Source organism: Lacerta agilis, chromosome 6, assembly GCF_009819535.1.
Source record: "Lacerta agilis isolate rLacAgi1 chromosome 6, rLacAgi1.pri, whole genome shotgun sequence".
Lineage (NCBI taxonomy): Eukaryota > Metazoa > Chordata > Lepidosauria > Squamata > Lacertidae > Lacerta > Lacerta agilis.
This window is the reverse complement of record NC_046317.1, coordinates 33,784,487-33,905,591: the sequence shown is the minus strand read 5'-3', so window position 1 is coordinate 33,905,591 and position 121,105 is coordinate 33,784,487. Positions and strand designations below refer to the sequence as shown.

The window sequence follows — 121,105 nt, the reverse complement described above, 5'->3', positions numbered from 1 at the left end:
ATCCTGTTGCTTCGCTTGTGCCACACCAGGATCCAGCATGTGGGAGATTGCAGTCAAATACAACTAACAATCATAGGGCTAGTTAGTGCATGAAGTACCACAGAGTTGTATTGCTAGACAGACTCAGCTAGGACTCGCCCCTTCTCCTCTGGAGAGGGAGAAAGTGAAGACTTCCTCCCTTCCTCTCTCTCTCTCTCTCTCTCTCTCTCTCTCTCTCTCTCTCTCCCTGCAACATGTGACGAGATGGAGGTGTGTAAACTTGCTTCAGAGCTTACAGCATGTGTTTGGAACTATATTCTGTACTTTCTACCCAATAGCATTTTGCCTATATTATCTTGGTTGCTGCATGGAACAATGATTGACTGAGACCTGGAATCTGTAAGTAAAGTATTTTAAACTTATTTAACAGTGTGTGGTCTGCTCGTTGCAATAGGGGCAGAAAGAGGTCAACTGCTATGCACTGCTGAATGGGATAAAAATGGTTTAACAACCTATATCTCCAAGACTACATTGCTGCTTATTTTTGTGAGTTTAATATTCTGCTTCTGGAGCTCACTGTGTGCTCGCCCCATGTTTTGAATCTAGGCACCCATCCATTTCCTTTTTGTTGTTCACCTACACATGTGGGTCCATATATTAATTCCTTATACAGCAGTAGTCAACTTACAAGGTTGCAATGGGTGCACCACAACCATAGTGCTGGATACTATTCCAGTACCAAGGGCTGCTTGTAATGATGACCTGATCCTTTCCCTACTTCTCTGCCAACCCCACTCAGCAGCTGTATAATCAAAGCTTGATGGGAATTGTAGTCCAGCAGCACCTGGAAGCAAGAGGTTCCACACTCCCAACTTAAGGAACTAAGGGTTTAAATTAGAGTATTCAGAGCTTAAATTAGTATGCAGATGATGGGTGGCCTCTCCTCTTTCAAAGGTGTATAGCACCTTGAAGATGTGCACAGATGGCAACTGATGCAAGACTTGATGCCTCATGCTTTATTAATTAATTAATTAATTAATTTAAAATCTGCCCTTCAGCAAAATGATCAGCCATGTAGATGAAAAAAACCACAGTTAAAATAGATTAAGTCTTCAGTTTTAAGCACACTAACTAGGAAGTAAGCCCCATTGAGTTCAGGGGGATTTACCTTTGAGTAAAGATGCATAAGATTGCACTTGAAATTAGAGCTGCAGTGCATATGTTCAAACATTGAATGTTCTACCATGGTTCTAATAAAATCATCCAGTTTTAGGAGATGTTCAGTTGTATTTTGAAATAAGGTGCATGGAAAAAGCCACAAAGAATGACATCGGTTCCCCCTAAATTAAAACAAATCCTTTAAAATAAACAGTACAGTATTTGGTCAGCCTTCTGCATCTTTCATATAACTACAGTCATACCTCGGGTTAAAATAGCTGCGGGCTGCGTTTTTTCACGTTATGAACTCGGCAAACCTGGAAGTGTTTAATTCCGGGTTTTGCCCCACGCAGAAACGTTCTGCGCGGTTTGTGCATGCGCAGAAGTGCAATATCGCACTTTTGCCCATGTGCGATATTACCGCTCTGGTTGCGGACTTTTCTGGGTGCGAACGGCACCCCGGAATGGATCGTGTCCGCAACATGAGGTACCACTGTATTGTAGCAAAAAAAGGTATAGTTATGTACTGTCAAAAGCAAAAATAAATAAACAAAACAAAATCTAGATTTGTATTTTGCATCAGTTGAAATATTAGCTCAGGCTGACATATGCATTTACATGCAGCAGCAAGCCTAACCATTAGATGTCAGTAGTGTGCACAGTACAAGACTGATTTCATATTTAGCAGCCAAATCACCAGCTCAGGTAGTCACCGTGATAAACACTTCATTTCCGGTCCCAAGAGGCAGTAATTAACTCTTTAATGATGTAAAATGTTCAAGGGCATGGGGTTTTTGAGCTCTTAAACTTTCAGCAGTAGGTTACTGTAATGTTAAGGGAATCCGGTCTTTCTTTTATATGTTCCAGTTCACCAGAGTCTGGAGTAGTTCCAGTCCAGGTAAGGTTACCCCTTTCCACATGACAAACTACTTTAGAAAGTCCTCTCCATTTCAAAAGGGCTGTGTTGCATTTTGAATGGGAAGTTGGTTCAAGAGGCATGGCCTAAAAAGCCCTCCAGCTACATGGAGCACATTGTACAATTATTTGGATTCTAGCCAATGTCTGCATCCATACAAGGAGAGAGAGAAAGGAATTTACTACACTGTAAATTCACTCTTCTGTCTAGAGTGTAGCTTTTATATCTGAAATAGCACAACCTCTTGGTCCTCTAAATCAGGAGAGGTTATGAAAGCTCTGGATCAGTGTTTGAATGCAGTGGTGGCCAATAAACTGAATCTTGGGAAGATGGGGGGCTCTTTGCATCATTCCCATGTTTGGGAAATTAGCAAGTTGCCAACTATGGCTATTCCTGGATAGGGATAGCCTGATCACTGTAGTCCATGCATTGGTAACCTCAAGGCTGGATTGCTGTAATGTGCTCTACATGGGGCTGCCCTTGGTCTCCTTTGGAAACTCCTGCTGGTGGGGGCATTTGTTCAAGAACATGTGATGCCAAGGTTAAAACAGCTGCATTGGCTGACCATCTACAGATGTGCCAGGTTCAAGGTTCTTGCATTAATTTACAAACTCCAGAATAACTTAGGTCCAGGGTACCTTAGGGATTGCCTGAACCCTTATATTCCAACTACTGTACATCACTTAGGTAATCTACTGGAGTGTCACTGGCCATTCTATGAGTTGCTGAGGGTCATTTGACAACCACTTTAGTATCATTGGTCCAGTCCTTATGGAATACTCTGTGAACAGAGATTCGGCAGGTGGCTTCAGTGCCAATATTTAAATGTCTGCTGAAACATTTTCTATTCCACCAGGCCTGAGCAGGCAATTAAGAATACATCTTTCCTCAATGGTTAATTGATGTCTGTTTTTAACCTTTTTATGTTTTTAATTGCATGCTTTATGTATCATTGTTGTAATCTGTTTTGATTTTTTTAATGATATAGTGGCATATAAATACCGGTACTTTTATAAATGAATAAATAAAAGGCAAAGTCAATCTGCTAACTTTATAAAGGGTAAGGGCTCTCTACTTTCCCAGACTGAAACTGAAAGTGGTGGAAAATTCTTGCCCTGCTTGCTCAGCCTTAATTAACATGAGTATATAACTGAAGGGCAACTGTCAGTTGGTTCAAATTTCAATGTGGGAACTACTGTCCCTTTAACATTTGATAGAGCTTGTGTGCATTTAATGGTTGCATTGCCAACATAAATTAAGCAGGGAGAGCTTTCCATAACCAGAAGATCCATTGATAGGAAAAGCTATTACCTGCTGTATTTTTGCTTGTCATAATCAGATTTTTAAAAAAATAATAATGCAGGATCACTGCCAGGAAAACACTATAATGCATGAGCAAGAAAACACCAGTTTTAATATTTGCTAAATGATAGAACATTAGCAGTGGCAAAGTTTCTATCGGTGGTGGCAAGAACCAATGATCTCTATTCCTGAGTCTGTACATAATGCTTATATAACCTGAAGGCGGGCTGTCGAAACTGTGTACTGTTTTATAATGAATTGTTGGGTCTCTGGACCGTAATAAAGATATTATATTTGCATTAAAATAGTATATCTGAATGCTGTGCATCTTACTCTCACTTGTGCTTGAACTGGGTAGTTGTCTTCTCTAAACTAGATGGAAATGATAACCTAATCCATTGAGCATATCTATTCAAAGGTTGTGGACAGTGTGTAATAAGCTACTTCAATTCCTTGTGTAGTCCTGACACTAACATACCTTCCTCTCAACAGCCAAGTAGCTCTGACTAGATTTTGGAGTGTGCCCATTTGGTTAAAACAATATTACTAGATTAAGCATTTTAAAGAGAGCAACCACATTTTATGTTTGTTACATATTCAGAGTTCTGGTTTTTTTTTTTAGCTAACCATCTGTGTTTCTGTCAGTCAATGGCTGAGAAAAATTGGATGGGGTCCCAGTCCTTCCGGGTCATAGTCTTTTGCACTGGCATAGTTTCCTAGACCACATGGGAAACCTGATGCCCTTCAGATGTTGCTGGATTTCAGCTCCCATCAGCCATATCCAAAATGGCCAAGGATGATGGGCATTGTAGTCCAATATCTGAAGGACATCAGGTTGGGGAAAGCTGCACTAGAATGTGTCTTACAATGTATAGAACAGTAGTTTAAAATGTCATAACGAATGAATGAAGACATGTTTTCAATGCCTCTTTTGAGGGTATTTTGCATTTTTGTAATCAAATTTAGATGGGACAGGGCAATTCATAAAGGTTTCAGATATATTATTTGAAGGAAGTGTTGTTTTTAAGCATGCCAAGCAATGCCTAAATATGAAAAGAAAATCTAAATACAGTTTCCAATGAGTCCTTAAGAATATTTGCTGAGTTATTTAATAAAGCAAAATATGAGTGTGCCTAAGAAGACCTGCTGCAGGCAAGAACAGAGCTCATATGCCTTTAATTTGTGGAACAAGGGAATCCCACCAGGTGCAGCTGGTTATTAAATAGAGTGGTAAGGCAGAGAAAAGCTGCACCTTCAGCCACACAACTGTTCAAAGATTCAGGGAGCCGTGTCCTTGTGTCTAGTGGTATGTCTGAATTTTAAAGGAGTTCCTTCAAACAGTGTAAAGAAACCATCATTACAGATAATGCCTGCCCTTCGTAAAAACAGCTATGTCCCATCTCAATTGGTGTGCTTTAGTTGAATGATCTTTTGATAATGTGAAATATATTTCAGAAGGTTTTGCGTTAGCACTATCTATATTAGTCATCCTGCTACATTTCCCCCCACATATCAGTTAATTAAATCTGCATGCCTGAGAATTGCAGATAGAGATACTGTGTTTAGTGGAAAGAAACTAGTTCTCATGACTTCAGTTGCATTAGCTGATCCCTGTCCTTGTTTATTCAGGAGTAAATGGATTACAGTGGAATGGACTTACTCCCAAATCAGTACCAAGGATAGCAGCCTAATTTTCAGGTAAGCTTTAGGTTTGCTTATAAGTAAATTTGGTGACAGTAGCATTGGAAGTATTTATGCAACTTCGGCGAAATATGTAGGGAATGATTTGTGTGTAAGTTCATTCAATATATAGAGATGTGAAATTCCCTTACATTGAAGCTAGGCTTACAAATATCCCTGGTTTGGGCTTCAAAACAGCCCAAGCAGCTGGCCTCTAACTTACTATTATCCTTGTAATTAGACTTAATTTTATTATTTATTTATTTATTTATTTGCTGATACAGTGCAAAAGTTGGGAAGTGCAGAAAATATTGGTGAGCTTCGGTTTCTTACATTGAAAAATCGAGGCGCTATGTACTGTACTAAGGAGGTGATGCTGCCTCTCTTATCAGACTGTAGCAGACTGTTCTGTCAAAAATGATCTGCCTCTTGACAGCTGCCCATTTAAAAAAGCTCTGGATAAGGGGAAATATTAACTGTCAGGTGAGTCCTAAGGATTCCTGGAGAGTGCTGCTAGACAATAATTCCTGCATGTGACTGGGAGAGAAGATGCTTCCCCACCTGTGTGTTTAACTATATTAAGATGGCTTTGCAGACTGGATAAGCTTTGCAAGTCGGGATAGTGGAAAATGATGTAACAGAGGGACAGAGATTTTATCCTCTGGGTTTTTTTTTTTTTTAAGTGTAGCTCTGTAGCTTTGAGTGGGGTTTTATTTCCTGTTTTGCCTTTGTTCTATCTCCATGGAATTATAGAAGTGTCTTTTCCCTGAGATAAATAAAATAATGTTTGTAGAAGTGCTTCCTTCCATGGAGGAGGAAAAGGCTGAATGAACACTGCATGTCACTTTAGCATGTCCAAAGATGGGAAGTCTTTCTGAAGAGCTGAAATGGCTGTGGAAAGTAATAATTTTGGTAAATCTGCCAGTGGTTGATTTATGAAAAGCAAAGCAAAAGGGCTTGAATTTGGGGTTTTGTTTTGCCCGCCATATAGTTAGATAAAAGACCACTGGGGTACCTGAAATGATGTAATGAAGCACTTACCTCCAAAATTTATTTAAAGTAAATCAATGTTTTAAGTATAAACTTGTTTTACATGGATTGAGCAGGAGTTGCTAGTTAAAGTATGTAAAATAAAACAGTTATTGCTAAAGCCTGCTTCTTACTGAAATGGTAAACCTATGTTTGGCTGCCCACACAACTCTGAGTGTATGTGAGGAGTGTGTCACATCCAAAACTAAGTTCTTAAATAATGAAAGCTAGGTATTTGGGAGAAGAGTTATAACTTTACTACTCTCCCTGACATGCTAGTTTTCTGTGTGAAGGAATTTTGTACTATATGGCTTTTGTATAGAGAGGAAGTTTCAGTTCCATGAAGCCCCCACCTGCAATTTATAGTGGCACAGTTCAGGCATATGTTTTCTACCTCTCCCAGAACTAGGCCCATAAGAGACCATCTTAACAAATGCCATGGCTTTTGTTGTTTATGGGTTTTTATTAGTTTATGGGGTTATGTTTCTGTAAAAGTGGAAATACTGTATTGAGCTGTGTGTTTAAAAAGGAGACCCGGGAGGTAAAATGCTGCCTTTGAATCCCTGTGTATGACCTGAACTGCTCTGTGTACTGAAAGGCGAAGGTTAATTGTCTCTACTTACACGGCAGGGAGGGGGGTATTAAGTGAGGCAGGTTGTGCTGTAGCTGATTAAATTTCTCCTTGAGTGTACACTGTACACCACTCTTACAAAACCTATAAATTTTGTATTGACAGACTGACTGTGAATTTATCTGTAGATCTCTAGTTTCTGGGCAACAAATGAAGAGGCAGCCAAAAGTTTCCTAGTTATTTATAGATGCACCAAACTCAACACGAGTCACCAGCTAGGTACAAATTGGATTGAGATCCTGTACTTCTAGTTACTAGTATGTAGAGTTTTCTGGCAGGGTTCTTAGGAATAGGAATGAAAATATACACCTCCTGAAATTCCCCCTTCTACAACACTATTAAAGGTACCAGAATCATGTCCTTCCATTATTTGCTGTTACCTTTTGCTCAAATGAGTTTTGTATAGGAGTCTCAGGTAAATGACTGTGGGTTTAAAGTTTCATAGTGTAGCCAATGACTTCAGAATGTGTTCTTAAATAAATGCTCTCTTTTCCTTACCAGATTATAAAGAGTGGCATGTACAATGCCTAAGAGAATAAAGCTTTCTATTGCACAGGAGTAAACTTTGCATAAGGGACACGGGTGGCACTGTGGTCTAAACCACAGAGCCTAGGGCTTGCCGATCAGAAGGTAGGTGGTTCGAATCCCCGCGACGGGGTGAGCTCCCATTGCTCGGTCCCTGCTCCTGCCAACCTAGCAGTTCGAAAGCACGTCAAAGTGCAAGTAGATAAATAGATAGCATTCCGGCGGGAAGGTAAACGGCGTTTCCGTGCGCTGCTCTGGTTTGCCAGAAGCGGCTTAGTCATGCTGGCCATATGACCCAGAAGCTGTCTGCGGACAAATGCCGGCTCCCTCGGCCAGTAAAGCGAGATGAGCACTGCAACCCCAGAGTTGTCCGTGACTGGACTTAACAGTCAGGGGTCCCTTTACCTTTAAACTTTGCGTATTTAGATCGGACTGGCTAGACTCAGCAATGAGATTATCACTGAAGGAGGAAGAAGGGAGGGTGACAGCACAAGTGGTAATAAGATTATGTAATTACACAGGCCACTAATAACTGCCAAAAGAGTAGCCTGGTTTTTTTCAGTTTGGAGCATCTATTCTTTGTAACCTTTCACAATATTTTCAGTAGAAAAAGAATCTCTTGCATTCAGGCTGCATTCTTATACTCTTACGTGTGAGTAAGACTCATTGAACTCAATGGGACTTACTTCTGAGCATCTACTGAACAGGAAGCAATAAAACAGGGGTTGCCAATCTTTTTCGGATCAATTGACACCTTGAATTTTCAGAGTGCTGTAGGTGCCAGCAACAACATGGTTGTTAAGGGGGCAGGACATAGCACAAAATCAGACAGTACAGTTATGGTGAAGATAAGTTCCATTGAATTCAAGAGGACCGACTCCTAGGTTAATACATATAGGACTGCAGCCTAAGGATCACATAGAGGCCAAGGCAGATGGATCAGACCTAAAGCACACAATTCACTCAGAAGTGTCCCTGCACAAGGCCCACTGAAATGAATAAGAGCTGTGCTAAGCCATATTTCCTACTCATTCTGCTTAGGCTTCTAAAAATAATTTCCTGGTGGATTGTGCCACTGGATTTTCCATGTAGGGAGCCAAAAATATCTTGCACAACCCTAATTTGGTAGCAGATTTTGGCTGAAATTTAAATCCACAGTGTCTTACTGTGCTTGAGTCAAAATATTGTAGAAAACTTAGATGAGCTGCAGGGGAGTTTTGTTTTTGTTTTTAACCAAAATATAGAGAGCCTTGTGATCGTATATCCCTACCCCACACATGCACTCCACTTTATAAAATCAGGACTGGTTTTAGCCTTCAATCAGTTCTGCAGGTGTTAATGCTCAGAGTGTGAGTTGGTACATTTATTTCACTTCACAATTGATTTTATAGCAGGTTGCCTCTTCAAAAAAAAATATGGCATGTAACTTAAATTAGAATCTAATATCCATGTGGTCTGTGTGGAAGTCAATTAGTCTGCACTAATTGCTATACAGGGATGAACCACAGGCATTGTCAACTGGTATCTGTCAGATTTGATTTTCATAGGCTTTTAAAAGAAAGCCCAGCATCCAACTTCTATGTGCATATATGAGAGCAATTAAAAAGTACACACAGTGAAATATGAACTCTGTATTAGACCCAGAATGCTTGAAAAGGTCAAACCCATCAAATACAACACAAGTTAAATGGGCTTGCTCAGATAACTAGATTGAAATTTTATTACCTTTCTTATGTTCGATTGAAACACGTTTAAATGGACTATACATATTTTATTGCAAAGAAAAATGATGTGTTTCATTCTTTGACTAATCAACTGCTGTTGAGCTGTCAAGTCTGAATATTCATATATGCTGATAGTTTTATAAAGTACAATAGTAAAGTTATTAGTAATATTTCTATCACCTTTAGAGACTTGTTATTGCCCCTTCTCAGCAGCTGCTGCTGAGACTATTCTGGCAGTTCGCGGCCATTTATTTAGCTGACACGAGCTAGGGACTGAAAGTCTCACCCATCATCACCACCACCTTTGTCTAGGATCAACTGAAAGTATGGAGTTCAAGGATGGGAGGAAACTGATTAGTACATAACTCCTCTCTTATCTCAGCAGAACATGTGGAGCAGTGTTGTCCACTTGGTAAATACTCCAATACTGATCCCTTTATTGTGGCAAATTCCATTTGTAAACTACTTTGCAAACAAGGATGCAGCCTCAAAGTCAACCAAGACAAGATATTCAGCTCTCCCTATTTATTTTTTAAAAGTGAAATACAGTCATGGGGGAGTAGTAGATTTGGTTGGAGCAGCTGTGTGTAAGAGGGCCTAATCCTTTCCTCCTGGACCATTTTCCCAAGCTGCTTTCCTGTCCATGGTGTGGGAGTTATGGGGAAGCAAGGGCTAAGGCTGAGAAAGTGATTTGCCCAAGGCCAGCCAATGAGATCTGCACTGTGCTCGCCAGAGTTCTCAGTGACACTCTGCATTTACTAATACACCTTTCTATTATTTGCTCTTTTGAGATGGCAGGAGACAGTTGTTTACAGTGAAAGAAAGGTTGACATTCGCTATGGATCAATTAAGTGGCCATAAAGCCATGCAGGCCAATAAGTGAAACAAAAATGTGTGGCTATCATGTATTATTTTGATTTATGCTTTGTTATTTACTGTCATGGTATTCCATCTAGGGATGAAGCTGGCGGATTTAAGCTTTATTTAGCAAATCCCTTGCCATCAGGACCTAAAGCTCCTTGCACTCGGCAAGCACTGTCCAGAAGGCACCTTGTCTAGCAACGATTTGGGGCATGCTACTTGGAGCTAATAGCTAGGAACCAAGGAATACAGCTGCTCCAGCAGGACCTTGTCTCATGTAATAAAGCATGACTTCTCTTTTGGCTATGACTAATTCATCTTATTTTTTATGTTTCTGCATGGAAACTGAGGCTGTTCTTAATTTCTGAATGTAGGTTGCAAAAACAAAACCTTCCTTAAAGGTTCAGATTAAAATCCAAGGGGTTTCACTAAGCTGCCTCTTCACATGTCAGGACTGTTTAAATTGCTGTGAAAATCCTGATTTGTTCATGACAGTTGATAGCCGTAAGAATTGCCATTGCTCAGTGGTTGAGCACATCCAAGATTCTTGTCCTGCTTTTTTCTAGATAGAGTAGTAATCAGTGTGATTCACCAAAGTCCAAAAGGGGAACAACAGATAAAAATGAGAGTTGAAATATTCTAAAGTAAATGAAGCAGTATGTAAAAGCAGCAGTTCTCAGTAAAAGCCATTTATGGAGCACAATACCCTGGAAATCCATGCGAGAATAGTTTCCACTGCCCTTTTGAAAGTGAGCAGTGTTGGTAGGGTCACCAGTTACATATTGCCAAAAAAGAGGACATGCATCACTGAAAGGTAACACAGATCTGCATGAAAATTCCATGTGCTAATACATATTTACGTATACTGTATAATATATGCTATAGACAGATAGATACACATTTAGAAATGATTACTATAAATAGAAATACAATACTTTAAACAGAAATAGAATTCCTTTTTTGTTTATTTATGTAGTGAGTAGATTCATAACATGCCCAGCATTGCAGTGTATCTTAACATGGGGTACAACACATGCCTGTGATCAGGTGAACTGTTTGCCTGCTATCTATGTGCTGTTTCAATCCACAGAATAAGTGCCAAATACTTTTCAGCCATCCCACCAAGGCACCAAAAATGCACACACACTTACTAATTTTTATGAAACAGTTTAATCAATGGAGTAGCTATGGGGTGTGGAAACTTTTCTTTAAAAGTTGCTGTCTGAATACAGTAATGGTGCAAAACTGAAATGAGCCACTGTGAGACCTTGGATCTTCTCTGACTACCTTGGATTGTGTCTGACTAATGGTCAAACTAGACTAGACACTATTCACACAGGTAACAATTGTGTGAATGGTGTCGAGAGATAGGTATGAGGTAGAATGCAGATAAGGATTGTGGAATGAGATGGGTCTAAGGGAGTGTTCACAATTGCTCCTGGTGTGTTCCTCATCCAGATCTACACTGTCCACACCAGCTCTTTGCCTTTTAAGAGCACTTCATGCAATTGCTAATTGTCTGAGCAATGTCTTGCCACATTTGTCCTTAGAGCATCTCAGAAAACTCTCTAGCTACCTAGAGCTTCTCTTAGGGATTTTTTTTAAAAATGTTTTCAATAGATTTTCATTGCCTGTTACCAGCAAGTCATTGGATGGTCTTAAGGAAGCCCCAGTCAATTCCAAGTCTTTATGTCCATTCTGGTAGTAACAATATTGTATGTGTAGGACTGTCTATCTCCCTTTGTGTCTCCAAAGCAAGAATAAATTAGCTGGTGCCAAGACCCTAGCCTACTGTGAGTTTAGACAAGGGTGTTCTTTCAGCTTTAAATCTCTCAGAAGTGTAATCTAACCCTGGGCTCCAATTTTAAAAATGAAGTACAAGAGAGTTTCTAGCCCACCCTTCATAATATGATTCCAGGGTTGGTTCAAGTAGAATAAAAGCAATGCAGCCCAATGTTATAGAAGCAGGCACAAATACAGCATATTTTTGAGAAACGGTCAGGGAGTCGTGATTTCAGCTCCTCGTTTGCAGTGGGAATGGTGGAATTTCCAACTTCCTCCCCTGAAAAAGCCGGGACAAACAGACAAGTTTCACCTGATGCCAAAAGAAGAACAGTACTAGCACTAGCTGTGCCCCTAGGACAGCCTACACCAAGCTAGTACCGTACCCTCCAGAAGTTGTGGGTGACAACTGCCACCAGTCCCAGCCAACTTGGTGAAAGCTGCCTTCGAGGGAGGGCATCCTGCAGGCTGTTCATCCCACAAATGAGCAAGTCATCCAGATAAAGCAGGAGTCAAAGGCTGCAAAAGTTGGCATGAGTGTAAGAAGGGATACTGTGCGGCTCTGCTGGAGAGAGGTAGCTATCAATTCTGCTCAGAAGGCATTCCATTATGATGCTTTCTTTTCCCTTCATCAGAGATGGGAAGTCCTGAAGTGGGATACCGCTGATGAGAACCTTTTTTAAAAAATTCTAATACCATTCTGTGAGGTGGCTTATTTTGCTTAAAATGGCAGATAATTATCTCAGGATTTGCTGAGGCTGTAGCAGTAAGCTGAGGACCCACTGAGATTCTTGACTGTTTATTTCATTTTGAGAATCTGCTGTTGACGGCCCCTCCCAAACTCTGGGTAGTGTGTCTTAAATAAACTACTGATCTCTCTTTTTGAAGCTAAAGTTGGTATAATAAAACACCACAGTTTTCATGAGCATTGCTATAACTTTCAGAAATGATAGCTTCTAACTAATGTGTTCAGCTCCCTTTGTTCTTACTATGCTAAAGAGAATTTATTGCACTATTACCCAGCAAGGGAGACAAGTTGGTGGGTTTTATATATTGCAAGGAATATAAATTTTTCTAGATGACGCAGTGGAATTTTATTTATTTACAGATTATTAGGTTATACTTGATCCATTGAAAACAATATAGTAACGTAATCCTATTGATTTCAGTATGTCTACTCTGAGTATGACTTAATTGGTTATCACCTACTGTGTGTATTTCAGAAGTGCATTGTATTGTTTAAAAATATTAATGTTGATGTGTAACCTACTCACCCCAATACTTGTTGCTTTTTCCTTATCTCCCTCTGTATCTGTGTTGGTGTGTGTGTGTGTCTGCATATTCTTCCATTGCTTACTAATTTTCAGGAACCTTCCAATATCTTTCCTATTATTTAATAGAAAAGGCCTCAGCCCTCCATGCAAAATTTTGTGAGGCTTACCTGTAGTTGCCATTATATGATGAAATTAACCATAGTTGTCTTTTATAAGTGGAAATGGATTTTGGACATATATTAAAGCATCTAGAATTTTGAAGAATTCTTGTTCAGCCCATTTTTGTCTCCCAGAATATAGTTAGGTGTGTAAGGAAAGAAGAAATACAATTGATCAGCACATTGCACTAGAATTTTCTTTGTATTGTTTAATAAATAATGCATTATAGGGTAATGGAATGTAGATTGCAGGACATTACAGTGTGGTAGTATTGTGCCTGGGTTGCTCATTCCTTCATATTTAATTGTTTTATAAATATTGTTCCTCAAATATCCCTACATAATTTAGTAGATATATTATGTCCTAAGAAAGGTAGAACAAAGTTTCATTGCACCTGCTGAAGAAATAATGTAAATTTGTAAAGCAATTATTACAAAGTCAACTTAAATTAAAACATAAGGAGACAAATGGTTGTGGCTCCTCTTAAAAATTTCCCCATCCACCCACAACTGCTATTACTTTTATTAAAAAAATCTCCTGACATTGGGCTGTATCCAGTTTTCTCAGAGTAGACCCATTACATTCTCCTGAGTAATGTTGCAGTCAACAAATAGTGGCTAGCAACACATTCAGGGTAACATCTAGCTTGACCATAAATTACAATTACTCAAGTGTGCCCTATCCATTCTGAAGGAAATCAGCCCTGACTGCTCACTGGAAGGACAGATCCTGAGGCTGAGGCTCCAATAATTTGGCCACCTCATGAGAAGAGAAGACTCCCTGGAAAAGACCCTGATGTTGGGAAAGATTGAGGGCACAAGGAGAAGGGGACGACAGGGGACGAGATGGTTGGACAGAGTTCTCAAAACTACCAACATGAGCGACCAAACTGTGGGAGGCAGTGGAAGACAGGAGTGCCTGGCGTGCTCTGGTCCATTGGGACATGAAGAGTTGGACACAACTAAACGACTAAACAACAACAACAACAACAGCCCCCCATAGGGTGCAGTATAAGCAAAGTACATTGTTCACATGGAAAATTTCCAGTGTTTTCCTTTTATAAGTCAAGGAGCAGCAGTGAAGTTTGGCAGTTCATAGGACAGTACCATTCACAGTTTCTCAGAGTTACATTGCTTTTGCTGTCTGTCTAGACTTCATCATGTGTGTCTCTTACCCCACACTAAAGTGCTTTCTAGTTCAATAATTCATTTGAATGAAGAGCCTTAAGTTAACCCCCCCCCCATTTCTATAACATGCTATCTGGAGAGCCTTTGGTAAATCAAAGGGCTGAAGTAAAATGGGTGTGTAATTATACAGTAGTTATGCACTACAAATGTTAACACATACGATGCCATGCTGCAGCTGCATGTGGTATTCTGTGACCGATTCTGTAACAATGTCCATCAAGATGTCCAATTTTGTTTGTGTGCAATAGTTCTCTGCACTTGTATGCACACTTTGCATAGGAGCCAACTCCTAGGGGCTGTGGGGGCTTTGGCCCCCACAATAGAATGTTTGATGGGTCAGGCCCCCACAAAGTTGATGGACATTCCCATTCAAATGGTGTGTGCACTACGTCATGTGACATTATGTGGGGCGGGGTTTACCTAGGCCCCCCACAATATTTTATTCAAATTGGCACCACTGACACCTTGTATTCCTTCCAGGCCTGTACAGGGGGGTGGGAACCAGGTATACTTGCCCCTACTTTGGAGAGCTAAGGTGGTCAGGGCCCCTGCCAGGGATCAGCTGCTTTTTTATCTGAGTTTATTTCTGTATTCTAACAAAACTCCTGCCCTGGGCTTCAGACAAGCTGTGCACCAGCATGATTCCTTCTCAACTCAACTGAGAAGCATATGTAGTTATTGAGGCCCAGTACTGCCCAGTGTAAACAAATTGCATTGGAATGGCCCAATCTTTCAGCTGTTTTGTGGGGTATGAGAAACTGGCTGTGCAGGGGTGGGCTGTCACCACAACATTATCTGCTTTTTAGTCCCAGTCAGTTCTCAACTTGGAAAGAAATAGTACCTCTTTATGCGCTTTGAAGTTAGAGTTTTTGTCTTGTTTTCAGGAGAAAGCATGAATTAACCTTTGTCTTTTTAAAGTGTCTTTGGTATTCTGTAACAAACCACAATATTAAGAAACATCCATGTTCATGCCAATGGTTGGTTCACACAACCTCTAAACTGGAATCTGTATATATAGGGTGATATTAAATGCTAGTTCTACTCAAAATAGACACACTGATGAGTTTTGGAGGGTGGCAACATGAGAAGAGGCCTCTTCTGCGGTGACTCCCTGCTCTTCCCCAGGGAGACTTGTCTGGCACCTTTGTTGCATATCTTTAAGCACCAGACAAAAACATTTCTCTTCTCCCAGGCCTTTGTTTAATTGTTTAAACCCAGTCTATGGCCTTTTAAACTATTGAGAGGGGTATTGCTTTTGTTATTATGGTATTTTTCTGTTTTTATATTATAAACCATCCTGTGATCTTCGGATGAAGGGCAGTATATAAATTAATTAAATAAATCAATAAATGATAAAATTACTTAGTTTCATTAATTTCAATGGGTCTATTCTGATTGGGTTATAGTTGAATACAACTACAGGAGGTGCTCTGTACATGTACAATGTAAAATTGGATCCATGGTGCACATGAGCATCACACACCATCACTCTTTCCAATGTTAAAGCTCTAACTGCAGGCGAAAACATATACCGGTATGTACAATGTGTTTGCGTAGCACATTGCATTCTATGTTCATAGGCATGCATTCAGGCTCATGGTGCCGTTGCACATATGACGTTTCCAAATTGCAGATTATCTGAACTGGTCCCAAATTAATTTCTAGTTAGGATTAAAACAGCAACTATGAAGGAGATTGTTGTCTGGGCAGCCCAGGACCTCCATACACACTGCCCAGGCATGTGTCGTGGGCAGGTCACTTTGCTGCTGCTAATGCAGTGGCTTGACTTCATTCCCAGAGGTGCACTCCATTGTCTCTTGAGACAGACGGATGCCAACAAGTCTCAAAACAGTAGAATGCATGTACTGATGGGAAGAGCAAAGAAACAATAAAAGCAGTTGGCAGTCCTGCAGGCTCCATTATTATGACTCAACCTTCATACCAAGATCATGTGAATTTCCAGTTGGTCAGTCAAGACTGTGCAGACTCCTTCCTCTCTAATCCCCCAAAGCCATTATTTCACTGACCAGGATTGTGCACTAGTGCTGCTGCATCTAAGTTGTATTTCTGCAAAGAAGACAAATTTTGAGCTGAGGTGTCTAAAAGACTGGGAGTGGTGGGTCCATTGGGCAATATTCCATTATAGCCTCCATGTCATATGGTTTCAAGGGCATATTCCTATATCAAGGTTCAAACCAAGGCTACTGTTCTAGAAAGTTTGCCAAGAACATTGAATTATTAGATTTAGAGGACTTTGTCCTTACTTGAAAATATTAATGCAAAATTCATACTAAGAAATCAAATCATGCCCCTTGTAAGTCAGCTGTTAACCATGTGTACCTGTTTGAACTCTTATAGCTACCTCTTATACCATAAAATATCATGTATTTTAATCTCTGTTGGAAGCCGCCCAGAGTGCCTGGGGAAACACAGCCAGATGGGCGGGGTACAAATAAATTATTATTATTATTATTATTATTATTATTATTATTATTATTATTATTACTATTATTAATGAGGAGGAGGGGACCTTTGACCCTCCAGGTGTTGATGGACTGCAATTCCTATCAGCCCCAGCCAACATCACCAATTGTCAGAGATGATGGGAGTTGTAGTTCGGCAGCATCTATAGAGCCAAAGGTTGCTCACAGATGGATAAATCTGTTACTTAAAAATTCTCCAGCATGTATAGCACAGGTCACTGGAAAATCCTGCAGCAGGGATTTGAGAGAGCAGATCCTTTGAGAAAACACAGCATGTTTAAATGGAAAAAATGTTAACTTCACCAAGTTCCTTTAATCCTGGTATTATGTGAAAGAGTAAATAATTATTTTTCCGGAACATTAAAGAATACCTTAAGACTGTTGCAGAGATAGATAACTCTTATCTAAGTCTCGTTTAGCAGTCACTGAGACAAATTTTATTTGCTTCCACTGTGAGTATTGGCTGTGGCAAAAATGCTCTCTTCCTTTACCCATATTTACTTCAGTAGTAAATATGTTTAGCAGTACCAATGGCTACAGAAGAATTACTAGGATATGATTAAATATGCCTGCTATGGAAGGAGAAAGACAGACGAATTAAAGGGGGTAGTCAGCTAGCAACACTGTAAGTTTTCTCACCCCATCGTTTAGCCTTGTATATACAGTTTGTTACTGCATTACAAGGTAACAATGAGAGATGCCAGTACTAACTCTGCTGGTTTGTGTATGTTTTACTGTTGTGTTTCCTAAAAAGCTGCAGCCTGGTCCCACAGCTCTTTATTTCTTCTCTCCTGACGTTCTTGCGCATTTCCAAGCCTGCTGGTTTTGAAAGTCCCTCGTGTCTGTATCCCTTTTGTTTCCTCTGGTTTTCTAATGGCAGTTCCCTGCCCCTTGGTGTGGATGCTCTCCAAGCGAAATTAATTCCAGTGCACTCTTGGAAGGTGGTCTGGGTGAAATTCCTTCTGCATCCTCCTCATGAGGATAATTGTTTATGATGTGACGTCAGGCCAATTGATTTTTCTCTTGAATGGTTGGTGGGGGGCAGGGAAGGAGGGACGAGCGGGGAGGGGAGTGGGTGGGTGGGGGAATCAGCCGACACAAATGTGAAGCCAGGCTTACAGTTTCTCTGTGTTATGAGATCTATAGAAACTGACATCCTGGATACATGGGCATTATCAGAAGGCAGCTGCGCAGTTCCATTTATACAGTACCATGCCAGCAGAATTTATTTTTAATTTGTTTGTTTTTTTAATAAAAAAGAATATAATTAAATCAATTTTGCCCCAACCCTGTTTACATGCAGATTTCACAGCAAACCTCTCTGCTAATCTGACAGTGCTTGATAATTAATCTTGTTCACCCAGATGCTGCCACAAGATTATAGAGGGGGGAAGTACATCACAAGGCACAGAAGCTGAGGGTTTGTGTGTGTGTGTGTGTGTGTGTGTGTGTGTGTGTGTGTGTGTTGTGAAACCGAGGGGGGAAAGGGGGGGGAAATAGGTTCCTGTGTTCTCCAGGGGTATTGTGTCAGGAGATGCAAGCAAGCTACCATGTGACGAGATAGAAAGCTAGAGGGATTGGCTGAGATACTAGCAGGCGTGTGAGCTCAGCCAGCTCCCTCCACCCCTCCCTTTCTCTCTCTCTCTCTCTCTCTCTCTCTCTCTCTCTCAGCATCCTTCTGTGAGCCTGTAGGTGATACAGCTACAGCAGCATCCATGGCCTATCTTTTGCCTTAGCACACTCTCATTCTGTTTTTTCCTCCGCATTTTATTTTCTTCTGGCTGCTGCACCAACCATGTATCTAAGACACTGGTTTTAAGGGCTTACATTAAGCATCTGATAACTGGAATCGTAATTTCCTGTATTTTTTCAGGCTCTGTGGAAACTGAGGAATGCAATTCTGCCACCATGATGGAAGGTAGGTTCTGCTCTGATTATGCCTTAACATTTTTAGTGCTGTGTGTTACAGCAGTGCTTGGAGGGCAAAACTGTTGATGCCTTAGATAGGTATCATCTATAGATCATTCTGGGTGCAGGATTAAAAATATTAAAAGCCGAACTTCCGTGGTACAAATAACTGACTTGCCAGATACCATCTCTAGTGATCAAATTCTCGGTTCTGTTGATGCAGTTGAGGTTGTGGACATTTTTTTATTCATGCAGATCTCAGGGTGGAAGAAAATCCAGCAGTTAGTGACACATTGAAATATTCTGTACAAATAAAGAGAACTGGAGAAACATTTGCATAGCAAATATGGAAGATGGGAGTATTTTATTTTATTTTATTGCATTAAGAATACTCTAGAAAAATCACTTGACACTTTTTGTGCATGGGGGGGGGGGGAAGAGAGAAAAGGTTTGCATAAAACATTTCCAGGTTAGATTCACTTAATCTTTTATTGGAGAAGGAATCTGTTTTGTTCTGTAGTTATTACTTTTTTAGATATACACCTGAAATAATTAGAAGGATGCAGATATATTCAAACACAAGAAAAGAAGGATACTTCTGGTTTTTCCAATCAGTATAGTATTTGTGTTTGGAGGCCATAACATAGCAATCCTCCAGTGCTTTAATTTGCAGCAGTTGTGGCCATAGAATGTTAGGCTCTTCTAGCTTAGAGCTTTGCTATAGTGAAATCTATGTGACTTTATGTAAAACAACATGGCCCACTAAGTATCATAGGGCTCATGCTCGTATAGTGAAACATGTACATATAAGCATGTATGGTTGAAATATGGAACATAATTCAGTTTGACAGGTCTTTTGCAAGAGGGCTTTATCTTTCTGAGGTGGAAATATTGCAAACCTCTAGAATACTATTTTTTGTTTCACCAATTCTGAGCTCTTGAGGGAAAGGAATCCACCCTGGGATGTTGAACTAAGATAAAATTCTTAATTGTTCTATGGTTTCTGAGGTGATGACAAAATTAGTAATGAGGTTAAAGGCATTCATAGCTGGTATACTGAGACTGCATTTTTGTGGCTTTCATACCACAATGTGCTGCAGAGATACTAGCTTTTGTAAAAATGAACCATACTGTTTTGCCTCCAATACAAATATAATAGTCTGAAGCAGTAGGCAGCTCAAAGGGGAAAACTGCATTTATCCTGCATATTCAGTAAAGATTAATGATTTCAAAGCTAAACGTTTATTTGCCTGCCATTTCCCCTACCATCACTGTTAGGTGTCTAACTATGGATGTCATCCCATATCACAGCCTTTTCTTGACTATGACAAATTTCACAAAGCCTTTTCTGTAACAAGATATGCAGTCTATATAGCTGAAGAACCAGTATAAATTTAAATGAATTGCAGTTTGTGGCCTATGTGTTTCTTCATATATATATATCCTAAATTGCAATATGAATTAATAGTCAAATAGAAACCAAACTCAGTTTTTAGTCTGTTGAGATTTTTAATAATTTAAGCATGCTGTTTGAAGATCATATCACAGTAAGACACAGCTTTGATTCCCTGCCCCCCTTTCCTGCTATATATTGCACTGTCACGTGTTGAGTTCAGTGCATATTATTAAGCTTTATGAAAGTTCTGTTTAATTTAAATATGAATTAAACAAACACATGTACAGTGAGTTTATTGCCTGTAGTATCATAAATTTGTAGGTACCCATGAGACACATTGCAGGCATTTCTTGGAGATGACAAAATAATACCATTTTAGGTTTTTTGCAATGAGAGGAAGCTACACACACACACACACACAGAGAGAGAGAGAGAGAGAGAGAGAGAGAGGGCATACTTGTTGGAGTGGCCTAAGTCAACTAGTTACTAGCCTTTTTAATTAGCATAATGCTTTCAGGAGCCATAAACAACTGAGAACTGAAAAGTAAAATCATTCTTATTAGCATAATTATGAAATTCCTGAATTTTCAAAGGCTGTTAAGTTGATATTTGGACTGGAGAATAGTGAACTCCAGTCAAAGCAAATCAAACAATTTAAACCTTTCCCAAAGTTTCTTTTTCAGGTAAGCATCCAAATTGTGTGAACAGACATGAGGGTCCCTTTTTAATGTTTGTTATATTTGAAAGATGAAAAAATACCATTTGTTATTTAATCTGTTCCACAAATTGTGTTAAAAATGTGCAAGACAATGTGTGCTGTTTCAAAGTAACACACACACACACACACAAATGTACACGTGGAACCAATGGTATTGAGACCAAGAAATTAACCTGCTCATTCTTTAACCTCTTTCACAGAGGAATATATTGGTTCATAAAGGGTGGGGGGTCAAAGAAGAGAAAGATGCTGATGGGACCAACTTAATTATGACTTACAGCACAATCCTATGCATGTTGACTGAAAAAGTTGGTTCCGTTTAGTTCAAGGTGCATAGGATTGCTGTGGAACTCCCTTCCCTGGGAGTGTATATACATCAGTGTATGGTCTCCAGCCTCCTAGAAAGCTTCAAGCCTTCTTTACTCCCATACTTCTCTCTTCTGCTTAGGTAATATTTCTCTGAAGGCCTGTTTATCATAGGATTTTGGTGATTTAAAAAAAAAAAAACTAATGTTTTGTGGTGGTTGTGTTCTGGGGCTTGTATCCTAACTAGGTTTCTCTGAATGGAAGGGCTCCTTCCATGTTGGATTAGGATCTGGGAGACCAGGTAAAATTGGAAGGAAGAAAGGTAAAATGGAAGGGAAGGCTGGATCTATGGAGCATGGCCAACAGCTTTTGAGCTGAGATGTCATATATTTGTTTGAAATAAATAACAAATAAGTTGCAAGGCATGAGGCCTTCTCTTTCCACCCATGTGACAAAATTTAAGGACAAAATAATTGTCTTACTGTGTTTTATATGCATATTGTATTTCAAACAACTTTGACCAGATCTGAAAATTATCATGTAAAAACAGATTGTTGATCCATCTTGTGCCCAAACATGAGCTGGATTTCTATTCTGCTGTTATAACGTCAGCAGATCTGTTTTATAATCACACCAGCAAACAGTAATTCTTATTCCCAAGAGCAGTAGTATATGGTGCCTCTTTTGAGCTGGCTTGGGTAAACATGTACTGTTGGAAAATCATTTGGGCTAATGCACACACCCAATACAGTGGTACCTCGGGTTACATACGCTTCAGGTTAAGAACTCCGCTAACCCAGAAATAACGCTTCAGGTTAAGAACTTTGCTTCAGGATAAGAACAGAAATCGTGCTCTGGTGGTGCAGTGGCAGCGGGAGGTCCCATTAGCTAAAGTGGTGCTTCAGGTTAAGAACATTTTCAGGTTAAGAATGGACCTCCGGAATGAATTAAGTACTTAACCAGAGGTACCACTGTACTGGATTTGTTTGGGCTTTGGGGAATATGCAGTATGAATGAAGAAAGAGGAAATGTATGACTATGCTAAAGGCCTAAGAAAGCTCAGCAAAAGATGGAAATTCCAGTATCATGAAAACTGATATTTGTAGACATTTTAAAACACAAGTTGAAGCTGCATGCATATACCATATACACAGATGCTCTTTGCTTTATTGTGTATAGGTTGTGCAGTCTGGGCCTACATGCATTGATCACTAAGCACATGCATTCCCATGTAAACAGTGTCCAGTGTGTGGACTGTAGGTGCATGCGTGGGGTGTTGGAATAGCCAGCCCAATCCTAAATGTCTGCCGTGTATTTAATATTCTTTATTTAAATATTTTCACTGCCCTTCAGCAGAGCTTCTAGGGCAAACCGATACAATTCGAATAAAGCATAAACAACAAACTTTAAAAAACCATTAATACTGTTAAAAGACTGGGAAAATGAAAACATTGTTGCCTGGCACCTGGTGATAAGAGAGGCATAGTCTAAAACGTTTGTGAATGAACAGCTTCTGTGGTCAAATAACTGGAAACTTTAATTTTATGGAAGCTGAAAGTAAATGGACACCCACACTCATTAAGGATCCCCTCCCAAATAATTAGAGGTTCAAATAGATTTTTTGTCTCAGTCTGTACTTGTTTTGTAGAATAAATCTACTTTCGAGTTAACTCCTTTTTACTTATTTTGACAATTAAAATTTTTCAAGATGGCAAAAATCTTATGTTTCCGTCAAGCCTAAAATGACTACTGTATCTTTTAGGCAACTGTAATGCATCAGTAACAATTGTTTGCCCTTCAGGCAAGATAGCATTGTGCAAATGTAAAGCTTGGAGCATTGCAGCTTGACAGCATACCTTCCAAATAGGCGGCATACTTTCTTGTGCTATATTCTGTGCTACAGACAAATGGCAGAACTATTCTACCACCTTTTCTAATTCCTCTACTTTGAATTGAGTGCCAAATCTTGTTAAAAATGGAGATATTGGTAGACTTCCCCCTTTTGTAGTGGTTTTCTTGGCTTCTTGACGATGAAAGTTGATAGATATTGTTTGCACTTAGCATTTACTGTACTTTTAAACATGTTCAGTACAGTGGTTTACAGTCATTCTCCAATTTCTCTTCACAACAATCCTGTGGGCTAGGCCACGTGTATTCCCTGCGGCTGATCAGGAACTGAAACTGTAGAGATGCAATTTGCATAAGGCCAGTCACTAAGTCCATGGCTGAGTGGGATTCAAACTGAGGTCTCCCATGGCACCCACATGTAGAACATAAGAAGAGCCCTGATAAATGAGACCAAAGGCCCATCTAGTTCTGCATCCTCTTCTCACTGGACAACCACATGCCTTTGGGAAGATGGCCTGGAGGGCTTGAATGCAACAACATGCTTCCCACTTGTGTTTTCCAGCTACAGTGGAACCCCAGGTTACATACCGCCCGTGTTGTGGACATTTGAGATGCGAACGCCCTCAACACGGAAGTGTTTCTAGAGTGCGTACGATCTGTGCGCGACCCCCGGATGCGCAGGAGCATTCTGCGCGCTTCGCGCATGCACAGAAGCGCTCAAATCGCGTTTCCGGGTTTTTTTTGTTTTTTTCCATGTGTTCATGATACTGTATGCATGCCCGTGTTACGTACCGCGACCCGGAACGGATCGCTTCCTTAACCCGGGGTATCACTGTACTGGTATTCAGTAGCATACTATCAGTCTTCCCCGCCATGAATTAGTCTAAAACCTTTTTGAAGTCATTCATATTCCTACATCTTGTGGTGGTGAATTCCATACTTTAACTAAGCACTGTGGGAAGGAGTGCTTCCTTTTTCTGTCCTAAATCTCCAACATTCATTTTCCTTGAATGACCCTCAGGCTGTGGTATTTTCAGAGAGGGAGGGGGGAAATATTTATCCATTTTCTCCACACCATGCATAATCCTGTACATCTCAATCATGTCCCCTGCTTATTTGTCTTTTTCCACCCCCCTAAAAGGCCTCAATTGCTGTTCTTCCAGTCACACAATCATTTTGGTTGCCCTTTTCTGCACTTTCCCCAGGTCTATAGTATCATTTTTGAGATGAGGCGATCAGAACTATAGGCAGTATTCAAAGTGCAATTGCACCATAGATTTGTATAACATGGTTATGTGATTGAGAGATTTATTTTCAGTCCCTTCTCTAGAGATCCATATAATGGAGTTTGCCTTTTTCACAGCTACCATGCACCAGTTCAATAGTATTATTGATCACATCTCCTTCCTGGTCAGCTGCCACCTGTTCAGACCCCTTAAGTGCATATTTGAAGTTAGGCTGTCTTACCCCAATGTGCATCACTGTACCATACTGTTCTTCATCATTTTGATGCAGTGGCCTAAAATTTGCTCACACGTTTTTATATTCTGTTCATGGGCTACTAAAATGAATCCATGAGTATTAGAGCTTGAAGATATTCGTTGCAAAGCATCTTTATACAATCTATTATAGAGCCAGCCAACACTATCTCACCTTTCAGGGTAGGATGTTGAGATATGCAAGAACTAGAAATACTGTTCTAGGGCCACCTGCAGTATCATTGACTCCTGTGTGCTCAACAATTGGTGCCTTGCAGTGTTCCTCTTTTGTTTTGACTCATCCAGGTGAGTCAATCTCTCATCTATGCTTCCAAAATCTACACAAGCAAACACAGCATAATGAGTGATCAGTCAGCACCTAGCTACCCTAACTTTGTGTTTTGAATATGCAGGACTTATTTTTTAAAAAATCCCACAGGAAGTGAAAGGGTGAGGAACAAATTCCATTTCATTTCAATAGTCAAAGACTTTTGGACTTAGTTTGAATTATATTGCTTTTCAATAGTATTGCAAGACTATCCATCTCTGTGATGGCTTATTCTTAGTTGTTTTTATTGTTTGCTCAGAGCTAGTCTGAAAACCTATGTGTCTTGTCCAGTTGTATATGGCATATAGCCAAACTTATGTTCAGTCAAATACATGTGTGTGTGTGGGGGGGAATAGACTTCCAGATGTCAGTCAGTTTGAGCTAATGTGCTCCTTTTAGAACCGAGTCATGTTCCATTTTTAGAAGTTTTATGAATCCCTGTTTACTATTGTGTACTTGGAGCTAAAATTTTGATATTATCACACACACACCTTCCAAGCATGTGTGTACTAAATTATTTTCTATTTAATATACCTTGCCCCGTAACCTCTTGTTTCTTGTTTGGGTGTTCAGTACTAATATACTGTATTCTGGTGCTCCCCTGTTTAAAACTTCCCCACAAAGTGTGAATCCTTGGAATGGCAGGGCAATGGGAGTGGGTTTGCACTCTCCCCATACTGTGTTCGTTTTGTATGGGGATAATACCTGTATACAGCTATAGTGTTTGTTGTATTCCTTCTGGAAATAATGAGCGCAGTCGGACTAAAGTTGAGCACCTATAAGTCCCATTTATTTTGGTGAGAGAATCAAGCTTATGCATGACCATCTTCAGTTAATACTAGTTTGGTTTAACTGCTCTCTTCACTTTGGCTAAGTTGGGTCAATAGTTCTAGTATTTTACTACAATTATCTTAGTACTGTACTTAAGAGTGCACAATATATAGGAGACTAATGGTTTCCTGGTGAGCAGTACACTAGAGGAGGGAAACCTGTGACCTAGGTACTGTTAGACTGCAGCTCAAATCAGTCCCAGCCAGCTTGGCCAACTGTCATAGATGATGGGAACTGTAGTCCAGAAATATCTGGAAGGCGAAATGTTCTTCACACCTGCAGAAAACCAGTTATCCACAGTCAAATACAGAATCTGATGCTTCTTGCATTTACTCAGTACACACTTCTTGCAGTGGTTCCTGGAAGAGTTGAGTGTTCCTTTACCAGCTTATCCTGTATTTATTCTAACATTCTTCACCCATGATATTTTTTTAGTATTATTTATTAAATTTATGTACCACCCATTTCACTGGCTAACTCTTCTGTGTTATAAAACCAGGCACAGCGAACTGAACTTTTAAAATAACCTTCTGGTTATTTAACATAGTTAATAAGGGTTTTTTCTTTCTTTCATACAGAGTTGTACATATTAACCTGAACATCTCTAAGCAAAGCTCAAGTATGGGGTGGGGGCAGGGGACAACCTATCTATGTCTTGATGTCCAGGAAGACAGGGATGCAAACCCATTTTTGTGAGAGGGAAAATGAGGCTAAATTATAGATCACTCATGAATATGTTTATGCAAATCTATATAAGGTGTCCAGATCTTAAGAAATTTGCTGGAGACAGTTAAAACTGCAACTAGGCCAAAGTGTTTTTGCTTCCGTGAAGGAGTGGGTAGAATTAATCCATTGCAGCCGGCGTACTTACCTATATGTCATGACACTGCAGCATTCCAGTGGGCATTGTAGGTAACAAAAAAAGTTGGCTGACCCCACTCACATGTTTAATTATGCTTCACAGTGTACAGAAAAAGAGCCAGATTACAAAGTGAAATTTTAAGAACCATTATCGCGCTGAGCCTCATCTGGATTGGGACCATGGTACGTGGGTAGAGGGGTGAGGGTTCTTCCTGCTGTCAGAGTCCCAACAAAAATCACACTCCTGCTTTGCAATTTGTCTTGGGAGAAAAATATTCCGTTTGCACTAAGTGTGGCAGAAATAGTTGCTTCATACTGCACAGGGATACAAGGAGCCTTTGGCCATCCATATGTTGTTGGACAGCAGTTTCCTTCACTCCTGACTGTTGACCATGTTGTCTGGGATTAATGAGAGTAGAGTCCAGTGATGTCAGGGAGGGTTCACTTTTCCAGTCCCCATACACAAATGATACCAAGAACAGGGAGCAGTGGCTAACGTGCATTTGTCAAACACATACAGTTAGTATACTTACATGCTATGCTGCCATGTCTGGATAGAAATTTCCCACCAAAATAGGCCAGGCTTTTCTTGCCTATTTTTTCTTGCCTGTTTGAACCAGCCCATAATTTCTGCCTTTTCTGGAGGCTTTGCTCTGTGATCTGTCCCCAAGGGTGGTATGAATGGTGGGGATGTACAACAGGACCTTTTCACTGGCAATGTCCTAATTGTGGAACTCCCTCCCAATGTAGTCTTTTTTTGTTTGTTTTATTTTTAGGGCAGGTGGTAAAGACAGGTTTTGCTTTTTTAAATCTTGCATGCTTTGGATATATTTAAAACTTGCTAGTATGTTTTTAATTTTAACAGTCTCAAATGCATCCTGTTCTTAAGGGTTATGGAATTTTACTGCTGTAAAACACATCGGGGGCCCTTGTTAAGCCCAGAAGGTGGTGCAAACTGTTTTAGAAATAAAATAAAGCACTCTCTCTGTGTATTTTTTGATTGGTGGGTAGAAGTAGGCAGTGGGGGGTCAGTGCTGTATCTGGACCATTTCATCATATTTCTTAATAATATAGTTTTGTTTAATTGAATTGTATAATATAATGTGGTTGTTAGTATCCACGAAATCAGATAAGCATTGTGGTCCCATGTTAGTTTAGTTATCAGAAAACCAATTTTAAAACTGTATCATGTTGGGGTTTTTTTGAAAGAAGATTGTTACCTGAGGTGTCACAGCCAAGTGAGCCATTTGTCTGTCCCCGTTTTTTTGGTCATAGCAATGTCTTACTCAGGGGTAGCCAATGTGGTGCACTCCAGATGTTTGGACTACCAGTCCCAACATCCCTAAGCACTGTCCATGCTGACGGGTTGGTGCGACCTAGTACTGGAGGGGACTGGGTTGGCTCACCCTGTCTTACTGGGTATGTTAGGCGCATCTGGGGATACTGTAAAGCACCATGTAGTGCTATAGAAATGAATTAATTAAGGTGGGTCTGTAGAGATTTCTGTTCTTTTACCTGAAACGCTGTTGAGTAAGCTGGTTTGTGGTTTCTCTCCCTGTGTTCTGGTGTTGTGCTGCATCGAGCAGGAAATATGTGCCCTTATTCATTCATTTATTTTGGTCATTTACTGCAGATTCTTGGGGCAATTCGCGTTTTATCTCTTGAATGATCATTTTGTCATGTTTTATCATTAAGAAGTCTCCTTCTGCCTGTATTGGCCTCTGGGGTCATGAGGAGTGCACAAGGTAAGGTGAATGCTGGAAGTGTTTTCCAGCTACGGTTGCTTGTATTGGCAGCCAGTAAAATGGAGTCTGCTCTGCTTCTCCAGTGGACCATGGTGGACAAAGAGACATGGGTGTACCCAGGGGGGCAACTGACCCCCCAGAAGCAATAAATAAATAAATAAATAAAATGGTTATCGGCAGCCTAAAAGGGGAAAAAGCTCTCCTCCTAAAAAAGCTCAACTACTGGTCTTTCTCCCCCTCCCAAAATCTCAATAACAATTGAGCTCTTGCGCCGACACTGTGTGTGTGTGTGTGTGTGTGTGTGTGTGTGTGTTGCGCTGGCTGATCGTTGCAAGAGAGCTTTGGAAACTGAGTTCCCTTGCATGGTGAGTAGTTCCTTTGCTAGGGCTGAGGGTCCTGGGAAACTGAGTTTTTCAGCCATTGGGGCTTTCTGTTGGGGGGGGGGAGTTGTTGCTTTTTGTTTACATGTGGTCAGTAATCAAATAATTCAGGATTTAGTGTGCTCTTGCTAAAGTTTCTACTGCTTAGAAAATTAATTAAAAGGAATAAATATTTTTTTAAATAATCATTGTGCATTTTATGTTATCAAAGAGGGTAATTGAGCCATTGGTGCTTCAGCTTGTCCCAGGTTCCTTTTGTGGGGCAGGTTCCAGCCTCCATTGGGGGTGGCATTGTTTTGCAGCAAGGTTTGATTTCTAGGTAGTTTGCCTGTGCAGTTGCAGGGGAATACAGATTTTGTTTTAAGTTCAGTTCTGAGGTTTGCTACTGCATTTGCTTTCAGCTTTTTGGGTTACTTTGGAGGTGGTGTGGTGCGGGTACAGTTGTTTGGGCGCCATATGTGAAATCGAAGGCCTAGCACGCATCAACTGTCTCCTCAGATCTGTGTAAACTAGTTAGCTGAGTTGGTTTTCCTTGTCTGGGTGTTTTGTACCTCAAAGGTTGTCACACTTTACAAAGCAGGCAGTCTTCTGTCTTGCTGAGTTAGTTTTTAAATAAATTATTTCAGAAGGTCTGGTCCCTAAAAAAAGCTCAACAACTAAAAACGAACCGAACCCCTAAAAAACAGGGCATTCCTCATCCCCCAAAAAGGTCAACAACTTTGAGCTGAACCCCCAAAAACGGGGGTAGATCACTGCCAGATTTTAATTCTGAAAGTAGATCACAGTCTCTTGGGAGTTGGCCACCCCTGGTATAAGACATGTAACTAGAATAAAAATTTTTTAAAAAATTCAAGCAAATTATTGTAATAACTACCGTAATAAAGCACTGCTATAATTATATATAATTTTCCTAAAATTTTGGTTTCATTCGCCCTTCCGTGCTGAAATGTCACAACCTGAACGACCATGGCTTGCCCCCCCCCCCGTAGTTTTGATCCTGGGTACGCCCCTGCAAAGAGAGACTTGATTCTGCACATTCTCTTACTAAGCAAGTATCTAACTGGGCCTCAGAAGATAGGCAAAACTAGAGCATAGGTAAATATTTTCCTACTTTCTAAGGCCAAACTAGAATTACTTGCTCAGAGGATGTTTGGAATCAAGCTTCTCTTTGTCTGTAATTCTTGTTGGCTCAAGGTTTAGGTGAGCCCTTGGGCAAGAACTCCCATAGTCCTTTCAACACCATGAGTCTCTTTTCTCACTGCAGCAGTTCCAGGGAGCTCTTATCATCAGGTCCCTTGTGGAGGGGTGACTCCCTTGATACAATGCCTATGCCATACCCACCAACATTTCTCTGATGAAAATAGGGATGTCTCATTCCATAATGATAATTTTACCATTTATACCCCACACATCTTACTGGGTTGCCCCAGCCATTCTGGGCAGCTTCCAGCATATATAAAAATATAATAAATCATTAAACATTTAAAAAAACCTCCCTATACAGGATTGTCTTCAGATGTCTTGGGGGTTTGACAACTCCATGCCCCCAACATTTCTCCAATGAAAATAGGGACATCCTAAGGAAAAGCTAGACATTCCAGGATAAAATCAGAAACTGGGACAGATTCTCTAAGTCAGGGATATCGCTGGAAATTAGGGACACTGCTGTGCTGACCCTTGATTGTTGACCCTGCCTGGTTCCCTGGAAGACCAGAGCAGGCTCTTACTGGCTTCCAAAGCAAGCCAAATGAGGAAGCTTTACTTGTGTGTTTGTTGATTGGTGTCAAACCCAACCGGTCATAATGGACTTCTCAAGCATCACTTCCTACAACATGGTTGCTATGGTGTTGCTTAGAGAGGCGTTTAGTGTCATGGATCATGAAGGGAGGACCTTCTTATCATGCTTCCAGGAAAGTGTGGTGGAAGATGGGTGGTAAGGACTTAAAATCATTCCCTTACTCTCTGAAACTCTAGCTTAAGAGGTCAATGGCCCGTGCTATATGTTCCCTGTATACAAAGGCTGTGGTGCAGGAGTTGGATGATGATACACCACACCCTGTGCTTCAGGGTAATGAGGAAAGGAAAGAAGATATTGGTTCACCTTCTAATAGGAATGAGCGTAAGTTGTGCATTTGAGGGGGTTGATGGTCAGAGTGTTGCTGCCTACGGCAAAGGACGAAATGGCAGTTCCCCTTCCCATTCCACTCAAGAGAAGCAATGGAACCTCAGTTCTTCACTTATGATGGGATGGTGTGCTCCACAACAACTGAGGTAGTATGCTAGTTTAGGGGGTTCAAGGACATGCTGTACAGCATATACAGCTCTGTCTTCCAACAGAAGAGAATGGCCAGGGGGGCTCAGAAGGAACAGCCAAGGGGCTGCTTTCACCACCATCTGCCACCTGAGGTAGTTACCTCACTTTGCCTAATGGTAGGGCCAGCCCTGGTTGTGTTTGATATTTAATTTATTTTTCTGCTCTGTGAACTTGGTGTCCATATTCCAAAGATTAACCTAGTGTCCGTGGCTATGGAAACACACTGATATTCCTGTAGCAGAAGCAGGAAAAACCCATCTTACTGACAGCAGTGTGGAGAAAGATAAAATATGGTAAGCAACTGTTGCCAATGGTTTTCATACTCGCCCGACCATCCCCTTCATGGTTTACATGTGGCACAAGTAGCCTGAGAACTCAGCTGGGCTTACTCCCAGGCATGAATTTATAGGACTGAAGTTTTAGAGATACTTCTGGCTTTTCTGGTGGTCTTTTAAAACTACAAACTAACATTATAGATGAAGCTCTCTTTCCAAGATTTCCTCAGTCCTTTTTCTTTTACAGTTCACACTACTGCAAGCTATGGTCAGTAACTGTCAGTTCCTATTATCCTCAGGAAGATGGCTCCTTACACTTGAGATAAAGCCTTTAGTCTGTGGTGATTTATCTGGAAAACAATATGTAAGAATAATAAAAAAGAGCAACGATAATTATGATTAGGTCCTTAGTGACTGAAAAATTCATTATTTGCAAACTAACACTATTTACTAACAGATAATATTATTTTTAGAAACAAAGAAAATATCCATTTAGAAACAACAAGAAGCATAAAAGCTACTTCAGATTACTTTTTCTGCTATTCATTATCAGTTGCTGGTGTTTTTCATATTCTTTTTTTTTAACCCTATAAAGGCAAAATATAAAGATTCAGTTTCACAATATTATGTGAATGATATAAGGATATTGACTTTTAAGCAAACTCCAGTCCTAACCCTGGATCTGCTAGCTGGCCTGGGGAGTGGTTTGGGATGAATTGGAGGCACCTCTCTCCATGCATGGAAGAGCTTCACTGGTGAACGAGCACATCTGCTGCTTAGGCCCCCCAGTGCACCCATAGATAGCTCTGTGAGCATAGATCTATTGCTGGTGGTTTTTTGACCAGCCATCAGTAGGCCCTAACACTGGGCCTGATTCTGGGGATGGGGCATGATAGTGGTGGCTTTGGATACACTGGATCTAAGCCCCTTCCTTCCTCAGAGAAGCCCCAGAATAGCCTCCCTCTTTGTATGCTTGTGTAATTAATTCTACCCCCTAAGGGGAGGAATACATTTAGTCCTCTCCTGTCCTGGCCAGCAGAAGTTGGCAGAGCTTTGGAAGAGGCAGTTAATCCACCAGTTCCACCCCATCCCACATAAAATTGTGTTTTGAATCTGTTCTGCCTCCCTAGTTGTTTGTCAGATATAGTTATGGCAAATGCCACACTCATTTCTGAGCATCACATGCCACAAAGCCCTGGTCCAGTGCCACTGCATGATGCCCAGAACCACAGAGTTGGTCTACTCTTAAGTAAAACATATCTGATTACCACGTATAAAGAAGTTCCACTTTCACATTTTAAAATGGTTTTTAACTCACAATTCTGGGTGTGGTATTCACTGAGGGGAAGAGTTGCATTAATTATTTTTATCTTGCTATCTGTGAGTTTCTGGTGCAAGAGGACACCAGGGTTGCAATGACTGTGCAGAAATTCATGGTCAACCAACATGGATGCCTTCTAGTGCTGGGAAGGATGCCCCTAGGCCCTGATGGGCGCTAAGCAATATCTGCATTCCTGTATCCAGGCCTTTTTGTGTAAAAATAGTTTGACATTTGTCTAATGGCCCCCACTGTGATGAAGATTGTGGATTGCAACACCTATGCGTGCCTGGGTGCAGCTTGCTGGTTCAAGGCTGGCCCATGGCATCCAGAAACAGCCTAAAGTTTCCCTAGTTCAGGTTGGGGTACTAACGGGGTGGGGGCAGTACTACATGGCAGGGTTTGTTTTTAGCCTGGTTATTCAACTTCCTACTGCAACTGAGGAGGTCGTCACCCTGGATTTGGGTATGTCAGCCCTTGGTGGATTTATTGGGGTGTTGAGCATTCACCCTCCCTATGTTATCCTTTCTTTTCATTGCTTATTGCCTGGAAGGAGCATTTCTAACTGTGGTAATAATATCGGGAGGAAGATCATTTCTATCTTAATAAAAGCGCCCCCAAGCACTCTGGCATGCAGTAGATTTTCCATTTTTTTGCTAAATCTGGAAGAAAAGAGCACTTTAAGGACAGTATCTTTCTTGTTCAGAAAGGTGCTTAATAACGCTTGCATAGAACAAGTTCATATTAACCTCCTTGCCGACAAGACCTTTCCCTAATGGATGAAATGAAGCATTGTGTGATGGCAGCTGCCAGTCTTGTTATCTCTCCCCTACCATCGCCCCCCCCCCCCCGCATAGTGGATTGCAATTCAACATAGCACAGCACTGTCTGTTCCCAGCTAGTCAGTGCAGTGTTAGCCCTGTTTCCTGTGATCAGGGAAGACGTAGCCATGGTGCTGCCTCTGGAAAAACAAATGACTAGGCTCATTTGATACTTGTGATGTAGTAAAGCTTTTAAAAGGAAAGCAAGAAAGGGAGCCAAAATGTTGATTAATCAGAGTCTGCAGTGCTGAATGTAAGTGAATCGCCATAGGTACTTCTTAAACCCAGGCAGTGACGTGGGAGATCCTCTTGGCTGTGACTATTGGATGGCTTCAGAGTGCTGGTTACAGCCCTTTCCCAAACATCTTGGACCCTGCAGACATTACAGAATGTCTTCACTATACCACCGCTTCTCTCTGATTGTGGATTGAAGTCTCTTTCATATGCCATCTTTCCCTAAAGTGAGAACAGTTTGGGCACAGAGAAGAGCTTCATCAGTAGAATCCCTGAACAGTCTCCTTTGCCTGGAGAGACTTACCAGCCCATTTCCCTCTTTTCCTTTCTCCTATGAAAATACAGTATTTACATTCTCAAAGGATTTTCCTAGTGTCTGAATTGTTGGACATTTAACCTTTATGGTTGCTGTTTCTTTTCCTTTTTGTTAGGATTGTTTACACACACACACACACACACACACACACACACACACACAGTTATTTTACCTTTTTTAATTGTGGTAGGAAGCACCATTTTGTAACTTTCTTCATGTAGTACTTATTGGAACAGGAAAACACCTAACAAATAAATGCATACAAATTATGGAGAGCCCACTTAGGATTTCATGGGGTGGCAGTTGCATCCTTGTGGGGGACCAGCCCTCTCTGGTGAGCAGCCATGCAGCAAAGCTGACTTTATTGCTCCTTTTTCTATCTACACATTTCCATGTACTGTAGTTGCCATGCATGGTCAGACTAGTTTTCATCACAAGGCTACTCATGCTGAACTAGGCTACCCAATCAACTGGAAGGGAGGAGGCACATGCCTACCTGGCCTCTGGTCCAGTTGGCAGAATTTGATTCCAGAAATGGTTGTTTAAATGCAAGAAAGAAAAGAGAAATCAGCTTTAAATAATGTCCTGAAGTGAGGCATTATTATTTTCATTCAGTGTGCATGATGAACATGAGAAGAGTCCTTAGATCAGACCAAAGGCCTACATAGTCCAGCATCTTAGAGCTGAGCAAATGCCTCCTCCCATAGATAGAGGTGCCACACACCAAGTTGGCAACCTCTCAGCACCAGGACAGAATTGCTAGATCTTGGAGAGAATGTCAAATCCATAAGAAAGGGGTCGGTTCCAGAGCTCTATTGTTAAAACATTAGTGATCAGAGAATACAAATAGGCTGTATATGTGGATTTTAAAAAAGATAATCATGAGAAGCAGCCTCTGTAGTGGCAAGCAAAATAAGAACCCATCACCAATCTTCGGCTTTGTTGTTGTTCAGTCGTTCAGTCGTGTCCGACTCTTCGTGACCCCATGGGCCAGAGCACGCCAGGCACGCCTATCCTTCACTGCCTCTCGCAGTTTGGCCAAACTCATGTTAGTAGCTTCAGGTAATCTTCGGCTACCTGCCAATAATTATTATCATTATTATATATTAAATTTGTATACTGCCCTTCATCTGAAGATCACAGGGCAGTTCACAACATAAAGAAGTGCCAAAGTTGCTTGTAAAGGCTGTTTCTCAAAAGAAGCGTGACCTACAAAATCATAGCTCAGCTGCTGCTTGTGTCTATTCCCATTCACACTGTGTGAAACCCAGTTTTTCACACAGATTTGCCTTCTTTAATTTTTCAAAGGGGACCTTTTTCTGCCCTTGCTTTTGCTGCTGTTGCCTGATGTTCTGAGGAAGAAAGGGGGGAAGCAATGCCAGTTGGGTGTCCTTCTCTGCTTTTCATTCACCCCCATCCCATATTTTCTGGGCTGGCCCAAGAGTTCGGGGAAGCAGCTTCTTTGCCATGACCACTTGTTCCATGTTGCTGCAGCCTCTCAGGAATGCCATTTGGCTACCAGTAGATCAGGTCAACTTTGTAGCATGCCAACTGTTTGCCTTGCTTGATGCTACTTGGTTTTGAACTTACCTTCATTCAAGCAAACCTAGCCCATTTATAAGGCATGTTGTTGCAACCCTTTCGACCCCTTAATTTTGTAATTTGTTACACAAAGTGGAATAGGCAGTATCTAACACCAAGAAGACAAACTATGATAGCCAATGGTAGGTGCTGGAGGTATAGATTACAGAATGCAGACTTCTGCCACTGACAGTTATCTACATAAAAGATAGCTAAGTTGACAGAATGTGGTGTTCTTAAGGAGGTTCTGCTAGAAATAAAGCACGTGTCCCTATGCTCTAGTTTGGGCAACTTTTTTTGTTCACCTTGGCGCTTGGTGGCTCATGATGACAGCAGTTTTTAACTCTGATCTCAGGAGAAGCTCCATTCCATATTCTATTGCTCACACAAGTAAAATCTGAAAGTGCAAGGAGTCTAACTTTTTCCATCACTACCCCAATACTGTACCTTTTTTAGGAGCTCCACCTGACTACTTCCTTGATGTCATTCCACTAACAAATAATAACTTCCTTGTTACTCCTAGTGACTGAACAGAATTCATGCTGCCACTCAGGTTACTATTTGGGAGTATTAAGAGCTGTTTTTAAAACTTATCCTGTGAAAGGCTCCGTGCAGAGAGTGTGATTTATAGATAGAGTTATTTGATTGTGCCAAATGCCCACCCAAAAATATGCTGTGCTTGCATTCATAAAAAGGGTGCAGGCCCGTATGCTGCAAAGTTTATTTTCTTCTAGCAGCAAAGTTACATTAGAGAGGGTAGCAGGAGTGTTTGCTTGGCTCTGTTCTATAGCCGTGCCCAAGATAACTCTGTTGCTTCCCAGGTGCCATAGATGGCTGCTGCCTATGCCTGTTTTGTTGCACCTGTGATACAGCTGCCCACCAGAAATCTAGCTAGACAAGATTCTGTAAGCATTAAGGATCAGGAAGATCGGGAACACATGTGAATAGGTGCTGAATGAAGGAGGAACAGTTAATCAATTCATTAATTTCATAAAATGTATATATATACCAGTTGAGGAAAATATTCTTTGTCTTTAATAAATTATTGAAAACTGCTTTTTAAATAAAATCTCTTGCAATTTCCTTTTGATGTTAATATTTACACACACAGTGTGGTACTTTCATCCTTAGGTAGATTATATCTTTGATTTTTTTAACTCTTTGCCCTTCTTTCTCCCTTTCCCAGTTGCAGGCAGAGTCCTGGTGTTTTTATTTCTGTAGTGTGCCAAGCATATACTAGGCATTTTATAAATGAAAATAATTGTGATAAGCAATTTTGATATCTCAAAGCACCATCTGAATGCTAAATACTGCCGTTGTTTTCTGGGTACCTGCTGTCTCCCTTTTCTACATTTCTGTGTTTCAACTCAAAAGCAGGGATGATCAAGAGAATGAACTCAAAATGTGAACTCCCCTGTTTTAGAACAAGGCAGTCCCAATTTAAGTAAGGCAAATCCCATTTCAGTCTTGTCTAACTTAAGGTCAAACTCTTACGTGAAGCTGTGCCCATGAAATGACATATCCATCGCCAAAGAGAGGTTGACCATAAATCCAAGTGGATGAGGACTTTCCTGAGCTATAAGTTCAGGCCTGCATAAATGTAGAGAGAGAATGTGAATTATTTTGTGCTCTGCTACCAGTTTTGACTCCATTCTACTTTTTCTATGCATCCTGATCCTAAGCAAATTTCTTAAATCGCATATATTCTTTGACTGGTATAGTTTGCAAATTCAGAAGTTTTCCTTCCCATGGGCCCTAGCCATATGCTCATGCCTGGAAGCTGATGGGATAAGAGGAAATTGCTTTTCAACAACAATGACAGTGGCAGCATATTACCTTGCCCATAGATCTCCTCAAATTTCTTTCATAAGGATTTGGCAGCAGTAAATACCAATAAAAGGGAGCAGGGGAATTAGGGTTGGGTCAAAGTTGATTCTTCACACCACCATAAGATTTTCCTATATCTCATACAGAGTTTTCTTATTCCTCTTAAATGAAAGTTTTGATTTGCAGTTTTTACAGAACTATGGGATTATCACAGGAAGATCTGCAGAAGGAGGCTCTAATAAATAAAATTAGACAGACAAAATAAGGGATGGGATATATTACTGTGGGATGGGGAGGAACGGAATATAATTTTCTCAAGTAGAAGCTAGACTGTATTTCATGTTCTATATTTCTAATTCAGACATGAGTGAGCAGGCAGTTTTAGGGTAGAAATATGCCCCGCTGTTTCCTCCATGAATAATAACTTTGTTCTTGCTTCCTGATTAGATGTTCCAGATAAATAATAATGGCAGCTATTATACCTATGAATATCTGACAGTATTATATTTCTCAAAATGTCAAATAAGGAGGCAAGAACAAAGTTATACTTCAGTGGAAAATTCACAGTGTGAACCTGTTCAGACCTAGCAGGACTGTGTGATTCTTTTTAAACAACAAAAGAAGTGGAATTCTTAAAATGCATCTTTTTCTGCATTCCAACAGAGAATGAAATATGAGGGCAATATTCTGCTTATGTCATGTTATGTGGGGCATTTTCATTCAACCACATGGTATAGAAAAAAATATTTAATGAATGTACATAAATTGAAAATGTTATTTTGAGCTCAAATTTTTATTAGAAGCAAACATCCATGATTCAGCTGAATGACAGAAAATAATAAAAGATAAGAGAGTTTTTAAAGAACAAGAACATACTTATGAGTAATATAAATAGCAGTTCTATGAATGAAATCTAAATGGTGCATTTGTGCTTATGAAAGGGCTTTTGACCTGGCAGATGTTTTTGCTAACAGAAGAATGGAGGAATTTTATGCAAGTTTTGCCTTCAACCCCCAGCATCCTGGGCTTCAGTACCCAGCAGACAGACTGGAGTGAAGCCCACAGGCTCAGTCTGGTCTGCCCACAGGGTAACCTGCCCACGATTGGCCAATTTGTGGGCAGGCTACAATTTGTGGGCAGGCTGGGAGGAAAAGGAGGGATCCCAGTGAGAGCTGGGAGGGACTGCTATCCTGTGTAGGTGGTGGGGGCTGATTATTATTATTGTTATTATTATTATTATTTATCTGGGTGGGAGGCTAGGACTACAGATCAATGTCAACTTACTTGAAGTAATTTTTAGTGAATTATGAGACTAAATTCCAAATGAGTATGCATAGGATTTGGCTGTGTGGCTTAGATCTTATGTTCACTATAGCCTTACTAGGTAGTGTACAAACAAGTGGCTTTTTCATAAGCTTCCATTACCTGACCAGTAGCCAAACGGGTTTGGTATACATAGGCAGGTGTATTACATTTCTCTGTTGCACACAAAATCCAAATGGAGTGAATGTGACTCACCCCCACATAGAAGCCACTGATGTTAAACTAGCAGAGCACTGAGAATCATATGACATCAAAAGTGGGACAGTTGCATTTTGTAGTGAGAGAGCCACCTCCAGTGCTTGCGGAGTTCTAGAGTTTCAAATATCCTAATGAATTCCAACTCATCAGTTTCTTGCTGAAGACTAAGCTAGTAGCACCTATCTATAGCGAAAGGCAGAGATTAACATCTGACTTATATGCTGATTTTTCTTCATTGCCAATGTTAACAAAAAGTGATTTTAGTCTTAATTTTTATTTGGGAAGGTATGGAAAAGTGATTGGGCATCAGATACAACATTTCTACAAGGTGATTTGTTTGAAAATTGCTTGTTCCTGGTTGATATGTGGAGTAACTTTTAAAATGCAGAGTGGCACAAAGTTTGGGAGGGGGTGTCTGGAAGCAGTAAGATGTTTCAACAGTGGGAGCTTTCCCATTGTCCATTATTGCAGAATAGCAGAAATGGGGAATGTGTTGCACTTCAGATTTTGTTGGAAACCAACTCTCTCCAGCCCCAACCAGCATGGCCAGTGTTCAGGTACAGTAGGAGCTGTTGTGGTCCAGCAACACCTGGAGTTCACAGCTTCTGTGTCTCTGCAGTATAGTTTTGTCTGAACATTTACCAACTTTACAGTCTAGGATCAATTGCATCTGTCTAGGATCAATATGCCACTTTTTAGCCTCTTACTTACGGGTGTTAATGCCTGTTGTTTTGCTTATTTAGTTACTTATCTTGTTATCTTACCTTTCTTCCAAAATGGAGCACAAAGTGCAGCAACAATTATAAAAGGTCATAAAATAAAATATCAAAAACTGACAAGGCAAGAAACTGCTGAGGGTGGGGTGGGCAGGCTTGTAATGTTGAAAAGCGGGTCTACGTACCATACTATGGGATTGCATGTAGTCATAGGCCACTGTAGGCCAGCATATGGGGTAGGCAAGAGAATAAATATTGTCACCTTCACTAGCTGAAGGGAGATGCAATTACATTTGAAGCAGGAAAAACACAACTTGTATACTGTGGCAGTGCATATAAACCGGAATGGAGAAAGATTGCAAAGTCCTAATAAAGCACTTTAAAATGTCAGCTTTCACCATCCTGGTGCCCTCCCGATGTTTTGGACTACCATGCTGGGGCTGATGGGAGTTGTGATACAAAACATCTGGAGGGTATCAGCTTGGTAAAGGCTGGGAAATGTGATCTTGGTCTAAGGTACATTTTGCTAAGGAGGTATCACAATACACGATAAACAGTTCCAGAGTTTGGATAAATGACAGCATTAATTACCTTGATAGATGCTGAGCCGGAGGGATTTGAGAGGGGAGAATACCGCAGCAGGAAATCCTAGGCTGCCTACTTAACAGCATCCACATTATGAGCAAACAGTAGACTCGGTCGGTTCAAGTAAAGACTTTTAAGTCTCACTTATTTCAGTGAGATACATTTAAATGTGACCAACCTTACCATATAAATGTGACTTGCAGCATAATCTTATACATGTGCACTCTGATGCGATTCCTATGGAATTCGGTGTCTCTTCGCTCATTACTACAGTTTTCCCTGATGTTGGGAAAGATGGAGGGCACAAGGAGAAGGGGACGACAGAGGATGAGATGGTTGGACAGTGTTCTCGAAGCAAGTAGCATGAGTTTGGCCAAACTGCGGGAGGCAGTGAAAGATAGGCGTGCCTGGCGTGCTCTGGTCAATGGGGTTACGAAGAGTCGGACACGACTGAACGACTGAACAATAACAACAGTTTTCCCCTAAAAGCTTCACTTATGCTGTATCTTGCATGCTGTAAGGCTTACAATAACTGAATAATAGACTGGTACTAGTTATTACAGTACTAGTTATTATTATACTTGTATTTCAGATGGAGGAGGTGGGTAGAGCCTGGAATATGCCCATGTTCCTTCAATGAGTTCATTGCTAACCAGAGATTTGAACTGGAGTCTTTGCAGTTCACACCAAATGTCCTTTAAGGCCTGATTATAGTGAAACTTTTTTGCTTGGTGCCTAAAGATAAGTAATGAAGCCGCCAGGCAAGCCTCCCTGGGGTGAACATTCTACAAATGGAGAGCCACTGCGGAAAAGGCCTGTTCTTGTGTTGCCACCCTCCAGGCTTCTCATGGATGGGACATACAAAGAAGAGCCTCAGATGATGAGCACAGGCTCCAGGTTGGTTTAGAAACAGAGTGATGGGCCTTGAGATATTGTCCTTGAGATCCTCAAAGAGCTAACACACAATTCATTGACATGGAAGATAATACATGGTTTTATAACACACACACACCACAAAAACACACACACTGCAGGTGAAAATGCAGAGCAAATTGTGATACGTATTTTCCAGTAAAATCTGGATGATGGCATTTTATAACAGAACAGGCATTCTGGATTCTTAGAACTGGATTACTTTCAAAGGGTCTCCCTATTAATACAATGCTATTAGCAGTACAACAATAGTACAGATGCTTTTTTCATGCTCTTTGCTTGAATAGCATGAGGTTGGCGTACTTGCAGATAATAGCTAAATTGTATAGAAACCAATAGTAGTCATGGATTTATGGCTAGAAAATGGGTGATAAGAGTTGATATTTATAAAATTGATGTCTTATGAGTGGTATATATTTGGACTGTGGTAACCTCACAGGAACTGTCTGATGTGTCTTTGTGATGTTCTGTATGATCAGTTACATTGCATCTATATTGTGTGTAGCTATAATTCAGAGATCTCTATATCTATGAGTCTTGATATCCAACCTGGTTAGCCTTCCACTGACCTCTGTTTCCAGATAACTCTGTTCTGATCTATATTTCTGAGCCATGGGTCTGTTAAAGCAGTGCGATAGCAAGACCATTGTCTCACTCCAGCACTTCTAAGCATTTTTCCTTTCGTCCCCACTGTGTGACATCTGCAATTCTACTTGTAAATGAGTTCTATAAAATATTAATGAACATATCAGATTGTCATGCCAGACATTCAACTTCTATTTGCAGTATTCTGCAAAGCAGCTTTGTAAAAAAAAAAATGAAGTCAAAAATGAAACAGGGCACAAATTCTCTCTCCCTCTCTCTTTATAAACACGATAGAACTACAATTGTCTATGGTGCACATTCATTTTTTTGTCCTGCTGTCATTTCTTATGAATTTTATTTCGGAAGTGTTATAGTACTCCTGGACTACATATAGTAATGGGTTGGGTTTGTAAACCAATGACCCGGATTATGGAACTTCCTCCCAAATGACATTTGGTTATCTTCTGCGTTGTCCTCATTTAGATGCAAGGTGAAAATCCCTGTTCCTGGGTTAGAGGGAGCGGCCTCTGGGTGCACATTGCAGTTCCCTTCTCCTCCTCCAACAATTAAATATATTTAAGAGGTCAGTAAAGTATGGTCTTACTTAACTGTATACTTAATCTAAATCGAGGCACTTCCATGCCATTTGAGAAAGGAGAAAATTAAAATTCAGCAAATGTCAGAAGATGCCAGTGTTACTATTTCTAATTCATACATTACATCTTATTGAAGTGTCTAAACAAGGTTTGTTTCAAACAACACACTTCTCTAGATTAAAAATTAGCCTTCTTGACATGTTACACATTTCTTATGTTGCCTTAAGGACAGAAAGAAATGTGCAAGGGCAAACTTTGGTCTTCCATATTTCAGCAACACCCTGTGTGAGACGAAAATCCCCCCTCCCTGCCTCTTGCCTTCCATTCTGCTTAATTCACAGTTGCAGTACCCTGCAGCGCCCCCTAGGTTTGACGCCCAGTGCGATGGAACTGATCACACTGTCCTAAATCTGTCTCTGAAATATGTGTCTCTATAATAGCAGCTCCTAGTAGCAAGCTTCTTTTTAATTATTTTTCTTGTTGTGTAAGGAGCAAATAGGTTGAATGGGAAATAGTCTATAAGAAAATCTAGCCAATAATTAATAATTAATAGAAGTATGGTAATTCTTTTCATTACGGCTAACAATATAGTCTTTCCCCATATTCAAAATGTTAATCCTGTATTCTCTGCAGATTATTTATGCAAAATAGTGTTTGATTATTGCAAAAGCCAGATCCCTTTGCTTTTGACAATGCAAAGTAATGTTTTTCTTTCTGTCAAAGTTTGTTGCTAAAAATAATTAGATTACTACTTACCCCCTTTCCTACCCTGTGGTTTAAAAAAAAAAATCAAAATTTTAAAAATGCACAACATTTTGACTTATTTCTTTGGGCTAATGTAACAGAAGTTTCAATCACTTACTGTATTTTAAGAAATTAGGTACAAGTAACTAATTTAGGTGATCAAATGCTAGAGGAAGCTTCTAGTATCAAATCAAATCCTCTCCTGCTAAAAACATCAATGCAACAAATTTCCCAGTTAATTAATTAATGTTGCAGGAATTGCATGTCTCTCAACTAAAAGTGAATTAAAGCTAGTCAGTTTGAAAGAGCTGTAAGTGAATAGAGGTAGAAACACATTACTTTTGCTCTAGTCAAAAAGGTTTTGCAGGTTTTTGAAACGAAACACCTGAAAGTTAGATGAGCAGAGTTCCCTCTTTTAAAATGCTCAAGCTCCTGAGAAAAACAAATTATTGGTCTTGGAGCCTAACTACTCTGATCTTATATTATGTGGTTAATTTCTGTTTCCTGTTTATAGTTCACTATGGGTATTCCATGGAAATAACTATAATCAATGTGTTTACAGAATCGTATGACTCTTTTGGTGTTTAGTTTCCAAAGGAATAGCCAGATTATAAATGAAATGTATGAAATATAAATAGTTACAATTCAATTAGAGCCAGTATGTATGCAAAATAAGTAGTGTGATCCTTTATCATGGCAGTGATAGGTGATAAAATAATGGACTTGGAAATGCTGAGTTAATTAACATCTGCAGTTGGAAAGGAAACCACTGGCTGTATTCAGGCCCAAAGGAATAGAGTTGAACTTCTTTATGAATGGAAACTTAGCTGACAGGCTGTTGGTAGCAGACAAAAGCTTTTATTTAATATTAATGAAAGTTAATGGCATATAATCACTATTATCTTAGTGGGTTTTTTATTATCCTTAGTATGTGAGTATGGGACTTAGTTTGTATAGAACTAATGTTGTAATTATTTCTGAACATAATTATTTTTGCAATTATTTTAATATCCAAGGAAACAACTGTTTTCCATGCAGTTGCTATTATGTACTTCACCGGCTTGGCTTCCCTTAGTGTCTGAATTCCCAAAGGTGATTATTCTCTTGAGTTAAATGTCAGTTCATATTCTTGAACAACCTTTTAAGTGTCTTTTGTATTTGGATGCAGTTGCAAGAATACAAAGTCCAGAGACTCTGTAGCATATTAGTGGCGCTGCAAATGTTTTCAGACACAATGTACCTCTCTCAGAAAATTGTACTGTCATTAGCAGTTGGGTAAAAGTGCAGTTCGACCTCTTCAAGACTGAACCTTTAATGTGAATTGCAGCATTGTCTGTTTCTAGGCTAAAAGATTTGTGTTCTTTCTGCCGTGTTCCACAGTTCTTATCTGTATCTCCAGAGCATGCTAGTGCAATAGGAGACTACCACATGCTAGTGTGGAGACATCAGCTTTGCCAAGATCATTCAGGGACATCCAAAGCAAGTGCTTTGTTGACTGCAGTATCGTGGTCTCTCTTTAATTTCTGAAAACTATAACTTGGGCAATTGATTAAATTGCATAGGAAAATTATGAAATTGTCCCAGACTGAAAAACTGTTTTCTCAGTCAGTGTCCAGTCATAATTTCTTGGAAGCTGGTCCAAACCTATACAATCTTGTATGTTATGAAAGGAAACATCGAGTTTTATTTGAGAAATAACATAAAGAGACCATAGTACTTGAATTTGGCAGTTTATCTAGTCGTTCATTGAGTTCTTCACACAGTGCCGTAATTGAGCCAGATTGTGCAAAGACCATGTCTCTTCTGGAAAAAGTATCTCTTAGCTTCTTTCAGTTCCATTTATTGAAGCTCCTTGTGTTTCTAGCTGACTAATTGGTATTTGTAGCTGGGCATTACTGCATAACATATAGTTGTGTTATTTATTTAAAATATTTTAATTTTATGTTTCTGTTAAAATATGCAAAGTAGTTCATAAAAGGCGGCAATGTATCAGAAAAAAACAGTGTAATACAATTTGAAACAGCAGCAACAGCAAAGGAAACAGTTGAAAATCAGAGTGCTCTGACAAATGCCCTTTAAACATTGTTCCCCGCCCCCAGTGGCGTAGCAAGGGTGGGGTGTAGGAGGCACTGCACCCCGGGTTCCAGGGGAGGGGGGGGTGACACTTGGCGGCCCCTCCCGCCACTCCCCACTGCCCGGCACCCCGTCCGTGCTGCTCCACGGCCTTGGATTCAAGCAGAAATCAAGCATGTCTCCCATTCTCAGGCTTTCTGCCTGCTTCTAGCCCAGCTCTCTCTCACACCTGCCCTGGACTTTGTTCTTCTCACTACCAGCCAGCAGAGGCAGTCCGCCCCCTTTGCCCCCACCCACAACTTCCTTTCTTATACTAATGACCCATACTTATACTAAAGGTCTGTTACCAAGAAGCTGGCTTGGCTAATTCAACAATGGAGTCCTCCATTAGATTGTAACCTTTGCTGGATTGAGGAACATAGCTGTCAACTTTTTCCTTTTTTCAAGGGAAATTCCCTTATTCCGAATAGGATTCTTCGCAAGAAAAGGTAAAAGTTGACAGCTATGTTGAGGAATTAGAAGGGACTCAGACATACAGCCTAACCCTTCCCCTCCAACTCACAACACTATGTATTATATTTTTAGATGTACATATAGAATGTTTTATCCCCCCACCTGAAAGCCAGAATAGGCCATCACTGCCTACGGCAAACCTGGATTTGTAATATATGAAATAACCCATCGTCGGATGAGGATGACTGCTCAATGTATTTTTTGCCCCAATAGTCATGACTAAGCACCCTTTTCATAGGCAGTGCTTATGACATCAGATTACTTTGCTTTCCCTCACCTCTCAATCCTCCAGAATCACTTGTGCTGATGACACGCTACATGACAGAGTTGCACAGGCTCTACTCTCCCTAAAGATACTAGCAGGAAATGTGGGAGTGTTTTTGCAGCAAGGTGATTATTAGCTTGGCCTCTGGAGATTAAATGAGCAGGTATCACTGTAGCAACGAGTTTGGAGGTATAACAGTAGCCATTTCATTCTGACTTACATAATGCTCACAAAGAAATGCTTAAGAGTTTCCTTGGTGGACATTTCTCTCTCATGTCTAAGGATAGACTAGTGGTCTAGATATTTGCAGCACAGGAATATTGTATGAAATAGGATGCAGGCCTAAGCTAGCTTGGGGTTGGGGAGGGATATTAACCCCTCTCCTGGTGCAGTATAGTGAAGGGGAAGTATTGAATGAAGCAGTGACTGGATAAGAGCAGCTACAAACCACTTTAGTTTCAAAACCACACACAGGTGTTAGTCAGGTGATATCACTCCAATGAGCAGGTGATGTCAGCTCTGATGGGTGGGGCAAACAGATCACTGCAGAAAGCAGGCTTGAGCCACCTGCTCATCATCTAATAGGTGGTGCTTTTAGTCCTACCAGGTTTGGCTGTGCATGCTAGTTCCCTGCATGCACACAATCAACACCTGCAGAAAGCAGGAGTGACCTCCATGTGCAACAGCTGATGCGTGGAGAAGTCAACCCTGCCCACTTTGACCACAGGAGGTTCGAAAGTGCCCAACAGCCAGCTAGCTGTGGAGCATTTGGGAATTGCTATGCAATGCAATGTATTTTCACAGGTGATTTCCCTGTTCACCTGTCAAAGTTAGCCCATGCAGTGTGGAGCCAAAAAGATTCCCCACCCCTGTTCCACATAAACACAACTGGAACATGACACGTGTTCCCTAAACAGCATATGAAACATGGCAAAAATATGCATTTCTCATGCCTTGAAATATCTGCCATTTATTTTCTTCTCTCAATTACTGTGTCACTTGTAATATTTCCCTAACTTATGTTACTTGAAAGTATGTTGCACTGATTTAGGATTGGAAAGAAATATGCTTTTATGTCTTTTTTCTAACTGCAACTTTGTAATTTATGGATCTGTAAATAGCATTTTATTCATTATGCCATAATATTTTTAAAAATTATTTTTAAAGTTTCTATTAAATCTTCCAGCCTAACTAACTCAGACAGGCTTATAACAAATGTAAAGCTAACTAATTTGTTCAATTTATGTTTTCCTTTTGTCTCCACAGGATTGAAAAAACGTACAAGGAAGGCCTTTGGAATACGGAAGAAAGAAAAGGACACTGATTCCACGTAAGTATTATTTATGTTTAAAGAAGTATTTCTGTATTGCCATATGAAATATATCAAGGCGAAATAGACCATGTAAAATTAAAAATAAAATATGAATTCTTTGTAAGTATTAATTTATATTAATTTATAGAAGTATTTCTATACCACCATATCATAAAATATATCAAGGCAGTGTACACTAGAAAACATCATTTAAAGTTAAATAGTAAAATATGGATAATCAGTTCAGGTGACTGACTCATCAAAAATTAGACAACTGCAAAGGCCTGTCAGCACAAAAAGTATTCAAGAGATGCATGGAAGTCAAAACCAAGGAAACCTGCTGAATCTCAGCTGGGGGAGTGTTTCACAGCATGGCTCTGGTGATTCTAAATGCCTGACCTAGTTGAAGCCAATCGGGACTGTGCAGTATGAGGGACAACTAACAGTGTTCCTCTTGATGATCTCAGTGATTGGACTGGAATAAAAAGGCTTAGGTGGTCCTTAGGGTGGTAGAGTGGAAGAGCAAGGGAGCTAATGCTGAATGGTAACAAGATTACACCAGTAACTCATTAAATCTGCATTTTGACATGCACAATGGAAAACCAGCAAAGCAGCATCCAGTAATGCATACTTTAAAATACATAGCAACATTACCCCAGCATGAGTGAGACAGCTGTCTAATATTGTGAGAATGACTTAGACCATTTTGTGTTTCAAGTCATGGACATTTTATAGGTGACCTATATTTTGCCCCTTTAAAAACAGTCTTGGTGGCTATGCTTCATTCCTCAGAAACATAGTTCTCTGAAAGCCTAGGAGTAGGCTGAAACTTTCTTTTGAAGTACTTAAAGGATGTTACCCTCTAAATAATATTGTTCTAATTGCAGAGTATATCTAAACATGAGCCTTGACAGTAGGCAAATGACATCTCTTAGAAAGAGAAAGCATTCTGACACTTTTTGTCTATGTAGAATTGTCCTGGCTTTTCAGCTACACTTCAGTGTCATGGTGATTGTTCACCAGCTGAGGTTTAGAACATAATGGGATTGGTGAATAGCTTTTGATGTTAAGCTGTTTTGTAACATGCGATGCTTAACCTTTCTGGATGATTGGGGGTGGGGTGGGTGAACTATTTCAAGTGTTTTCCTGCCCTCTATTTCTATAGCACTTTTAGGGGGTGGGAGGTACAAATTGAACTATTTCCCCTCCTGAAAACAGAGTGGAAAAGGGGTGTCCTGGCTCCCAGTTGCACAAGAACTGGAAGGAGGATTCTTTCCTTAAAGCTTTAATCTTTAGATTGCTGTATACATATGCAAATCTTCAGCTTAAGCCACAATAGGCAATAGACACTATTATTCCTAGGTACAGATACACAAAAGCTTTGGACAGTTGATCTGACACTAACACCCCCCCCCTGCTATCTTTTATATAGGAATGGGACATGCTCAACTTAGTGCAGCAAAAATTTCTGCTCTTCAGGAATCAATCTGTCACTACACCCAGTAGGCAGAATAATCTGTTCCTACTCCTTTGGCTCCTCCTGGATGACAGGGGAGGTGTCTTTGCTTCCTTCCCCCCCCCCCAGCTGGGTGGGGCTGGCAGAGGCAAGGCTACTCCTCATGTCTGAAAGCACCAGTTTAGGTGGAGCAATAGGCACCGTGAAAGTTTCAGGGAAAGGATGGCTGTGGAGAGGGAAGCATGGCTTGTGGATCTTGTTGTGGAAATGGGTGAGGCAAGAAAGTAGGTTGAATTCCCTATCCCACTTGAGCCCTTTCCTGGGTCCTTGGCAAACCGTCCATCTGTATTGTCCTGACTCAGCCAGTCCATGATGGGGGGGGAGGGAGAGAGATTGGCCATACTGTCTTTGTCCCTGTGATTATTGCAGGTCAATTTGTCAGTTTCTTGGGTGGTTTGGGGATTTGTTTTTGCCAAATTCTTTTGGTGACCTAGATGAAAGTGAACAACAATGTTAGTTCCTGTTAACCTATTTACAATCTGACCCAAGTGTAGGGAGAAACAGTTATTGCCTCACCTTTTAAAGGTGTGTGCTTCTACTGCAGACCTAGCCTGTGAATGGGTTGCTTAGCAACAGGTAAAGGAGGTTGCTGCAACTATAGATTCATTTAAGCTGACAGAGAATCCACCTTCAGTGCCTGAAGTTGATTCAGTGCTATGGTTCCATTTCTGGAACATGTGATAAAATAAGGATAATGGTTCTTCTGAACAAGAGACAGATTCCTTACCACTAACTAAAACTAGCCTTTGTCCCATCTGAGATTAGAATCTGTGACTTTCTTGGCAGGTTTGAGTTCTGGCATTTCTCTGCTTAAACATATGCCTTCTTTACTTAAAAATGTAATGCATATGCACAACAAACTCTTTACAAGCATGGATGATACCCAATGTTCGTCATTCTCAAACTAGACCCACTGAAAATCAACATGGCCTAAGAAACTTGTCCATTGATTTTCAGTGGGCCTAAGGCTGAGAATGATGAACATTGGATATCACTTTATAAGTTCAACTCCACCACTGTATGTCTATGCAGTAGCAAATTATTGTTTGCTGCCATGTAATAGTGATTGCGAAAAATACGGGGCAAATTGTTATTTATTTATTTATTTATTTATTACATTTTGAAATTTAAATGTTTGGATTTCTATTCTTCTAAGCAGGTTTAACTTGAGCAACTCTCCCTAAAACGCAAGAGACAATTATTTGTATTTCCACTATAAGACTATTAGTGGAATGTTTGTTGCTCATAAGAAACATTAGGTTAAAGAGGAGCAGGACCAACTGAACAAAGAACATCAAGAAGGGAATGTGTTTTGAATTGGTATTCAGTAATGTGTCTGTCTAACAATAAAGTTCGTACCAGCTCATACTTAAGACCCCCCCCCCCCGGCAAGCTTCAGTGTTGATAGCTTGCAACAATGGCATAGACTAGAGACAACGAAAACTGTTTTAAATATTTTTCTATTTTTCTCTAGAGGAAATTGTTGAGATAACAACTAACCTTCTACATTGCATCAAGCTGAATGCCCGACATAATCTTTAATAATTTAAGTTTCCCTTTTTATGGGCACTCTGGGAGTACTAATGGTATAGCTTTGTAGTATCATAAAGTGGAAGTGTGTAATTATAATGGGCTGGTCGAAAATACAATTTTGAAACACATAAGTTAGCAGAGACATTAACTGCTGAAGACCCTTGTGCTGTTTTCCTGCTCAGGCATTAGGGGTTTTTCTTTATGTTGCAATATGGATCTCTATAACTATGCAGACTTACAGAAGTGAAATGAGCCTTTTCTAAACCTCTGTTGTTAAGAAACTGTAGGAGTCTTGTGTTGTCAGCTTTATTCCAGTACTACTACTCTTATATGTCACACAATCTTCTGCCAGCAAGCTGTTATTTATTTCATAGATAGAAATTTGAGGAACTGAGAGAAGCATTCTTTGGGTTGCATCTTAAGAGTATGTGGAGAGGGTTTGGTGTTTCTTATACCAGCCCTTGTCCCTTATATACCTGACCCTGCCTCCTCCATTTCTGACTTTTGTAAGTTTACTGCGAAGATCAGATCAGAAGGGAGGTTATAAACACATTCAGCAGAACATGCTCACAATCCACCCCAGAACAGGAACTCTGAAGGTCAGGAGTGGAGCTGACAAGTACAGGGTTCCATGTTCAATGAGGGAAGATTCATTATTTATTAAAGTATTTTTACTCTACTCTTCAGTCGACCAACTTCCAAAGATAAATTAAAACCAGTGATAAAACATTTAAAAAGTAAATGTAAAAATTATGCATGTGGTAAGTGAGCTGTTCAAAAAAGTGACTATAATAGCAGTTTGCTTCATTGACTGATACTTCTTTCCTCACAAGGCAGTTTCTTGAAGTGATCTCTGTGAGGGGGAGAAAGGGCCTAGAACAGCTGGTGAGGCAGCAGACAGACATGGCTGTGGTGGTAGTTTCCCTCATTGGCTGCCTCTTCTTGTGTTCAAAGTCAACGTATCTATGTTGAATTGATTAAAAAACAGCCCCGCATTGTGTCTCAACTTTAAGTCCCCTTCATGTGTGAATTGCATAACTGAGCATGATAGGATGAATGGAGCAGTGGCGCTGCCTCACTGCCCCAACCCTGAGGTCATGCAGCTCCTTCGCCCTTTCTGTGTGTTAGGTGTGGACATATTCAAGAGAGACCCTATGTGCAAAAACTTTCCATATGTTATGGGACCCCAGTCATGTAGGCTTTCGGAACACGTGGGAGGTTTGTGCATAAAGATGTCTAGAGGGGCTGAGGCAGAGAAGGCTTGAAGAGCAGCATAGCTTCAAGGTAGAGGATAGTGGCACGGCCCTGCAGCCCCTTTCTATGCCCCTTTTATATGATTCATGTGTGAAAGAGTCTGTATTGGCTGATCGTTTTGCAGTGCAGAACTCCAACCTTTAAAAACAATGAGGGGAAAGTATTTCCAAAAAATTAATGCAGGAGGTTTGATGTTTTGTAGTAATGGTACATATTTTTACTTTCTTACAGAGGATCACCAGACAGGGATGGAACTGTAAGTATTTAAAGGAATTTATATATTGAATTAGTCTTAACTTTAAATTAGATGTGTCTAATGGAAAATGCTTCCGCCATCCTGTGAATCGTCATAAGCAATTTTGAACCCTTTGCCCTATTTCTATTTTAATATAGCTAATAATATTAAAATGATCAATGTTGATACACTGTCTGATGTGCATTGGCTTATATCCAGTGTCTAAGGTCCTTCTCTCAAAACATTTTTGGTCAAAGGATTATCAAGTGAGATAAATTTTCTAATAATAGTCATAAATACAATGAACAAAGACGGAAACAATTATATGAAAGATGAAGAAACATTTAATACCTGCAAATATTTTAAACTGGTTAAAAATAACAATTCAGGAAGGCTTCCTGTAGAGAATAGAAATAGGAGAAGGGTTGCTGTTGAGTTACTGTCGCTTTTATTTATGGTTTTAGGTTTTCTGTCTCTGCTAGAACTGGACTTTAGAAGGAAATGTACCACATCAGCTATTAGGCTTTAAGTTTGCAATGAAGAATGTTGGGCTCAGATACAGATTTTACTTCACTTTTTATTGATTCCTGACTTTAAAACTCCCATTTAAATTTATCTTGTGAAGACTTTAAGGAAAATTGGAGCATTTGTTAGTCTTCACCAGATTTTCAGCAGTGGAATGGAAACACTACCAGCCATAAACAATGTCATTTCTCTCCTAAAATTAAAGGAATTGGAGTAGTAAGGGCCTTTCCAGATGATCATTATTTTGCGTAATAAATGAGCTGCTGTTTCATTAGTCTTGATTCAGATGTCTTCCATAAAGAAAATGCATCTGTGTCTGGAATGTCACATTGTCCTAGCATGTATTATGTCAGTGGGGAAATTGGGTTCTTCCCTACTTAGCATGTCCCTTGCTATTTTGTGAGTGCTTTACAAGGATGCATTGCATGAGTGCCATGACCACAGATAGAGCCATTAGTGATGAGTGCTGACTTCCCTGCCTGTGATCATGTTTCTTCTTATTTCTGGCGTTGGAGCATTTATCTTCACAAACAGTGGCAAAACAAATGAAGGCTGCTTTTTCTTTTCTTCCTCCTGCAGCAGTGCTCTATTGCAAATCCCCTTTTCCATTTATTTACCGGTAATTCTTAGAAGGCTATGCCATTCCTTCTCCAATATAGGAGTGCACATCTCCTGTAGGTTTTTATTTTTATTTTTTAAGGGCTGAGCATCTGTCCCCTGTACAGCAGAAATGTATAGGGGGAAAAGAATGGGGGTGAGAGAACTATGCAACATTAAATGGGGTGAAATATCATACTAGTGGTGCTGGATAGAGGCTAGCCCAATTGTATCTTGATAAATAACTTCTAGGGGTTGGTGGGGCTTTGTCTTCTGGAAAGGCCCTAATATTTTCTTTCTTTCTTTCAACTTCTGTCTACCGTATTTAAACTTCTGACCCAAGATCCTTAATCCTAAACATATTTACTTGCAAGTAAATATTAATGATTTCAGAAGAACTGAACATCCAAGTAGATGTGCTTAGGGTCACAGCTGTAGATTGAAAAAAGCCTGCATCCACACATCCTTCTGCATCCCCATTGTGTTTTGTCAAGCGCTTTTAGCTTAAAGATTCAAAAAGCAGACCACATTTGGAACTCTATACTGTTTTTAATGGTTCGGCCAAGGCTCTGTTCAGCAGAAGAAAAATAACACTGTACACTTTCCCAACTTCCATGTTGTTTCCACCTGCAGTCCCCATCTGTGTTACACACTTAAAGAAGTAACTGGTGCACTGCCCCTTCAGGCACTTCACATACCCAAGATCATGTAGAGAGTCCCCACATGCCCCCCCCCAGTTGTCTTGTCTCATGCTGACCCTCCCCAACACCGTCAATGTGTTTGAGGGAATTCTGAAGGGGAGAAGTCTTCCTAATGCCCCCATGAGCTGGAATTCCTTGAGCATACAGGGTTCCAGCTCATAGAAACAGCGTGCACACATTCAGCTATCTTTCTCCTTCATTCCTGTCCCCAACACATCAACAATGTAGGGCTGGAAGAGGGATGATATGATATGGAGGGAAATACTTGGTCTTAAAAGGGAAGAAGGGAACTCAGAAACCCGGTGCGAGAAACAATCTTCTCGCTTGTTCACCACCACCCAGTTAAATTTAGCACCAAAGTGATGAACAGAAGGCAGAAGAGGTGGCCTTTTTTGCAGATATGGGCCACATTTGCACTATACATTTCAAGCAGTATCATACCACTTTAAACAGTCCATAATCCTATGAACTGTGGTTTGGTAAGGGTGCTGAGTTGTTAGGAGAATCCTATTCCCCTCACAGAACTACAGTTCCCAGGAAGGAATCTAGTGTAATGCTATGGCTACCATTCCAGCTTGCAGATGGAACAACCCTCCTCTCCCCAGCTATGTGTGCTATTCTAGGGGTTCTCCTGACACACACACCTGAGTCTGTTTGGAGACACACAGGAGGAGAAGGGGGGGAATCCCCATTGCACTAGTGGAAGTCCTTGTGTGGGCTTCCATTAGCAGGACTAGTTAGTTGAATCCTGCCTGTAAAGTGGCTTAGCAATCCCTCTTCCCATAGAACTCTGGGACTGTACCTCCGTGAGGGACGCTGGGGTCTCCTAGCAACTGTCATCCTCTGTGAGGCAAGCTGAGAAGCAATGATCTGCTGAGCAACTTTTTTTTCTTGGTGTTGACCACAAATGATAAAGGGCTCTATGCTGTCTATGCTGGTTCATGCACCGCCACCACCTCGGTGTGTTCATTGTGACACACTAGTGCTTTCCCAAGATTTTTCATTTAAGGCCTGCACTTCTACGTTTGTTGATGATGTTCCTCATGTGGCATTTTGCTCTTTTGCTTTCCAAGGTTGTAGCTTGCTTTTCGGAGGCTATGAGAACGATGTTAACTTCATTTCTCATTTAGTACAAAAAAATTACATTCTCTTTAAAATTGTGCCCAATCCCTTCTCACATTAAGCTTAAGAGAAGGTGCTTACTTTGTGAAACATGAACCTGAAGAATTTATTCTGCTATATTTAGTATAATGTAGCCTTATTTTTATGCTGACTTTGGAATTCTGTGCTTGCATTTTTTAATCAGATTAATAAAGAAGAAGAAGCTAAATGACCAGAATTTTAAAGTATGCTTGAAAACTGTTCATGTTATTGGCCTGTTTTTCAATTACTGTACTTTGTAGACTAGAGGTCATAAAGGACTGTAGGTGATTATCTATATAGGAAAAGAGCTGGCACTTAGAGAAGGATCATATTCCCTAGAACTCTTCAACACTTACTTAATACCAAAACATTGCTAACCTTTTTCTTGCACAGAATCAGGATGAAAACACTCACTGAGTCACTTCTTGTAGGTATGTGTTCAGTTACAAAAGAAATGCTGAGTTATATTACAACACTCTAAAGGCCCACTGCAATGGCTGCCACATTAAATAAAGCATGTTCTGCAGAATTGTATGAGGACATAGTTCTGAAATGCATGAAAATATTATGTCTTGTAAACATCTTACTCAAAGGAAATAAGGGGGAAACATTTAGCATTAGAGATAATTTTCCATGCCACTCAGTTATAAGAGAACCAGTTTCTGCTGAATAGAGCCCTACCATATGTTCCAAAATAGTTTGCTGACAGCAGCATTTACATTTGGCAAGTAATGCCTTTGAAAAGTGCATTCTGAGCTTGCTTACTCCATGTAGATTCATGTGTTTTAAAAAAAAACCCGAACCACCCAATACTTTAACCCTTTTTCTATAAAAAAAAACAAAATCCATTCCAGCCACCCAGCCCTCATCCTCATGATCCACCCTCCAATAACAAAGCAGAGTGTGCACAGGAAGGAGGAAAATCAGTTTCGGTAAGGACATGAATATTGGTTTAAAGCTTCCCGGGGGTTGGTTGGAACAATGTGTAAGCCTGGCCAAAAAAAGTTTGCATGTACAAATGTATGTTTGGCATTGTTTATGCATCACTTACTTCAATGTATTTTTTTACTCCAGGTGCTCTACATAGGATGCCCAACCACATATGTTTTTGCCCCTGTGATTCTGATGTGTTTCTGTGTGTCCATAGAGTCTAATTATGTTTAGGTACTCACTATTGTTTCCGAATATTCACTAGTATTTGGGTCATTTGTGATGGATACAGGTAACTAGAAATAAAAATGGATTACCTCATGTGCCAGGCTCACCTTGAAAACTACATTCGTAAGATAAATAATACAGTACTGCATTCATAATATGCAGTAGGAAGTAAAGTTAAGCATGGATGATTTCACACATATCATGCAAAAATGGAATGTTTTATAGGACATTCCTTGAATGTTGAAGGTAACAGCTGGTTGAAATGAAATACTGTATTTGTTTTATATCTAAACAACTATATGATTGTTTTGTGGCTTTCCTCCTCCTCATTAGTCTGCTATGCATTGTATACTTCTCCAGGTTTTGTAAATGGCTCAAGACTATGGGAAGAATTCAGCATTGCTCTAAGGAGATCATTCCATCACTGCAAGCATTTCAGCTTGCCAGACAGAACAATCACCCTCTTCTCCCCCCACACCCCTGTACACTGTTTGAGGGGTTCTCTGATGCCCCCCCAGCCAATTTGGGATTGCACGGAGAGGGAGGAGTGGGATCATGGAAGACCTTCTGCTCATTTCCACTAGCAGGACTCATTAGTTGAATCTGGCCCACTATTTGATCACCTGGCCACTTTGGTTTTGAAGGCTTCAGAAATGAAGTACAGCATATTAAATTAATACTTATTTAAATTTAGGAGAGCTTAATTAACTCATCACTTCTGTTCAAGTGTATTTGTAACATAGGGGGCTGCCATATACCAGATCATATTATTAATTTCCATTTAATCCAGTATTGTATAATCTGACTAGTAGCTGCTGTCCAGGTTCTCAAGTCTTGCTACTTGACCAATGCCAGAGGTTGAACCTGGGACCTTCTGCATACAAATCACATGATCTACCACCAAGTTGTAGCTCTATCCTCATTTGTCTTGCCCATAAGCTGTAATATCTTGCAGCATCATGGTCTTTCCTTGCAATTCCTGTTCCTGGCTTATCAGGTTTGAAAAATTCAAGAGTTCAAACACTGGAAATTACTTTCTCAAAGAAGATTGAGAGGCTGGCATTCTCTTTCTAGAGATTGATTAGTAGGGAGCCAGAGCCCACCTTAGTTAAGTGACCATCCCAAATTGAAAGCTCATGACTTTGTCATATCTTCTAAGAAACTAGTGCATGTTGCTGTTCTCCCCCTTTTAATATAAAACTTATCATTTTTAACTGTGTATTACAGAAGAGAACAAATGGTGCTCCAAATGGGTTTTATTCAGAGATTGACTGGGAAAGATATGTAAGTAAGAGTAATCGCCTGAGATTCATACCTTCCCAAGAATATTCCTTATTATAAGAATTTTCTGAGAATTCGCCTCTGTGTTTCTTGTGTGTGTGTTCACTGTGGTTCTTGATTGCTTCTTTTACACTTTAGTACATCCCATAATCACCGCACAAAGCGGATAACAATATTTGAATACTCAGGATTTCACTGACATGTCCAACTGCCCAACTATCCAATTGGGTTCGTAAATTTGGCCCACATAGAAATATATTGTTCTCACGGTTTATTTATGACCTTCAAACTGCTGAGCAAGTGACAGTTCACCTTCCTTCTAAGCCCTCCAGCACATGCCTAGAATTTAGAAGAGAGGTAGAGTCTTTCCTCACCTGTGCATAGGTTTAGATTGCCAGGAAACACTCTCACTATCTTATTCAAACTATGCAGGTATGAAACATCAGTTTTACTACCCCGCCCCCCAAGTCACCTGCGCCTGTCAGAAGGCTAAAGGAAGATGTGGTGCCTTTTCTTACACAGCAGTTTGGAGAAGGTTAGAAATACCAGTCGTTCTCTTGTTGTTTCTTACCTTCTTCAAACTTGTATGCAAGTGAGCTAAGACTCTGCCTCTGACAAACAGATGGAACATGAAAAAATACGGAGTTTCCCCTCCATAGTTATGTAGTTTGGACAAAAGAGAAAACTACAACTTCTTTCTTTTTCTAGATTACCATGCAGATCGCCATCAAATTTGGAGCCCCTTGCAAAATTGAGAGTTGTATCACACCTGTTTCAGGTTTAAGTCTCTGCTGGTTTTGGGAATTGCAACTAGATCTAGGCAAGGATATGATCTTGGAGTAATTTGAATGAATGAAACCAGCAACAGTTTAAATTATTTAAGGAAAATAGTGCATTCATATAGATGTGGGTGTGAGTTTACACTTTACTCTGGAACAGAGATACATAAACAACCCAGTGTTCAGCTCAAAGGTTTTTGCTTCCTTTTAGTACTCATAAAAGCTTAAGGGCTTTTGCACATGCTAAACATAAAAATGTTTGCCAGCCATTGCCTGAACTGTAGTGTCTTTCAATATACCTACTTGAAATCAGCAGAAATACGGTCTCCATGATTTTAACCAGGCGGTTGTAAAGATGTTTCATCTCTGAAAACAGCTTGTGTGGGGCAGAAAGCAATGTGCTTCTGAAAGGCCCTTGGGGCATGAGGATTATCAGCAACAGCTTTGGTTTTTGTCCTGCAACGACCATTCTTGAAGCTCTAGGTTTTACAGCCCTGGAACATGGTCATTAGCAGTGCTGTCAGAATGCAAGATCTTGTGCTGCAAAAAGCAGTCAGCCCCACACAGCCTTGTGGAAAGGGGGACTGGCCTGTGGGGGGAGGGCGAGCAGAACAGACCACTTTGGTTCTCCTCGCAGTCATTTGAGAAAGAGTGCTTGCATATTTGAGCATCCTTGCTTCAAAGGGCTGCCCTAGCCCTACTTTGGAATATCTTCTAATCTTTTCGTTAATTAGATTGTGCAGAATTGCCCTAGAAGAATGGGAAAGAGCCAATAAAATGTTAAAGACCAATTATGCTAATAAGGTGGGCGCCATTTCAAACAGATTTCGTGCTGTTAGTATGGAAGGTGTCCAAGTTAATTAGAAAGAATTTAAATTTCAGTTGGAATAATTTCTGCTTGCTTTAGCTGAAAATAAGTTAAAAGTTCAAGTGAGTTCCTGTTTACAATGTTTACCTTTAAAATCACACAATTTGATCTGGTAATATAACAAAATGACTGTAGTCTGTGTGTGTGTGTGTGTGTGTGTGTGTGTGTGTGAAGTTCTTTCTCTTCAATTTGTATATCAAGTATATAATATATATATATATATATATATATATATATATATATATATATATATGCATTATAAGTAAAATAATCAAAATATTACTATTATTTTTAGTACAGTTACTATGCCCAGTTTGAGGAGACTGGGTGTTTGAGTTCAAGTATTATTTGGCATGCTTAATATCTATAAATAGAGTGGTATGCTACAATATTTTTAACACATGTGTCATGCATTCTTTCCAGACATTGTTTTTTGGAAAACGCTTCAATAAATGAGATTTGATATAGAGACAGTATAGTTCAAATACACTGCTCTTTCTGGTACTACCTTTTTGGCTTTATCAACCAGCTGTAAATGCTTTCCCTTGTCATGGTCAGATCCCCTCCCGTTGAGATTTAGAATTTGTCAATTACTTTTCTCTTCTGCAGAGACGGGGGCCTATTAGAATGGTCTGCCGTCGAAGACTGATGGAACCAATTGGCTTCCAGGAGACACTGGGGTATTTTTTCTGCTGAGAGGTTTGACAATCCTGTTGAGGTCCTGACCTATCTTTGCAATTTAGGATTTGTCCTGTGTTCACCCCTAAGGACTTTGCCCAAGCCCAAGTAGTACCATGGTATACCCTGGAGTTGAGAGCAATAAAGCAGGTTAGAATATGATTATAATGTAAATAGAGGAAGACTTGGAATGAATGCAGTTGAAAGCAAGTGTGTGCTCATTGTAAAGCCTATTTTGTGTTGGTGAAAGCAGTAAAAAAAACTACTTCTCTGCCTCCATTGTCCTTGGTGTCTCATCCAGCACAGCTTTATAGGATGCTTTTGCATATTGGCCTGAAGGATATGGTCGAATTCTCAATGGCCTGCTATGAATTATTTGTAAGGCATGCTAAGGATATGATTGCTTGTATCCATAGAGACCTAGATTTCACTATTATAGCAGGCCAGTTTCAAAATAGAACACTATTTTGTCAGATGTTCATGAATGAGTTTCAGTTAATAAGGCTTGAGAATGTGGATGATGTGCTTGGAAGGGTGTAGGTGTTCTTGCCCCCATACATGTTATGACTGATAACATCCAGCAGGGAGGGGATGGCCAACTAGCCCAAGAAGATAATTAATGCCTCCCTGAGAGAGGGAGTAGTCCCATGAAAGAGCCAGCAGCAAGACTACTCATTAATAAATTTCATTAGACCCAAAAGTTAAGTATAACTAGACTGGTTGCAAATGTCCCTTTGCTGAGCCCGGTTCTTGAGTTGGTGGGGACCAACCAGCTCTAGTCTCCAGGCACTCTCGGATGAAGCTGATTTTCAAGATCTACTTCATTCTGTGTTTAGGCCTGGTTTAGGCACTGAGGCCATCCTGTATTATACCTTGTGACAGCAGAGAGACAGGGGAATGTGTCCCCATTGATTGTCCTTGATCTCTTGACAACTTTTTGTACCATTGTCCATGATATTCTTCTTGGGAGCACCAGTGATAGGATGCTTGTATTCTGATTGTGCTTTTGTATCATTATGCATTTTATTACTGTATTTTAATTTTAGTTGTAAATCACTTTGGAGCTTTTTGAAGAAGGAAGCAACATGGGAATTTTGTAAACCATCAGAAAAGAAGCAGCTGGTTCTGTTATGAATGTTGTCATGGCCATGTAAACCAAGGTGGAGGCTAGATTTTATTTTATTAAATGAGAGCCAACTTGATCTCTGATACAGGGACATCACTTTTAAAGAGTAGGCAAAGGTGCAAAATTCTATCAGGCACTGGAAATGAGCCCTTCTTTAGCAAGAGTCCTCATGCAAATGCTCTGGTGTCTTCCATATTTCCAAGCCACCATTTTCTTATATTGGACATATTCCTTATCTATTTAATATTTTCACCCCACTTCCCCCCTACTGCACAGAGATCAGAGCAGTTAGCACAACTGTTTGACTGCCTGGCTGAGAAAACAGGTTCCTGGGAAGACTCTTCATTCTTAGTTAAGCATAGAGAGCATTGCACATACCAATAGTTTATTGGACAAGTGCTTCTTAGTTCTGTGAAATTGGTGGGAGAAAGGGGAAAGAGTGATTACTTAATGTTTTGCAAATACTCTAATTGCTTTACTATGTTTGCTGCACCAGAATTCACCTGAGCTTGATGAAGAAGGATACAGCATCAGACCAGACGAACCAGGCTATATCCTTCATGGTCAGTTTTACAACTGAGTTTGCAAACTCTGAAATAAGTGAGAGTTCAAGTGTGGCCACCTGCTGCCATCCTCCCTGCCGCTGGATGCCCCTGAAACATCAGTATCTCAAGTTTATTTTATTTTATATATTTATCAAATGTATATCCCGCCCCTCCTCTCAAAGGAGCCCAAAATGTTCAAGAGGCTTTATGGATGAAAAGATAGTGGCCATAAGTAAAATTTAATTTTAAGCAATCATTATAAAAAGAAAAAAGGAGCCAACACTCATGCCTGGTGTTGGAGGCAGTGATGGTCTGGGTGGGGACCAAGAAACTGAAATTGATCCTGATGGAGGTATTGTGGATAGACTGATCTTGTGTCCAGGAATTAGGTGGATGCCCTGTTCTGAAAGGGTTGCACTCACTCTGAAGGTACAGGTTTGTAGTCTGGGAGTACTTGCTGATCCAGAATCTGTTACAGGCTACTCTCAACTTATGCAGGGGTTACGTTCTGGTGATGAAGTGTAAAGCCAAAATTACGTATAGTCAAAACACATTGGGTTCAGTGGTGGGTGGGCTTGCCAAAATCATTTTTCCTAGGACCCCGCTTCCTTTCCATGCCTTTTATATTATTTTATTTTAGCCAAACATGTATTGCTGAATACGCACAAGTTAAATGTGTGTAGGTTGCAAGTTGCCTGTGTTGGAGTCTCCAGTGGCCCCTATAGCCTCTAGAAGTGCTAATGCCCAGCTTAGGCTGGTCCACAAGCTGTGGCTATTCCTGGACAACAATAGCTTGGGCTAAGCATGCTGTACTGATCTCCCATTTGGAATACTGCAACCTGCTCTGTGCAGGGCTGCACTTGGAGACAGTTTGGAAGTTGCAGCTACTGGTAGGGCTCTGGTTCTGAAAATGCTAGGCCTGATTCAATATGTTAATACTAGTGTACAAAATCCTAAATGGCTTGGACCCAATAGCATTATAGTTTGCCTTCTGCAATATTAACCATCTCATGTCTTACGGTGCTGCTGCTGGTTGCTGTTACTGTCTGGAATTTGTAAATCTGTTTTTATCATTGTTGGCCCATGCCAATCAGTTCCAAAAGTTATATTTTGTGATTCAACAACATTTCTCTTTAACTGTGATCTACCTACCAAAGGAAAGCACTTTTATTCCTCAAGTGAATCTGAAGAGGAAGAGGAGGCACACAAGAAATTCAACATTAAGATTAAGCCCTTGCAGTCTAAAGATGTTCTTAAGAGTGCGGCAACCGTTGATGAACTGAAAGCTTCTATAGGCAACATTGCACTTTCACCATCTCTAGTGGTAAGCAAAAGTCTTTTTTTATTATGGTGATTGATTAGATTTTCAAAAATTAATTTTGCTTAGCTTTCTTGTTATATTTGTTCCTTGAATTAGCATTTTTATTATAACAAATCTTGGTTTGTTATAGTTTTGGTTCAGGATGTGTTGAAAAATGTGTTCTGCATGTTGACAGGTTGCTTTTTTAAGTATATTGCTGAACTGCACTAGCAACTTTCTGTGCATGCCAAGTACATTTGAGTAAGCCTAATGTTTCTCATATCAGTGAATGGCACGGCTATTTTGATCCATGCCAAACGAAAAAAACATTAGCAGCACTTTAACAAAAAATAATACATTACTAATTATAGATGACTTTACTTATTCAAAATAGGGTCACATTTTTCTAGGTACACTTTAATTATAATGCCCACAAGCCAGATAGCCATACATTGATTTTGTGAGCTTAAGAGAGGTCCTTGATATTTTTTTAGGGGAAGTAAACCCCCTCCTATGCTTCTTTATGCCGAGCCACCCTTTGAGACTTGAAAGCCATCCATTATGTATGCTTAAAGGTGTAAAGCTGTAATTTGGCAACGTGAAATTCCATGTAAAGTCAGAATCTCATTTATTGGAAATAGTCTGGATTGTTATGTCATAAGGGGCAGCAGAGAATGAATGAAGATGCTATTGTTTTGCCCCTTGGAGAAGGAGAAGACATGACAAGTAGTTCTGTGATACGATCTGGAGGATTCCCCCACCCCCAACAGAATACAAGGCTGCAATTTGAAAGGAAAGACTGGCACAGAGGGAGAGGTACTTTTTTAGCACTTTCCCCACATACTATTTCCATTTGAAAATTTTGCACACAAGCAGGACTTGCACTCCTGTAACACTTTCCGGGGAGAAAGCCCCATTGAACACAGGGAGACCTCATTAAGCCTGCATAGGATTACACTGTAAAATGTTTTAAATGTATAAGCGAAGATATGAAGTGTGAACACAACAAAAGTGTTTGTCATAAAGAGAACAGAGCTTTGATAAGCTACTAGTCCTTGTTTAGCCAATGGCAGCAAGTAAGAAAAAAAATGTGTTTTAAATAATTTATTGAAGTGAAATAAAAAAAGAGGCTGCCAGCCATGAGAGAGAGCTTGGAGATAAAGGCTTTGGAGGACCTTCTCCCTTGTGGAAATTACTTGTACAGTACAGTATCCATTTCCTACTGGAGATTCCAGAACTCATAGGAAAGCAACGGAGCAGGGATGGAGACCGAACCCCTTTCAGGGCAAGCAGCAGTTTGTATATTTCAGTGTGGGCTCTATCTCTTTAAAGTCTCGTCTGACTTATCTTTGTTAGCATGCAATGTCTTGAAGCTTTGCAAAAAAAAAAAAAATCTTACTCATCTCCCTAAACTGTTCAGATTTGGGGGGAGAGGGTTGTAGGCTCCCTTGTTAAGGAGGTTAGGCAACAATGCCTTTTAAAAATTGTGTTATGCGTGGGGCTATAATCCAATAGTATTGCTTGTGAGTTTTGCGGATTGTGGAATAAAAAAATGTGAAAGTAAAATCTCAGAAGTCACTGTTTTGTGTGCTTGTGCATGAAACCATATGCTTTCTCTAAAATTTTACTCTAATGATGGGAGCTCTATTCTAACAACATCTAGAGGATGTCAGATTAGCTACCTTTGCTTCTGTCATCTGGAAATTTTAATCTAAAGTGAGGACAAGCATATATGACAGCTGAATCAAATCTGTATAATTTTGCTCAATTTAGAGAGCATTTTTTTGGGGGGGGGGAAAGAGGATGGATTATATTTTCCTGCTAAGACAGGTTTTCCTATTTTGATAAATGATTTTGCAATAAGGGCCAGGAGCACTGTTGAGTAAAACAGATTTATCACATACACAAACTGATAAATACATTGCAATATTTTCTCTCAAAACTTTTGTATAACCTGGTCACCGGAGGCACTGCTGAACACATAGCATCTGAGAAAGGCTGAATTTTGTAGCTTGCTAGGGAAAGCCCACTTAGGTTGAGAGTGCTGCAAGGATCAACTTGTTTTTGGGAAATGGGATGCTGCTTTAGTGACAAGAAATGCTAGAGATAATACTCTTGGATCACTTCTAAATCCTCAGTTTTGTTTTCTATCCAGTCTACCCTTGTTCTAAAAATCAAGGGTAGACTGCTGTTAGAGGGGTGCACAAACAAAGTGTAAATGTAAGACATACTTACATGCTACTAATTCATACTTACATTGAAAATACCCCATTTTCCCCCTTGCAAGGGACCCAGGGTTTTATAGTTATGTGAGGTGAACAGTGCTTCAGGACTTTTCAGTACCGTCACAGAAGTACTATTCCTGACATTCTTGGGAAAAAGCCATGACAGAATATATCCTGGCAACAGAAAAACTGTAGAACACCCCTAACTGATCTCTCGTCACTGCTAATACTAACTTATATCTATAATTAATTGCTGTTCTAAGTAATAGTGTTCTGTTGGTACATAATTGCTTAAAAGCTTTTCAATTTACAATAGAACAACATGAATTATCATTAGTTGTTTTTAATTTGCAATCATATAAAGTTTTCCAACGTTGATTGACTTTTAGCAATTGCATTTTCATCTCATACTTAAGTTTTAATAATATGGAACTAGCTACATAATAGGAAATAGGTGTCAATGTCAACTTTTGTTTATTTATTTGTTGGTCTCTACCTTGTAAACCGTGGGACGTGGGTGGCGCTGTGGGTTAAACCACAGAGCCTAGGGCTTGCTGATCAGAAGGTTGGCGGTTCGAATTCCCGCGATGGGGTGAGCTCCCATTGCTTGGTCCCAGCTCCTGCCCACCTAGCACTTCGAAAGCACATCAAAGTGCAAGTAGATAAATAGGTACCGCTCCGCCGGGAAGGTAAACGGCGTTTCCGTGCGCTGCTCTGGTTCGCCAGAAGCGGCTTTGTCATGCTGGCCACATGACCCGGAAGCTGTACGCTGGCTCCCTCGGCCAGTAACGCGAGATGAGCGCCGCAACCCCAGAGTCGGACACGACTGGACCTAATGGTCAGGGGTCCCTTTAACTTTACCTTTACCTTGTAAACCAAAGCAAACACACACACACACACACAAAAAAAAAACACAACCCTGAAGTTGTACTAAACTAAAACCACATAACATGTTTTAACAATACTGCTGGGATCACATTTATGTTGTTTTTAAATTAGCTGCTGCATTCTGTTATTTGCTTATGTGCTGTGGGGGTTGGTCTTTATTCTAGTAAGTGAGCTTTGCAGTCATTATGCAGTCACCAGGCTGTTGCAGCTGGGCTTGGAGGCAAGACAACAGTGCATTATATTGTTGTATATGGAAGCCAGGTTCAAGAGTTGATTTGTGACACTCATTTCCTGGGCTGTGGAAGATGTGGGAACAGTAAATCAGAATGATGGCTTTGTTGCACTGCAGAAAATGCAGCTTCCTGATCTACTGATGTTGTGCGTCTTAAGGAAGCTTGGCATGTAAAGCGGTAATGCTCTTTATGGAGAGCAGGATGCTAATAAGAATAACTGAACTAAATTGCTCTATAACTACACTATTTTAATAAGGATAGACTATATACCAAGCAAATTGCATTGCTTTACATTCTTTTATCAGACAGCAGCACTTCATGCTGTTATATTTAAAAGCAGTAAATTAAGTAAGATATTTGGTGTGTTTAATTCAAAAGACTGCACTCTGTTTGATCAATAGAAGTGAGGCCTTATTTTCTAACACAACACTTGGTTCACAATAGTTGGATTCCATCTAGTGTGTGAAAGCATTGTATATTTGTTTTCCACATCCTATTTATTGGCTAAAGGGTAAATGCCAGCATCCTCAATGTCTTTATATTTCATCCATAAAGCGCCTAGGGTGGTATATAGAGGACATGGCTGACTACTCTGCTCCTTTAAGCTTTTAAAAGAGGCAGAGGACTGTGTGCTTGAGGATTTCCATTAGCTAAGAAGAGATGAGGTAGGAGCAAAGACGATGGTGTGGGACAGTTACTTTAGTTACTCAATTATTGTTTCTGCTATACATTACCTGATAAGGATGAAGGTGATCAAGAAAGCAACAGGATAGGCTTCATTTATAACTTTTGTTGCCAAGGGGGTCTTCCTTTAAATTTCAAAACACTAACAAAAGTCAAGCAGGGTGGAAACTCCAGATATGATCGGCAATTTTTTCAGAAATTACATTTATTTATTATCGTGTCTATAGGGCCTCCAAGGAGCTCTGGCAAACATTGTCCAGGCCTGGAGGACCTGCTGTTGCCAGTTCAAAAACAAGTTTCACTTTTGTGTAGGGTTTCACTGTCCCTCTTGCACCCTCTTTTGGGTTCCTTTCTTCCAATCTGTGTCCTGTCATCCTGTTCTTTAGGCCTAGAATACCTTCTGTTTGACCTTTTTATTCAGTGAAGCCATGTTAGCCTGACCATTCCATCTGATTCCTCAGAGGTATTCTAACAAGGTAGAACAAGCATGGCGGGGGCATCATCATGACAGACTCTACCCCAACTTTCACATTTCATTTAGAGATATTAAAGTGAGCCTGATGCTCATGGCATTTGTGCATGTGTATGAACCTCTTTATATGACCGGGAATCCTTCAAAGGTTGGGTTTCTGATCATGTAGAGACATCACTAAGCACATATACTTACTTCAAATGTTGAAACATGTAAGAGGTGGACACAGTGTTGGTATCCCTCACCCCCAGATAATTTGCATTATTCAATTATATGTGACAGTAGCACCTTTTCATGTTCTTTTCATGTGCCTGCCCCTGTTCACAAAATAAAGCCAGGGGTGGGATGGTTTTTCCCTGTAACTTACATCTCCGCAGTTAATTTCTCTTGGCACTTTTCTCTGCTCTTGAGTCACTTCTAGCATTGGAGCCAGGAAAGAAGAAAAGTGGATGGAGTAGTGAGGCACAGGACAAGCAGCAGGGAGGGTTCACCTTCACTGATAGGACATTTCTTTTTCTCTTTTTTCTTGGTGTTTTTGACATACAGTATATATATACTGTCTAGTTACTTCCTCCGCCATGTCAATTAAGCTAATAGACTTAGCAGTGCTTTGCTCTGCCCTGTAACCTGCTTTAGCCAATGACCATCTGCTCAAATACTGAGGCATAAAACAGGAGTGAGGCACTTGGGAGCGAGTAGCATTTGTTGGATATTGCAGTGTCTCAAAATAAATAAAATAAGAAGGACAACCAGGAGTCCAAGTAAGAGACAAATGAGAAGTTGTTATCAGAAATAAACCAAAACTCTTTTGGAATATGAATTGCATATTCTTTAGAGCAGGCATGGCCAAACTTGGCCCTCCAGATGTTTTGGGACTACAACTCCCATCACCCCTAACTAACAGGACTAGTGGTCAGGAATGATGGGAATTGTAGTTCCAAAACATCGGGAGGGCCGAGTTTGGCCATGCCTGCTTTAGAGGATCCCATAAGGTGTTAAGTACGTTCAGGGAGGCACCTGGTCTAGAGCTGGAAAGCAGAACCAAATTAGTTTCCTTATATAGGAAGGAATTCCGTGCACTTACCAGACTGGCTTTACCTGCCAAACCTCCAGGTGGTGCTTGGTCGGAGCTCCTAAGAGCTGAAATGGTTCCTGCTTCCTTTGGGGTGGGAGGTGGTAGAAATCCTTTTATTCCTTTGGTTGCTGCCTCCAGGTATCCCCTTCTCCTTCCTACCAACACATCCTAGGCTTGGCAGTGGGGTTGTGGCTCCAAGGGTGAGGGTAGCGATCTGAGTTGGGTGGGTGTGTACCAGAATCTCTTGATGCTGATGGATGATGGGCAGAATGAGGCTGGGTGCTCCACATGATCTACCACGGGGCACTGCTTCTGCATCCCTGACCCACAGGGTATGTAGCTGTGTGTGGAACCCATCACAGAACTGTTTCTCATAGAACTTTCTTGCATGGCCATAGCAAGCATGCATGCTTAATGGAGCAGCACATTGGAGGATTGAGTTAGCAAAGAGAATACTTCCTGAGGTCTATGGCAGGGGATGGAACGGCAGGTCCCAGGGCCAGTCTTAGGACAAGAGGAAATAGGAGCTTCAGGGACCACTCAAGTTCCTCCTCTAGAAGCTCTTCCAGAGCTTCTTGTACTTCCCACAAGCTTGCAGCCCATGGGTTCCAAAGAGGCACCTCCTCCCCTTGGTGGGGGAGAGGAACCCCCCAAAGAAGCAAGCCAACACATTCCCCTCATTGACTACGATACTGCCACTGTGCAAAGCTAAGTCAGCATGTTCCCATTGACCCTGGGGTTCATTCCTAGCCAGGCCACGCAGCTATATGAGGCAGGGTCTGAATCCCCAGATACAGGAAGTGGCAGAGAGGGAAAGACTTTTGGAGTAAGACAGAAAGGAGCCTACCCTGCTGTTTCCTTTGGAAGTTTTCCTGGTGCTTTTGGTGAACGCCACAGAAGCTACCCAGAAGGAAGCAAGAATCGCCTACCCACAGGGTCCTCCATGGGCGTAGCCAGGATTTATGTTAGCAGGGGCAGGCTTCGTGCTGGGAGGGGGGACAGAACCTCAGTTAAGTATTTTTATTGATTTGCTTGATCTAGAGGGGCAGCTGCCCCCCTTAGCCACGCCCATGGGGTCCTCCTTAGGCATTGCACCTGCCTAAGGCTTGAAGACAGAGTGGGTAAGCCCAACTAAGGGCAAGTTTGCAGTGGAGCTGTTGTAGGTGCCTGTTCATTTATTATGTCAGCTCCTAAACTGGGGAACACCCAGACGAGGAGGTTTTTCTTATGTGACCTTTTCCCAGGTCAGGATGGTCCAGGTAAAGGAGGTTTTTGAGGAATATTTATTTGTTTATTCAGCTCCCCAATCACTTCCAGTCTTGTTCTGTGGAGTATGGAGAGGCCATAATTTTCCTCTGCTTGCTGGCTGCAGAGGAGGTACCCCCCCAATACCCTTCAGCATCCTCTGAGAACAGCAGTCCACAGTAAGAATTTGTTTTTTCACAACAAGAGCCTGCCTTGTGAATCTTGCTTTATTCCATTCCTTAAGTAGATGGCAAACAAACAGTTTTTGAGGCTTAGTGAGAGGTTTCTTCTGTAGTATTTGATGGAGGAACTACTCAGAGCCTTCTGTTGAGTTGTAATAGGTCTCTTATTAGATTACAAAAGGAAGCTTATTATTCTAAATGTATAACCCACAAGTTTTCTACTCATTTAAATAGGGTGGGGATGATAGTACTACCCTGCTTAGGCAGAAGAGAATGCATGTATCTTCAGTTACTTAGTGGATCACATCTATCATCCCTATTTTCTGGAAATGGTTTATTTTATTATCCTTATTAGCTAAAGTAAATCTGATAATGGAAGCCAGGATAATGATTGGCATTTTCCTGACTACTTCTGTTCTCAAGATAACTGCCAGAAGAATGCAACAGTATTTGGCTGTATACAAAGCACCTGTAACATCACCATCATAACAGTAATATAACATTGATAGTCTGTTTTCAAGTCAAATAGCTTTTCACGAAAGTAAGAAGCCAAAATTGTTGCATATGCCTGTTGTGGAGAGAATAAAAACAAGTCCACACTTTTTGGAAGGGTACAGCTTTTAAAGTCCATCAGGATACTCAGTTTACTGCCGTATACATATTTTAATGGAAAATTGATTGTGGGGTTTGAAAATATAGTTTCTCTTTATTTGGTGTACCAGCAATGTGTAATTGGGCGTTTACAATGTAATACTGCAATTGTATGCACTCTTATTTGCGGAGTAAGTGTCATTTATCCCAGTGGAACATATTTCTGAGTGAGTGTGCATAAGCTGGGATCAGACTGCCCTTTCATTGTTGGTTTACACTTGTATGAGTATTTACTCTAGTTTGTATATGATAACCTTTTAGGCATTTCAGAATTTGTTAGTTTGTTTATAATGCAATCCTAAGCATACTTTCCTATAAGTAAGTTTCATGGAAATAAATCCAATTTTACTACTGAGCAGACCTGCTTGGACAGGAGACTGGGATATGCCATTTCATGGAGAGTGATACTGTATGCATAAATGCTTGCGTTTTTAGAAAATGCTTATTCTCCCTCCCTTTTCTCCATTTGTTAATGCATTCTATAGAGGAAAAGTCCGGTAAGAAATTATCTATCCCATTTTCTTTCTTTGTATCTATCATTTTAATGGATTATTTGCCTTAGCAAGTAATCACTTTATTTATATTTTTAAAAACAGTCTATAAAACCAAGAATATAAAATGCAACATCTTATTACCGGTATTTACAGGTACTGGTAATTTTCCATTTGGCTTTCTTTATGAGCAGTGGCTAATCCCTTTCAATTCACATTGCACATAAATATATGTAATGGTATGAAGCTTTAAATCCTAACAATGCTGGAATAAATGCGGACTTTCCGCAAGTAAAGTATGAACCTCTGTAACTCTACCTCTGGTTTCTTGACTGTTCATAAAATCATTCAGTCATAGTATTTTGTGGTCTATCATCATCATCATCATTTACTAAATTTGTATACTACTCTTCAGCTGAAGATCCAGTGCTGGATTTTCTTTCATTTCACTGCATTAATTTCTCCAATTGTTGTTTTTTTAGACAACATGAAGGCTGCTGTACAGTCTGGTTCAACCAGACATCCAGGACTTTGCTATATTGATATGCTAAATTGACGCCTTCCCTAAATTATGGAGACATAAAAAGGGAGTTAGCACCTCCATCACTAAATTCATGTTATGTCCACAGTAGTTTTCTTTCACTTTCATTGGGCTTATGAAATCTGTATCCATCCTGCCAAGGAATACATGTTGTGTACTTACGAGAATTAGACCTACCGTATTTGGTTTATTCTGCTTTGTGGTGGAAGCTGCTTCATATGCTGTTCTGTAGGATTGAATCAGGGCTGGCCCACCCATGAGGAGGCAGTGGCAGTTTCTGGCTGGATCTCATGTGCTCTGCAAGATCCTGCCAGAGCTCGCCACTGTTTCTCAGGTGCTGCCACACAACCCAGGTAAGGGAGGATTTTGTGGGGTGGCAGGAGGGTAGCACGACAAGAGACATTCCTGTTTTGTCTCAGGCAGTGAAGTGGGGCCACTCTGCCACTGGATTAGATCCATGGTCTGCTTTTGTACAAATATTAAGTAGCCAGGAAAATTGTGTCTGCTTGGTGGGCTGAGACCAAAACTTTGAAAAAGAAATGTTGATGGAATCTGAGGCTAAATTAGTAGCATACTAGATATTTGCAGATTCCTTTCCCCAGCCTTAAATGTCACAGTTAAGTAGAAGTGGCAAGCAGTTGCTTACTGGAAAGAATGAAAGGAAAATATGTATTGACAAATTCTTGGCTAGTGTGTATTGGCATTGTTCCACTGAAGTTACTGAAACTGTGTGAGATTATGAACTGAAGGCCTGCACAGTAGTATCCAAGCTGTAGCCAAAAATAGCCCAACTCTCTCCAGAGAGCACTGCTGCTTCAGTTATATTTATTTATTTTAGAGGTTTACATACCACCAGTAAACAAAGTATCTAAGCAGTGAAGACAACACACCCATAAAAGAGGATAAATGCTATCAATTACTTGGCATTTTGACTTGGTTAGTTTGATTTGCATTGCAATATGATTGCAAACTGATCCTTGTCCATCTTCGGCTCTGTTGTTTTTATAATCTCATCTAAATCAATAGCCAAGAACATTTTTGAACATTTATGCACTCAAGTTCAACAAGTGTCTCACCTATATTCAGGCAGTCATAAATACATTATTACCCATTTAGGTATGGGGGAACTAAGAAGGACGGCTTGCCTAATCTCTCTTTGCATCTTGTGTACTTTTGTATGCCACAGCATTTCCTGTATTTATAAGAATTAATGTGATCATTCTTCGGAAAACTCATGACGTGTGTGCCTGTTTATCTGTATTTCTCTACTAATTTCTTCCTGCAAATAAGCCAACACAGTAGAACTCTAATTTGCCAATTTATTTTTTAACAAGGATTTACCAGAGAGATATGAGAAGGGGACCTTGAGGGCAGATTAAAATTTGCTAGGCTTCTTAACAATCAATGTATCACCCTTCCATACCTATGGCATTTCTTCCTTTAGTTAGGTTTATGAGGTATCAAGGGGTCAGACTACAAAAACAAGGTAGATCTGTGATTGGATAATCTTTTTTGTTTTAAAAACTTAAGTGCAGTGACAAGGAGCCCCTCGGCAGCTGTGAGTTGAGGGAGTATTTAACCCTTTTCCCCCCTGGATCAGTTCCAGAATTTGGAGTGCTATGTGCAGGCTGGCATTCTAGGTTCCATCCTATCAGAGTATCTAAGCTGGGCAGCCCCTTTGGCATTGCTGCATAGGCCTCAAGGAGCCTCAAAGTTAACCATTTGTTTCCAAAATTTATGCAGACATCTATATAGCTTACTCATTAAAAGGACATCAGATAGGTTCAGGATCTTCATGAAGCAGGGGGAATCTGGGGAAATTGTTTACTTAATTTGTGAAGCTAGAGGAAGATCTCATCATCCAAAGTACTTTTTATTATTGATCTGTCACTCTCTGACTAGGTACCTTTCTCTCTTCCTTTTTGCTGATAACAGAGGCGCAGCCCGGTAAGATGTTGCATGACTTTTCACGTTAAATCAGTAGCAGGAACAACTGGGAGTGCTTGTCATCTGGGTTTAATTTAAATTAGTTTTGTGAACTGCAAGCACAGCAAATTAATTAACTTAAAAGTAATTGGTGAAAATTACTGTTCTTTCAGGGGTGTGGGGGGCTATCTGTAGCAGCCTTGTTCTTTTATAGAAATATTGAATGGAACAATACTGGCACTACTACAGGTTCCACATAATACCCGTTCCACATTTGTAAGAACTCAATTGTTTTGTGTGGCAGCACCTCCTCTTTGGAACTCCCTGCCTATTGAGATCAAGCAGGTCCCTATACTGTACTCTTTTCAGTGCCTGCTAAAAAACATTCCTGTTTAGACAAACCTAGCCCCAGATGCTTAGAAAGTTGAGGTAATTTTAATCTGTTTTAGTATTTAAACTTGTGTACGTTTTAAAATAGGGACTCGGGTGGCACTGTGGTCTAAACCACTGAGCCTAGGGCTTGCCGATCGGAAGGTCGGCGGTTCGAATCCCTGGGACGGAGTGATCTCCCGTTACTGGGTCCCAGCTCCTGCCAACCTAGCAGTTCAAAAGCATGGCAAAGTGCAAATAGATAAATAGGTACCGCTCTGGCGGGAAGGTAAAAGGCGTTTCCGTGCGCTACTCTGGTTCGCCAGAAGCGGCTTTGTCATGCTGGCCACATGACACAGAAGCTGTCTGTGGACAAACACTGGCTGCCTCAGCCTAAAGAGCGAGATGAGCATGCAACCCCAGAGTTGTCCACAACTGGACCTAATGGCCAGGGGTACCTTTACCTTTACCTATGTTTTAAAATAGGGTTGTGAATTTTATTGATTTTATTGCTTATCTTTTTGTAAACCACTTTGAGGTGTCTTTTTTTTTTAACAGTTAAGCAATTTCTAAATTTTATTAAATAAATTAAATCAATCAATCAATCAATCAATCAAATATTGCTTAGGAATTCTTTAATGTTTTATTTACCCGTAAGTCTCAGTAGTGCCACTCTTGAAATTGTCCTACACAGAAACTGTCCTTCTTGGAGAAATGGATAATTTTTTGGATTACTGCATTTTGAATAAAGCAGTCTGCCAACTATACTCTAGTTTCACCTCAGATCGTATAAATCTTTCGCCTTTTACTAAAGATTTCCGTGGAGAGGAACATTTATGAGTTTTCAACTAATTTTTTGAAGCCTTGCTTCGGCAGGGCTGGGGGGCGGGGGGAAGCAGTCTGCCAACTCTCATAATTGTTCAGAAAATTTTCAAACCTTTCTGCATAGAACAAGGAAGCAACCATGCTAACTGAATTGAGCTATTGCCAAGATGAACTTCCCTGGTTGATTTTCTTTTCCTTTTGTTTTTGAGGTTCTGACCAGAATTTTTTCACACTTGCTATTCATATACTTCCTGCAATGTATTCTCTTGATGTGATATGGCGCCTATTTAACAAAAATGTGCAAAAAATAGCTTGGTCTTATGGCTTACCATTGGCTTCTAAAGAGAAAATTTCATGGAACATTATTTGTTTAATTGGCACATGTTAACATCCGATATGTCATAGGCCGATAATATGCCTAGCATATCCATTAGAATATGTTTCTGAGGACTGACTACAGAATAGAAATCTTGGCAAGAATCAGCTAGTGACATGTTTGGCTAGGAACCAATTCTCTTTCACCAGACTTCTGCCTACAGTGCTAATAATAATTTTGTTGTCCTTAATAACTCTCTTCCTTGAACTTTGGTGTTACTGTCTCTTCCTGTAGCATAGAAGTATTCTTAGTGGAGATATTATTGCACAAAGTGTGATTTGAAAGGAGAGGTTTTTGCAAGAATTTGCCTTGAAAAACTCTTTTCTTTGACAATACATGCATTTTGCAGCAACATTGTGTGAGTGAAGGATGGATGTATGATGGTGGCAGAGATATGAGGATTAGTGACTGACAGTAAATTTGCCCTATCTTCCCTGTTGCTATGGCAAATACTGTTGACAGCTGTTCTGATACCTTTTGCATATTCAGACCTTTTGCATATTCCCACCTACCTCCTACTTTCAGAAGTTTTATCTCCTTCCCCCTGTCCCCACCAATTGTTTCTTTCTGTCTTCTGGAATATTAAAGCCTGCTTGGAAACATGTTTGATTTCAGTCCAAAGCCGGTGATCAAGTGTGTGAGACTATGTATGATTTCTTTAAGAAGTTCTAGAACAGTAAATAAATGACTTGTCAAGCTCTCTGGGTTTGTTTGGCACATTGTTGCAATTCCACAATGTATGATCACTTTTCGTTTGTTTGTCTTGATTCAAAAACCTGAAATTCTCAGGCAGTGCATTTGTAGCAGCTAATCAAATATTCTATTTGCCTATATCTGGTATTTGTATGGGTGTGAATGAATCTGCACTGGGGTACAAACCTCCAAAATGAAGAATGTGAATCCAAGTTAATTTTAGCAGTGTTAATTCCTAATTCTGTTTTCTTTCTTTTCAACAAAGGCAAGCTGCCATTTATTGTACGTGTCTAAAAATATAATCCTATACAGTAGTCCTAAACTGTAGTTTTTGTTTTTAATTGTAGGGTACAATTAAAAGGAATTTATCTAGTAAGTATATCTATTTATTGAATTTTGTTTGGACACAATATATCTCAGGAAGGTGGATATATTTAGAATCCTCAAGATTACATAATTTTACACCTTAATTTTCAAACTCTAGAATCATTGCAACAACTAATTTTTAAGAGACTAAAGTCTATATATTGTTAATGGGATAGTCCTCAAAATGCTATGAGGACATTATTCCATGCACTACTATTAAATTATGCATGAATTTATAATGTAAAATTAACAGACTCTGACAGTCTCAAAATGAGATGACGCATTTTAAATGAAAAGGCATATGGAGTGTTTGCAATTGGCTGAATGCACAAACCAGTTCAACAGGGCCTAAAATTACAAGATGTTCGTAATCTGGAACGATGAAGGGTATGGCTGAAATGGAATTTTCTAAAGCTTTTCCATAAAATTGGGCCACATGAAAATAGGTTAATGGCAAGTCATGGAATCAGTTTATTATCTCACAACAAATGCATTATATGTTTTTAAGGTGGCAAATGAATAATTTTTTTAGCAAGTTATATGCATATTAAGAGACACCCACTGTGAGTAATGTGAGGGGAGCAATTTGAAGCTGGAAGGGCATGCAGGGTCACGTTGACATGAACTATGAAAACTGGTTCAAATTATTCTGGAAATGGACAACATAGTTAAGCTTGGACCTAGTACTATATAAGTACTAAAACTAGCGAGAAATGAACTAGTGGAAGGAACACTGTGGTGGTGCTGCTGACATTATCAAATATTTATGTGAACAAGTTTTCTAGAAGACACTATGAGAAAATTACCTTAAAATGGTTTCTTATGTGCCAGGTGAAGAGATAGCAAGGCCCAGACGTTCAACACCTACTCCAGAGCTTCTAAGGTTAGTATAAATGCTAAACTATATATATAAAAAAACTCATTCAAGCCATGGATGATGTGGAATTCTTGTACCCAAATGATGTACATGCTCTTTTTCTGGCTTACCAACTCCTATCTGTCAAGCCTGTGCACACCTCATTATAGGAAAAGGCAGCCCCTTTCCCCTCTGCATGGAATGTAGCCTACTGAACAAAGATAAGTCACATCAATTGCTCCACCCACTTTTTGCCTCTGGCCCTGCCCACCACTGCAATGTGGCCCTCAACTGCTTTCCTTTGAGGAAACGCTGCCTTGAACTGAAAATGGTTCCCCACTCCTACTATTAAAAAAAAAAATCAACTCTGCCTGTCACCTTTGCTGAATAAAAGATCCTTGCGTGTAATTATCATTCAGCATCTGTGTTGTGCTGCAGCAAAAAAGCCCCGGAAGACTCCACAGTACTAGCACCACTATTTGGTCCACCTCTGGAGTCTGCATTTGAAGAAGAGAAGTTAGAAGGTAGGTGTTGCCAGTTAACTTTATCAATGTACCTTTCTATGTCTGACATGACGTTTAATTTGTTTAACATCTTTATTTCATATGCCTGAGTTCTCTGAAAAGGGGTGGGCTACAAACTCAGTGAATCGCATAAATAAAAACTATTTGTGAACGCAAATGAGTCTGTGAGTATGTATGTGCGCACTTGGTGAAATCTGCCACAAAAGGAGAAGGAAGTGTTTAGCAATTTCTAGGCAACCACATGATGTTAATTCCCAGACAAGAAGCAACTAATATTTGTCCAGTGTTTGCTTTTCAGCCCTGTGGGATAGTTGGTGCTAAGGGTATCTTGTCCCTAGTGTAGGGTTCAGCTAACACCCCTTGCAGTCCACTTGTTACTTTCCACCAGTGCTTCCTAGCCTTTCCCAATCCTGGCCTTAGCCAAGAGCAAGCTGGGTTGCCAATTCCTATTATAAGTGACCCAGAAAAAGCATGGGGTCAGGCCATCCAAAGTGAGAACATGGCCGAATACTTCCTTTCCTTACTTATTAATCTGAATGGATAGACCTGCATGAAATTCTCGTCGTGTTGATTCTAACTCAGCACTGAATTAGGGGAATGGTTGTGGTAATTTAGGTGTCACTGTAAAGCTTTTGTGTTTTGCATATGACAGCTCCAACCATGTTACTTTTATTGGCAGAAATCCTGATACCAGAAAAGCTTTTAACTTGCTCATTGGCTAGAGGCACCAGGAGGCCATTGATCTCTGTATCAATCTCTCTCTGTGCGTGTGCGTGTGCGCACGCGCATTCAGGGCAGAAAGACGCTCGGAATGGTATTCATTGATTTGGTGGTATATGCATTACCCAGCACTGAAATTTATTTGTGGGTTTTGAAAAATGGTTATTAACAAATTATTTCCAAAAAGTTCATATTCTCATTACATTCTCTTCTCATTTTCTCCTGCCATAATCTATCAAGTCACTCCTACAGTTCAGTGTTAGATTCAACTGATGCTGCTAAAGAGAAGCTCTGTTTGGAATTAAGTTCTCATGTTACTTCTAGATTTGTATGCATCATGTTATATGTCTGTGACTTCAGCTCCCATAGATCACTCTGAGGTCTGGGGTTCTGTGCAGCCAGCAAGTCCAAGTGTAGAATCACCGAATTCATCACGACCTTTTCCATCTGGAAGTAAGTTGAGTCGTCTCCTATTTGAAAAATTGTTGGGGTTTTTCATTTTGTTTTTCACTACAAAACACTGAAATGTGAGATAGAAGTGGCAATGTTAAGGGTTATTGCTCATTATACTGTCATGGAAGCAAAGAGATATTAGTTGAATTATGCATTGGAAACCCAGCTTTCAGAAAAGGCAGAGAGACGATTTGGAGTCCTTGGGGAGAAAAGCCTCTGTGATCTCAATTTGCAAATCTAAACCTGACTCCATCCTATCCGAAAGACAAGTCACCTAGCAACCAGTGCAGCATGCCATAAATACACATGCTCCTGATAAGAACCAAAAATTGGATTTGTGGATGTGGAAAAGCAGAATAAAAGTTAACAACATTTATTTTAAAACATATACGGCAGTTCACTCTGGAGACTGAAAACAAAAAAAGTTGTCATTCATAAAATATCAACCACAACAAAAGGCAGGTGATTCTTGGTGCTTAGACTCTGCGGCATGTGCTGCCATATCATAATGATGATCAGAGGAGAAGAGGGATTTTTTTTTTTTACCTATCTTCTACTACAGGGATGAGCAACCCTTTTTGCTCTCAATAGGCAATAGGTAGAAGCTGGGGATGGGGAAGTACACATGCACCCTTACACACAGCAGTGTGAAGTTTACTTGAATTTACCTCCCCAACACAATTGTGCTTCCCAACCCTGTGACTGTAGCAGATATAGAGAAACGCAAACAGAATTCCACTCTCACAACAAGTCTTTGTCCTTCCATTGCAGTCAGACCAGAGGGCTGCTTCTGAGGGTTCAGGGACCCTCCTGGACAGCATGGAATGACATGTGCTGGCTGCAGCTAGAGGAGGGAATTGGCAAAAATTAGGGGACTTGCACAAGCAGAAGTGGCTTCCACTTGTGGAACAGACTTTGGATCTCAGACATCATTTGGTTGAATCTCTAGATATGACTATGAGTTTATTTATTTATTTATTTGACAAATGTTGTCCATTCTTAACTTAAAATTCTTCCATTTGGCTCACAGCACCTCCACCTCTTCCACCTAAGAATATTCCAGCTACACCTCCCCGCACTGGTTCTCCTTTAACAGTTGGAGTAGGTAAGTATGTTCAGCATAAATGACTTTTAGATATGTAAGATCTCTGCTTTATTGCAAAGTAACTGTGTTTCTATTCAGTGCAAATTATAATTTTGTAATGTGAACAGAATATGAAACCTTGTAATCATTTCCTAATAACAACCATCTAATTAGATGCATTTTATGCATATATGATATCCAGGCATTTAATATTTTCATCTGCCTTCAGATACCATAGCAGATTTTCTTTCTTCAGCAAAAAAAGAAGTACAAGCATAAGGAGTGCATAATCTTTTTTTCTAAACCCCTTGAGATTTTTAAATGATTTCTGGTATCTGTGTTGTATTCAGATATTGAACACGTTTCCCACTAAAGTATAGCTATGGTAGTAACATTTTGTATGAACAATTTTGCAATAACTCTGTCAGCAAACTAATAATTTGTGTTATACCTGGTTTGGGTAAGAGGAAAAGTCAGAGGAACTTTAGTGAGCCCATCATGAATCTCAGCACACTTAGGCCTAGATGTAATTCAGAATAATAAAGGTTATACTGTATCTTGTCAGTATGGTCTTCATACAGAACTATGAGTTAATGTAGTTAAAATTATATAGGAATGTTTCTCGAAGCCATGTTTCTTCACGACTTGGGTCCTAAGTTGTTTCTCTGTTTGTGCAAGGTGAGATAAATCCACTCCTACCTTTGCACGAACAGAGAAACAACTTAGGATTCAAGTCGTTCAAGGGCAGGAGTTTTTTTATCTCACCTCCCCCTCCATCAGCAGCCCACATGGTTCTCATACCTCCTCCATTCTCCAGGATTATATTTTTGGGACACAGGAGGCTGCAGAGGGAAGTGAGAGGTGCAAGACCCTGTTCTCTGAATGTGAACTCTTGAAAGGATACTCAGGATCTAAGTGATTGTGGTACTTAGAGACAAGAAATAAGGAGTTTACCAGCATATAATTCATGTTGCAAGTAAACATTGTTAGCTGTATAAACCCACTTGTAAATTTGAGCATGAATTGCTTTGTTTAAATGAGAAAACACAAAAATGGCTTCTAAAAAGATTAGTATACTATGCAACATAAATGTTACCTTGTACAACAATACTTGCAGACTTGATGTTTTAAGGGTATTTCTCTTCAACTGTCTATAACTTTTGAGTTGCAAATTGTGTCCTCTGTTCATTGCTGTTTTATTCATATAAACACTGCAATTCCCAACCTCCAACCCTGTATCTATGCTGGGTTAATATAACGCAAATGAAATGTACCTCCATGTGTGATCATTTATTCCCCAGGTGAACTTACTGTGTATTCTATGTGAATCATGAACAGAGCCAAAAAGAAAATAGGATTTTTTCCCTACCAGCAAACCTTACATTAATTGGTAAAATAAAGTTTTCTACGTGACAATATGACATGAAATGTAATTTTCCCATACTCCTTTTAGATTGAATTTACAGATAATTTTTCAACATACAGTTTTGCAGAATCAAGAGATGATTGGACATGACAAGCTGCTCATTCAGTGGTTCTGGAACAATGGAAAGAATGGATATTCTATGAAAAAAAATGCACCTCTATGTTCACACAAGCATTCTCATTATGTGTGCATAGTATGGGCTTAGAATGGCAAAACTGTAACCATTGGATGCAATCCAGGAAAAAAAGCATTCTGAAATGCCTGCTGACTTCAGTAGGACTTTAGTTCACTTAACTTTTTTTTATAGAATCCAGTGAGCACCTAATCACAGGACAGAATGCATACATTAAGCATAGAAGAGAAGTGGAAGTTTCTAGATCATACCTAGTGCCTTTAGAACAAGAGTGGTAATTTTCAGATACACCAAAATGCAACAAAGCTTATAATACACTCTTTATAGATCCTTCATATAGCATTCTTTTATATACAAATTGCCTTCCAGCCATGGAGGAAAGGAAAAAATGCCAAATCAGTTTCCTTTCCATTAAGAGGGCGCTCCATTTGCCCAGAAATTACAGAAAATAATGATTGTTCAACTCAAGAATAGAGCCCTTTGATCATCTATATTCTCACTGGTCAGTGAGATAATCCCACAATGTATACTGCACAGCACAAATATGCTTATCTACATGCAAGTCATCATGCTTGAATTTCAAGTTACTTTACCATTTTGTTACTAATAAAGACACTCTGTTGGCTTTTCCCTAGCAAACAATTTCCCTAGATTACAATAGCTCCATTTGGGTATATTTGTATGAATGAGATACGCAGTAGACAGCATATTTACATGCAGGTCAACACGGAATGCACTTTAATATTTGTGTGTGTGTGTGTTTGTGTATTTATATATCATACCCTATTATGTAGATATTTGTGCACATGAATTATGTTCCTAGTAGCACCTTAAAATACGTTATGAAAATGTCTGTGCTAGAATGTAGCTGATTTTAAAAGCCCCATACTTACGTAGAACATTAGTACAACTTAGCTGCTGTACAAGTTGATGTTAAAGTTTAAAATCAACTACTTTGACCACAGGAAATGACCAGACAGCAACAGAGGTCAAAAGTGACAAACTACCATCAATCAATGACTTGGATACCATTTTTGGCCCAGTATTATCCCCCAAGTCTGTTGCTGCTGACGCGGAGGATAAGTGGATCAGTTTTTCTGATCAGTCCCCGGAAAACGTAACTCCAGAGGTGACTTCACGGGAAAAGGTGGTGTCCCCGCCTGTGGCATCAGAAACCCCAGATGAGCCTCCAGAGGCTGAAACCTCTCGCAGTGTTCCATCTCCACTCAATTTAGAAGAGGTTCAGAAGAAGGTTTCTGAGCAGACCCACGTTAAAGATGATAACTTAGCACCACCAGCATCTCCTAAAGATTTTGGGGTGGGACAGAGAGCAACGCCACCTCCCCCTCCACCACCTACCTACAGAACAGTGGTGTCATCACCCGGACCCAGCTCTGGCGGTGGCACAGGAAGCACCAGTGGTATGTCTAAACAGCTTTGAGTGTGCTTCAATGTGGCCATGAATGCTGCCGTGTGAACACAAAACCTTTTTAGCTACTCTTAGTTGGTTGGCTTTTAAGCATCAGTCATTGTTTGATTGTACTGTGCCCCGTGGCTTCTTTATTTTCTTTTTATTCTGTGCTCTCGTAGTCCAATTTAACCTTGAACCCTTGATACTGTGTGTTCTTTCCCTGTCATTGCTGAATGTCTGGTGTTTACAGGAGAGCATTATGTCTTTAGTACCAGACATAGTTGGAAAAGCTATTACCTTAAGAGTTTAAGGTGAATTTATAAAACTTCCTAAGCTACAAAGCAACTAGTTAAAATTCTGTCTTCTCCCAATGTACAACCATGCTTAGTTTCTGCCCCTCAAGGAAAGGGCAGCTCCTCGTTTTTCTCCAAGAGGAAGTGATGATCAAAGATACTCCTTTTGCTAAGGAACTACAGAATCTTCTTGACCTTCCTCAGAAAACATGTGAAGCTTTTAATAGGCTTTCTTCTTACCCTTCCAATTTAGAGCTGGGTGCAATCTATGAACAATATGATGGAAATACTGTACCACAACTAGGAAGGATCTCGTGCTTGCCTAGCAAACATTTATTCTGCCAATTCATGGAGCTATCTACAGCTACTGGCCATGATATCTATATTCAGCCTCCACTGTTGGAGGCAGGTTGCATCTGAAAACTAGTTGTTTAGGAACACAAGTCAGAAGAGTGCTGATGCACTCAGGTCCTGGGTTTGGGACTGGACTAGATGGGCCATTGGCCTGATCCACCAGGCTCTTCTCCTGTTCTTCACTACAGATTAAAAACCATAAAGTTAATCTGGAATTTTCCATCAAAGAAATGTTAAAGCATCTCAACAGCAAATTCAATGTTTTATAAAGGTCATATCCACACACAAAATCCTGGGAGCTATAGTTTTTATGGGTGTTATGTCTTCCCCCATTGCAGGTAGGGAAAAAGATTTCATATTGACAGGAAAAATGAGAGGTTAATGATTCTATTTTTCCCCTTCCTACCACAAAGGTTTAGAGGATATGACATCATGGAATCCCCTGTCTGTGACTATCTAGCAAACATGCTGCACATCCTCCCACACACCTTAGGGCTGCAGTCCTATACAAACTTAGCTGAAAGTAAATTCCATTGTACTTGAGATGATTTACTTCTGGGGAGATATGAATAGAATTGCATAATAAGTAACTCAGCTTTAAATGTGAGTGTGGGAGATGAATTAGCAGAAAAAAAATTGCAACAGTAATTGTTTCATGACAACCTTGGGTTGCTACGCAAGATATGCACGTGTGAAAGAGAGTCTTTGCATTGTTTACTTACTGTGCATGCCGCTCTCTGAGAACCACTGGGGGCAAGAGAGGTAATTTGGTAGCCCTTATGCAGAGAACTTTTCATAATTCCACTTAAGGAGAAAAGGATACCTAGAATGATCTAGGCATGCATGCATACATGCACCATTCTTTCCCAGGACTCATTCCCTACCCAACTTAAAAACCTACATGATGCAGTTCTGGTTTGGAGGAGTTTCAGTGGGTGCATGCTTCTTAAGATAGATACTCAGACAAGTTGCTGAAAGTGGCAGGGCTTTCCCTGTGTGCACTCTCACTAGAGCTGGTCTGTATATGAAAGATTATTTCCAAGTGTGGACAGCTGTTAATATTCTGCATATTTTAGGCAGATGCAAGGCCCACTAAGAATAATACTGGGCAAGTATGAAGATTTATGCAACTTGTTTTATTAACTCTTTAGTAGAGCTCAAACAGGAAGCTGATCAGATTCATTAATAACTCATAAGAAAGGTTTTAATTATCACCAAAACTACAACTTGATTGGACTTTAGTTTCAAAACAGAGTCTTTTCCATGGCTAACAGAGTCAAGATTAGAAAACTAAATGAATTCTAATTGAATTTATTCTTGCTATGAAATGCCATGGTTGTAGAAAACATTGAAACCTACCTAGGAAGATTACTTTTAGCATAGCTGCAATTGCAGCAATATAATGAAACCATATTTGATTTAACTATAGTGATTCATATATATATATATATATATATATATATATATATATATATATATGATATCTGCTGCTTTTGTTACAAGGTGTTGTAAAGGTTTCATTTTTTAACATCTAGATGTAAAACTCTAATGTTGTTCCTGTAGTAAGAGGTCCTCTTTTAGTTGATTGCCGAGGTGACAGATGGGTTCTTACAAAATTTCCATCTGCTTCACTGAAGTTTCATAGGACACAAATTTGGTAGCTCTATGAGACTGGATTACACATGCTGCCATAATTTGTTTTTCAGTAATCTGGGATTAATATTTGTGTAGTGCATGTTTAGCATAATTGGGGTTTTACGTTGTTTTAATGAGGAGGGGAAATAGTGGTTTGAGTGCACAGAACTTGGTACTTGGCACTATGAAGTTTTACATGCACCAATAAATACAAAATACTTTAAATGGCCAAGGCTTTTCCAAAAATTTACCTTAAGCAAGGAAACGTTTAGGGCATGCTTAGCAAATGCAGCATCATTACATAATCATCTAGCCCTATATTTTTAAAGCTCCATCAATCATCTTCTGATAGCTGTGTGTTTTGTATGCGTGTTCCATTGACTGCATGAAGCATGTAATGCAGTCAGTGCTTACGATCAACACTGTAATGCTGATATGATAAAACCAACCCATACAAAACTTGGATGTAAAATATCTTGTTTCACTTTTAAAGGACTGACTGATTTAGGAATTGGTGGTCTGTTGAATATGGACTATATTCTCCCTCCTTTTTCTATTTGGAATACGGCTTTGCCTTTTACCGTTCACAAATACCTGCCATTTTAACCTTGGGAGGAAGGAGGGACATGTACAAAATGTCACACACCAGAATGGCCCAATAAAGAAGGGGTGTTAACGGGGAGGGGGTTTGCCACCTTTAGCAGCATGAGAGCCACTGCAGCATAGCTCCTTCCTGTGTCACTCAGTAACATCTGTCATGTGTTCACAGTATGTACAAGGAGTCCGTGCTGTGAGTCCTTCCCATGCTACTATTATTCCAACTTCCAGGAAGAATAATGCTAGAATGGGAAGAAGACACAGCAGGAATTCCTCCTGTGACAGCAGACTTTTGATGTTTCCAAGCAGGTGCAAAGGAGCAACACTGTTGTAGCTTAGATGCCACTGAAGGTAACCTGGGCTCTTACTCAGTCATTTTCTATTGTTATCTCCTACTCTTAAGTTTAGAAAACATTTATCCTATTTTGGCATAGTAAATTATATAAGTTGCTATGGAATTGCTGAACTGTGTTTTGATACGTATCAATAACTTTAAACTGCCATTTAAATAATCTTCCCTTTTGTAGCTTAACCTCCTTTTTTGTTCAATAGTCATCAATGATGATATGAAAAAATCCATTACAGTATACACTTTGGAAGAGTGATTATTTTTCAATTTCTTAAATATCTGCATTTTATTCCAAGTCGTTGTAACATCAGTCTTTTCATCATTCTGGTGTTCTTAGCTATTCTCTTATTTGCTAGCATCTTACAATTACAATCACAATCACATGAAAATAATTGTGCAAGGCACGTCTCTTTGTACACCATTGTTCCCTAAGAATAAATGGGTATTCCATTGTTACATCATCATGTTCTGTTGCAGCACCACTTATGTTTGCATAACAAGAACACATTATGCTTTTATTGCAAGAGCATAATAAGGAATGGGTAAGTTTCAGGAATACCCCCAAAAAACTTCAATATTTTGGTATTTTTAGACATCACTTTTTCATCTAAAGTGGGTTCACTTCACCAAGTGCTGCTTCCTCATTTAAGTTTAAGAAGTTTATGTAGGAGCAGTGTGTTAATTGTAGTCACAATATCGTCATTGCCAAGAGCATGTGATTCTTCCATTGGCATAATAGCAGGAAAATAAGCTTTTCTGTTTTTATTGTTACTTTCTGATCTTATCCAATTCCCATCTACACATATGAATTGTCTTGTTATGCAATAGCTGCCAGCCTAAGTCAAAAACTGTTTGGGCAACTGTTTGCTTGATGGTCTGCTCTGTGTTGGGTTTTTTGATAAAGGTGGGTAAGAACTGCAGTAAAGACAGCTCAACACCATATTTATAGTGTGCGTTTATTTCAGGTTCATCATCTCCTGCTCGACCTGCAACCCCGTTGGCATCCTGCAGCAGTCCTACTCCCCCACCTCCTCCACCTAGACCCCCATCTCGTCCAAAATTGCCTCCAGGGAAGCCTGGAGTTGATGTGGTAGGTTTAGCTTCTTCAAAATCACTAATTGAATTGAGACAACATATCTTCAGCTCACCGTGGTACAGAAAAATAGAGATGAACAAAGAATTCTTAATGAACAAATGACTTTTGCCATGTCCCTAACTAGTGTCTGATTTCCTCCATTATTTGAAACCATACAGAGAATAATCTCTGTTGATGATGGTAAATAGGCAGATTACTATGGAAAGTCCACATTTGAAATTGCAGGATGGTTTTGTTGGTCATGCCATTAACAAGTCAGAATTATTACACCTGTGTAGGAATATGCATTTACTTTAGCAAGAACATCTCTAAAATGTCAAGAAAGGTCAAGAAAGCTGCTATGCCCCAGTTAAATTGAAATTGTATGACACTAGTGATTACATGTATCTTTTCACATGTTCTGAAACACTTGGACTTGTACATACATAAGCACACCAAAGGGATGCTTCAATTTTTACTATTCTGACATGAAAAGCACTTCTATGTCAGAAAAAGTGTACATAATTTGTTCCTTTCATGTGACAGATGTGCATATACTTTCCACTATGTATAAACACAATCTTGGGAAGTCACAGCCAACCATGGATTCCAAGAACACATTCACAAAGTGAAAGAAACTCATTTACCATTACCATCCATGACCATCCACATGCTCTTTTCGTATCTGTTCCTATGTAGCCATCCTTGCTATATAAAGAAAAGTGTAATGTTTGGAACAACTCTGTATGAAAAGTAATCCACAATTATGGATTCCAATAGTGAAACAACCCAGTGATTTTATTTTGGACTGTTGTTTAATTTTGCACCTGTGAACTGTTTCTTGTGCACCATAGTTTTTGCAGTTTCAAATGCATCCCCCAAACGTTACATTCTGCAGCATGTTTCTCACCTGCACTACAAATATAGATTACGTGCATAAGAGAACTCAGTAAAACTTTTGGCTATACAATCGGGCTAGTAATCAATAAATAGCAGGTGAGAAATCAATGGGTCTGTAAATCCACTCAATGTGTATGGATTAATTCTGGCTGTTCCAGGGGCCTTAGAACATAGTGTGTGCAGTTGTGAGTATTCTTGATTGAGTTCATGTTCAGAAATGCACTGTGTGTATCTTTAATCTTGTTTGTGTTTGTCTACAGTCCAGACCTTTTAGCCCTCCGGTTCACTCATCCAGCCCTCCTCCGATAGCACCTTTAGCACGTGCTGAAAGCACCTCTTCCATATCGTCCACCAATTCCTTGAGTGCAGCTACTACTCCAACAATTGGTAACGAAAAGCTTTTCTTTGTTTGAAGAATAGTTTCCATGAGTGGAATGGCTTGAATATTTTAATTTCTGAAACCCTTTCTTTAGTTTATATTTTCCTTTGTTTTCGTTGTCATGGTCATGTTCTGTTAAAGCACTTTTTAATGTAAATGAGAATTGCACTCTTGATTAACTGTAGACTGCTGCAACTGCAATGTATATTTGTGTATAAAATAGCAGGGACCTGAAGGGATGCATAGGCTCCCTTTATTCCCTAAACTGTGCCTGCCCCCAGTAATTTCCTAAATTCCGCTAAGATCAGGAAGCAGTTTTCATTGGGTATAGGAGACTTTCCAAGGGGAGATCAGGAAAGTGGAAAGAATGGAGCTCATCTGCTGGCAGATTTTCTATGCTGAAAAGTTATTCTGCCTACAAACCAAACTGCTTTTTGAATTGGAGGAGGGAAACTCAAAACAGTAGTTTAGGACTCAATGCAGCAGTTCCTGGAAGTCTCTTAGAAGCCAGTGGAGATGTGGAACAGTCATGTTTACCTTTGAATTCTGACCACTATAGATACAAAATGTTTTACTGTGTCACTCCTTGGCTGCAAAGCAGGACGAATAGTCTCGCAATCTGGTAATAATATAAATCATTGTTAGATTAGTTAGCTGTAGCAAAACTAGATAAATGCAATAAAAATGAATAAAGTTTAACACAAAGTTAATCTTAGTAAGGAGAAACAGGAGAGGATAGGAGCAGAAAGTATACTCTAGATCCAGATATTAAAAAGTAATGTTACAAACCAATTGTATTTGCTTCTTGGATTGCAGAAATGGTACACATGAAAAATTTCAAAAAGTTCTAAACTTTTTCAAATCCAGTTTCTTAGAAATTTGAAAATATGGAAAGTTGTACTGAAAACATGGTTTTTTTCTTCTTAAGATGAGGTTAGATTACACTTGTCAAAAGTGATAAATGTTCTGTGACTGTTGACGCCTGGATGTTGATGCTTTTCATTTTTTGCTTCATTCTCTGGTCTTCCTTTCTGCTTCCTGCTCCACTTCCTTCTCAGACAAACATATATTTGAATTCTCTTTGTCATTCTTTATTTCATTTACAATACTCTTCATCTTCTTTACACCTTAAAACCACCTTCTTCTCTCTGATATAGTTCTTTTGTGCTGCAGACTCCTGGTTTTCCTTTTTGACCTGCGTCTCTTTTCATCAACGCTTCTGCTCTTCTACAGACCATCTCTGTCACCTTCAGTTCTCATTGTATGCCAGGTTGTTTTCTTTTATTGGTTTTCCCTTCTTTTACATCCCTTTGGACCCGTTCTGCTATTAGTCTAAACTTTCTTTCTGTAGTGTTCTTGCTATGTGCCTCTTAATCTCAGGTTTTTTTTATCAAGCATTTTCTAATCTGTGTAGACGAGATCGGGCATTTGAGCTGCTGTTCAAATTGTCTTTCTGACTATTCTGAATGAACTCAGAATGGCAACAAATTGGATAAAGGGGAAAAATCCAATAAAGGGGGGAAATCAAAAATCTGAATGAGCTGAAATGGATATGTTTTGTCTTCATTTGAGTAATAGCCATTGAGCATACTACTGACTTCCCATACTAGTGGTGTTTAGTCTTCACTCAGTCATAGTAATTCATAGATACTTGTTTTGCTTATTAGAAAATGAAGATGCTGTCAACTGGGGCATATATTCAAGCCTCCAGTGATAATTTGTTAAATGCTGAACCTGGTTTGAAGTGCTTTCAGCTTTAGTTTGTCTTTTTCAAAAACTGTTCACTCTCGTTTCTTTCTGCCTATTGTGTGTGAAATGGAAGTGTGTGGGGGAGAGTGCTTAATGCAATTTTCTGACTTCATCTTTCCTTTTTCGTACCTATGTCCTTTGTTTCTGCTTGCTGTTGGTCAGTGCAATGACCAGGGTGATATAAATGCATATCAGTCAAAGTACTGAATAGCATTTCAGATACTTAACTAAAAACATCATATTATCAACTAAGAGGCTGTGTCATCAGTGGCTCAACTCTTTGTATGTGAAGTATTATGTTTCATGGGGTGGTGTAAATTTTCTGAAACTGATGCCGATCAGTAGTTTTTATGACACACTGTTGTGTGTTCTTATCAGTAACTGTGTTTCAGAACATAAGGTTGCAATGGAATCAAGCCCAACTGATTTGTGAAAAGGGCTACTTTTAAGTTGAAACGTTAGCCTAGGTTTTGTGTAGGTAAAACAGGTGATGGGGAGGAAAACACAATTTTCTGTTGAAATAATAATTCCCCCCCCCATATAAGCATGAACATGATGACTCTTTCACTATGGATATTTTCATTAATGGAATTAAAGTTCCTCTAGATAAATTGGTTGCTTTTAAAAGAAATAACCAATGATCCATAGAGACCATTGCTGGTTTCTGTTTGATTTTAGGATAACAACTGTGCAAGTCAATGTGAATTAGAGTCAGGACTATTCTATTGTTATTCCACAAATCTAGATAGCCTTCAAATTGATATTCATAGATGTGGTAACTACAAAAATGTCGAAACATTTATTTATTTTAAAACATAATATTTATATAATGCCTATTGTAAAGTTACATTACTTTTCTAAAGCTACCAGTACATCCAACTTGTAAGTACAATATTGAAAAAATCTGATGACAGTTCAAATATAAACAACCATTAAAATATCCATCAAATCAGTATCAAACAAGGGTTGACTGAATAGAAAGGCTTTATATAATCTTTCTGAGCTCCAGCAGATATTCTTTAAGTTTTTTTTTCTGTGGATGGAAGGAACCAGTTACTCAATAGCCAAGGACACTCTTTCAAACACAACCTTTTAAAAGTGCTATAGATTGCCCCAAAGCCTTATATTTAACCTAAACTTTAGAAGCAATGTGAATGTGCAGTTGTGATAGGGTAGTGCATAGTTCAAGTTTTAGGTGGCAGCACACTTAAAACATTACAAGCTTTGAAGGCCACATGCTTTTGACTAACCATTCAAGAACACGAGTAGGCCTTTGATTCATAGTCTTGACATGAACTTGATTCATTTGCCATATATGATTTTTAGAGAAATTGCTGTTACATTGAAGTTGATTGAGTAATCAGGCATTTTATTAAAATTATCAAAGTGGCCTTTTTTACAGATGGCCTTGGAGATTTCACCACCCTTGGTGGGGTGAAGAGAAACTTTAATACAAAACGATTGAGAAAACAGCTGAAATGGCTAATAAGGAGTTCCTGGTTTGTATTTGGTCATCCCAGCTATTTTTAGTTATTGTGTATTTGTTCATAGTGATTAGCTTGAGCATTCTTTATGCTGGCAATATGAAGGTATTGACATGAGAACTATATTTAGACTTCCCACTGACTGGCCTGATTTGCTTGTTATGCTAAGCTAAACCATGGCTTAGTGTGAGTACATGGGTTCCCAGAGATGAGCTTGCAGCTGCTTTGCTGTTCCTGAGTTCTTTTTGCTGCCACGTGACCCTGAGCTAAGCCAAAGCTTAGCACATTGTTCAAACCTGGGCATCATGGTTACGGTCCCTAGACTAACCACAACTAACCCTTGGTTACAGCTCATAGCTGGTCTGGAGAAAGCCTGATCTTAAGTCCAGGTGCAGAAGACATACTAAGCTTAAACTTGGTTTAGCTCAGCATGGCACATTAGCAAAAAGGACCAGGGAGCAGCAAAGCAGCTGCAAGCTCCTTTCTGGGAGCTCACACATTCATGCTAAGCCATGGTTTGGTTTAATGCTGTGTGCAAGCCTGTTCACTTTCGCAGCTTATAAATTGGGGCTGCTTGATTTATGCATCCCTTTTTTTTAGAAATTTGAAATTAGGATTCGCTTCTAGAGATAGCCAAGGAAATAGTCATACTCTTGGACAAGACGAACTATTTCTGGAGTGTTTTCTTGAATGTGTTAAACACAGGCACAATTTTACATTAATATTAGATCAACTTGTTTTTGTCCTTTGATATTGTTGGGTGTCTGTGGCTCTGTGGGGAGAATTGTATTCACTGTAGTAAAATAAAAGGAAATCTTTGTTAAATGCTCAAATTCTGTGTTCTCCTCAATGCTCTCCCTGAGTAGGGACGGAGGGAAGGACCGTGTTCCCCACAGGTACCTTAATTTTAAATATCTCCCTTTAGATTTCCATATTGTGAGAATATATAGGTAGCTTCCACAATTTATTGACTTCTGGAACAAAATAATGAGATTTTTTGTCATCTACTCCTTGAAAATAGGAGTGCATGTTTATTGCAACAGAGAAAGGTCCACCTGTCCAAATAGGCAAGTGGTATTGCCAAATCATGTATTGGATGAGACTGGATTGTGCCAATCTGCTCTTGTGGCCCATGACAAATAATGCAGTAAATTATGCTTAATATGCTGAATGGCTTGGCATGTAAAAAGCTTCCAGCTCAAGGGAAAAGCATGGCAGGCATTTACCGTGGAGAGGGAATAGCAATTCCTGTGGGGCACGCAGAGCTCAGGTTCTAATGAAATTTCAGACCTATTGAGCCAGGGCTAGTTTGAGTCCTTGGTTTGTATCTTAAACCATAGGATTTAAAAAAATTGTGCTAAAGACCTGGCCTTTGTATTTTTCCCTGTTTCAGAGAACAATGATTATGGATTGCAGTGATACTGTTAGGCTTGAACGGGTTAGTAGAGTAAAAAAAAGGGGGGGAGGCCATTAGCAAGAAGCAATGGGTCCCAGTTATAGCAAACTCAGTTTGAGTTTAGCATTGGGAAATACCTCTTGATTGTAAGAATGGTTGGACAGTGGAACACAATTGGGTTTTTTAAGAGGATTTTAGCAAGAGTAAATGACCCTTTGCCAGGTATACTTTGAGCGTGGGGAACTTTTCCTTGTTGCAGTAGCCCCTTTTAAATTCTATGGATCTAAGACAAGAATAGCCAACATGATGCCCTCCAGATGTTGCTGGACTCCAGCTCCTATCAGCCCTAGCCAGCATGGTCAACAGTCAGAAATGGTGGAAGTTGTAGTCCAGCAACATCCAGAGAGCACAGGTCCTTCATCCCTGGGCTACACTCACACTTCAGCAGTTAGAGTTTCTTCAGCACTCCTAAACCGACTACCCCTGATTTAAGACATGGAAGGGTTTGGACACTCATTATAAAATTTTACATGAAGAGTAAGATTATTATACACATCTACTTAGAAGTAAACCTTATTGAGTTCAATATGACTTACTCCCAGTAAGTGTCCCTATGATTATGGCCTAAGTAGCTCGTAAGAAGCACAATTTCTCAACCTTTGTGACTTCCCTGTGTGTAACTCTTCCAGTCTCTAAAGGTTATCCCATATATGCAGAGTTTGTCTGAGGAAATATGGCACAAAATTATTTCATTTACTGTTTGTCTTTTTTTGTATTTGTTTTTGGGTTCTTGTGGTGGTTGTTGCATATGATTTTGATAATAAAAAGAGATGTGTCCACCATTTCTATGTCTATGATCTTTTTTTCATTGTAATGTTTATGTTTTGGTTGATAAACAGCAACTTGATTTTCATTTGGAATTTGTGTTTTCATTGTTTTCTTTTACATTTCTTTTGCTCATGGGTTTCAGAAGATGATGCTTATGTTGACAAACTGCTCACGTTTGAAAGGCATTGTGAAACTCCTGCAGGTACTGTACTAGCAGAGTGGTTTCAAGAAATCTGGATTTAAAATTCTAGCCATTGTCATCTGAATGCTTCCTTCACTGCCACCCTCACCACCATGAGTGTCAAGTGCATACAAATATATATTTATATGTAAAAGAGAGGAACTCATGCCAAAGTCAGAAATGCAGCATATAGCATGCCAGTTTCCCAATGGCAAGAGTTTTGGAGAGGTGATAAATTTTTGACTTGTGGTTCTTTTTTATGTAAGGTATAATGCTACTACTCAAGAGCAGGTTTTTCCCATATGTATATTCTGCCTACCCAGCTCTTGCTTCATTTTACAGGACTAGGGTTCCAAGGAAGCTTACAAGGCCAGATGTGCTTAGTTACAGCAGTAGTATTTCCTTAGGTGTTTTCAGTTTGTTTTACATGTACCCTGGACTCTTTAAAATATTGTGAGTCAAAGTAACTGGTAATTTTTGACTGGGAGAGAGAGACGGGTAGCTTTAAATATTAATTTATTGGTTCAATTGGAATTTTATCAAATAATACGGTTCAGTAAAATCATGCCCTTAACCAACATTCCAGAAATCCTCCTCAGTAGTTTGTTAATCCAAATTTAGCACCTTTAGGGAAAACTGTCAAACCAGAGATTAATGCCCCCTTTGGAAGCCCACCCATACTGAAGATCCATACAACATACTTTCAGAATTATAATGCATGCTTATCTCAAGAGCATGTGAGTGCCAGAATCATTGCCATGTTTTCCCCTTACCAGCCTTTTTCTTCAAGACAGGTTCATGTAATAAAGTTTAGTGCTACATTTTCAGATGTCGTTTTCATACCCAGAGGCATCTTCCAACATTACAGCAGCATCTTTAAAATGGAGACAAGGCCTTGTGTAACAAATTCCGCCCAAAGCTAGTGCAGCAAAAAAAACCCCATACTACTATTCTGTTGCAGCAACAGAATACTTCTCACACCCTCCACGCACAAACACATAGGCAGAAATCCAGTGGGCAAAAATTATCTCCATTTAGGATTCCATAGCTTGCCATTAAAAAACTTTTATTTATTTATTTTTGCTTTCTGTTTCCCAAAATAAAACAAGATAATTGTTTTAAACTCCTTTCTACTCCCCCTTGCACGTTAACAGCTCACAGCGCCTCTTCCTCCCCTGTAGTGAGATTAATAACCTGCTTCTGTGACTTACACTTATGTCCTTCTCTCTCCCTTCTCCTTAACCTTTCCCATCCCGCTTCAACTCCTGGCCATACAGAGAATGAACAGCCTTCCCTCGTCTGGTTTGACAGAGGAAAGTTTTATTTGACTTTTGAAGGTAAGTAGTGCATAGCATACTGGGTTGGAACTTTAAGCCCCCACTTTGCTCTTATTATTTAATAGAAGCCCTTTGGTTTCCTACAAACAAACAAACAAACCCATTCTACCTTTCTGTATGGTAATGCTATGGCTACTTAGATGACATGACGAGTTCAATCAGAATCATTTTAAAATTTGATTTGTACAACTGTGTCCCTTCAGTTGTTATAATTTAAAGGGGAAATGGGGAAATATTAAATAATTGTTGTTTATTTATTTTTAAAAAATCTTCTTTTGGAGTTACTGATTATCAAAGAACTTGACTCTGTCAACCAGGGCTTCTTTGTATACATTTTGCAAGCAGTTTTTACACCTTATAGCAGCTACACATTATAAATATAGGTGGAGTGTTCTATTATCCTGTTATCCATTTCTAGAGTTTTCCTTGCCATCATATTCTTAACCATGACAATCTCCCTTACCCTTAATAAATAGAGTATTTCAGAGAAATATGAAAAATACATTCTTATTTAGTGCTTGTGTCATGTATCAACACCATATTTGATGGGGAGGGGATAAAAATAGTATTACAATCTGAATGTTGGTCAGTTAATAAAAGTCAATTATCCCTTTGGTACTTCAGTGTTGTCATTTTAACATTTATGTAACCTTTTTCCAGCTTGGCTATACAGGATAGTTAAAGCTTTCCTATATTAAATGTTTGGTTTCATGAACCTATTTTTGTTGTTGTTCAGTCGTGTCCAACTCTTTGTGACCCCATGGACCAGAGCACGCCAGGCACGCCTATCCTTCACTGCCTCTCGCAGTTTGGCCAAACTCATGTTAGTAGCTTCGAGAACACTGTCCAACCATCTCATCCTCTGTCATCCCCTTCTCCTTGTGCCCTCCATCTTTCCCAACATCAGGGTCTTTTCTAGGGAGTCTTCTCTTCTCATGAGGTGGCCAAAGTACTGGCGCCTCAACTTCAGGATCTGTCCTTCTAGTGAACCTATTTTATTCTGTGGCAAATATCCTCTGGTGTAAGAATTGGTTGGCACAACTCAAGTTGTTTTTAGTACCCCAAAAAAGTGTTCCAGAGCATTGTTGAACCTCCTGAACCATGGGAATGTACTGCAGAGAAGTGGAGGAGAATCAGCAAAATCACCTCCCTCTACCTTCCCTTTGCAGAAACTCAATCCCTTCCCTCACAGAAGGGGCTCTTCCCTGAATGGAAGGATAGCTTTTCAACCTTTTCTATGGAATTGCTCCACATCTCTTGTTACCTCTGATTCACCTCTGGGGATAAATTTGTAAGAAAAAGAAAGTGTACTAGAATGACTGAGTTTCATATGAAATGTTGTGGTCTGAAATGGGTCAGTTAGCCAACATAGTGCCCTCCAGATGTTCTGGACTACAACTCCCATTATCCCCAGTCATTGGCCATGCTGACTGGGGCCGATAAAGTTATAGTTCAAAATGTTTGAAGGGCACCTGATAAAGATTGAGAAAGCTAAGTTTGATGACTCTGGAAATATTTTTCTGTTATAAACTAAGTAAAGCGAATGCATCTTTCCTTTCCGTTAAGTCAGCCTCTGCCTAATCTTAACCAGTTACTGATAGGTCTTTGTGATTTGCAAATACTGATACGACTCGTTTAGTCTTCTAAGTTAAAGGAATACCCCCTAATGGTTTATGTACCTTAAATATACTTCACAGAACTAACATCAAAGTACAACTATTCTGCTATCTATAAAAGTTGTTGCCCATCTGCAAACAGTTGTTTTTTAAATCGGTCTTTGGTGCCGGTTAACTTAAATTTTGTAGGAAAACAGCTATTGGGGGGGCAGCTTTAATTGACTAAATTTTTCTCTCAGCAGTTAATTGTTTGGGCGTATACTCAAGCTGGGCTTGAGAGTCCTGTCAAAAGTAGCACTGAAGCTCTAGAATTTTTTGCACCTGGTTCCCTCTGTGCTTGTTTTTGGTGCCATGATGCCAAGGCACTGCTCTTTTAAGCATGTGGCGGACCCATGCAGTGGATCAATCTTCTTTTGTGGGTATTGTTTTTGACCTGTGTCTCTGCTGATTTAGTTTTGCGTGTTTTATTATATTATATTTTTTTGTGAACCACCTGAGATTCCTTCAGTAGACAGAACGGCAAGATAAAAATATTTTGAATAAATAAAACAATATTGCCTAAACATGTATAGGCAATGGCTTGACAGCCATCTGTCAGGAATGCTTTGATGGTGTTTCCTGCTTGGCAGGGGGTTGGACTGGATGACCCTTGTGGTCTCTTCCAACTCTATGATTCTATGTATAGAACCAACCCAGGGAATCCCTGTCTCCATCCAAATTGGCTATGTGGATAAAGAACTTGTCAGCACATTGGGGATAGGCAGCATTCACACATGCACACTCCCAAGCAGACATTGATCCTGTACACTTTTAGTGCATCTGAATAGGGCTTTCATCTCTGACATTTCAGCCTGCCTTTAAAAAGCAAATATGCACAGTGGTTTGACTTCTTGTATTCACAAAGCCTATGATTTCCTGCTAGTGATTTAATGATTTATAATGGTGTTCTTGAAGCACTTGCATTGTTAAGTAAACGATTTCTGTGTGTAGGTAAGAATTATCTACATTTTTTTGTTTGAATTTGATCAGTTTCCATATATTTTTAAATCTTGCATAATCAGCTGATAAAAATATAGATAAATCTCTCAAAATAGGCAATACCTTATACCTCAGGCTTGAGAATTTAAAACATGGCTAAAATGCTAAGTCTTGTCACTAGGGCAAAATCACACATAGGCTAGTCCTACCCCTTCTTACCTTGACCCCCTTATGGTTGAATCTGAGAGCCCTAGACCATAAAATATAGTTTTTAAAAGGTCTTCATCAGGTGCCAAAGAGGCATCACATGAATAAACAAACTAACGAAAACAACAACCACATGTCAATAAAGCCTGTTCAATAAAGCAATTTCAATAACCTGTAAACAAACCCAGCAGAAAAAAACAAAAACTTCAGCAGCAAGAACAGTAAGAGCAAATGGTGCAAATTACCAAAAAGCTGGATTGATTTCTTAGTTTCTAATTGGATTTCTTTGACAAAGACTCCATTCAGCGTTGACAGAGTAAGTTTATTCAAGGTAAGGGGAATATGCCACAAAGTGTTGGGTATTTTCCTGTAATTGCCCGTTTGTGGGAGGAGGAGTGGAAGAAAAGGGAGTGATGAGAAGTAGGTTGTAAAGAGGAAGCCTGAGGAACTAAGTGAGGAGGACAGGATCCTGCAGATTATGAAAAGGTTTACCTCAACCCCCCCCCCAAAAATGGTGCTGAAATCCCATCCCAGCAACAGCATCTGCGTCACTATCAGAAGCTGATGAATATCTATGGCAAGGCAGGATATTTGTTTGGATTTCTGCAAAGCTCAAGTTTATAATACATTTGAAGCCAATTTGCATCCTAAATAGAAGTTGTTTTTAAGGTAGAAGCCTGGTAGCTGGTGCTGCTAGACTTTCTTGTAGGGAATATTAGCAACGGTAAGCTGAAAGCCTTTATATTTCAGCATAAGAGTTCTTTGAAGAACTGTTTCCAGAGGAGTCCATTGTTGTGTTTCACAAAGGAAAAGGATTGCATTCTGGATACGTTTGTGTATGGAAAAGGAGTCAGAGAGGGACCATCCTCTATATGAAAATTTTAAGTGTGGGAGAACATAAGGCAAAGGAAATGGTTGTACTGGTGCCATGTGTCCCAGTGCATGTGACCCCTTGTCTAGGCCCAGCAGAGGGAGGAGTCAGCCTGCATTTACATGGGATCTGCAAGATGGGATGGGGTGCCCTTTTGTACTAACTGTGTAATTGCATATAAAGGTACAGTTGTTGCTCAGATACCAAATGCAAACTGAGTATCATTGGGCAGCCTGCACTATGACGATAAGTTTTGTGCTACATGAAGCATAGGAAGCTGCTTTATACCAAATTAGTTTGTTGGTCTATCTAGCTGTGATTTGGAATGGCTCTCCAGCATATCAAATGGTGCCCTTCCTATTTGGTAATTGTAATTCATAGTGTTTAATGTTTACATTAAGCCACTGCCATTGTGCTGATGAGACCATTGCTATCTGTTGAAAACAAGCCAATGTCATATGGTGGACCTTCTTGGTTGCGGTTTTAGAAACTTGACAGATTCACTCTGTTTGGATAAAGCAGTGTAATACAGAAAGTGAGACAGGTGATGTTTAGTTTACAAAAAAAGAGAGTCCCAAGCAATCAGCGGTAGAGTTTGATCTCCCATCCTCTTCTTTAAACTACTGCCTAAAAATATTTGTTGCCTTTGCAAACCTGCATCCTAAGTAATTATCAATCTCCAACTTTATTGTACTATAATGTAGTCCCTAGTCAAGCCTTAAATTGTAGCCCCTCTGAATCTGTCATCTGTTGTTTTGTATGACACGTAACATACTGATGCTTAATAAATACTGATATTTGGCTACTTTTTACCCCAAGGAGCATATTTGACAGAAAAGTAATCTCTCATCTACAGATGCATTTTGTGATACTTTATTTCCCCAGCTTTTATTTCCCCACTACAGTAATCCATGCCTCTGAAGCGTTTTGGTTTGTCATGATTGTAAATCACACTACTTGCAAATATCACGTGTGAAAGTTACATTGAAATTACTGCTTCTGCAAATTTATCTCTTCACTTGTTGGGTAGTATTTTAGAAAAGCTGTTTTCCATTTAGTGTGAATGTATTTCATGATCTCCAATAGTAACAATAGTTGGGTTTTTGTTGGGTCCAAAATATTGGTTCCCTACTTTTTCTTTCTTCCCTGAACTTAATTTAATTTTGTCTGCTTAGAAGACATATTCTCAAATCAACTGCTTTGTGAATAAGAAAGCTGGTGTATCAGTTTATGCTTACTGGGTCATCAAATCTTATTTAAAATGAAGAAGGGTGCTTAAGTCTATGGGACAGCAACTACGTATATCCATCTGAAGTGTGCTGCCTAGCCTCTGCTTAGCAAATTGAAGCTAAAAGAGGTATGAGAAAACTGGCATCTATGGCAACTCATGGGGTTGGCAGGTCAACTCTGAGTAAGAACTCCCTCATCCACAATTTGATTATGGATGAGGAGGTTGATCTGGTTTGTATCACTGAGACTGAGGTGGGTGATCAGGTTGGAGTTGGTCTCATTGAGCTGTGCCCATCTGGGTACTCAGGTTAGCATCAGGGCAGACTTGAGGGAGGAGGAAGGGAAGTTGCTGTGTTCTACAGAAATTCTCTCCCTCTCCCTGCTATCTGTACAGTTGGGGGATCTAAAGGGTGTGTTCCTGGCATTGGGCAATCAAGACAAATTAGGGATTCTGCCGTCTTACTTCCCGCCTCGCTGTTCAGCTTTCCCCTTGCCTAAGCTTACAGAGCTGGTGTTGAGGAATCCCAGGCTGCTGGTTTTGGGGGACTAACATCCATCCTGAGGCGAGTGGCTCTGGGGTGGCTCAGGACTTCATGGCTGCCTTGACGACCATGGGGCTGTCTCAACATGCCACCGGTCCAACACATGTGGCAGGCCACACTCTGGACCTTGTTTTCTCAACTGTGCAGGAAGAGGGTGATCTGAAGCATTGAAATCAGTCTCTGGTCATGGTCACATTGCTTCCTGTTGAGATTTAGGCTGTCAGCATCTTTCCCCCTCTGTATGAGGATGGTTTGCCCTTGGAAGATGATGGATCAAGTTGGCTTCCAGGCAGCTCTGGGGGATTTTCTGGCTGATATGACTTGTGCTCCTGTTGAAGTCCTGCCTGACCTCTGGAACATCTGAATGCCTCGAACCGTTGTTGCAATTGCCCCAGAGCTCCTCCTTCTGCTTCATGAAGCCCATTTGGCTCCCTGGTATACTCCAGAGCTTAGGGTGAGGAAACATGCTGGATGCAACTGCAAGTGGAGGGAAATATGGCTGAATCTAAACAAACACTGATGAGGGCTCATCATTGAGCCTACCTATTGGCAGTGAAGGCACAGGAATGAAGGCATACTTTGTTACCTCCATTGCATCCTCACTATGCCACCTGGCATAGCTTTTCTGGGTAATGCAGGCCTTTTAAAGTCTGGCCTTAGGCAGTTGACAGTAGCTTGCTGTGACTTATTTGCAAAGCATTTTTAGGACAGAATGGCTTGCATCTGTTACAGCACATGAATCCTGAGTTGTGTCCAGAGCACAGTCTAGTCTTGTTATGTTGGATAAGTTTCTGTTAGCAAGGCTCAAGAATGTGGGAAAGGTGCTTGGATAGGGTTGCCATATTTCAAACAGTGAAAATCCAAAAGCGAATTCAACACTGCCGACATGGATTTTACGCTGATGGATGCGGTATTCCAGATATGCCCAGGAAATCCAATGCTTGGATCAGTCAGGGCGATCACTCGCACTCTCTACCCTTGCCCCTTTTGGCTGATAAAAACTAGCAGAGAGGGGACAGCTGTCTGTTTGATAAGCAATTGCAACATAGAGAAGATAGGATTACCTGGCGGGCACTATAGCAGATTTCCACGGTGTGCCCATGGGCTTCAGTCTTGGAGGAAAATTTCACCCTCTCTCTTTTTAACCTGCTCTGCACATGTTGAAATAACCATGGTTTTTCCTATGCATAGCTCACGGTTCTGACCAAAAACAAAATTTCAAGTTTAAATTCCCTCTTGTTGTTTGTAAATAAATATCACAGCTTATACAATTCATAACACTGATATTAAATATAACACCATATAACCACTCACATTCATTCAACAACTAAACAGGCAATTTTATGTTAATTGATACTGTTATTTCCATGATGATTGCTTCATAATTAGTACACACTTGAACCAATTAATTTTACTTAGCCATGTAATTTTATCTTGACTATTTTGAATTGATTTATTCACAGCGTACTCTGAATTTTTGCTGGTTCTGTCTATCTCTGTTTGTCCCTAAGCAATAAAAACATAACAGTATTAAATAATAAAATTTCAAGGTTACAAAACCCCAGTGCCTTAATCCTACTTCTCATTTTAACAAACTTTGATGTGCTGAATGTCGTTGTGATAAATGAACCTGTCATATGAGCATCAAAATACATTTCAACATCTGAGTTTATTTTCATATTTTGTATAGTATTTTGAGTTGTATAATTGTGATATTAACAATTGAGCTTTTCATTCTTAGCTCTTCTTTATTAATACTCTTCATATTCACAGCACAATTCGTAGGAGGACATTTTGTACTATTAAAGCTATAATAGATGTACTTTGTACCTGTCTAAAAGGGATGGCATGAATAGGCTACAAGACAGAATTTACGCAAGTAGCTTTTATTACTTGCCTAAGGGCCAAACTACACATGATGGGCAATTCTATAATTCTTCTTCCTTGTTGAGCAGCTAGGAAGCCAAAGCTTTGAGCAGAGAACCAGAACAGGTCAGGGAGGGGCTGAAGAATGATTTCCTTTTCTACTGCTTGTTTGCTCAGAATCTCCCCTTGGCAGGGAAAGCCCAGGTTAAAAGAGCAATTTTCAGCAAATGGCAAGAATGGTTAGGATTAAGCAGCCTCTCCTTTTCATTTTCCATTTCAGCTTCCCTTGGCTGCTTCTTATTCAGGAAGAAAGTAGGAGGGAGAAGTATGGAACTTACTATATATCCATAACAATGATTTACTTACATACACGTTAGTTCTCCCTACATGAGAATTTACAGCTTTTTGGTTTTGATCCGTTTGTTCATGCTACACACAGCAATGGCAAAGGTTGGTTAAAAACACAAGGCGGACATGCCCCTGTGAATGATGTTTTGAACTATTTGCACCTGCTATGAACTGCAAGTCTATAATCCTTTTTGTTTGTTGTTGTGCTATGAATCTGGATGTGAAAGAGAGGGGAGGTATGAATGCCTATGGTCTGTTTAAGACCCCTTGTGCATTAAATACCTAAGAGCAACTAAATATGACCCGACTTTAACTGTTCTTTAATTGTTCTTCCAGGTCAAGTGTCAATTCCAGAACAAACCAGGGTGATAACCTAGATAAATATTGCTTTTGGGTGTTAGATTGCTCAGCAGTGAAAATGGTCCTGTAGTCTAGGTCTCAACTCTACATCTGTAAGATGTGAATCGGAGTTCTCTATCTTATTGAATGGTTGTGAGGATGATTAAGGATTGCAAATCACTTTAAGCAAGGAGAATATTCTGCATGATGACTAAAAAAGCAAATGCAGGCTGCATAAACAGAAGCATAGCTTCCAGGTAACAAGAAGTAATAGTTCTACCCTATTTTCTGCTGGTCAGTCAGCATTTGAATAACAGTCTTCAAATATCTTCAGGGCCCTCGTGCAGAAAATGGGATGAACTTGTTCTCTTTTGTTCCAGAGAGTAGAACTAGAACCAATGGGTGGAAATTGCAAGGGATCAGATTTTGGCTAAACATTGGGAGAGGCCACCTAATGGCAAGAACTGTTCTAGACTGTAAGGACTGGAACAGACTGCCTTGGGAGGTTGTGGCTATCCATTGGGGACACAATAAATGCTCCATGTATTACGTAGCCTGCATTGTGTAGGGGGTTGGACTAGATAAACTGTAGTCCCTTACAACTCTATGATTCTATGGCATGGGTAGGCAAACTAAGGCCCGGGGGCCGGATCCAGCCCAATCACCTTTTAAATTCGGCCCGTGGATGGTCTGGGAATCAGTGTGTTTTTACATTAGTAGAATGTGTGCTTTTATTTAAAATGCATCTCTGAGTTATTTGTGGGGCATAGGAATTCATTCATTTCCCCCCTCCAAATATAGTCCAGCCCCCCATAAGGTATTAGGGACAGTGGACCGGCCCCCTGCTGAAAAAGTTTGCTGACCCCGTTCTATGGTGTAAATAAAGCATAAAATGAAAGTTTAGCAAAAAAATTACACCTGCCTAAATCTATCAAGAAAAATAGCTATGGAGAAACAACTTCTATCCTTTATAATTTCTTTGCTAGATCTAAAACTACCTGGACAAATTGCATAGGAATGCACATTCAGAACCACATGGGCAGAGTGCCAAGGGATTCACATTCAAATATACTTTAGCATTACACGTATGGATGTAAGGCATCTAATGTACAGCAATGCAGGCGGGCAACTTCACTTTCCAAAGTATTTGTCTAATCTTATAGGAGTTTCTTGCATGAGATTATAAGTGGATCAGGGCCACTTAGTTACTCTTCTGTACATCTAATGGATTTTAAAGATGTACTGTAAATAAGGATTTAGACCAAGCTCTGAATTAAATACAGGATTGGATAATTTGACACATTGCTATCATAACTGGAAATGACCTATTTATTGAGGGCAGCTAGCTTAATTTGATTTACAAAGGTCATGCCACGTGTCGTACTGAAACATTTACCTTTTGCACTTGGAGAAGTGACACTTAAAAATGTATTGCAGTGGTACCAGCTGAATTTATAACATGGGCAATAAGCAGTGACAGCCCAAGCACCACTGATATGATGGAACTAAATGACACCTTGATGGTTAATGTGACAAAATAAATTCTTGGGACGTTGGGAGACAGAAAAAGAGACAGAACCAAATAGTTTTTAATAACTGCTTACCACACATCATACAATTAAAGTATGTGACTTACCCCAGTGAAACAAAAAGGGATTGGAAAGAGCTCCAAAATGATCTCTCCAATATGTACGAATAGGCAAATGCAGTTCAATGGAAATAAGGATAAAGTGGTGAACAGCAGGGTGGGAAAAAAATCTTAATTTCACATATATGCTCATGGTGTCAGTTTATCACCAGAAATTAGACGTTAGGGTCATTGTGCATAGTTGGATGAAGACATTGGGTCTGTGTACAGCAACTGTGAAGAAGGCAAATTCTATGCCAGGAATTAGGAATTTAATTGAAAAAACCCTGAGGAAAAAGTCTGGTACAATACAGGTAGCAGCTTCTAATAAAGAACAATTTAGGCTAAGGAAACTCCCCAGAAGCACTGCAGCTATCAAAATTGGGTTATCCCATTAGCTTCTTTAAAGTGAATGGTTAATCTTAATTATAAAAATAATTCTTCCCTCCCACAACACTCCAGATTCTGTAGTTCATGAAAGATTTGTCACAAAACATCATAAAATTCCTGACAATGCCTCATGTTGGTTCAGTTCAAACTATGTGTGTACAAACATCACATATATGCAAAAGTATGCATGGTGCTAAATTATCATATTTTGCTGTTATCGAGATGTAGATTTATATACCTATCCTGTATTCCCCCCCCCATTTCATTTGCATCAATGGGCAGGGCCAAATGTGATGCTTCTATTCTTCTACGCATCCATTCCATCTAGTGCATACCAGTTATCCTGTTCCTGTGTGGTTACTTTTATTGAATTTTACATTTCAAGACAAATATAACTGATCTGCAGAAATTCTTTCAAGGTGCAAGCACAAAATGGTTTCTAGTGAGTCTGCAGAATACTTGTGGAAGCAGGTGCTGTGTCTCTTGAATACCATTGCAAAACGTAAATTGTGGCACCCCTAACAAATGACTTGCCACAGCCTGTAAGTAGGAACAATCTCATAATTATAAATATGCTACCTAGAGTTCATCTATATTGGCTCTTCATAAGCATCTAAAAGTGTGCTGGTTACTGCATCTTTGAAAAGTAAGGGTCCATTCACACAACTGTGCATCCAGCTAGGGATGTAGATCAAATGTTTCAGGTCTGGCTGGGGCTCATAGTGAAATTGCCATCTCATTGATTCAGTTTACATCCTGCACACACTTCATCTACATTTTCTGGGATGCCATCAATTCACAATTGAAGGCCTAGGGACTGAAATATAAACAAAGTCCATGATTAAGTCAGCTGTTTCATCAGTTGTTCAGCTCAACCTATTCTGTCTACATTCCTAACAAACTAAAGGAGGAATGGAGGACCTGTGACTCTCAAATCTTGCTGGACTAAAACTTTGATCATCCCTGACCTTCAGCCATGCTGGCTTATTAGAAGTGGAGTCCAGCAACGTTTGGAGTGCCAGTGGTTCTCCGTGCCCTGACTATATGAAATCACCCTTAGACGGCATGTGAAAGCTGCATAGACTCATGCAGGGTCATCTTCTGGGTACCATACCACTTCAGGGTGCCAGTGGAGAATCACATAATTGAATACTTCCCCTCATTTATTTTTTAAAAACTAGGAAGCTAGGTTAGAACCATTTTCCCATTAGGCTTGCTTTCCACAGGCAAGGAGGTTTTGATCTGGGAGCGGATTCTGAATTGGTACCGTTTAAGGATGATAGCTTAACTACTTGGAATTATATATATCTATATATTTGAATCTATATATTTATATCCATCCATCCATCCATCCATCCATCCATCCATCCATCCATTATTACTTGCATTTTGAACCTTCATAGTGAGCTTATTATTTGCTAGAGCACCTAAGAATTCATGAGGATATTGGTCCATGTCAGTAGTGTCATTAGTTACAGTATAGCATAGATACATGTGGGACTAACTTTCGACTCTATTGTTCAGCCTCATTTTGAGAGGTTGGGCTGAATTTCCAACAGACCCATCAAAATTTACCTCCTTGTGATGTATTCTTTGATCTTTTCCTCTTTGAAAACCAGGAAACTGTTCCCTTTGGACTTTGGGCATGAAAATAAATAGTTGCAAAATAATAGCTTCAAGCCTGTATAACCCTCTTGGGACCAATATTCCCTAAAATTAAATCGTTCTTTGTTCTTTCACTGCTGAAAATATGAACCTTGTGACTCAGAGATTTCTCACAGGATGAATGGAGGTGCAAAAAGGGTTGCAAGCAATCTAATGGTGCATAAAAATGTAATAATAAAAAGAGAGAAAGTAATTAAGAGAATTGGCTTTGTGGTGGGAATGAGCCAAAATGTGGGGCTCTTTCCCCATGGGAAGCCTTCTCCTGCATCCATGTTGATGTTCTTTTAGGGGGAAACGTCTCTCTGTGTGTGTTCTGAACCTCAGTGGATTACATTCCACTGTATCTTCTTCTAAGGGTGGGACAAGATCAAGATTCAGATATGTTGTGGTTCAGATCACTTTGTTAAAGTGACAGTTGCAGCATCAGTTTAAGCAAAATGATCAGCAAAGATATGCACAGTTCAGCAAGATCCCTCCCTTCCTTTTGCAACTTCATTGACAGGAAATTGAGGGGTAGCAGCTTTCCAACAAAGGACCTGTTTTTTCTAGAGGAGCATCGCTCTTTCAGAGTGAACTTCACACTCCCTGAAATTTCACCTTTTGCTGCAAAATACAAGCCCTTTGACATTTTCCTCTTACCGGTAACTCTGCTGTGTGGATTTCCTTATTAAGGTGAAATGAGTCCTAAAGCTTTTTTCATAGCATTGAAAGTTGTGTGCAATGAGCGTATGAAGGGGAAGAGTGTCATGCCCACTGTACTGCCTCCTGGCTTACGTGCATTCATCATGTGTCTGTCCACACACAAGTCAGGATCCGTAAACAGTGGGCATGATCCATCCCATCCTTCTGCATGGCCATTGTACATGGTCTCTCCTCTGTGCTGTGCCTCTTTTCACATCCCCATTAATGTTACTGGAACTTCCAGGTACAGGCAGCAACCAATTTGTGTGTGGGGTGTGTGTGTGTGTGTTATGTTCTGGATCCCTGCGCATGTTGGCAGAGTCCTAGAAGGGAGATTAATTGTGATCTCCACCCCCCACCAGATGATTCTTGTTATTATGTCCAGCTCAACAACTATCTTTTACTTAAGGATTATTTCAGCATGTGGCATTGTACTGGTCATATGAGTCACTTAAATTTACCACATTCTTTGGCACAATCCATTTTATAATACTTTGATACTTGTTGGTGCGGGGAAAACTTTTAAAAATAGTTTTACTTTGCTGTTTGTTTAGACCTCGTAATCTGACATTCCTTTGGCCTTGATGGAGGTATTGAAGAAATCTCTCTCTCTCTCTTCATCATTAAGCTCCAGAATAGACTTGGAACCTACTTGGAATTAATAGACTATATAGTCATAGTGGGAATAGATATTTAAAAAGGCACTTCAGAGGAAGAAGCAGTGGAGGCAGGTCCATTACAGTGAATACAGCACTGCCCCACTAACCTCAGCCAGCCCCTCTTACAGACTCTGCCTGTCATTGACTCCAACTCCACCTATTGTATGTCTCCCTGCTTTCTGCCCTACCACCAGTCCTGAAGGGCAGAAGCCACCACCAGAGGGAAGTCTAAAATATGCTTCTTGCAGTTCATTTACCAAGTACTTGCTTCTCTTTAGATTTCAACCTTTCCATCTTAATGAGAGAGAACTTATTTTTTTTTATAAGAATTTATTGACATTTTTCTTATTACAACAAAAACCCACACCCACACCAACATTAATAAAAATACAAATCACTTACTCACTAAAACAAACACAAACATTGCCAAGTTTTCTCCTTCTTCCTTAAGCTTCTTCTCAGAAATTTTTTTTTCTATTTCCATATCTTGACACGACTTCCCCTGCCTTTTCACCATTGGTTTTACACCTAATCTATTTTTCTTAACCCCTTCTTTTAAAAATTAAACATACTTTTATATATAAAATACAAAAATCATCTTACTTAACATGATCTACTATTCATCTTAAACTAGTCTTCTTAGTAATACCCCCATATGATCATACCTCATCCTAAATCCTCATCTATTATTCTTATCTTATTCTTAAACATTACTTATTCTTCTATCCTGCAATCTGTTGCTAATCACATAGAACTTCAGATATCTCATTTAAAAAACAAAAAATCTACACAAACTGCCGATCTTCACATTCCAATTTCAGATTACCATATCCAACCGTTTTAAATTTAATTTATTACTTCACCCCACACCCCTTCTGTCCATTGTTTTTCTCCTTGTAGTGCCAGAGCCAAATTTCCAATTGTCTATTCTTCCCAAAGAGTCACAGAGGCAGGCACAGTTCAGAGCGCTCCTTGCAACGAGCTCCAGAGTATCCATCTCACGATCTCCCGGCTGTTCCATTCCTCCAGACCATTCTTCTTGAAAATAGCTCAATTCTTTGTCCCATGCCCTCGAGCTCACACCTCGGGGGCTGGATATAACAAAACTTATTACCGTCTTGGGGCTGCCACCCCCAAAGACGGAATCTTTTTTCTTTTGGAGCAGCCCTGTCTTTCCTTTCCATCTTCCTACCCACCCTCTCAGCTCGCAGCAGACGCGTTCTTCCAAAGTATCAAAATATTCAGAAGCCTCCTCTGCGGGAAATTCATTTCTTATCAGGCCCCCACACAAGGCTTTTACTTTCCAGTAGAGAATCTCCAACCTCAGTTCAAGGAGTCTTTGTTCGTCCGTCAAAGTGGAATTCAAAACAAGCCTCCAAACAAAGCCCAACACGGTAGAAGGAGGGGTAGGAGTGAGTGTCATATTGCAATTCCTGTCTTTATGTCCGGTTAGAACTTTTCGTCGCCATTTTCCATGAAATCAGTATGCAAAGACCGAGACTTTCAAACCGAGATATCTTTCACACCTTTTCTCCCCGAAGGGAAGTTGTAACAGTCTCACTCTCCACAATTCCGATACTTTATATCCATTTAGTAGCAACAGTCATTCAAGCTGGTTAGCTTCTTCCGACCAAAGGGAAAAGGGCAGGCTGCCTTTCTTCTTCCCCCGGATCGTTCCATACAGTAAAATATTTAGTCCAGTCTCGTACTTACGACCTCCGGGTTCTTCAGGACCTAACATCACAGGTAGAACTTCAACGCTCATCTCGGGATTTGTCGCCGCATTTGCATCCCGGTTGGGGCATGTCCCCTATGGCCCGGCTCCGTAGTCCCTTCACCCCCACCCCCCCTTTACAGGGGGAGCGGGGGAAGGGTTCGGAGCACAACGGGCACCGCCGGGGAGCCCAGGGCGCGGGACGCTCTTCCCGCGCCCCAACCGGAGCCCCGCTTTGCGGTTGCGGGGCTCCTAACCCCTGGGATGGATCGGGCGCTTCGCAGCCGAAGCAGCCCCGACCACCCGCTATGGCGTCGCCAGCCGGAAGTCCTAATGAGAGAGAACTTAACCCTACCAGCCCATGTGGAGATTAGTTGTATTCCAGTGAGAAATGAAAACCATATTTTTTTCTACCTTTCTAGGTGTTTGCACAATTTTTCTATTCTCTGCATTCTGGAATACCTGTTGAAATAAAGGGAGAATTGCCTTGGATTTTTACTTTCTTGAGCAACTAAATATTTTGTTAATCCTCTGGAGACTTACTTGCAAGTAAGGCAAAACCATGGGGGTGTGATATCCGAAAACACATATCTACTCTGCACATGACTTAGTCAGATAACACCAATGGTATCGATCACATCTGCTCACAGTGGGAGAATACATGCAATTATTTTTTGTTCTTTTGTCATTGCAATTGCTGTTTCTTTTGAGCCAGACCCAGATACAGCATCATATCTTCATCTAGCTTTTGGTTCAGCATGACTTTCTGTTGAGCATCTGCAAATGCCCAGGGATTCAGTGGAAATAGGGGTTCAATACACGTGAATAAAAATAAATTTCCCTTGTGCCTAGGATGCTGCTTTTTTCTCTTATGCCAGTGTGAGATTTGAGAGTTAAAATGTGTGCAGGCTTCCAGAATGGTTACGCTAATGCTTATTTTATCAAAATGTTTGGGATATTTTTGGAAGAGACTCTTAATTCATACAATTTTTAACTATTGTAATATCCATTGAGCAACTTGTGATATCTTTGCCAAACATTAATTGAAGGCATAAGGCAATTGTTGCCAAATATGTTCCTCTGTGATTCCATTCTGAGTAAACAAGGCACTTCATCTACTCTTCAATTGAATACGTGAAATTCTTCATTTTCCCCTGCAGTCATTTACTCCTCTAAAGGCCAAACTAGTTGTGATGAGGCTGCCATATGCATGTTATCCATATGCCTGCCCTGTTCACCTATAAATCATGGTTAGGAGGTATTATGTGAAAAGGAGTGCATGAGGGAGAAGAGCAAAAGTTGGCTCTCCTCCACTTTATATCTCTGTACTCCAGAGCTTTCATTTTCTTCCAGATTGGCTTAGTTCCAGTAGTAGAACTGGACAGAGAAAACAACTTAAAGCAATGGAGTCCAGCAATATCAAGTGGAAGAGAATGTAGGTTTTCCTTTCCTTTCCTGTGCCCCTTTTCTTCAGCACCCCCTGTGAGGGTTGCCATACGTCCAGAATCTCCCGAACATAACCGGAATACTGCAGTCGGAAGCAGTGTCCAGGCGGAAATTGTTAAAATGTCCAGGAAAATCTGGACACATGTCAATCCATGTCAGCAGTGTTGTTTTTGCCAATGTTCCTTAAAAATAACTCCAAAATGACATTTTGGGGCAATTTTGCCAAAGGAAGCTCAACAACTTTGGTGTCCAGATTTTTACTTTTTTAAATATGGCAACCCTACCCCTGCCCTTCTTTATATGTGAACAGGACAGACATTCGGGCAGCTTGCCCAACATACCTAGTTTGGCCTTAATAAATGCTGAAAGAGCAGTTTTATACAGGGCCTCTTTGGGACTTAATGGGATGCTTACTTAACAGCCCAAAGAGGAATAGGTAAGTGAGATCCTGCATTCACCCACAACTGCCCCTGCTTTGTTGTTTTTTCCTTCCTTGAACATCAGTAATTGTGTCCATGGGAAAGATCTATCTCTGAATAGGCAATTGAAATCAGATGGATGTTAGCTTTCCAAGAAAAGTCCAGGCACTGAAATACTGCAAGTCACTGAACCAAATGAAATAATGAATTAGAAGGTTTCTAGTGCATTAAATGAACCCAGACAAAACAAGTTATCCACATTCTCAAGTAGCCATTTTAAGTGTTCAAAAAACAAGGACCAACCATGATGATCACCAGGATGGATACTCCACCCAAATGGCTTCCCCTTTAAACAAAAAAATAATTAACGTGCCTTATGAACTCTGCCATTTGAGTGCAGGACTGCACATGTATCCTGTTTTAAATGAGGAGGTGGTCTTCCTACAAGTTAGCTATTACCCCCTACAGTCAAAGGTACATCTTTTACCCCCTCCCATGGGGGGGGCGAAGTTAGTGTGAGACAAGGGGCACCTCCAGACAACCTCTTTATTGAGCATCTTTTTCTGATTTGTTTGTGTGGAAGTTATACAACAACCACTGTTTATTGAACATTCATCCTGATTTTTTGTGCAGGTTATACAACTTCCTGTCAATTATACACTTTCTAATGCATTTTCCCCTTCGCTTTTATTACCCGAAAAGACTGTTGTTTTTATTTTTTAAAAGCGGGTTTGTTGCACAAATGCGCTTTAACCCACCTGAATTGCACAAATCTAAATTTTCCAGTATGTAATTGAATCCCTCCGGCAAAATAGTGACAGTCTGGAAGAAAACTAACACTACACTAGCACTAGTGCTAAAACATTTTTAAACCATCTTGCTAACTGCACAGCATCGCCTGCACTTCTTGTCTCTTGTGTTCTGTCTTGATGGATTCACAGGTTTCAGCTAATTTTTCTTCCTAGGAGTTTCCTTTCAACAAAATTACATTGATTATTCTCTTATTCACTGTAGGTAAATTGCTCTAGTGTTGAAGTAAAGCACCACCTAGAATTTCACAAACAGTCTTATCATGAAAACAAAACTCAATTTTAATTAAAAGGCACCAGAAGTTCGAAACTGTGCCTGGCTTGGATTAAAACACACACACACACACACACACACACACACACACACACACACACTGCTACTAACAGAGATTAAAAGCTTTGGTTTTGATTTTTGCTTAGAGAAAAACGTACCGGTAAGTATTTTTTTTAGACCAGAATCAAAGTTGACATAATTTGTCAGTATAGTGCTTTATTTGCAAAATGACTGTTTTTGCCTTCTCTTTGCATTTCTCTGCTCTCTCCCTTGATGGAGTTGACTTGATGCAATCGAAAAGGTTTCTGTGTGCATAAAAAGTGACTATTTTTCATTGGTTTCAGGCTCTTCTAGAGGACCCAGCCCCTTAACAATGGGTGCACAAGACACTCTGCCTGTAGCGGCAGCTTTCACTGAAACAGTTAATGCATACTTCAAAGGAGCAGATCCTAACAAGTAGGTATCAAATTGTTTGCCCCCCCCCCCATCTCTTCCCCATAGACAGTTCAGGGTTGGTCTTACACAGTTAGGGTATGCTCCCCTTTACTGCTTACTCTGCATCCAGTGCACTCCCACTGCTAGTTTTTTCCCCCTGAAGCCAAATTCACCTGACCTTAGCCACAATCCATATTGATGCTGTAGCTTCTTGACAAATACTGTTGTTTGATGTATTTCCCTCTCTCAATTGAACTTCAGTCCAGCTGCATTCACTTAGTACTTTAAGAATGGTTACAGGTAGGTAGCCGTGTTGGTCTGCCATAGTCAAAACAAAATAAAAAAATAAAAAAATTCCTTCCAGTATCTGAAGAAGAGTGCATGCACACGAAACCTCATACCAAGAACAAACTTAGTTGGTCTCTAAGGTGCTACTGGAAGGAATTTGTTTATTTTTTATTTTGTTTTAAGAATGGTGTGTACGTTTGAGAAGGCAGGGAAACAAAAAAGGCCACACTCCTTGGCTGAATGCATAACCAATCCCCCTTTCTGGTATGAACAGCACGGTGCAAATGTGGTTTCAAATGCAGCAGTGGGAAACAACCTCATTGAATTTTAAGCTGCTGATGTGAACATTCCCTTATTTGCCTGTAGGTGGACCGCACTTTAGGGACTGGCAATGTAAAACCAGCAACAGAGTTGGAGAAAATATTCTTTGGTAGCTGACAAATAATTCAGTGAATAAGTACTGAGTGGGCAGAGGACACAGAGATCAGTTATTTTGCAAAAAGAGGGGACCCTAGCACGATGCAATCAGAGTTCTGTTGAATGCTTTCATAAATTAGGGAATGCTGATATTACTGTGTCAAGAGAAAAACCAAATGCTCCAGCTTCTCTGTCTTCAGCGTGGTTGGGGTATTTAAATATCTGATCTTCAGTGAAGTATGACTGTAATCTGGTATGTTGGTTTGCTGTTTTTATTTCATTTCACAACTCTATTACTTTTCTTTTTCTCTGTTACTTACCTGTTTTTTCGGTGCCTACACTTTTTTGTATGCAACAAAAAAATCAAATAAAAAGTTTTCTTTCCTCCAAGTATAGGGAAATATACCTGAATGAATTGTTCTCTTTCTCTATGTTTCTTTTGATATTAAAGATGCATAGTGAAGATTACTGGAGAGATGGTGCTGTCGTTTCCTGCAGGAATTACTAGACATTTTGCCAATAATCCTGCCCCTGCTGTTCTAACTTTCCGTGTAACAAATTACAACAGGTTAGAACACGTCTTGCCAAACCCCCAACTGCTTTGCTGGTAAATATATTTCTATGTAAACTCTTATAGATTTATAGGAGGAAGTTACTTGTAACTTTCGCACAAGAAACTTTGCATAGATCGTAAATGAGATCAATAGCATTCTTAATTCATAAATATCTAAAACTTCTGTATATTTTTGTATACCAAAAACATACAAAAGTACCTGTGGAGTTTATACTTTGTTGTTGAAACGGTAACTCTCACAATGTTTTCTTTTATTGTCATGTAGTGATTTTACAGATGAGCAGCATGCTCATTTGTCAAGTTATTGTCAGAAAGCAAACACAAAATGTTCATGTTGATCACCATCAGCTTGAGCATGGGTCATTCTGAAGCAGCTATAATAGATGACTATTTCGCTTTCCAGTTTTTGGCAATGCCAAATTCGGCACTTCTAGAAGAAAATGGGACTGTTAACAGTATAGCTAGAAACCTGCTTGCCATTCTTCAGCTTTTCACTGTGAATCATCTGATCATTCAGCTATGTTTGCTAGCAGGCAATGCTGCTGAAGACTCTGAATCAGTCTATGTCTCTCATTCTTTGCATTCAAATTTTGCCCCAGTAAGATCATTACAATTTGACATCATTTCTTAACAAAATGAACATGCTACAAATATAACACACACACACATCAGAAGGACGTGTGATATTTCATCCCTGATCACTGGACATTATGGTTGGGTTGGGGCTTGGGAGTTATAATCCAACACCTAGCTGAGCTACAGGTTCCCTAACCCTGCTCTTTGTGTTATTACTTGTTGACAAAAGTTTTCTATTTACAAAATTAACATTTTCTCTCCTTTTTTTTTAAATGGATGCAGTGACAGTACACAAGCTGATGCCAACGCAAAGGAATTCTGGGTAAACATGCCAAATTTGATGACGCATTTAAAGAAAGTATCTGAACAGAAACCACAAGCAACGTATTATAATGTGGATATGCTTAAATATCAGGTAATACCTTTTACAGCATATAATCAGGTGAAATATTCAATGTGCATAAGGGCTGGATAAATACAGTTCCTTTCTGTTAGTCATTGCTTGTTTCAGTATCCCCCCCCCCAAAAAAAACTTTTTATGAATGGACATGCTGAATTGTACTAAAGTAAAAGTAAAAACAATGCAAAGTATATTCCAGGCCAAAAAACAAAACAAAACCCTTTTAATCTGAAGGTTTATTAGTACACTTTGCCTATGAAATCTACCCTTTCTCTTTCTTATAAGGTATCAGCCCAGGGTATTCAGTCTACTCCATTGAACCTTGCAGTGAACTGGCGGTGTGAACCTACAAGCACCGATCTACGCATTGACTACAAATATAATCTAGAGGCAATGACTACACCAGTAGCTTTAAACAATGTGCAGTTCCTTGTTCCCATAGATGGAGGAGTGACAAAACTTCAAGCTGTGCTTCCACCTGCTATTTGGTATGACCCTGAACTGGTCTTTGATTCTTCCCAGTGCTCACTCCAGAGATGCACTGTTCTTAACGGCTGGAGGTTGTTCCATTTGGACAACATGAAACTGTTTTTGATCAGCCCTTGATGTGATTAAAACTTTTGCACAGTTCTGTCTGAATAAGTCTGTAGCATTTAGAACATTTGTATGCAAATGAGAAAGAGAGAAACTTAATGCTACAGCTTATCCACACTTACCTTTCCTCTGCTCTTTCCAGGCATGGTCTGAGATTTAAAGCTCTGTGTCCAAGCACCCCCTTTTTTGTTCCAGAACTTTCCCTGAGAAAACCCGTTCTGTAAAGCTCAATTGGAGCAAATATCAATCTGCAGAAAATCCGAACGGAAGTTTGCTCCCATTCAGCTTTAAAGAGCAGGTTTTCTCAGGGAAAGCACTGGCCAAAAATCAAACAAAAACAGGTGCCCTTCAGATGGTGTTGGGCTGCATCATCCCTGACCTTTGTTAGGCCATAGTGGCTGGGGCTGATGGGAAACTGTAGTACAACAGTGTATAATGGGCACCAAGTTGGCTGCCCCAAGGTAGTGGGGATGCTGTCTTTACACAAGGCAAATAGTTATGGAACTTCCTATTCAGCACTGTAAAAATAAACTGGAATGGCTCCTGAACTACACTGTTCTATACTGACGTTCTATGCTAATTTCAGATTGCCTGCTTCCTGCAGTGCTTAATTTGCTTGCTACATGTCCTGTCATTCCAAAACTCATATGAACAAGCTTTCTTTTGTTTTTAGGAATGCTGAACAGCAAAAGATATTGTGGAGGATTCCTGATATTTCACAAAAATCAGAGAATGGAGGTAATAAGGCAAGCTTACATGCTCCTCTGAAAAATCAGCCTCTTCGGCTTTATGTTTTCTCCCTCTGCTCATATGAACATGTGCCCCACTTCTTGCATCATCATGTATAGCTGTCTTCTCACTCCTCTCTCACTGTGTGGAGTGAGGAGACTCATTGAACAGTGTAGCCATGGATAGTTTTTACATGAAACTGAATACAATACAATAAAGCCTGGAGTTCCAGGAGTTCCTGGGCTGCGCACTTATTTTAACATGTTATTGGGGTGAGTTAATTACTGTCATTGCTATATACGTATTGCGTTTATGAATTTATTTTGAAATGTTTTTTATATGTACTGTTTCATTATTGCTGTGAACTGGTTTGGTTACAAAATTATTACGAACAATGAGCATACAAATAAACTGATGAAACTGGTATGTGCAGTGTGATTATGCATGTTATCTCAGAAATAAGTTCCACTGGGGGTGAATAAAATATAAGGTGGGCAGGTAAGCCCCACCCTGCATAATCAGTCACAAGATGCTGTGCACACACAGCATTTGAATGCCAGTGTCCATCAACTGGGGGGCAGCCCCCTCAAATATTTTATTGGGGAGTAAAAGGACCTTCGCCCCTAGGAGTTGGCTCCTATGAGTCCACTATGTTCAGTGGTGTTTACTTACTCCCAGGTAAGTGTGCATAGGATTGCTGCTTAAAAACGCCAGTTGCTCAAGAGGAAGAAGGGGAAGTACTGTAGTGTGATCTGGCTTTAACAATTAGCAAGATGAAAGCTTATCTCCCTGCCAGTGAGTCTCCTACATGCACATAGGTTTTCTCACTATGTTACATTTTTGTAACATACTTGCTGTATTTTCTACCTTAAAGGTGTGGGCTCTTTGCTGGCACGATTCCAGTTATCTGAGGGACCAAGCAAACCTTCCCCCCTGGTTGTGCAATTCACCAGCGAAGGGACCACTCTGTCCAGTTGCGATATTGAACTTGTTGGAGCTGGGTATCGTTTTTCACTTATTAAAAAGAGGTTTGCAGCAGGTAATTTTTTTTAAGTTTCATCCTATAAAACCAAGCTGTTGCCTGATGGGCTGCTCAAACTCTATGGAGCTGTGAGCACACATGGGTGCATGCATACATATGGCACCATTTCTTCCTTTTTACCACCATGGAGAATTCCTTTTGGATCTCCTGCCTCAAGAGCCACAGGTCTTGATAAGAAGTTAGGGTGCAGATGGTATGACGGGGTGGAGTCATGAAGCTCCCCTCCCAACAGTTTACTTAGGGAGGGGTGGAGTGGGCAGAGCAGAGAAGTATTGAGGTTGGGATGGCACAGATGCACCACTGTGGGTGCCGGATTGGCTTTGCCAGGGCATCTGTATAGACCTGCCCAGGTCAGCTGCAGTGACTCTGGTGTTGGGAGGGCAGCTCCTTCCCACCACCCCGGCCACTAGTGTCATATGGGGATGCAACACACGTTTGGATTTCCTGTGCCTTGACTAAGGAATACCGGTAACTCCAATATGAATAAGATATGAAAAGTTGCTCTCCTCCTCTTCCTGTGCCCCACTGAGAGATCTCAACTGGTCTGAGGCACCTGGACCTAAAGAAGTAATTCACAATCTTTCTGAAAAGGAAAAGAACATGCAAGCTTAATTTAGCAATCATTCAGTATATTTCTCAGGTTGTTATTAGAACCTTCCTGTAAACAATAACTTGAAGACTATTGCCAGGTGAAAGATTTGAACAATTTGTACTATTGGGTGAAGTCAAGAAACTAGATTTGTTTCAACTGCAGTAGAGGGACGGACCTGAAAGTCCACATTTCATGATAATATCAACAACCACTTGGGCCGCACCTTCACTTAAGTAATTTAATCAGAGCCGTCTTAAGGGGATCTGCCGCCCTGGCGCGGCTATCCCTCCGGCGCCCCCGCCATGCCGCCTCTCCGCCGCCTCCCTCCCGCGCTTGCCGCCCCTTGGGAGGGGGGTGGGCGAGCGGGGGGTGAGGGGCGTGGCGCTGGAGCGGCGCGGGGCTCTGCGCGCCCTTCCAGCGCTTCCGGGATGGGAGGCGAGGGTGGCCGGCTCGCGCTCCCGCGCAGCTCGCGCTCCGCGCGCAGCTGGACGGCGCGGCACTGCTGGGCAGCTCGCGCTGCATCGGGCGGGCGGCCGGCTGCGCGCGGGAGCGCGAGCCGGCCGCCCTCGCCTCCCAGAGCCCCAGCTGGAGTGCTGGAAGGTCGCGCAAAGCCCCGCGCCGCTCCAGCGCTCCAGCTGGGGCTCTGGGAGGCGAGGGCGGGCGGCTTACAGCCCGCCCGCCGGCGCGCGAGTGCCCGCCTGCCCGTGGGGGCGGGGGCGGGTTGGGGAGGAGGAGCCCGGTATGCTGGCGGGCTCGCGGGGGCGCCCCTGGGGCGCCCAGCGCCCTGGCGCACCGCGCCACCGGCTTCTATGGATGAGACGGCTCTGAATTTAATTGATACTCAGGCCAGTTTGCATGTAACGACAAGCCATAGTTAATAGCTTATTGGGACTGAACAATAAGTGGTGAAGACTTGGCTTATCAATAGGTCTGAACTTGGGATTGTGGCTTGTTCTAACCTAATAAGTCATTATCAACAAGTCATGCCTTCATTTGTTAGAGAGAAACAATCCACTGGGCTTGGCTGCAACAAGCCAAGTCTTCATGACTTGTTGGTCCCAGTCACTCCAGGGGAGAAGCAAGGTGTGAGTGATTGGTTAGTGTGGAAAAGCATGATGCTCAGTCCTGGTAAGCCATGAACAGTGGCTTATTGTAAATTGCCATGTTTATAAAAATAAATACGAGCTTTATAAATTTTATGAAACTTTTATTTTAACATACCTTTTATCACTTTCCTTGCAGGAAAATACCTGGCAGATAACTAACAGAAGTTTATGCAAGTATCTGGAAAATCCATATAGCTGAGGACTGCTGTGGGTGAACGGGTTTTATACGCTGTTTGAGGAAAAACTAAATCCTGTACTTGGGACATTTCTGTTGGAAGTGTCAGCAACTTTCAACATTTTCCCTCAGAAAATGCCATGTTGACCAGTCCTACAGTATTTACTTCTAGATGTAATATTGTTAATGTTTTAAATTGTAATTATTGTATTTGTAAATTGTACTCATTCCAGTAAGGCTGTATTTTGGCAGTTAGACACTTGAGTTTTAGCATTTTACCATTCATGAAATGGGTGTAATTTAAACTGTGGTATATAAATTTAATAGTAGTACTGTTGAATGGCGCAATGCTTTCAGAGGTAGATAACATTTTGTCAATATATACAATCTGAATACCATGCTAATTGCTGTGAGAAAGGGGGTGCCTCAAAAAAGAAAGTTTAACTAAAGACCTGCAAATTCACTACATTTTTTCTTTAGCCCTTAGTATGTCATATAAATAGTTATATAAATGAATAGGTCTGTCTTCTAAGTATTTAATTGATTTAACTCCAGAACATTTTCAGTAAATGTGGTGGTGGTTATAGCATACTTCCCCCAACGACAAAAATGTATCTCTCCCCCGCCCCCACTTTTTCATTGTAAAAACAAGTTGGCGTTTTTTTTAAGGTCTGGATATAAGTTATTGGATACACTTCCATTATGATGAAGCATGTGTTGGAAAAGCTTTCAGTTCCTTCCCCTTTGTCTGACATGATCAGATGTGGCGGTAGGGGGCCGTCCACTAGAAACCTCCTCACTATGCAAGCCCTATTGAAATGAATGAAAGCACAGCCAGGCAGCGAAGCAGTTCCAGTTGTTTTCACTAAGTCTTGCACAGGAGAAACTTCTGGTGGGTTGGGCTCAAAATAAGCAGTTTAAAACACAAATGTGATAACTTTTGACAATTACATCTTTATGTGGATATAAAGAAAGAGACTGTGTCTTATTTGAGCAACAGTTTTTTCCAGTTTGGTAGGCATGCTTGTTTATTTTTACAATACCACATGCATGCAGATTCCTTGCTAAGAAAACTTACTTTTCCTAGTCAGATTCTAAGATACAAGTGAAGGGAGAAAGAGCTTGAAAGTAATATATTAATGTATTTTAATCTGTAAAGGTTTGTGTTGTGGCCTCATAGTGAGAAACTGTAGCTGCACTGTTTGTGTGGCAGAATTGGTAGCACAATCATTAATCGTACAGTACTGGATTCTCAGTTGCCCCGCAGATATTTAATTGCCAAGATATTCTGCTTTCTTCAAACAGACCTTTGGGTTTCAAGCTTCTAATCAGTTTTGAGATATTTCTTAACATCCATCACAAAGGAGAGTACAGCACTTTTTAAAGAACAAAACTGTCCAGTTCTCTCATGTTGCTGAAATGCTTGCTAGATATTTATAGACAATGTTTTAGTTCTGCTGCATTTGTTCATTTGGCAGCCTGTACAGCAGGAGCTAATGAGAGGGCTCACTGGAGTTGTGCAGAGGGCCATGAGACTAGTGGATAGTATCCATGCTGCTTTTTTTTGTACACACAACTATTATTTTTTTACAATGAGGTCTAAGTAGGTTGGCATCCAACTGTCTCATTTGCATGCAAAAATGGCTGTGCTTGAGGAACAGCTATGTCTACATTAAAGCAAGCAAACAAAATCAGACGCTGTACTGGAAGGAAATCCGGTCATTAATTATATATCCCTTTGGAAACAAGCATGGAAAGTATATATCCTAAAGTGGTAGAAGCTGAAATTTCATATATCATCAGAAGGGAGAAAATAACAGAGAATTTCTTTTA

The 121,105-nt window shown here is 40.1% G+C and overlaps 1 protein-coding gene and 1 non-coding gene across 9 annotated transcripts; both read left to right on the top strand.

The window, feature by feature from the left end:
• Positions 1 to 4,994: 4,994 nt before the first annotated feature.
• SGIP1 (SH3GL interacting endocytic adaptor 1) lies at positions 4,995 to 119,413 on the top strand. Of its 8 annotated transcripts, none has more exons than XM_033151861.1 (27): positions 4,995 to 5,053; positions 18,564 to 18,608; positions 46,973 to 47,036; positions 51,553 to 51,577; positions 55,377 to 55,454; positions 56,908 to 56,964; positions 60,909 to 60,963; positions 62,106 to 62,281; positions 70,398 to 70,409; positions 72,880 to 72,891; positions 75,481 to 75,505; positions 76,331 to 76,382; positions 76,794 to 76,879; positions 77,960 to 78,052; positions 79,083 to 79,157; positions 81,661 to 82,116; positions 86,300 to 86,424; positions 87,570 to 87,696; positions 93,288 to 93,347; positions 94,604 to 94,663; positions 112,689 to 112,800; positions 113,936 to 114,091; positions 114,917 to 115,049; positions 115,320 to 115,522; positions 116,302 to 116,366; positions 117,232 to 117,396; positions 119,234 to 119,413. In XM_033151861.1, exons 2-27 carry the CDS (start codon positions 18,599 to 18,601, stop codon positions 119,254 to 119,256), a joined length of 2,505 nt encoding a protein of 834 aa, XP_033007752.1. In that variant the 5' UTR covers positions 4,995 to 5,053; positions 18,564 to 18,598; the 3' UTR covers positions 119,257 to 119,413. The 8 variants fall into 8 exon arrangements, with proteins under 8 accessions (XP_033007752.1, XP_033007755.1, XP_033007756.1 ...); XM_033151864.1 differs by lacking the exon at positions 4,995 to 5,053 and adding an exon at positions 7,313 to 7,325; XM_033151862.1 differs by lacking the exon at positions 4,995 to 5,053 and adding an exon at positions 18,358 to 18,378.
• LOC117049316 lies at positions 74,004 to 74,119 on the top strand. Its single transcript, XR_004426945.1, has one exon. It is a non-coding gene; the product is annotated as a U5 spliceosomal RNA (small nuclear RNA).
• Positions 119,414 to 121,105: the final 1,692 nt, after the last annotated feature.

What these genes read in the sequence shown, in the direction of transcription:
- SGIP1 (XM_033151861.1), top strand. An exon ending in ACGACCTTTTCCATCTGGAA is followed by an intron (nt 78,053 to 79,082) that starts GTAAGTTGAGTC and finishes TTTGGCTCACAG; the next exon opens with CACCTCCACCTCTTCCACCT. An exon ending in TGGCACAGGAAGCACCAGTG is followed by an intron (nt 82,117 to 86,299) that starts GTATGTCTAAAC and finishes CGTTTATTTCAG; the next exon opens with GTTCATCATCTCCTGCTCGA.